This window comes from Lithobates pipiens, unplaced genomic scaffold (genome assembly GCF_037356315.1).
Source record: "Lithobates pipiens isolate NorthernLeopardFrog02 unplaced genomic scaffold, aLitPip1_a1.2 Scaffold_14, whole genome shotgun sequence".
Classification (NCBI taxonomy): domain Eukaryota; kingdom Metazoa; phylum Chordata; class Amphibia; order Anura; family Ranidae; genus Lithobates; species Lithobates pipiens.
In genome coordinates, this window is record NW_027507728.1 from 148,730 (window position 1) to 292,908 (window position 144,179).

Consider the following 144,179-nt stretch of genomic DNA (forward strand, 5'->3'; position numbering starts at 1 on the left):
GTCATAACTGATGTTGTTATTCTTTTTTATTATTGTTTAAGTTATTTAAAGAGTTATATATTTTTGGATATTTATACAGTTTGATTAATAAAGTAATGGCTGCTACGGCCTATTTTACTCCAAAAGTGGTATGGTCATATTTATTATATAATGGGGGTAAGTGGAGTATAGATTGGTAGCGAATGCATATATGTTATACACTAGTCATGCAAATTGAAAGCTTCAACATAAGTGCTTCAATACTTGACAATAGGACTTCCATTATATTCATTGATGCCCATTCACACATGATTGTAGTGTCACATGAAACCTTGAAAGAATACACAACCTTCTTTTGGGGCAAAGTTGAGCATTTTGGCAGCAATAGACTTCAATGGCATTACATGAAAACTATGTATGTGGTTTCTTGTCTACTTATTAGCTTTCCACTGGCTGAAAATAAAAAGTCAAGCCTGAAATGCAAGCCAAAACACACATAAACACCTGTACAAACACTCAAAAAACACCCAAAAATGACCAAAGATGCTCAAGTGTAAATGTGATTTAGGATGTGGTGGTCCATGGCAGTCTGAGAAGTTTGGCCACAACAGGCTGGCTCACAGCCCCAAAAGGGAAATTGGGGGTGTCCACTGGAAAAGAAATGAAGTAGGTGAGAGAGCCCTAGTGTAGTATGTGACTCCAAAAAGGCGAATAACTCAAAAAGTTTAACAATCAAACAGAATTATTTTTTTTATATCTGTTAAGGCTGTAGTCACCCTGTTGGGAAAGGGACATGCAGACTTCTGCTAGAACATACCAGGCATGAACCCCATCTGGCCTGAGTCAATAATATTGGACATCATATGTTGTAATTATCGGGAGATGAGCTTGGTCAAACTTTTAAAGTCTACATTCAAAAGATCAATAGGCCTGTATGAGGCACAAGAGGATGGATCTTTTGGGTGCTTATAGATCAAAACTATATGGGCATGACTCGGCAAAGCTCCCTCCTTCAGATAATCAGAGTAAAGAGAAGCCAATACAGGAGCTAAGAGCTCTCCATGAGCCCTATAAAATTCAATAGGAAGGCCATTCAGCCCCGGCAACTTCCCCAATGGAAACAAACTGATGACTGAAAGTACCTTCTCTTAATATATAGGACGCACTAGCGTCTCCCTCTCACTATCTGTTAACCAAGCCAGTGCAACTGAATTCAGCCAATTCAGTTGGCTGGAAATCAGAAGACAAAGGAGATGCATACTATGTCTGGTAAAATTTGCAGAAAGTCTCTAGAATTTTAGGCTGTGTGCATGCATGCAGAGGAGGTGTGTATTTCCGGAATCGGAATACTAGGTTGTTCATGTTTAGCCATCATGACCAAAAAGTGACCATTTTTTTGTATAGATCCATCCTCATGGCCTCAGCCAAATGCAAATGTAAGGCCCGTTTGCTGTGGAATAGAGCATTAAAATTGGATTTTAAAGTGTCAGCAGCATATTGTGCTGTTTTTTCATCTACTATAAGCTTCAAAGCGTCATTCTTTACTCGTTGAGCCTTATTAACTGCTTCAATAGCTGATATATATTGTCCTCTTGTATAGGCCTTAAAAGCATCCCATAGTATTGCTGAAGTGGACGACCCTATATTGAACTCCCAATACCCTGCTAGAAGGGGGGGGGGGGGATTTTATTAACCATATATGAATGTGAAATCCAATGAGTACCCAATCTCCACAGGCGTGCATCACGAAAGTGATGCAGACGAAGTGTAAACAAGTGGAGCATGGTCAGATAACCCGCTCTGCAAATTTTTAACATCCACTATATGTGCTAATATTGCCAAATTAACGAAGGCTAGATCTATGCGGGAGGTCTTATACAAAGTTATACGAAGTTGAAAAACAAGAATACTGTATGACCTAGTTGATGGATTTTTCCATCATCAAGCTTCTACCAGGTCTACCATCTGGGCCCTATTGGAGAGCTCTCCAGATTTTTTTCTAGGAGGAGTTGGTCTATCCAAAGCAGGATCAAGGATAGCATTAAAGTCTCCTATTATTAATAACTTAGCTGGAGCATACAAGGGTTTTTTTTCTAAGAGACTATATAGGAGGGTCCCCGCAAAGGGAGGTGTTATGTACACACTGACAACTATATATCTCTGGCCCCACAAAAGAAATACAGCCAAAACATATTAACCCTGGGGGTCAGAGAATACACCTTTTACAGTGCAAGGTGAGGATCTACTGATCAATATCGAAACCCCTCTAGAAAACGTGGAATATGTAGCATGGTGGGCCTTCTGTACCCAAGGCTTCTTAAGGGTTGAAAGCTTAATCCCTATAAGATGAGTTTCTTGAAGTAGCACTATATGTGGAAAATAACTTTTCAAGTACCTAAATAACAGCGCTCTTTTCAATTTTGAGTTAAGGCCACGAACGTTCCATGACAGAATAGAGAATACCTCTTGGTCATGTAATGTCATCTAAATAATAAGACATATGATACTTAAATAATAGATTGCATTGCAAGGTGCATTGCAGAATGATAGACCTTAAAAGCAGCAAACATTTGAGTGAACAAATTTCAAAAAAATAAACAAGGCACAATGTGTATAAACAATTAGCAAAAACACACCCCATGGGCATTAATATTCCTGCCTTTCTCCTATGCCATCCCTAAAAAAACAAAAAAAAAAAACAAGGTGGCGTGGAGAAGGCCTTATCCCAAAGACAAAAACAGGCAACTATATTCTATTTGTCCTATATATATATATACATATATATATAAAACAAAACAAAAAAACTCCACACACGACACACAAGGGGGAGAGGGGGAAGAGGGAAAGGAAGGGAGGAGCGGGAAGGCGAGGAGTGGTGCCCCCTGCAGAACAGTTCACTCTCACTGCCCCAGATCTATGTTCTGGGGCAGAAGGGAGAAACCATAGTTGATATAAGGGGTACATAAGAGGAGTCCAAATAGCGCTTGTTGGAGCTATATATTTAAGGATTATAAAAAAATGTATTTATCGTCCATGCAGCCAGAAGGACGCAGAAGCCGGAGTATCAAAGAATCAAAAATCTGTCCATCATCTGTAATGTGCAATCTGCTAGGAAAAGAAAGCTAAACTGAATACTCTTTTTTCCGAATCTTTTACGGATCTCCGTTTAGGTCTTACGGCACTGCTGAACCTCTTGAGAATAATCTGGAAAAAATTATAAGTTAGTATTTGCAAATAGTATATCTTGTTTAGCCCTGGCAGCTGCCAGAACCCTATTCCTATCTCGATAATTCAATAATGGTAGCAGGAAAGGCCTAGGGGGGGGGGGCCCAGGTTTAGGTGGTAATGGTGGAACCCTATGTGCACGCTCCACCACAAAGGTGGTACACTACCCAGGGCAACAGCTGAAATCAGTAGTTGCTCAGCAAATTCAGTTGGTTTAGTCCCCTCAGCCCTTTCAGGTAGACCCAAGATGCTGATATTATTCCTTCTAAGCCCTTGTACACACGGTCGGAGATTCCGACGGAATGTGTCTGATCGGACCGTTTTGTCGGATATTCCGACTGTGTGTGGTCTACATCGGACCGTTTCCGTCGGAGTATCCGACGGACCAAGTTTTCCAACTTGTTGGTAAAATTTTCAGACAAAATGCTCCGATCGGACATACTCCAATCATGTGTAGAGAATTCCGATCGGACAAAGTGCCACGCATGCTAGGATCAAATTCCTACACCCAAGCTATTGGCTACTAGCCTGAACGTAGTCCCGTCGTAACGAAATAACGTCATCACGTTGGATTTTCCGACAACTTCGTCCGACCGTGTGTATGCAACAGTTTCGGGCAAAATCCGTCGGATTTGGTTGTCGGAATCTCCGACTGTGTGTACAAGGGCTAAGATGTCTTTAGAATCCGATTGCGTAGAGTATTCCAAGGCAGAGACTCTACTTTCTACCTCAGAGACCCTGGTTTTGAACCAATCTAGGTCCTAACGGATCCGAGAAACATCTGAGGCTATCAGATCCATTTGCCCCTTAAGAGTCTCTTTACACACCATAATAGGTGTAAAATGGCTGCGGCTGAAGAGGAATCTTCCAAGGGGGTGACTAACTTGTCATTAGACGATTGAGAAATGGCAGCCATTCCTGCTTTTGGCATCTTTGCTTTCTTTGCTTTCTTTGCAGATAAAATAACCACCACAGAGATTGGGTCTAATACTGACTTACTTGATGTCACTGAAGGAGTCTGAGGCTGAGACATGTATTTCCAGCCGAAGAAACACAAGAAAAAGAGAGGGGAAAAAAAAAAACCTTGTTTGTTCTCCCGGGGAATATAGATAGTGTTTTGATTTAGATTTTTTTTTTCTTTACAATAACTTATTATTGAAAGTTATTAATTAACAATACAAATTGTCATTTACTTTAGTCATATGTATTCAACATGGTTACATTGATTTAAAAAGGTTTTGCGTAAGTATATAGACACTATTACTGGCAATTTAAATATTAAAGTCAATTGAGGTTAGCAAAAAATTCATATTTAGAAGAAGTCCAAATTCAAACATTCATACCTCACATCAAAAAAAAAAAAAAAAAGTGTCTCTTTTTCCCTCCCCCCCATAGCAGATATAGAAAAATTCACTGCAGCACATGTTTCAAGCCTAAGTCAGGCCCACAGCACAACAAGTACTAATACAGATGTCCACTTGTTCCTTCAGCTATGAAATATTAGTCCAAATCCTGGTCAATAATTGTTCAATAGCTGGTATATTGTAATACTCCACAAATTCTCCAGTAATACTCAAATATTCTAATGAATGAATTATAATTATTAATTATAAGGTTAGTGTTGTGAAGTTCATATGCATACCTCAGGGTGTAGCAAGATGGCCACTGCTCACACCACAGCTTACTTCACCGAGTCTAGATCTTCAACCAACCAGCCACCAGAGGGAGGTAGAGGGAGGTATAGTCATGCTATAGCGACAAGCAGCAGCAGTCTGCAGTCTGGCTTATAGCCAGCGGCAGGCATGTACTGGCCATCGGGCCTACAGGGAGTTTCCCGGTGGGCCGATGGCTCAGTGGGCCGATTTCAGTGACAAAGTAATGGCTGCGCGGCTTGCCCTAAACTTCAGTCAGTGATGTGAGAAAGTTGAGAAAAATACAGAGGAGAATAAGTGAAATAATAAAAGAGGTTAGTGAGGACTCATGTTATGCTACTTATGTTTTTCTGCACAATTGCGTATAGTTTTATATACTGTTTTTGTGCCTGTTTGCAAAATTAAAGTGGGCTGGATGAAGTCCAGGGCCAAATTTTTGTCCCAGTCCAGCCCTGGCCAGCGGACAGACTGGGAATAGCGCAGGAGCCAACTAGACTGCGGTAAGAGCCAGGAGCAAGGGGTCAGGAACCAGGAGCCAGGAGCAAGGAGCCAGGAGCGAGAAGCCAGGAGCAAGGAGCCAGGAACGAGAAGCCAGGAGCAAGAGAAGCAAGGAGCCAGGAGCCAGCAACAGGGCAAGCAGCAGAACAGCAGAACTTTATCTCGCATGCACAGTGCCAGATAGCTAGGCCTGTGCTACTGTATATATGTACTGGTCATCTTCCATTATATTAATAAGTGAACCTGTTCACTGCTATAGAGTTTATATGCAGCTCCTGTTATTTTAGTTACCTCTGCCCTTTCTGGTCTGAGTTTCTATTGCTAGCTTTAGCTTAGAGCTTGATAATTTGTAAGGGTTTAGATCCAGGTTAGCCATTCGGCTGGCAGTTAAAGGCCTGGTTGCATGTCAGACTAGAAACTACTAGGGAAGGACTAAAGCGCATAGTAGAAAGACTCTCTGTTCCAGAGCCACACCACTGTTTCTGCTAGTGAGAATCTGTGTTCTAGGCCGGTAGGTCTACAGTTGGAGGATCTCCTCATTACTGATCACATGTTCATATTGTCTTGTCTTTTCTTATATAAAGCTTGTATTATTTCCATACTGGTGTACAGCTATATATTTATGGTTAATGTTATACGCTGGTTGCAGTAGTTCCTCTTCTCCCAATTACATTGATTAGATTAGTGGTTAAAGTGATACTAAACAGAGAAGTTTTAATTGCCATAATTCATTCACATAAATCATATACAGTGCCTTGAAAAAGTATTCATACCCCTTGAAATTTTCCATATTTTGTCATGTTACAACCAAAAACGTAAATGTATTTTATTGGGATTTTATATGATAGACCATTACAAAGTGGCACATAATTGCAGAGTGAAAGGATTCCTTTTAGTTTTTTGGTTCATCAATCACACACAATTTTCAGCTCATGACTGTTGCAAATTGAATGTTAATAAATAGAAAAGACTATCATTCTGACCCCAGCATTTTTCCGTATTGTCCCAATCATTTGTAGCCACTACTGTCTATTGATATGTAAAACACTTTGTGAAATCAGAAATTACCGCATTTATCGGCGTATAACACGCACTTTTTTCCCCTTAAAATCGGGGGAAAATCATGGGTGCGTGTTATACACCGAACCCCCCCGCCGATCTGCCGATCTGCGCTCTGTGGAGCGCCGTCAACATTTACCGAGCTGAGCCGAGTGTACTGTGTACTCGGCTCCGCTCTCAGTTACGCCCAGTCCCGCCTCCTAGCCTTTACGTCCCGCCATTGGCCTAGTGTTGTGTCCATCACAGGAGCCAGGACAAGGGGCGGGACGGGGGCATTACTGCGAGCAGAGCCGAGTGGCCGAGTACCCTCGGCTTGGTCTATGTCGGCGGCGGGAGGAGCCGAAGATCTCAGCGGCGGGAGGAGCCGAAGATCTCGGCAGCGGTGGCGGGAGGAGCCGAAGATCTCGATGGCGGCGGCGGAAGGAGCCGAAGATGGCGGCGGGAGGAGCCGAAGATGGCGGCGGCGGCGGCCAAATTTAAAATGTAAAACTAACCATACTGCAATTTTGTGGAAGGCTGCAGGGGGACAGTGTAGGGCTGCAGGGGGACAGTGTAGGGCTGCAGGAGAACAGTGTAGGGCTGCAGGGGGACAGTGGAAGGCTACATTGATGGGCATTTAAAATGTAAGCTTTTTTCCTTAAACTTGCCTCCTAAAAGTTTTTTTCCTTAACCACTTGCCGACCGCCGCACGACGATATACGTCGGCAGAATGGCACGGGCAGGCATATGGGCGTATATATAAGTCCCTGCCTGCCCGCGGGTGGGGGGCCCGATCGGGCCCCCCCCCGGTGCCTGCGGCGGTCGGCATTCCTTCGAGAGCGATCCGGGATGAGGGGGCGGCCATTCATTCATGGCCACCCCCTCGCGATCGCTCTCGACGAATGGAAATCCCCGGTGACATCACTTCCTCTCCTGTAATGTAAACACAGGAGAGGAAGTGATGTATTCTCTCCTCCGTGTCGGTATTTTCCGTTCCGACACGGAGGAGAGCGGATCGGTGAGTTGCACCAACACACCCCACACACAGTAGAACATGCCAGGCACACTCACACCCCCCCTTTACCCCCCGATCACCCCCCCAATTACCCCTGCCCCCCAGTCACAGTGACACCAATGTCATTTTTTTTTTTTTTTTTTTTTGCATTGGTGTCATTTGTGACTGTAATAACTGTTAGGGCAGTTAGAGTTAGCCCCCTTTAGTTCTAATGTGCCCCCCTAACCCCCCCCAATAAAGGTTTAACCCCGTGATCACCCCCCGTCGCCAGTGTCACTAAGGCTGGGTTCACATTGCAGCGGTTTATGAGAACGAATGTGATTCGCACCGCACTGCAGTGCAAATCATATCCGATCTCTGTGCGATTCGAGTTCAGCCATTCGCCGCACCTGCCACACCCGCCGCACCCGCAGCAAATTCGCACGGGACCCTTTTTTTGGCCCGCAGCAGAATCGGATCGCATGGGTGTTCACACCATGCGATCCGAGTTTGCAGATCGCACTGCGATATGCAAACTGATCTGGGGGTGTCAGTAACATTTCACTGACACTCCCAGCAGTTCGCATAGGGCAGTGTGAACTGCCGCCGGGAGGCATGCGATGCGGGAACCCGCCGCGGATTCGCGGCGTTTCCGCATCGCTCCAGTGTGAACCCAGCCTAATAAGCGATCATTTTTCTGATCGCCGTATTAGTGTCACAGGTGACGCTAGTTAGGCAGGTAGGTATTTAGGTTCGCCGCAGCTTTTTATAGCGCCAGGGACCCCCATATACTACCGCATAAAGCCCCCTGATTGCCCCCTAGTTAACCCTTTCACCAGTGATCACCATATAACTGTTACAGGTGACGCTGGTTGGTTAGTTATTTTTTTATAGTTTCAGGGCACCCGCCATTTATTACCTAATAAAGGTTTAACCCCCTGATCACCCGGCGGGTGTCATTTGTGACTGTAATAACTGTTAGGGCAGTTAGGGTTAGCCCCCTTTAGTTCTAAGGTACCCCCCTAACCCCCCCAATAAAGGTTTAACCCCGTGATCACCCCCCGTCGCCAGTGTCACTAAGGCTGGGTTCACATTGCAGCGGTTTATGAGAACGGATGTGATTCGCACCGCACTGCAGTGCAAATCACATCCGATCTCTGTGCGATTCGAGTTCAGCCATTCGCCACACCCGCCGCACCCGCCGCAAATTCGCACGGGACCCTTTTTTTGGCCCGCAGCAGAATCGGATCGCATGGGTGTTCACACCATGCGATCCGAGTTTGCAGATCGCACTGCGATATGCGAACTGATCTGGGGGTGTCAGTAACATTTCACTGACACTCCCAGCAGTTCGCATAGGGCAGTGTGAACTGCCGCCGGGAGGCATGCGATGCGGGAACCCGCCGCGCATTTGTGGCGTTCCCGCATCGCTCCAGTGTGAACCCAGCCTAATAAGCGATCGTTTTTCTGATCGCTGTATTAGTGTCACAGGTGACGCTAGTTAGGCAGGTAGGTATTTAGGTTCGCCGCAGCTTTTTATAGCGCCAGGGACCCCCATATACTACCGCATAAAGCCCCCTGATTGCCCCCTAGTTAACCCTTTCACCAGTGATCACCATATAACTGTTACAGGTGACGCTGGTTGGTTAGTTATTTTTTTATAGTTTCAGGGCACCCGCCATTTATTACCTAGTCTCACTAGTGTACCCCTAAATTTAGGGGTGTCTACTTTCCAAAATGGGGTCATTTGGGGGGGGTTGTGCCATCTTGGCATTTTATGGCCTTCAAAACTGTAACGCCCTTAGAAAGCCTGAAGGCGGTGCTTGGTTTTCGGGGCCCCGTACGCGGCTAGGCTCCCAAAAAGTCCCACATATGTGGTATCCCCGTACTCAGGAGAAGCAGCAGAATTTATTTTGGGGTGTCATTTCACATATGCCCATGGCATGCGTGAGCAATATATCATTTAGTGACAACTTTGTGAAAAAAAAAAAAAAAAAAAAAAAGTTTGTAATTTTCCCGCAACTTGTGGCAAAATATAAAATATTCCATGGACTCAACATGCCTCTCAGCAAATAGCTCGGGGTGTCTACTTTCTAAAATGGGGTCATTTGTGGGTGTTTTGTGCCATCTTGGCATTTTATGGCCTTAAAAACTGTAATAGGTAGTGAGAAGTGAACTCAAAAATTTACGCCCTTAGAAAGCCTGAAGGCGGTGCTTGGTTTTCGGGGCCCCGTACGCGGCTAGGCTCCCAAAAAGTCCCACATATGTGGTATCCCCGTACTCAGGAGAAGCAGCAGAATTTATTTTGGGGTGTCATTTCACATATGCCCATGGCATGTGTGAGCAATATATCATTTAGTGACAACTTTGTGAAAAAAAAAAAAAAAAAGTTTGTCATTTTCCCGCAACTTGTGGCAAAATATAAAATATTCCATGAACTCAACATGCCTCTCAGCAAATAGATTGGGGTGTCTACTTTCTAAAATGGGGTCATTTGTGGGGGTTTTGTGCCATCTTGGCATTTTATGGCCTTCAAAACTGTAATAGGTAGTGAGAAGTGAACTCAAAAATTTACGCCCTTAGAAAGCCTGAAGGCGGTGCTTGGTTTTCGGGGCCCCGTACGCGGCTAGGCTCCCAAAAAGTCCCACATATGTGGTATCCCCGTACTCAGGAGAAGCAGCAGAATTTATTTTGGGGTGTCATTTCACATACGCCCATAGCATGTGTGAGCAATATATCATTTAGTGACAACTTTGTGTAAAAAAAAAAAAAAAATTTTTTTTTTGTCATTATTCAATCGCTTGAGGCAAAAAAATAAAATATTCAATGGGCTCAACATGCCACTTATCAATTTCCTTAGGGGGTCTACTTTCCAAAATGGGGTCATTTGGGGGGGTTTTGTACTGCCCTGCCATTTTAGCACCTCAAGAAATGAGATAGGCAGTCGTAAACTAAAAGCTGCGTAAATTCCAGAAAACGTACCTTAGTTTGTAGATGTGACAACTTTTGCGCAAACCAATAAATATACAATTATTGACTTTTTTTTTACCAAAGACATGTGGCTGAATACATTTTGGCCTAAATGTATGACTAAAATTGAGTTTATTGGATTTTTCTAATAACAAAAAGTAGAAAATATCATTTTTTTTCAAAATTTGCGGTCTTTTTACGTTTATATCGCAAAAAATAAAAATCGCAGAGGCAATCAAATACCATCAAAAGAAAGCTCTATTTGTGGGAAGAAAAGGACGCAAATTTTGTTTGGGTACAACATTGCATGACCGCGCAATTACCAGTTAAAGCAGCGCAGTGCCAAAGTGTAAAAAGACCTCTGGTCATTTACCAGCAAAATGGTCCGGTCTGAAAGTGGTTAAACTTCCCTCCTAAACTTGGGGTGCGTGTTATACGCCGGCGCGTGTTATACGCCGATAAATACGGTAGTTATCAAAACTAACATATATTTAATATCATTAATTTGGAAACCAGAAATATTTTGAAGAATGTTATACCTGACTCAAGCTGGGCTCTTCCACATGTTGCTGCCCAGAAGGCCCAGGTTGGTTATCGGAAGCCTCAGCTGGGGGGGGGAGGAAACCTTGAAGGAAGACTGGAGAGTGCTGGCCTGGATTCCTCCTGGTCTGACAGAAAATGCAGTCTGTCATAGTACCACACCCTGGGTACATAAATGTCATCTGCTGCTCCTGATCTCAGGGAATCCTCGATCCTTCTTGTGCTCCCTATTATAAGTGCTCCTCATGTCACCAATTTTGGACGTTAAATACTTTATGTCTGCCGTGGGGATCACCGCCTTCACAAATTCAAGCAGTTTCTCCAGCGCTGCCTGCCTCTTTGTTGGATTATTATAAAATGGGTGGTTCACCTGCCACAGACAGGGCAGCTCCCCGAACATATCAATGACTATTCCTAGAAATTCCCCATCATTGGTGGGATCCATTTTCTGTGCAAGACACAATACAAGACAACCCCGAACGTCAAGCGAAACTCTCCTAATCTTGACCCAATATAGACCTCAGTCTATAAGCAGTATAGGCCACTGATGCACCAAGTTAAAACTGTACCTTCGTTATAACGATCATCGCTTCCCTTACTCCGTCCTCCGCTCACAGATCGAACTTACGACGCAGGCGTGTTACGCTTTATATACACAGCGCATGCATAAAACTCCACTTGCCCTCAACATGGGGGGGTGCTTTGGCCTGCGCCCCCCCCCCCCCACCCTAACAGAATCCGGGAGCCCCCTTTAATAGTAGTCCATTATGTGTCACTTACCTGACACAGGAGCCAGCGAAGTCACCGCTGTCCCCTGTAGTCTTCTTGGTGGGTCTCGCTGCTCCGGCGTTTTGATTCGCCGGAGCAGCGATGACGTCACTCCCGTGCATGCGCACGGGAGGCTAAACTCGTGGCATATCGCCGCGATCTGCGGCTTGCCCAGTGCGCCTGCGCGCCGATGTCTAAGGTGCATGCGGCGTAGACAGCGGTGGCTGTCTTCAGGTAAATACCTCCAAAACCGTATAGGTTTAGGAGATATTTCTTGGACCTACAGCTAAGCCTTAATCTAGGCTTACCTGTAGGTCAAAGTGGTTTGTAAGGGTTTACAACCACTTTAATACAGTGACTAAGTGTCAATTTTGTTTACAACCACTAGATGCCAGTATAGCATATATAATGGTAACTGAAGCTGAGCACGTTTACAGCAGAAGATGAATTGAGATAAAGTAAAAATAAAAACAAAACAATCCACAGACTCCATCTCCTCATGGATACTATGGGAGCTAAAGCCTCATAAAATAAACAAAAAACTTCTGTGACTGAGACAAATCATTCTCCAATTGTGTCTCACACTTTCCCCCTCTTGGCTCCTGTTACATTTTTATCCACTGCATGCTCAGCCCACATGAGTGGCAACCATGCTCTGAATTCAGCAGCAGTGCAGCATTGTTGCCACACCATCACAGGAAGCTGTAATAGGTGGACTAGCAGGATCAACGGATATTTGTAGGACTTTGCAGGACTAAAAGAAAACTGTAAATGCAGATGCTATTATAATCAAAGTGTTTGTTACCCTAACAAAAAAAATAAATGGATCCTGCTCCTTTAACCACTTCAGCTCCGGAAGGTTTTACCCCCTTCCTGACCGGGCCATTTTTTACTATACGGCACTGCGTTGCTTTAACTGACAATTGCGCAGTCGTGTGATGCTGTACCCAAATAAAATGTATGTCCTTTTTTTCCCATAAATAGAGCATTCTTTTGGTAGTATTTCAGCTCTGTGGTTTTTATTTTTTGCGCTATAAACAAAGAAATACCGACAATTTTGAATAAAAAAACAATATTTTATACTTTCTACTATAAATCACTCCCAATAAAAAAAAAATCGAATTTCTTCATCAATTTAGGCCAATATGTATTCTGCTACATATTTTTGTTTAAAAAATCCCAATAAACATACATTGATTGGTTTGCGTAAAAGTTATAGCGTCCAAAAACTATGGGATATATTTAGGGACTTTTAGGGATTTTTTTTATTGTTTTTACTAGTAATGGCGGCGGTCAGCGATTTTTAGCAAGACTGTGACATTGCAGTGGACAAATTGGATACTATGTAACACTTTTTGGGGACCAGTGACACCAATACAGTGATCAGTGCTAAAAAAAAATGAACTGTCACTGTATAAATGACACTGGCAGGGAAAGGGGTTAACACTAGGGGCAACCAAGGGGTCAAGTGTGTGCCTGGGAGGTGCTTTCTAACTGTGTGGGGGATGGACAGATGGGAGGAAGAAAGAGATCGTGTTTCAGCTTAGCTGAAACACAAAGATCTCGCCTTTGCTCACTGACAAATCAGCAGTTTGTCTTGTTTACATAGGCACACACCGCCGATCCGTCTCTCCACAGAACAATCGGCAGGTGGCGGCAGCCATTAAGGCCGCCGGACCCGCTGATTGGCTCCCACTGTGTCCAATTACAGCGGGAGCGGCGCCCCCTACACCACCTGCACAAAATCACATACAGGTCGTGATTTTGCACAGCCAGGCCGCCCTGCCACAGTATATGTACAGTGGGCAGTTTGGAAGCGGTTAAAGCAGGGGTTCCCAATCTTTTGAAGAGCGAGGGCCCCTTAAGCCACTTGGCATCCTGACGCGGGGCACAATGAGTGGAGCGGGAGGATGACAGGCCCATGTCCACACTGCATATGCAGAACAAACATGGACACAGGTATGCAGGCGGGTGTAAATGGTCCGATTGTGTGAAAGGGGCCTAGGGCCGCTATCACACTGATGCGCTGTGGTTTACCCACGACGCAGGCGCAGCGGTGGCTTTCCTGTGGGTTAGCTGCACTTTGCCATAGACTTCTATTATATCCTGCAGATGTAGTGCACTTTCTGAAAGCACACCAAACCCCCAGGTAATAACAGAAGTCTATGGTTCAGTGCAGGTAACCCCCAGGTGCACTGCGGATCAGTTTGAAAGCAGCCCAATATCCAGTGCAGAACAGATATGCCCATATATACATTGTGATTTTAGGGTCGGAGCACCAGAAGAAAGTTATGCTCCTGTCACTTAGAAAAAAGGTGACCTGTCAATTAAAGTGATAAATCCACAAGATGACATTAACCTCATTGAACTTAACCTCCTACTAATCTAGCACATTTTACAAAGTAGCTGAATTCCAGGAGTTCAGCTTTAAGTGCAGCAGCACATCCTTTTCAATGGGAAGATGTGGTTCTACTTTAGGCTGGGTTCACACTGCAGCGATGCGGGAACGCCGCCAATCCGCGGCGGGTTCTCGCATCGCATGCCTCCCGGCGGCAGTTCACACTGCCCTATGCGAACTGCTGGGAGTGTCAGTGAAACGTTAATGACACCCCCAGATCAGTTCGCATATCGCAGTGCGATCTGCAAACTCGGACAGGAATCGGATCGCATGGTGTGAACACCCATGCGATCCGATTCTGCTGCGGACCAAAAAAAGGGTCCTGTGCGAGTTTGGGGCAGGTGCGATGCGAATTCAGCCATACTATCTGTATGGCTGAACTCGCATCGCACAGAGATCGGATGTGATTTGCACTGCAGTGCGGTGCGAATCACATCCGGTTCTCGTAGCCGCAGCAGTGTGAACCCAGCCTTAAGGTAACTTCAAAATATTTCCAAAAATAAAATAAAAGTTTCTGAACATTACAAAAATATCCATTAACTGGGCTGAATAATTAATAAAGATAAAGGTCTGGTCATTTAAGGAGACCTTTACCTGCATACAGCGGTATTTCTGTCTGTGTTGCATTTGTTAAAATATGATATTTTTTTTATTTTACTCAGACATAACATTACACAGGGCAATATTACAATAGTAGTTGGTCATAGAAATCAGATTACTGTCAGGTTTTGGCTTGAGTAGATATTTCTCACACAAATGCTGTTGGATACAATGGGAACATAGATACCATCGTTGTATTCAATTGACAGTTTGAATAGGCTATTGTCTCTATAGCTACAGTAAACAGGTAAGAGAGGGTCTCTCAAACTGAAAGAATGACTGTTAGTCGGTTGTTATAGAAAACAACCTAACCTATATAAAGGTTGCCAGGCATAAGCTGGGAGCCACTTCATCATGCATTAGAACCAAGGACTGTCTGTAAGACCAGCAGACACCATAGCAGGAGGAAGAATCTGTAATCAGTGAACAAGAAGGTTCCTGATCTCCAGAAGCCTTGTTGTCAACAGAGATCACAAACACAGTAACTGGAGCTATGTAACTTTTAATTGTATTTCTACTGTTACAGACCATAGGCTGCTGATTTGCTAGGCATTTTGCTTGTTATAGAAAATGTTCAGACTTGTATTGTATTCCTAATATTGTAATCATTTTGTATGTATAGCATTTTTGTATAGTAAAAGCACATTTACACACTGCGGAGGTCTCAGTTTCCTTGCTTATACCACAAAGTAACCTTACTAGATAGACACAAGCAAAACACTGTCCTGGATAGGGTTGCCACCTGTCCAGGATTCACCCGGACAGTTCGGGTTTGGAAGCATGTGTCCGGGTTTCAGACTGCCTGAAACCCGGACACATTATTCAGACTGGACCATGGCTTCCCAGCAGGGTTACTGGCTGCAGTTATCTAAGCTGAGAGTGTCTGTTACACCCTCTTTCACACTGCCTAAAGCCAGCACTCCCCCCAAACACACAAACAGACAGGAGAGGAGAGAGGGCTTGATCTGTACCTCTTACTCTCTTAATTAGAAGTCCAGCAGCCTCAGATACATCTGGATGAGAGATGCTGACTGCCAAGGGGTGAGTGAGCTCACCATCCATCCCTGTCTGTGACTGAAGTCTCCCCCCTTCTCTCTCCTGCCTCTGGGAGAGTACACTTGGGTAAATCAGAGCACCCTTTACATCAGAGTTCCCCTTTACACCAAAGGGCACAGTGTTCCCTCTTACATCAAAGTCCTCTCCTTACATCAGAGTTCTTAGTGTCCCCCCTTAAATCAGGGTTCCCAGAGCATCCCTTATGTTAGAGTCCCCAGAGTTCTCCCTTACAGTGAAAGGGAACTCTGCAAGTTTAGATGTAAAAGGGGAACTCTGTGGACTCTGATGTAAAGGGGAACTCTTGTTATTAATGTCATATGATTAGAAATGTTATTTAATAGCAAAATATATGTATAGTTTATACAAAAAAAAAAATTGCAGTGCACCGATAAAGTGTTCAGGTTTGACTTGAAGAAAAGCAACCCTAGTCCTGGACTCCTATGGAAGGACACTGTAGGCAGCAGCCTGTGTTCATCCCACATGAGCCTAAAAAGGCTGATAACAAACTTGCTCAGAAATGGAAGTAGTACCATTATAAATGTTTCCAGTTATGTATAGATATGGGAACTCTATGTATGAATGTGTGTGCTGAGGACAGCTGAATTGCCCATTTAAATGATAACCATACTGTATATAACCTCATCCCGACATGGAAAACATTAAAGGGAAGATACTAATCTGATAAAAATGTAAGAAAATACTACAAATGACATTCTGTCATTTAAATTTTAAAATCCACCTCAATCTGCAACCAGTATGATTTTCTAATGCCGCGTACACACGATCAAATTGTCCGGCGTACTTAGTCCGCCGAAACGCATTTCACCAGACAATCCGATCGTGTGTGGGCTTCAGCGGACTTTCTCAGCAACTTGGGTTTCAGCAGACAATCCGTTTGTCAGTATGCTAGTCCGGCGGACTAAGAATGACGCATGCTCTGAAGCAAGTACGAAAAGGAAGCTATTGGCTACTGGCTATTGAACTTCCTTTTTCTAGTCCCGTCGCACGTGCTGTACGTCATCGCGCTAGCAAATGCCGGACTTTCTGTGTGTCCGTGTGTGGCCAAGTCCGTTCGGTAGAAAGTCTGCCGGACTATCCGCCGGATTGTTTGCCGGACTAAGTACGCCGGACAATTCGATCGTGTGTACGCGGCATAAAAGTAACAAAAAACCGAATCTTTCTTGCTCACATATCACAATAAAAAGAAACTGTACTCCCGTTACTCACTTTTTCAGAACTCTCATCCCCTTGCTCTTGTAATTGTCTCAAGTTTACATGGCAGTCAGACAAGGATATGGCATCCTGAGAAATTTCTGTAGGTGTATTGAGTGGTTTCTTTTCACAATGCTGGGACTGATTATGTGATCCTAGTAAATCAAAGACCCCAAACTTAGGAATCATTTCAAAAGATTTCAGCACATGCATTAAATCTCTAATCAAGTTTTCATAATCCTTGCAATGTATACAACTCGCATATATTTATTTAAAAAATGCAAGTTTGAGGTTAATTAAAAGGGTTTATTTAATAAATTGCATGTGGTTATGAAGTATAATGAAGAGGAAGCCACATCTGTAGGCCATGGCAGCCAATCAGAAATCAACCCATAGTTTCACACAGTCATACTTTCCACCTTTTCCATCAGCTCCTACTGGACAGCCTGTTAGGATAATACAATTTTAAAAAAAATTTATGTTGTCATTAACAGCCTGTCCAAACGTCAGCTTCCATCACTTGCGTCTGTCAGTGGCTTAGCAGGGCAGATGAGTCTTGCTTTGTGAAACTTCATGCATCTCATAGGAAGAAGCCAAACACTGCCCAAAAGAGTCCAAGTAAGAGCAGGATCAGGCAATGTTCAGTGCGATGCAAGGCGCCATTACACAGATCGGTGTCACAGCAATGGATCTGCACCCCCGGTAATTCCTGCTGCTGGCAATGACGGGAGGTGGCGCAACCGCTAGTCAGGAGTTTCCCCAACACCACTGCAACAAGAAGAGACAAAGTGCATGTTACAGCATCAGTACTCATCAGACAGGAAGCAATTACGGGGAATGAAAACCTCCTCTTACATCCAGTTGTGTCCCCAGCAGGGGCGGACTGACAACTCATGGGGCCCCCGGGCAATAGGAGATTATGGGGCCCCCAGGCAATCAGACAGGTAGGTACTGGAGAGGTGGGGTAGCTATAATCTAAGGATTTTTAGACCAAAAGGATGTCGGTAAGGGACATTTCAGAGGCAGATGTAAAAAAAACACTGATTTTTACATACTGTCCCTGGTTTTACTGAGGCTGGCAACCCTGATGGGGCCCCCTAGTGGCACGGGGCCCTCGGCAAGTGCCTGAGTGGCCCAATGGTCAGTCCGCCCCTGGTCCCCAGGACAGGAAACAAAGGAAAAGCTACCCAATGAGACACGGGCAGCAAAATAAATGTGCACAAAAAGAACATTCCCACTACTACTCCAGAAATTCTGACCCCACCATTACATGAACACTGTGTATCGCTATAGTCAGGCATTTATTTTAAATGGGAACGTGGGGGGGGGGGCGCACTAAATGTATGTAATGGCAAGAATTGCTGGGGTGTGCTGAGGGGGCTATTGATGCTGAGTGCTGGGCGATCTATTGTTGCTGAGGGGGGTCTATTGTTGTGGGGTGTCTAATGTTGCTAAGGAGGTCTATAATTGTTGTTAGGGATCTATTGTTGCTCTGGGGGTCCCACATTGGTGGGAGATATGTACTGTTGAGGAAGGAGTCTATTGTTGCTGACTGGGGGGAAATATATTGTTTCTACGGTGTCTATTGTTGCTAGCTGCAGGGAATCTACTTTACTACATTTCTTGTTATCATTAACATATTCTATACAAAATTACTTAGTACCACAAATGTATTATTGGTATTGTATTCTCTAAAATGGGCAGTAGTGGGTGGTGGATGGAATGTGGAACCAACGGGCAGTGTTCAGAGGTGAGTGGGGGGGGGAGGCGAGGGGTGACTTGGAAAGGGGGAGTACTTGCAACTATTCTCTGAGGAAAAAGTTAATTAAAAAAAATGTATTAAAGACAAAGTATGATCAAAGTCCTTTTGGCCATACTTCTCCTCTGGGTCACAGAAGCGTACTAAGTTCCTGTGACCCAGTTTTAGCCGACCCGAGGGCTAAAACCTGCTGTTTTATGACATCAGAGAGCCTGTGCAGGCTCTGTAGGGATCCTGACAATAATGTCAGGATCTACCCAGATGCCTGACAGGCAGCTGGCTCGGTCTCCCAGTGCGCTACTGACTGTGCAAACAGCATCGCGTGAAGCCTGTCAACCAAAAAAAAGTTCAGGAGCTTCTTTTGGGCAACATGCTTCCCATGATGCGGTTTGAGTGAGATTTATCGTGTGACAATCGCAGCTGAACCACACTGAGATTTTAGATAGCATTCAAATGAATAGCATCTCAAATTTTGAATTCTGTGATTTGTCATTCACGCCTGGACATTTTAAAATAGCAGGAAGAATCGTGGCAATTCTGACCGTGGTTCAAAACACTGAGGTATTAAAGTGGTTGTAAACCCTTACAACACACTTTGACCTACAGGTAAGCCTAGATTAAGGCTTACCTGTAGGTCCAAGAAATATCTCCTAAACCTATACGGCAGTGATGGCGAACCTTGGCACTCCAGATGTTTTGGAACTACATTTCCCATGATGCTCCACTACACTGCAGTGTGCATGAGCATCATGGGAAATGTAGTTCCAAAACATCTGGGGTGCCAAGGTCCGCCATCACTGCTATACGGTTTAGGAGATATTTGCCCGAAGACAGGCACCGCTGTCTACAGCGCATGCGCCGTAGACAGCGGCGCGCAGGCGCACTGAGCGCGGCATTTCCAAGAACGGAGCTGCCGCGCGTGTCGGCTCCCGTGGCCATGCGCGGGAGTGACGTCATCGCGGCTTCGCCTAATGACAGCGGTGGAGCTGCCAGACCCCACCGACAACATGGATGCGCCGGACTACAGGGGACAGCGGTGACATCGCTGGCTCCTGTGTCAGGTAAGTGACACATAATGGACTACTATGCGATGCATAGTAGTCCATTATGCTTTGCCTTTGCAGGGAATGAAAGAGGAAGTAAACTCCTCAGGGTTTACTTCCTCTTTAATGCAGCCTCAATGATTACCAGATCAATTGCGTGTGTAGAGGAAGGTTCTGGACAGTTTATCTGTTTCTATAGCTTCCTGTCCTGGCACACAGACAGCAATAAACACTTGATAGGTTATATAATCCTTTCCAGAAAAAATAAATAAAACATTTCTGTTGTTAGGATTTAAAAAAGCACTGGTATTGTATAGGAGAGACAGAAGTGTAAAAAAATAAATAAAAGAAAAAAATTAATAAAAAAAAAAGCACTGGTTAGCCCACTTATTTATTTCTTCAAATGTTATAAAATGTATTTAACGATGAATGTCAACACACCGGCTGAAAGCCAAATAAAGGTTGCAGTTGGAGTTTCTACATGGTGTGGGCTTAGGTGGGGGTGACGTGGCTTTCTGCTGCCTACGCTACACTTACCTCCCGAGAATTGCATGCCCCTTTCCTTTACTGAACGAGAGAAAGAGCCTACTTAGCAATTTACACCAGAACAAAGGGACCACAGTCCCTTTTTTGCACATAAATCTTATATATCCTCTAATGCCGTGTACACACGACCGGACTTTTTGACAGCAAAGGTCCAACGGAACGAGTCAGTCGGACAATTCAATCTTGTGTGGGCTCCATCGGACCTTTGCTTGCCAAAAATCCGGCGGACTTTGGAAATAGAACATGTTTTAAATTTTTTTAGCGGAACTCCGCCGGACCAAGAAATCCGTTCGTGTGTATGCTAGTCCGACGGACAAAAACCGACGCTAGGGCAGCTGTTGGCTACTGGCTATGAACTTCCTTATTCTAGTCCGGTCGTACGTCATCACGTTCGAATCCGTCGGACTTTGGTGTGGTTGTGTGTGGCCAAGTCCGTTCATTCGGAAAGTCCATCGGAACTCCGCCGAAAGTCTGTCAGAAAGACCGTCGGACCTAGTCCCTCAAAGTCCGGTCGTGTGTACGCGGCATTAGTCCCTTTTTTTGCACATAAATCTTATGTATCCTCTAGGCTTCAGGAGCCTAGTTATAAATTGCTAACTAGATGGTATAGGGTACCCGTGAGTTTACACAGAATGTTCCAGGTTGTTAATTGCTAGCGATATGGAAACCTTAAGGGTCCGATATTTCAGATATTCTGTTCTTGCCCAGGGATTTGTCCTTTCTGGACCAAGGTCTGTGATTTGATCGTGGAACTTAGGGGTCTATCCATGGCAGACAACCTTGCTGAGGGTCTCCTACATCTCAGCTCATTCTCAGAACAGAAATACCATGAGTCCCTGGTAATTCATCTCTTAAATACTTCTAGGACCTGTATTCCCTCTAATTGGAAATCTATCCTGAACTGGACAATAGGTCAAGGGGGGTTAAAGTAGTAAAGAACATCATGAACATGGTGGACCATACCCTGCCTCTGAGAAAAGAAGGGGAACATAAGACGTGGTTCTACTGGACGCAAATCAAATTCTCCACCACCTACAAAAAAATATTTACAACCTGCCCCTGGGCAGCACAGTGGTGTAGTGGTTAGCACTCTCACCTAGCAGTAAAAAGGGTCACTGGTTCAAATCCCAACCACATGACCACCTGCATGGAGTTTGCATGTTCTCCCTGTGCCCGCATGGGCCTCCTCCAGGCACCCCAGCCTCCCCCCACAATCCAAAGACATGCAGGTAGGCAAATTGGCCCTCAGTATATGAATGGGGACCTTGGACTGTGGGCTCCTTGAGTGTAGGGACCAATGTGAGTGTGCAATGTAAGGGATATGGACAATTGAACTGGGTGGACTGGTGTCTTTATTCAACCTTACTAACTATGAAACTATGATTGCAGAAAACATCCCTTTCCCATTTCTTTCATTGCCTTTCCTATTCCCCATGCTTTCCCTTGCCCCCAACTCTTTCTGCTCACCCCTTTTTTTTTCTCTTCCTTCCTCTCCTTTCTCACTCCCTACGTTTTCTGTCCATTATAAGTTCTTGTCTTCAATTACTATTTCTCACACTTTACAAATTGTGTTTTTAAATTTTACGCACTAGCAAGCTCAGTCTCTATTTACCTGCAGGACTATTATTTGTGTTTTGTTCACGGGTGGTTTTCTATTATTTGCACATCTTGAAATGAAGGCTGTCATGCAGTACAATGTGAACTAACGGGCGCTAGGCACTTCTTGGATTCAAAGAGATTCATTTTCTCTTAAACAGAACTGTAGGAGAAAGGGTTAGGGCCAGGACACCCTTTAGCAGTTGCAATGTAATTAGCAGACCCTGAGACTTCTATAGGTAGACAGCCATGCAGGGAAAAGCACCCAGCCGGACACCGCATCTGCGTGTGTAGAAACGCCGTCTTCTATGGCACCAATCTTGAACAGTTGTAATGAACTCTTTCACTTCTTCCACAACCTTCTTTTTAGATCTTCACTCAGCTGAGCTCCCAGTCTATCACTTAGACTCGCTGATCCACTTCCACTGGATCTCCTGAGTTCTTTCAAATCTTCTCACTAAGTGTGAAGTTGTTCCTCAAGCGTTACCCCCACGTCTCTGCTGAGTCCCTAGTTTGGCACTCACAGACAATCTTCAAGCTTTACCCCACTGGACTGCTCGGCCCCTGGCTTGGCACACAATAATGCTCTGTAAGCGTCACTTCCACTGGCTTTGCCTCTGCTGAAGTTTCCCAGTTCTTCACCATCCCCGGTTAGTGAGAATACTGCTCAGGTACTTGCTTCAGCTACTCACAGCCACAACAGGATCTCTGGTTGGACTGCAAGCCGCAATCTGAACCCTACGCTGCTCTCTTGCTTCTGGATAGCCTAGCAGCCAGATGTTCCTGGGATAGGCCTCAGGTCTCTGGCCTAGCAGCCGGGGTAAAAGGACACACGTCCACCCAGACAGCCGCCCAGGTGGCACAGAACCCCAATCACCTAACTCCACCCAAATAAATAGGTTCTCCCAGCAGGCCAAGGGACCCAAGAACATCCCTGTCCATTGGCTTAGACACCCCATCCATTCCTAATCTGTCCTTGCAATGTCCTTGTCTTATCTAATGTCACCAGATACCCGGCCACCTAGCGACAGAAGAGAGAAGTGCAGCAATTCCAGAATAAGGTCAAAATCAATTGACCTCCTAACAATTGGCCAAGGCAACTATCACTTGGCAGATACATTTAAGGTCAACCCAGTCTAAACATCAGGGTGCTAGATATTCATGAACAAAGTATCTTGGTGCTGCTGACCAATGCAAAACTGGCGATAATTTTTTTCCCTGGCTGATCAACTTTAGTCTCAGTCAATAAGAATGTAAGTTATGGCTATTTTGTTTTTTGAAAACATTATGGTTTTGATCAAATGGCAGATGGATCACACCATGGAGGGTGGGGGGGGATTGGGGGTTTCTTAAAACTGTAGCACACCATATCTGGTGCAGCTCTGCATACAAACCAATCAGCTTCCATGTTTTATTGTCAAAGCTTAAAGTGGTTGTAAACCTCAGACATAAAATATAAACAAACATATCCCTCTATAGTGTGTACTTATCTCAATTAAGAGCACTAAGTGTAATTTCTGTCTGTTGCTTTGTTTCTCTGCTATCAGCATGAGTCACTTCTGATAATTTTTCCTGACACCAAGGGAAAAAAATGTGACAGGGGAGGGATCTCCAGCTGATTGACAGCCTCAGCTCTGGTCCTGTGTGATTTGGGGGGGGGGGGGGGTTCCTTTCCCTTCAATCAGCTCCAAGAGCTCTCCTCACTGAGCTCTGCATAATGTAATTTCATCTCTCCACCCCCTTTTTTCTGACAGCTCAGGCAAGCTTTATAAATTATGCACTTTGAACAGATGTAGAGAAGAGAAGACTGCAGATTATTAAGTACAATACATTGTGATATGTTTAGCTCAGTGGTAAATGCATTTTTTACAGTGAACCCATGGCAGTCAGCACTTTGGTTTAGGGCATGGAAGCCCGTTTTTATTAAAAGGAAACATTTATAACAGCGGGTCTCCCACGCAGGGAGTCTTCTCCAGAAAACACAATTATTGGAAAATACTGAGCCACCTGGCATGGGCCCAAATATGGTTCTCCAGCCCCCCTGGGTTTGCTCACTCTCTCTCTCCAAAGCTTCCTGACTTTCTCTAGCCTCTTTGGACTTACTAGCCTCCTTGGCTTTTCCAGCCTCCCAGAACCTCTCTTGGTCTCCAAGGCCAGCCTAGCCACCCTAAACTTCCCAGTCCTTGATGCAAGAAGTCCCCAGGGATGCAGTCTCTGACAGAAACAACCAGGTATCCTGACAGGGGTCTGTCTCCAAATGGCGGTGACTACCCAGAGCGTTCCTTAGATCTGGCTTACAACAATCCTGACCACCTGTGCACTCAGGGTGTAGGCAACTAGCAAATCCCGGACACAGGACTGAAGGCTCTGTCCCACCCAACAGTCTTTGGAACCTTCAAGCTTCCAGCCCCGATCTGGAATGACCAAATCCAGAGAAAACTTAAGGCACAGTTTTCTCTGCTCACAAAATACCTGCTGACACTTTTCAACAGACTCTTTGGGAGTCCTGAGTCCTTTTTAAACCCATTTATATAGTGGCAGGGACTTTCACTGTCACGGTTTTATGTAGGAGTAATTTCATCTCTGTGTATCACCTGAGGACAGTCACTTCACTGAGTATATGTAAGGCCTCTTTCACATGGCCGATCCGTTCAGGTCTGCCTGTCAGTTTCTCATGCGGACCTGAACGGATGCTCCATAGAAGTCTATGGAGTGTCGGATGTCAGCGGTGACATGTCCGCTGACATCTTACCCGCTCCGATCCGAAAAAGTGTGACGGAGGAAAAACCTACTTTTCCATCCGTCATCGGATTGGATCGGGTGACGATGGACACCGGGGTCCGTCGTCATCTGATCTCCCATAGGGGAGAGCGGCGCTCTGACAGGTCCGTCCCTGCACACTGTGATCTTCCTGCTCAGCGGGGATCAACGGAGCGATCCCCGCAGAGCAAGCAGATGTCAAGATCAATGGCACATCTATCAGTCCGTCCCCACATGCCAGGGTGCTAGGGGTAACCTTAGACTCTGAACTGTCCTTTCAGGCCCACATACAAGCCTTGTCCAAATCATGCCGCCTCCGCAACATTTCCAGAATACGCCCCTTTTTAACTAATGACACCGCCAAGCTTCTAATTCACTCCCTGGTCATCTCTCGCCTCGACTACTGCAACTCCCTCCTCATTGGATCACCTTTACATAGACTATCCCCCCTTCAGTCCATAATGAATGCCGCTGCCAGACTCATCCACCTTACCAGCCATTCAGTGTCCTCCACCCCTCTCTGCCAATCCCTCCACTGGCTTCCACTCACCCAACAAATAAAATTCAAAGTTCTAACAACAATTTATAAAGCCATCCATAACTCTGCCCCTAGTTACATCACTAACCTAGTCCCAAAATACCAACCAAGCTGCTCTCTTCAGTCATCCCAAGACCTCCTGCTCTCTAGCTCCCTTGTCACCTCCTCCCATGCGCACCTCCAGGATTTCTCCAGAGCATCTCCCATCCTTTGGAACTCCCTACCCCAATCTGTCTGACTGTCCCCTAATCTATCCATCTTTAGACGATCCCTGAAAACCCTTCTCTTCAAAGAAGCCTATCCTGCTTCTAACTAACACTGTTTTACTTCCCCCATCAGCTTATCCCCCCCATAGCTATTACCTTTTGTATCAATTGCCCCTTCCTTTTTAGATTGTAAGCTCTAACAAGCAGGGCCCTCTGATTCCTCTTGTACCAAATTGTAATGTAACTGTAATGTCTGCCCTCATGTTGTGAAGCGCTGAGCAAACTGTTGGCGCTATATAAACTGTATAATAATAATAATAATAATAATAATATCCACAGGGCTGATCATCACTGAAAGAGGTCTAAGCCCTTGTACAGACGGTCGGAGATTCCGACAACCAAATCCGTCGGAGTAATTCCGACGGATTAATTCCAGAAGAGGTCCGGAAGTGATGTTGCATACACACGGTCGGACTAAGTTGTCGGAAAATCTAATTGTACATAACGTGATGACGTTATTTCGTTACGACTACGTTCAGGCTAGTAGCCAATAGCTTTCGCCTAGGAATTTGATCTGAGCATGCGTGGCACTTTGTCCGTCGGAGTAGGCTACACATGATCGGAGTATGTCCGATAGGAGCATTTAGTTGGAAAATTTTACCGGCAAGTTGGAAAAGTTGGTCCGTCGGATATTCCGACGGAAACAGTCTGCTGCAGGCCACACACAGTCGGAATATCCGACAAAACGGTCCGTTAGGAAACATTCCAACGGAATCTCCGACCGTGTGTACAAGGGCTTAGGGTTTACAACCACTTTAATCGGAAAAGCTGAAGTTAGAAGCTGATTGGCTATTATGCACAGCTGCACCAGCTTCAGAGTGCTCCAGTTTTAGTAAATCCCCCCCCCCCCCATAACTCTATGCTCTTTGGCAGGAGTGTGCCAATCATGCGACTAGCTCAGCAGAATTTAAAATCACCCGGCAGGCAACACTCTACCTCTATATGTGAGTACAGCGGCAGGGGCAGGGCTTAGCCAATACATATAAATAGCAATGCTCATCAATTCCTCAGTAGCCAGTGATGGCGCACCAACTTACCGCTCTCGGTCTTAATGCAGAATCGCTGTTTGTATCCTCGGTGGGAATGGGAGCAAGTGATAACCTCCGGGCTGGTGCAGCCCTTGTCGATGTATTTTGCTCCAGAGATGATATTACAGCTGTAGCACTGTAGACCCCAGGCTGCAGACATAACAAACAAAAGATAATCATCACAGATGTCAGCATCACTATGCTAAGAATTCTGCAAAGAGATTTTCTGTCATTATTGTAACTCCTAATATTTTCCTGCGGATTGGCGGACAGATCTACGAGATTAATCCAGAGAAGATTTACAACCCCTTTGTTAGTAACATGGAGCTGCAGCAGCTGATGAGATGCGCCTTTACTCTTCAGCGGCTTCACGGTTTTCCGCTTATTTAAACTGTGATAGTAGCAAAACACTATAACCCCAGCGACCAATCAGGGTCTGTCTTCTGTCTTTCAAGGGGTTTCTTTTTTGTTATCGTGATTTGTGCTAACTGATTTGCTCCTTGCCTTAGGTATTGATTCTGTAATGTTTATCAAGAGAAATTCTTGTTGAGACCTTCACATGGTTACATGTTTGCTGATCCATATTTTGGTTATTGCGTTTCAAATACAAAAATGCTGGTACCCTGCTTGTGTCTGCCTTCATGTCACAAACCTGGAACAAGCATTCTGAAAATAGAAGTCGGGATTTCTTATCTCTATGTATGTTTCTTATCACCAGGGCCGTCTTTAAGGCAGGGCAAAAGGGGCAGCTGCCCTGGGCCCTGTCATTGTTGTGGGGCCCAAAGCAGCTGCCTCATACTTGCCAACTATCCCAGTTTAAATTCCCTTGTCCTCTAAAGTTTTAGTCCTGTGCTGTGTCCTTATTGCCTTATTGTTGTGTACAGGGGACTCACCTGCAGACCCTGTGCTTACATGTAAATAACCAGCATTCATATGTAAATAGCAGCAGCATTCATAAATAAATAGCTGTGGCCGGCAGTATTGATATGTAAATAAAGGTGGCATTCATATGTAGATTATGCCCCCCTGCACTGAGGAGATGATGTGCTGTAACCTCTAGCAACCAATCAGTGAGCAGTAATACTGTACAGTAATCTCTAGCAACCAATTAACAAGCAGAAATCATTTGCTGTAACCTCTAGCAATCAGTGAACCGTAATGTGTAATATGTGCTGTAACCTCTAGCAACCAGTGAGTAAGCAGTAATGATATACTATAACCGCTGGCAACCAATTGCTGCCTGATCTGATACAGTAAACTGACTTTAAGTCTAGCTGCTATTTATTTTATGTCTCAGGGCATGTGGAGAGTGAAACTGCATGGGGGGGGGGGGGGGGCAAGAAAACTTTTGCCCAGGGTCCAATCAATATTAAAGATGGTCCTGCTTATCACTAAGGCTACTTTCACACAGGGGTGGGGCAATAGCGGTAAAGCTAGCGACCGAATAAAGGGTTAAAAGCACCCGCAAATCCTTGTATTCATTGAACAAAAAATACTATGCCATCTCTGAATGGTGGCTATGCAGAGAAATCGACCCCCTGTGTTTACCAGTGTTAAATTTGTTGACAAAAATATTTTTGTTAATGAAATTAACACTATTTTAGTCGACTAAACTAAAAAAACTTAAAACTAGTGGTATTTTAGTCAAAAGACTATGACTAAAACTAAATAAAATTTGACGTCAAAATTAACAGTGCTGTTCACTATGCAGAAGGGAAGCTGCTTGGCACAAGACATGGAAGTGGTAGTAGTAGTAGTGATTACCACTACAGCGGTTCCACGGGTATGGAATATGTATATTTACATTGGTCCAAATAAGTGGTGGCCGCTCATTCAGGGCGCAGGCCACCCCCCTAATCCATGCGCCTGGCACCTAATCTTCCTGTAGGGCACCGGACACATGGACTCCAATGTTTGTTTGTTTTCCTGTCTGTCTGGCTGGTGGGGCCGGGGGCTGTTCCTGAAGAAAATTGAGCACCAGACACCATTGGTCCAAGCTAAACCAATTTAACTAGGCTTAAAGAGGAGAGCCAGTTTTAAAAAAAAATGTTTTAAAAGTCAGCAGCTGCAAACACTGTAGCTGCTGATTTTTAATAAGCAGACTTACCTGTCCAGGGCGCCCGCCCAAGGCTGACCCGTCCCTCGGCTCTCGGGTCCCGGGGCAGCCATTTAAACTAAGGGCTTCACTGCTCGTTTCCTACTGCGCATGCACGAGTCGCGCAGCGCTTTGTGAATGGGGCGCGCTGTGTTCTGGGACACACAGTTCCCAGAACACACAGTGCCCCATTACCCAGAAGACGCCGCACGGAGGAGAGAAGACCGAAGATCACTGTGGAGGAGGAAGAGGCAGATTAGGACGATGTGCCTAGCAACAGGCATTTCTGGTAAGTTAAAAAAAAAAATATTTCATTTTTTTTTCTGATTTTTTTCAAAATTTTCATGTATTTTTGTTTTTCAGGGTGGCCCTCCACTTTAATAATAAGCACTCAGACAAGCAGGTAATTATGCTAAAAGCACGTGTGTTCACCCATTAGGTCACCAATTAGTGACACTGTGATGGGCCATTTTGATTGATTACTGGCAGCATCCAGCAATCCGGACAGCTTGCCATCACAGAATCAAAGATTTTGTCTGAATTCACACCTCAGCATATTGGAAACATGGGCAGAAGCATGTTTCTGCCTGCGTTTTTGTAAACTCCTGAATAACGTACGCAAAATGTTTGCAGGGCCATTATTTCTTGATAGCACCTAAATGCAGGTAAGCAGTCTTGCGTTTTCCTCATAAAAAATGCACAAAAACTCATGTCGCCAAACACACTTGGCAAAAAATTGGAACTTGAGCTTCTTTGGAGCGTTTGTCGCACAACAGGCAGCCCATTTAAGGCAATGGGCTGTGTAGTGAAAATTGTGGCAAAAACACAAAAAAATGCAGTGGAAAAAGCTCAGATATGAACGTAGCGTTCAACGTAACGGATGGAACTAAAATCTACTGATGACTCAGCGATAGCAGGATGAATATAAGCAATTTGTACATTTTTTCAGTCTGATGTATAGCAATGTGATTCAGATCCACACAAGACAGAATCAGTGTGAGAAATGGCGCATCTCATTTTATGTAAATCTATAACAAGAGCGTGTCATTGGCTTCTCCTCTATAGGCCTGCCTGTGAGGATCCAAGTCCTGTTGTGCCTGTATTGTGTTAGATTAGCCATAAACAGCTCCATTATGCCCTCGTTCACATTGAACACGGCTTTGAAATTGTACGTCTTTATCTGAAATCGCACGATTTCAAACCTGCATTTCAGTGCGACTTCGGGTCCCACTTAAAGGGATTGTAAAGTGATTTTTTTTTTTTTAAATAACAAACATGTCATACTTACCTCCACTGTGCAGCTCCTTTTGCACAGAGTGACCCCGAACCTGCTCTTCTGGGGTCCCTCTGCGGCTGTCTCAGCTTCCTCCCGCAGGTGCTTCTCACGTTCATGCGAGCTCCCTCACATGGTGAGAAGCATCTGCGGGCGCGTTCCCGTGATACAGCCGGCGGCTATAGCCGCTCACTGTATCACACAACCCCGCCCCCCCGGCGCTCCGCGGCAGTGGATGTGATTGACAGCAGCGCGAGCCAATAGCTGCGCTGCTTTCCATCCATCCACTCCAGCCAATCAGCAGCCAGGCTGAACGGTGGAAAGGACGTCGGGGGCGAGTGCGGGATTTTCGAGGGGTGAGGTAAGTAAAACGGGGGGGGCTGGGGGCGCAGGCAGTGTCAGATGTTTTTTCACCTTAATGCATAGAATGCATTAAGGTGAAAAAACAATTACCTTTACAAACCCTTTAAAAGACATCAGATGTCTATTGAAGTCGCACCCGAAATCGGCAAAAGTAGTGCAGGAACTACTTTTAGAAATCGGTGCGGTGCCACACAGTCAGCGTCGCAGCTATTGAAATGGTGCCATTGCCGGTGTTCTGCAAGATATTGTCCTGCCATCATATAGTGTCCGCTCCGTACTGCGCATGCGCAGTGCGGAGCAGAAGAAGCTTCGGAAAATCTCCGAAGATGAACGGCGCCTGCGCCGTGAGTGGAGGTGGTAGCCCCACCATCCAAGCAGACATAGGGTTGGGAAAATTAGAGGGCCCCTTGCGGGCTCGCTTCGCTCGCCACGCTTCGGGCTCGGCCTCGCTGCGCTTGGCTCTTTTATATTGCAACTCTATGTCCACTTGGATGGTGGGGCTAGACCCTGGACTCATGGCGCAGGCGCCGTTCATCTTTGGGTATTTTCGGAATCTGTGTGTGCTGTGTACTGCGCATGCGCAGTACAAAGCGGACACTATCCGATGGGGGACAGTATATGATAGGACACCGGCAATAGGCTGCAATTTGTCATGTGATTTGACCTGTCAAATCGCATGACAGATCGCTTCAAAGTGAAAGGAGGGCTATCTATCATTTAGCCTGTTAGGAAAATCAATCGAATCTCCTCATCCCCAATATCAGTGTGGATAGGGGATTTTCTACTACCAGCTATTGTATTCAGTCAGCCACAGCCTCAATATAGTGATGCATTTGAACAGAGACTGCATCTGATTATTATTATTATTATTCAGGATTTATATAGCGCCAGCAATTTACGCAGCGCTTTACAATATAAAAAGGAGACAATACAGTTACAATACAAGAGGATTAAGAGGGCCCTGCTCAGAAGAGTTTACAATCTAATGATAGGATGTATTTACTGTTCAGGTGATCATTTTCCACCCAACTAACAAAAGTCTGCAAGAATCAAAGAAATCTGTGTCACTTATGGTCAGCTTTAGGGTTCCTTTAGACATGCAACTACCTTGCTGCATTTTTACCTCCCTCCAACTGCCCCCCATCACCCTTAAGCTGTCCTGTCGTATTTGTCGGCCAATACTGGCGCTGAATGCGACCGATTCAAGCGAATGGGGCAGGACCACAACTGCGTGCAATGCACATGGATGCACTGTAGTGGAGCAGCATTTACAGAGTTAAAACTGGTGGTGAAGAGGCAAAATATTGCCTTCCCACCCCTCAGCAAACACCTCTGAAAAGTTGTCCATAGTACAAGGCATAGTACACGTAACCAAGTGTATCTCCATCTCTCCTCGAGTTTCTTGTTTTTGATACATATTGAGTATAGCAATATCTTAAAGCGGAGGTCCACCCTAAAGTGGAGCTTCCGCTCATTGGAACCCTCCCCCCCTCCGGCGCCACAATTGGCACCTTTCAGGGGGGAGGGGGGTGCAGGTACCTGTACAGTACAGGTATCTGCACCCACTTCCGGCGTAGATTCTGCAGAAACTATGCCCCTTTTCGCAGAATCTAGGCCCCTTTCCAAAGGTCCCCCGCTGCCTGCTGGGAAACACACGGATCCCAGAGACAGCGGGGACCATTCTTATTGCGCAGCGCGACTCGCGCATGCGCAGTAGGGAACCGGGAAATGAAGCCGCAAGGCTCCACTTCCTGATTCCCATACCCAAGATGGCGGCGGCAGCACCCGAGAGACGATCGAGAGATCGGCTTCGGGTGCCGACATCGTGGGTGCGCTGTGCGGGTAAGTGTCATTATTTTAAAAGTCAGCAGCTGCAGTATTTGTAGCTGCTGGCTTTTAAAAAAAAAAAACGGTGGACTCCCGCTTTAAATGTGTGTGGTAATTCCTGGCACATTTTGAGCATGAAGGGTGGCAGGGCTATCTGATAACTCGTGTGTACTGCAAGTGAAATATACTCTAAGCCCTTGTACAGGCGGTCGGACATTCCGACAACAAAATCCGTTGGATTTTGTCCGTCGGATTTTGTCCGAAACTGTTGCATACACACGGTCGGACAAAGTTGTCGAAAAATCCGTTCTTTCAGAACGTGATGACGTAATTTCATTACGATGGGACTACGTTCAGGCTAGTAGCCAATAGCTTTGGTCTTGTAATTTGATCTGAGCATGCGTGGCACTTTGTCCGATCGGAAATTCTCTACTACACGATCGGATCATGTTGTCGGAAAATTTTATAGCCCAGCTCTAAAACGTTGTCGGTCGGATATTCCGACAGAAACAGTCCGATGGAGCCCACACACGGTCGGATTATCCGATAACACGGTCCGATCGGACATTTTACATCGGAATGTCCGACCGTGTGTACAAGGGCTTGTACAAACCATGAAAGATAATAAAATGTAATACAGTATAGTGCCATGACACAATGTAATACTTAAAATAAATACCGAGTATAATATATAATAAATACAATATACCTTAATGTAATATAATGTAATACATGAAACATTATGAAATATACCGTAATACATTATAGTAAAATTATACAATGTAATACTCAAAAATATACTGTGTATAATATAAAATTAATACAATGCAACTTAATGTAATAACATAAAACTATTTAAAATGTAATACACTATAGTAACAAGATACAATGTAATCCTCCAAAATATACCATGTATAATAAAAAGTAAATACAATATAACTTAATGTAGTATACTATAATACATAACGTAAAACATAAAATGTAATGCAGTATAGTAACATGATACAATGTAACATTTCAAAATATACTACAAATACCTTTACAAATATAACATAGTAATATAATAAAATATATCCCGAAGTAACAAAATAACATAAAGGAATGTCACGCTAGGAATCTAATCATCTGACCTAATGCATTCAAATCTTTTCAGTTTTTTCCCTAAACCCCCCAGGTACTCACCCACCCAGGAGAGGAGGAGCAGGGCACCAGACACCAGGACCAGCGACGCAGGGGGTCCCATCAGCCTTATTGACCTCCTAAAGTTCTATTATGGGTCCTCAGAACTGCACCCAACATGTCACTCCATGCACAATTCAGCCCAGTCTGGCTGCACTTGAAGGTCACGTAAACAGTCTTACAATGACACATGGATTAAAGCGCAGCCAGAAAATCATCTTTGCACATAAAGCCTCATTCCAGCTTGTTCGCTGTACTCTGATTGTGCTTTACTCCACACTCTGTATTTATTATGCCAGCTGGATCATAGCAGGACATGGGACAGGCAATGCCCATTACAGGGGGGCACATCACTGCCCATGTCTAGAGATGTATACATTATAAAAAATATATTCTTACAGATTGTGGAGTGAATAATGACACCAGCTTCAGGTGTCTATCAAAACTTAAAATATCTAAAGGACCAATCACACTCTTTGTGTTAATGCGCATTGTATAAAGGCAACCCATTCACTATGAATGTGCTGCCAACACGCCAAAAAATAATGTAAAAATGGATCTGACCCCTTTTTCAAAATGCAACGCACCACAAGACATTGTATACACATTGTGGTGCTTTGTGCATTGCACTCTACTGTACAGTGTGTTGGGGTACCATTAACAATGAATGGCACTTTAATGCACAGCACATAGAGGAGGTGCATTGGCATGCGTTGTTGAAACAAGCGCGTTAGTGTGCGTTTCTGGAATGCATAATTGTGAATGGGTGCTGAGACATAGCTGTGATCTTTGAGGAATCTTTCTGAAGTCCTGTACAGTAAATACTTTGGAGGACAATAAAGGTAACCATTGGAACATCTAATGTAGTTCAGGTTCAGTGGTTCTTATGCACACGATCAGATTGTCCGGCGTACTTAGTCCGCCGAAACACATTTCAGCGGACAATTTGATCATGTGTGGGCTTCAGCGGACTTTTCCAGCGTGAAGTCCGGCGGACTAAGAAAGTATTTTTGCACTCCAATCTTCCCGTCGGACTTGGGGTTTCAGCGGACAATACGTTCGTCTGTATGCTAGTACGGCGGACTAAGAATGACGCATGCTCAGAAGCAAGTACGAAAAAGGAAGCTATTGGCTACTGGCTATTGAACTTCCTTTTTCTACTCCCGTCGTACGTGCTGTACGTCATCGCGCTTGCAAACGCCGGACTTTCTGTGTGTCCGTGTGTGGCCAAGTCCATTCGGTAGAAAGTCCGCCAGACTATCCGCCGGATTGTATGTCGGACTAAGTACGCCAGACAATTCGATCGTGTGTACGCGGCATAAAAAGCACTTGGTGTGCAAGTTCTGATACTATCATCCTCATACATTATTGCTTAATAAGAATAAGCATGTATGGGGTTACTGTAATGCTTCTGCCAAAATCCAGGAGACTGGGAGATAGACCGATCGATCGATCCCTCTGTGTGCTGTGCTACTGTCTGCTGATAAACACAGTGGAGGGTGACCGGGGTGGTCAGCATGGCTGCATATCACACACATGACCCAACCCGACTAATGACAGTTTAAGACACAATCCATCCTCTGATCCGGGATTAGGAAGTTTCATTCTAACAAGATGCTTCTCAGTGCCGCCTCGGCTGGTATCTGATAACCATGGCGGCCTGGCAGGATAGGAAATCATATCTCTAAGCCCCCGTACACCCGGTCGGACATTCCGACAACAAAATCCGTTTTTCTGACGTTTGTTTGCTACGACGGGACTACGTTGCGGCTAGTAGCCAATAGCTTTGGTCTCGTAATTTGAACTGAGCATGCGTGGCACTTTGTCCGATCAGAATTCTCTACAAACTATCGGAAAAAGTCTGATCGGATTTTGTTGTCGGAAAATTTGAGGTCCTGCTCTAAAAATTTTTCCGTCGGAAATTCCGCCAGAAAAAGTCCGATAGAGCCCACACACGATCGGATTTTCCGACAATATAATCCAATTGGACCTTTTCCATCGGAATTTCCGACCGTGTGTACAGGGCATTACTGAAACATCCAACAACATGCTTGAGGTCCCATTCACACCTGAGCAATTATCTGCTTGAAGCTCAAAAACGCTAGTGAAGCAAAATAAAATCTATTATTCTCTATGGAGATGGTTCACATCTCCACTCCATGTCACCTGAATCCAAATGCCTGAAGCTCAAACAAATTCTGGAGCTTTTTTTTGTCGCTTGAATCAGGCAGATTTGGGCGTTTTTAGTGCATTTGTATTCCCATAGAAATGAATGGGAATGAAAGGAAACGCACCATCTGCTCAAATGAAAAAAAGTAAAAAATAAAATAGTAATAACATATGAATAAATAAATGTCAAATAAATACACAAATAACTAAAAACTCTCATAAATAAGTAAAATATATGAATCATATATAATAATACATGAATAAATAAGCTCTAACCTTAAAAAATATTAAATACATTATTATTATTATTATTATTATTATTATTATGAATAGTATTTATAATAATAAAATAACAATAAAACCCAGACTCAAATAAAAAAAATACATTATTATTATTATTAATAATAATAATAATAATAATTTATTTTGTGTTAGGGTTAGGGTGTTTAGTTATTGTTATTTAATTTTTTTAAGGGTTAAGGGTTACATTTAAGGGTTAATTATTTGTTTATTGTGTTACTTTATTGAATTTTTTATTTTTTATTTATTCATGTATTTATTTAACATTTATTAATTTATTATTATTCGTATACGCTACCCTGTTTCCCCTAAAATAAGACCTAGCGTGATTGTCGGTGTTGGCTGCAATATAAGCCCTACCACCCAAATAAGCCCTACTCTGTTTCCTCAAAAATAAGCCCTACCCTGAAAAGAAGACCTACAAGGACTTTAACTAGGGCTTATTTGGGGGGTAGGGCTTTTATTGCAGCTATCACCGACAATCACACTAGGTCTTATTTTAGGGGAAACAGGGTACATACAAATGCAGAAAGTCACACAAAATCGCGCATAAAAAAAAGCACAAAAAAATGACCGGGAAAGCGCTCAAAGACACTGCGCTCAGGTGTTAATACAGCCTTACAAAGGAGCATAAACGTAAGAGTGACATTTATTACATCAAGTATTCCGCCTCAGACATTGCTGGAAGAGACCACAGTGTATGCTGCTCCATATTTTTCAAGTTATTCTATATCCAGATCTCTGCGTTCTCCTTTAATTGGCTAGTTGTAAATCAGACAATAACGTCAATCTCTTGATTAAACAGCTGCTGAGAGCTGAAGTCGCAAACACGATCAGAAAATGGGATGAAAAATACCACTTTCGAAGCGATCGTACGATAATCGAATCGTTAGTACAGAGCTTTTGAGAGCCAATCACGACAGTTCATCCCATATTATCCGATCGGACAAACATGACATTTTTTCTCGTACGATACCAGAGCAAAAGATTTTCCTTTAATCAGGACAGTTGTTGTCCGAAAATACAATAGAAATACACTACAACACATGACATCACTTCCAATCCAATTTTTTATTCTGTCATACAAGAATTTTCATCACTTAAAGAGGAGTTTACATTAAAAAAAAAATAAATTTAAGTCAGCAGCTACAAATACTGCAGCTGCTGACTTTTAATAATTGGACACTTACCTGTTCCAGGGTCCAGCGATGCGGGGGTTCGAAGCCCCGCTCGCCCCCCCCCCCCCTCCGTTCGTCGGCGCCGGAATGGCAAACTGTGAAGCCACAGCTAGGCACCCACTGCGCATGCGCGAGCTGCGCCATGCGCCGTGATTGGCCGCGCAGTCATCTGGGACCTGTCATGTGTCCCAGATGACTGACAGGAGGGAGGGGGCAGATCTGAGCCCTTCCTGCGCTGAGGGGAAGTGATGTCACCAGCCCAGGCACTGAAGGAAGCAGACTACGAGGGAATCCCTAGCAACAGGCATTTAGAGGTGAGTTTAAAAAAAATCCAAATTTTTTTTATTTATTTTTTTAGGAATTAAAGCGGTTCTTCACCCTAAAGGGGAAGTTCCGCTAGTATTATCCCTCCCCCCCTCCGGTGCCACAATCGGCACCTTTCGGGGGGGAGGGGGGTGCAGTTACCTGGATAATCCAGGTAACTGCACCCACTTCCGGCCAGACCGCCGAATGGCTCCGCCCACCCCCGCATGGCTCCGCCCCGCTCCCCCCCCCCCCCCCCGTTGTGTTCTGGGAAACACACAGTTCCCAGAGACACAGCGGGGAACCAGCGCAGCGCGACTCGCGCATGCGCAGTAGGGAAGCGGGCAGTGAAGCCCTCTTGCTTCACTTCCCGATTCCCTGACAGAGGATGGCGGCGGTGGCTGCAGCGAGACGAGCGATCGCTCGTCATCTGCCGCCGACATCGCTGGAACCTGGGACAGGTAAGTGTGATATTATTAAAAGTCAGCAGCTGCAATATTAGTAGCTGCTGGCTTTTAATATTTTTTTTTTAAGGTGCAGCTCCTCTTTAATGATTTTTTTTTTCTCTGTGCAGTCAAAGAAGCTGCCATCTTGGCCTCTAATGATTCTTCAACTGCCATAATGCTGCACATGTGATCAGTTATGAAACCAGCCATTGGATGGTTTGAAAGTTAGGTTGAGAGCACAACCAATGTGAAAGTTAGCATTTCCGGCATGCCGGTAATGTAAGTGTTTTTTGAATCTGGGTTTACTACCGCTTTAAGTAACCTCTCCACTTTCGATATGCGACTAGCATGCAAAAAAAAAAAAACTGATGATGTGTCGTGCGATTTTCGGATGTTGTGTACGGGCCATAAGGCTTGAAGACTTGAAAGTTTTTGCGGCCGTGATTTTGATGTGATTTAGCCACAATTTCAGGGAATGCCTATGTAAACTTGAGGTCTATGGACCTCAACTCGCATCAAAGTCAAACCAAAGAAGTACAGAAGGGCAACTTTGAAGTCGGTGCAACTTGAAGTCACACAGATATAAATGGTTATCATTGGGAATCATGGGGTATGACTTGTCATGCGACTCTGATGTCCAAAGTCGCAGGAAATGTTGCACAAGTTTGAAAGGGGCCTAAGACAGAGCAGTAAGTTATCATGTAGCCTAATGGAGCAGGAAGCACATACTGCAGATGTAATATCTGTTATAAAATTTAGCAAATTAGTACTTTTTCTTCATAAATTTTGGCCCAAATTTATACTACTACATATATTTGATAAAAATAAGTACAAATTGGTGTATATTATTTGGTCTGTGTGATAGTTATAGAGTCCACAAGCTATGGTGCCAATATATGCAAATTGAAAATTGATCACACCTGAAGTACTGACTGGCCTATCTCATTTCTTGAGACCCTAACATGCCAGAAAAGTACAAATACCCCCCAAATGACCCCTTTTTGGAAAGAAGACATTCCAAGGTATTTAGTAAGAAGCATGATGAGTTTTTTTAAGTTGTCATTTTTTTCCCAAAATTCTTTGCAAAATCAAGATTTTTTTTTCTTTTTTTTTTTGTTTCACAAAATTGTCATATTATCAGGTTATTTCTCACACACAACATATGCATACCACAAATTACACCCCAAAACACATTCTGCTATTACTCCCGAGTATGGCGATACCACATGTGTGAGACTTTTACACAGCGTGGCCACATACAGAGGCCCAACATGCAGGGAGCACCCTCAGGTGTTCTGGGGCACCCAGGACAATTCTGACTTTTCTCCCCTACATGTAAAAATCATAATTTATTTGCTCGAAAATTACATAGAACCCCAAAACATTATATATGTTTTTTTAGCAAAGACCCTAGAGAATACAATGGTGGTCATTGCAACTTTTTATCTCGCACGGTATTTGCGCAGCAATTTTCTAACGCGTTTTTTTTTTGGAAAAAAAAAACAGTTTTGTGCTTTAAAAAAAACAAAACAGTAAAGTTAGCCTAATGTTTTTGCATAATGTGAAAGATGAAGTTACGCCGAGTAAATAGATACCTAACATGTCACCCTTGTATGTGGATTATCCTGTCTATCAGTTTGCCTTAAAAAAAAGGGTTTTGTTTGCACAAATTTGCAAATATATTCCTAAGCTGCAGAGCCACTTCACTGCACCCCAGTGCATACTGTTAGACAGGATAATTCAGTGGTTGCAGACTGGTCGGTAAATGGAGCTGGGAATTTTCTTTGGTGTTATAGGTGGGGGTAGTGGCCAGTTATTTGTACTGAGAAATAGGGTAACTTATATTTCCTGGGTATGTGCAGGGGCTCGTGGGAACCTTAGGGATTGTGGACAAAAGAGTTAAAAGATCTACCATCTTTGGTGTAGCAAAAATGGTGACAGTCCTGGTGCTAGCTGTCCACTGGGCTACCGATCCCAGCACCGCATCTTCAGGCCCTGCCAGCCCTCCTGGCTGCAGCTGCCCCTTTCCACTGCCTATGCCACCACAGTCCACTTCACTGGCTTTGCACCCATCCCGAACTGCACTCTCCCAGTCCTCTCAGGCGTGCCTCCCCAGTCCTCCTGATTGTGTAAACACTCAGCCCACTTGGCAGCCTCTGTGGAACTCGTGGAGACTTGCCCGGCAGTGTTATCCTGCTATCTTCTCTTGCTCCTCCTGTGCCTCCTGGTCAGGACACCTCTGTCATAGTTGCTAACAGTCCCAATTTTCCCAGGACAATCTCGATTTTGGGACCCTCGTCCCGTTTTAGGATTTTGCCTTTTGTCCTTGGAAAACCGGGAATGTTTGGCTCTGCAGCAGTTCTGGCTCCTGTCTCCAACAAAATAGCCGCCCGCGCCAACGCGAGAGCTTTCCCCTTGTGTTTAGCTACATCTCCTCTCGTTCCTCGTGTTCGGTGGAGAGGGGAGGGGCCTATCCGTGCAGCCAATGAATCGGCTTCTCTCTTCACAATTCTCCAGCAAGGGTGAGCTGTATGGATCGGCCTATCCCCTCTCCACTGAGCGTGAGGAACGAGCGGAGATGTAGCTAGACTGCAGCCAACACTCTGCAGCCAACACTCCGCTGGGGGCACTGATTTAAGAGGTACTCCACTGGGTGCACTGATTTAAGAGGCATGCCGCTGGGGGCACTGATTTAAGAGGCATGCCGCTGGGGGCACTGATTTAAGAGGCACCCCACTGGGGGCACTGATTTAGGAGGCACTCCACTGGGGACACCTGATGTAAGAGGCACGCTGCTTGGGGACACCTGATGTAAGGACAGGCTCTGCTGGGGGCACCTGATGCAAGGGCGGACTCTGCTGGGGGCACTTGATGGCATCTGATGGCAGGCGACGTGGCAGGTGACACGCTTAGGGGTTCCACTGATTCTGGATTACGCTGAGTATAATGATTTCATTCTATATTACAATGTAATAATAGTAATAATGCGCTTCAATCATCCTGACACCACAACAACCATGGTGCTGGGATGATTGAAGCACTAACACCAGGTGTTTGGAGTATTATTATCTACTGATTTGTTAAACCCTGGAATACACATTTCTATTGTGGTGTAGGATCTGGGCCTGCTGTCCCTCCAGCCCTCTTTCCTTCCTTCTCTCTCTCCTTCCCTCCTTCTTTCCTTCTTTCTCTCTCCCTCCCTCTTTTCCCCTTTCTTTCTCCATCTCTCATTCATCTCAAACTCTAACCACAACCCCATTTGAACCACGCCCATATAAGCCATGCCCACTGTTTCACGTAAAACCACGTAAACCATTTTTCGGCGCTGTACACAGCACATTTTCCGTTTTGCTATGCTACATCTACAAACGCATGCCCAGACCCTTAACCCTTAATAATAAGACTCGCCTACAGCCAAAAAGGTGTCCCTATAATTTTTATTACAATGTTAGCAACTCTGACCTCTGTGGGTTGTAAGAGGGTCCTGTCCGCACCTGTGCCCAGACCCAAGGTCACCACAGCCACCCCCCAACACTCCATCTTCCACCCGATCACAACTCCTCCCCAGCTGAGTATTCCCAGGGCCTGCCCTCTGACAATCCTAGTTGGGGATTGGACAGGGCCCTCGGAATACTCCAGGCAGCGCCACCTATACCCTCCTCCTTCCTTTCCAGAAGATTCTAGCATGTTCTGGAAAGAAGTGGGAGGTCTCAGTGATGCTGCCTGTGAATCATCCATCCCTGCCTTGCTTCCTGCCAACCCACAATCAAACACACACAGGCCTGGCTGCCTGCCAAGCCTGCTTAAATTTTCCTACGCTACAAAAAAAATTCTAACTGTACACATCCTAGTACCACTAGAAGGTGCTACATTACATCGTTTTGGCAAACCTAAAGGAGATTGTACAGAGCGTACAATCAGATTGTATAGCGTATGTCCAGGTTTAGGCCTCATTTACTTTGCACCCCTGTGTAGCGGCCATTACCCGATGCAGGGCGGCCTTGACTTAATGGGCTTACCAGTTACCTTCTCGTGGCCTGCTCTTCCACGTCTAGGGGTTCCCAGGGTTGACACCCAACGACTTGAACACTGACACAGATGAAGTCCTCTTTAAAAGGTTTTATTTTGCATCAAGAACTTTCAAATAACACAGTCTCTTAGGGAACAGAGGGCTCAGGTGAAGAACTCAGGACCCTTGAACTGTAGGTCTAGTAAAGTCTCCATTTCCAACCAGAGAGTAGCCACTCGCAGCTGGGTACTTCGAGGCTGAACAGATCTCTAGCCAGAGATCATGGCAGTCAGCACGTTGACTCAAACTTGATCAATCAACTAAGGGTGAACAGGAACCTTTTTCCGTCATACTTGGAATGTTTACTGTCTTCTTAATGGTAATGGAAAAGTTTGAATTCGCCAATGTCCTTCCCAACTCAGTAACCAGGCACTTCTCAGGATGCCACTTGCTGGCCCTCCTCCGAAGAGTCCTCCCCCGGTCACTTCCACGAGCTGTGGTGTCCCTCCAAGCCGAGAGTACACCCGGACACTTTGAATCCTCCCTCAGTTACTGCGCCTCGAACTAGTCGGGAACAGACGGATCCCTACCCCAGACCAGACGAGTCTACCAGTGGCCATTAACAGGAACATGTTGCGGGATGTTGAACACCCACGTGACCGGGACCCCTCATGGGGCCACCCCGGTCCTGGAACCAGACCAGACCCCACGGGTCTCACGAACACCTCTCTCGAGCCACGTGACCCACACCGCTTAAGTACCCCCCTTCTCAGACTCCTCAGCGGGCCCCGACACTCCCACTGATTGGCTCAGAGAAGGCCAATACCCAAACATCCAACCAGACCTGGCCTGTCATATGCACCTCACCAAACTACCTTACTAAAACTCACTAACGATCTACTAACTGCTAAAACCAACAGCCAGTACTCCATACTCCTACTACTTGACCTCTCTGCTGCCTTTGATACTGTTGACCACCCGCTCCTCCTCAATAAACTACATTCCCTTGGCCTCCGAGATTCTGCACTTTCCTGGTTCTCTGCCTATCTATCACAGCGCTCCTTCAGTGCCACCTACAACTCTGTATCCTCCTCTCCATGGCCCCTTTCTGTGGGGGTCCCCCAAGGCTCTGTTCTTGGACCCCTTCCATTACCACTTATACGCCGATGACACCCAAATCTTTCTGTCTACTCCTCACCTCACTCCTTCAGTCTCCTCTTGCATTACTAACCTGCTAACTGACATATCAGCATGGATGTCACACCATTTCCTTAAACTAAACCTCTCTAAAACTGAGCTATTAATAATCCCCCCTGCACATGCCCCCCTCCATGACTTTTCCATCAAAATCAACAATGCAACCATCAGGCCCTCCCCTCACGCCATGGTACTAGGTGTAACCCTAAACTCTGACTTGTCATTTCAGCCCCAAGTCCAATCGTTGTCAAAAGTTTGTAGATTTCACCTCCGTAACATCTCTAAAATTCGCCCCTTTTTAACAATTAAAACTACCAAGATCCTCATTCACTCCCTTGTTATCTCTCGCCTTGACTATTGCAACTCCCTTCTCATTGGCCTGCCTCTCCATAGGCTATCTCCTCTTCAGTCTATCATGAATGCTGCTGCCAGACTTATCCACCTTACCAACCACTCAGTGTCTGCCAACCCTCTCCTCCAATCCCTACACTGGCTCCCAATCACCCAGCGAATTAAATTCAAAATACTAATCACAACATACAAAGCCATTCACAACTCTGCCCCGAGCTACATCACCAATCTTGTCTCCAAATATCACCCAAACCGTCCCCTCCGTTCTTCTCAAGACCTCCTACTCTCAAGCTCTCTCGTCTCCTCCTCCCACACTCGTCTCCAGGATTTCTCCAGAGCCTCTCCAATCCTCTGGAACTCGTTACCTCCACCGGTCCGGCTATCCCCTACTCTTGCTACCTTCAGACGATCCCTGAAAACTCATCTATTCAGGGAAGCCTATCACGTCTCAAACTAATCTCCTACCACTTCCATAAACTCATTCCCAACAGTTATAACCTTCTGTACCACCTGCCCACCCTTTTAGATTGTAAGCTCTTCTGAGCAGGGTCCTCTTAATCCTCTTGTATTTAATTGTATTGTAACTGTATTGTCTCCCTTTTATATTGTAAAGCGCTGCGTAAATTGTTGGCGCTATATAAATCCTGAATAATAATAATAATAATAATAATAATCCACATGACCAGGCAGAACTTCTAAACACAGCCTGGCCAGACTGGTGTTAAAGCCCACCTACATAATCAACCCTTTATTGTTCTGAGGCAAAAACTAAATTTACATGCGTATGACATTTTGGCCAAAATGTCATCCACTACACCTGTGTTTAGCATTTTTTTTTTTTTCAACAAACGCAGGTTTATTAATCATATAAAAAGGTTACAATAAAGAATGGTAGTGGGCGCAACCACACATATCTTACACAGTATAACAATGCCATGTTGGACTTACCCCTTACACAACGGGGAGAGTCATCCTAGATAACAGAATATAGTTGCCATACGGGCATCCCATCCAACCCCCCCCCCAACCGCCCCATGACACGATCACCATGCGTATCTACCTCAGACTACACAAGTTTCCACAGCATTTAACCATCTATCCCACACCTTGTTATATTTGGCAGGGCATCCACGGTGCCTATACACTAACTTTATATATGGCAGTTTATTATTAATTGCTATGATCCAGTCACGTACCACAGGAGGAGCTGAGCGCATCCACAGCTTTGCTATCAGCTTTCTTGCGGTAAACAGTGTGGACTGCAGGAACGTGGTAAGGTACACATCAATCGTAACATCTGGGAACATACCCAATATGCACACTTTCGGGTCCAAGTGCAGTGGTGACCCCATGTGGTCATGCAGGAAGGTAATTATTTGCATCCAAAAAATTTGAATCTTAGGACATAACCACAATAAGTGGTAGAAAGTTCCAGAAGAACATAAGCACATGGGGCACCCCGGACCAGAGCTAGGTTGGAACTTCGCCAGCCTGATGGGGGTCAGGTACGATCTGTGAATTATATACAGCTGTGTAAAGCGGTCTGGAATGCTCAATGACACCAGCTTAACATTTTCTAACAACTCCTGTGTTTAGCATTTTTAAACACAGGAGAAGTTATCTCAGTTACAGTATATAACAATATCCGCGTTCTGGTTTAGTGTCTGTGATGGGAACTAATTGGGGCACTATAATGACTCAGCTAGAGTGCCTAGTGGCCCCTTCTTGTACCTGCCATTGTATGTGTTCTGATACTGCCGTGCTGGAAAACCTCAAAGCTGATCCTCACAAATCCCTCTTTACCCATCTGTAGAAGACTGTGCCAGACTGTAAGCCAATTCCTAATCTGCCTGTGTGTCCGGGTTATCCCTGCAAAGATCTCAGCATTAGCCTCTAATTCGTCTGAAGCACCAGGCCCTCTGATGGGTCTGATCTTCACATTGCACACGGGGTATCTGGGCCTCATGAACTCCTTTGCAGCCTGCTGGGTCAATTAAGTTAATTTCAGAGCCTTCATGTTAAAAACAAGTCAGCAGTGCTGGCTGCCATATCTTTATCCTTATAGGTTCACTTTAAAGTCTCATGCACATGGTCACTTTTATGTGTCCAGCATAAGTTACGGATCTATTTTTGCTCTCAGGGCGCCGCTCAGTGTGCAGCCACCCATAGTAACGAATGGCTGTATGCTAGCTGTATGGGGGTATACACTACAGGGACAGGCAGTCAGGGGAGGCAGGTGAGGCCATGAACATAAAAAAAAAAATATATATATATATATATATATATATATATATATATATATATATATATATATATATATATATATATATATATATATATATGTGTGTGTGTGTGTGTGTGTGCTGCACTTATATCCATATTTACCATTGCAAAGTAGTTGGATCCTGTATGTGCGTTATAATGAATCGAAATTAATCGATTAATTGATTTAAAAAAAATAGATTAATTGAACACAAAAATTGTAATCAGTAACAGCCCTTTTTATATATATATATATATATATATATATATATATATATATATATATATATATATATATGGGCTGTTACTGATTACAATTTTCGTGTTCGATTAATCTATTTTTTTTAATCAATTAATCGATTAATTTCGATTCATTATAACGCACATACAGGATCCAACTACTTTGGCAATGGTAAATATGGATATAAGTGCAGCACAAAAACAATTAATAAAATAAATAATAACAACAGAACAAATAATAATAAATCTGAAGGCAATTAGAGAGATGAAATAGCAGTCCAGAGAGAGGATAAACAGCCAGATCCACAAGTTATTCCACTAGTGCTGATCCATACGGCACAAATATCACAGCTTATCAGCCTCTAAGGACAACAATGTTAAAAATGGAGGTTATCAAATTTGCCTACACTTAGCTCACTGAATGATCCCAGTTAAAGTGGTTGTATAGTGTTTTTTTTTTTTACTTTTACCTACAGGTAAGCCTATAATAAGGATTACCTGTAGGTAAAAAAAAATATTTCCTAAACCTGTATGGTTTAGGAGATATTCCCCTCGCAATGAGCCGCTGACTACAGCGGCACATGCGCACAGGGGATTTTTGGCTGAAAGCCCGGCATACGCCAAACTTTGCCGGAAAGAAATCTCCCATGCGCATGCGCGGGAGTGACGATGTCGCGGCTCCGGCCACTCACATCGCTGGAGCTGCGATACCCAGAAGACACACAGAGGGAATATGTCAGCTCCCTTTGGCGTGGATCGTCGGAGATATCGGGGCCTCGTTCCAAGGTAACTATTTCATAATGAGCTAGTATGCGGTGCATACTAGCTCATTATGCCTTTTCCCTTGCAGGTCAGAAAAAAATAAAAATCAGCGGGTTTACTACCGCTTTAACCACATCCATATTTATCATCGCTGTCCAGTCTGTCCGGTGACGTCACAGGCATCAACGTCACAGACATCAACATCACTGGAATCCTCCCCCCTTCCCTTAATTTAACAGACGGAGGGGAGGAGTCCGCTGACGTCGGTGTCCGTGATGTCACCGGATCTCCGACGGAACTCCCTGAAGACTCGGGAAGCCGGGGTTCTGCCATATAGCGTCCGGCCATCGAGAAGTGTCTGCCCCGTACTGCGCATGCGCATCGCTTGCGCAGTACGGAGCAGAAGAATATTCGGAAAATCTCCGAAGATGAACGGCGCCTGCGCCGTGGGTCGAGGTGCTAGCCCCACCATCAAAGTGGACATAAGGCGGCTTCGCTCGTGACGCTTCGGGCACGGCCTCGCTGCGCTCGGCTCTTTTTATTCTAACTCTATGTCCACTTGGATGGTGAGTCTAGAACCTGGACTCATGGTGCAGGCGGCATTCATCTTCGGCTATTTTCGGGATCTGTGTGTCCCGTGTAATGCGCATGCGCAGTACACAGCGGACACTATCCGACGGGGGACACTATGTGATAGTACACCAGCAGAGAGGTGAGTACCGATCAAAAGAATTTTCACCAATCAAAAAAATTAACGATTAATCGAGGAACTAACCGCTAATTTCCGCAGCCATAATATATATATATATATATAAACAAATAATAATAATTTAAAAAAAAACAAGCATCGAGGGTCGTAGCTCAGTGACCAAATTTTGGGGGTATGTAGCCTAAGTCCTACCCCACCACTAGTAAAAAATGTGGGGCTCCTACAACCTATGGTTCCGGAGATACGGGGCTCCTTGCGCAGCCTGTCAGAAGCTACATAGCTACAAAGCGGGCAGTTTAAATACAAGCTGGCACACGCTGAGGGTTATTTACTAAAGGCAAATTCAATTTCACTACAAGTGCACTGAAAGGAAGTGCAGTCGCTGTAGATCTTAGGGGTAGATCTGAAATGAGGGGAAGCTCTGCTGATTTTATCATCCAATCATGTACAAGCTAAAATGCTCATCGAGCAAAAGAAGCAGTCAGCAACTCCATATTCGGCGAAACTAGTCTGCTGCTGACTGACTGTACTCACTGTGAAGGCTTGAAAATAAATACACTTGATGGTATGGAGTTGCCGGCTGCTTCTTTTACTCGGTGACCGTTTGTCTATTGGTGTGTGGGAGGACACCTCAGCTTGGACTGTAAACTTCCAAAGCAAGACTTTGTTTCCCACTGTTCTGAGCCACACAATCTTTGATCCAAGCTAAAGCTAAAATGCTGTTTTTTATTTCCCTTGTATGTCCCCCTCAGATCTACAGTGACTTCACTTCCAAGTGCACTTGTAGTGCAAAGGGGATTTACTTTTAGTAAATAACCCCCCCGCTGCTTGCGGCAGACTGAGAGGTTGAGCTTACAAGGCCTCTCCCTACTTCTTGTCAGAGGCACTGAGCTCAATGGACAGATTGGAGTCTTGGACCAATAAAAATGCTACAGGAGACTGCGGACATACTACAGGAGACTTTGGACGTACTGTCATGGGTGGAATGCTCTGTAGTATGGCATGGGATGGGTAGAATGCTCTGCGGTGTATCATGGGATGGATGCAATACTCTGCAGTATGTCATGGGATGGGTGAAATGATCTGCAGTGTATCGTGAGATCAGTGGAATGCTCTGCAGTGTATTATGGGATGGATGGAATGCTCTTCAGTGTACCATGGGATGGGTGAAATGCTCTGCAGTGTAACATGGGATGGATGCAATGCTCAGTGTTGTCATGGGATGGATGGGAATGCTCTGCAGTGTATTATAGGATGGGTGGAGTGCTCTGCAGTATATTATGGAATGGGTGGAATGCTCTGAAGTGTATCATAGAATGGATGGAATGCTCTGCAGTCTATCATAGAATGGGTAGAATGCTCTGCAGTGTATTTTGGGATGAGTGGAATGCTCTGCAGTGTATCATAGAATGGGTGGAATGCTCTGCAGTGTATTATATGATGGGTGGAATGCTCTACAGTATATTATGGGATGGGTGGAATGCTCTGAAGTGTATTATAGGATGGGTGGAATGCTCTGCAGTATATTATGGGTTGGGTGGAATGCTCTCCATTATATTATGGGATGGGTGGAATGCTCTGCAGTATATTATGGGATGGGTGGAATGCTCTGCAGTGTATTTTGTGATGTGTGGAATTCTCTGCAGTATATTATGGGATAGGAGGAATGCTCTGCAGTATATTATGGGATGGGTGGAATGCTCTGCAGTGTATTTTGTGATGTGTGGAATTCTCTGCAGTATATTATGGGATAGGAGGAATGCTCTGCAGTATATTATGGGATGGGTGGAATGCTCTGCAGTGTATCATAGAATGGGTGGAATGCTCTGCAGTATATTATGGGATGGGTGGAATGCTCTGCAGTGTATCATAGAATGGGTGGAATGCTCTGCAGTGTATTATGGGATGGGTGGAATGCTCTGCAGTATATTATTGGATGGGTGGAATTCTCTGCAGTGTATCATAGAATGGGTGGAATGCTCTGCAGTGTATTATGGGATGGTTGGAATGCTCTGCACACATATACAGATATAAACATGCACACTCGGCAGGGATGGGGCTCCTGTAGATGAGTGGTGTAGGAGAGGATTATATATATATTTATTTATTTTTTTGGAGGGTGGAAGGTTGTCTGCACTTCTATAGAAAGTCATGCGCAGTAACACTCTCACCCGTCCCGCCCCGCCCACCGCAGTGTGATAGGACTCTCTAACATCACTGGCTACAATACAGTTGCCCCGCCCTATCATGTGACCAGCCTTTGTCATTTTGTCTTATCCTCCGTCTCCGCCTATATAGAAATCAGATTTCCGCATCCGGGTCTGTGTTCCAACTACCGCCTTTAGCAACGCCCCCTTTACGGTCATTGGTTGAAATTTTGCATAGTTAATTTTCCAGCTTTTGCTTTAGCAGACGTTTATTTATATTGAAGAAAGTGATTATACGGTTGAAATTTGGCGATTGCTCTTCTCAGTGATTATTTAGAAGGGGTGGGCATAACCCAAAGTGGTTTAGAATTGATTATGTAAAATCGCCATAAGTTGAACTTTCCAGATATGTGTGTGCTTTATAAAGGGAACACACGCTTATTACTGTTGTGTTGTATGAAAGGAGAGAAGGTTAGCACTCCCCTTGACAAGGATGGAAGAGGTCCCAGTGGCCTTTACAACACACATACGGTTAAGGCATTGTCACTTACTTCGTGGCATCTCTAACCAAGTTTTTTGGCTCACTCCCTGTGTGTATAGTGAGGGGGGATTATTGTGATCTCATCAGAGGGCCATTGAAGGATCTACTTCTGGCTTCTGTGCTTTACAGTAATCAGAATAGATCACATCCACATCTGTGCAGTGCGCACCATCTTATCACCTTTGAATGAGCAGCCAAACGCACCAATCTTAACCACCTCAATACCGGGGGGCAATTACACACCTTCCTGCCCAGACCAATTTTGAGCTTTCAGCGCTGTCGCAATTTGAATGACAATTGCGCGGTCATGCTACACTGTACCCAAATTAAATTTTTATAATTTTTTCCCCACAAATAGAGATTTCTTTTGGTGGTATTTGATCACCTCTACAGTTTTTATTTTTTGCTAAACAAATAAAAAAAGACCGAAAATTATGAAAAAAAATGTTTTTTTTTGTTTCAGTTTCAAAACTTTGTAAATAAGTAAGTTTTCTCCTTCACTGATGGGCACTGATGGGGCTACACTGACAGGCACTGATAAGGCGGCACTGATGGGCACTGATGAGGTGGCACCAATGAAGTGGCACTGATGAGGTGGCACTGATGGGCACTGATAGGTGGCACTGATGGGCGACACGGATGGACACTGATAGGTGGCACAAATGGCACTGATAGCTGGCACGGATTGGCATGGATAGGCGGCATGAATTGGCATGGATAGGCGGCATGGATTGGCACTGATAGGCGGCACGGGTGGGCACTGATAGGTGGCACGGGTGGACACTGCATTGTATTGTATTGTTTTGTACTGATGGATGCCAGTCAGTGCCAAACAATAATGCATGCCAATCAGTGATGCCCATTGTGGGCACTGATCGGCATCCATTGTGGGCACTGACTAGCATTCCTGGTGGTCTAGAGTGGCATACCTGGTGCTGGGCATCCCTGGTGGTCTGGTGGCGTCCCTGGTGGTCCAGTGTGGGCATCCTCGGGGGGCTGTGCTGATAATCGATCAGCACAGACTCCCCCCCTGTCAGCCAATCGGCTCTCCTCTACTCGTATCTGATAGACGCGAGTGAAGAAAAGCCGATCAATGGCTCTTCCTATTTACACTGTGATCAGCCATGATTGGACACGGCTGATCACGTGGTAAAGAGTCTCCGTCGGAGACTCTTTACCGAGATCGTAGTTGCAGGGTGTCAGACTGACACCCCCCGCAATAACGATCGCCACGATGCGCGCCCCCAGAGGTGCGCAGCGGCTCAAAATCCTGAGGACGTCCTATGACGCCCAGTCAGGATTTTGAAACCACTTTGCATCCGTCATTTGCCTATAGGGCGGGGCGGCAAGTGGTTAATAATGTAGAGCGCCGCATCACACAGGGGCACATCAGGGCTCATTCACACGGCACACACATACTTTCTGCATGAAAGAAAGGTTTTTGCTGGCAAAGCTGGAAGATTGCGTGTAAAATACACACCTAAAGTACTCTTGTTTAACCACTTCAGCTCTGAGTGCTGCCAGCATTGCTGCAGAGGTTGAAGGGGTGGGGAGTCAGCCTGTCAGTGATCAGACCATATGCCTCACACTGCATCAAATTGGTCTGCATGGCTGTAGTCCCAGAAGGAAGCCTCTTCTAAAGAGGATGCACAAGAAAGCCCACAAACAGTTTGCTGAAAACAAGCAGACTAAGGACATGGATTACTGGAACAAAGACCTATGGTATGATGAGACCAAGATAAACTTATTTGATTCAGATGGTGTCATGCGTGTGTGGCGGCAACCAGGTGAGGAGTACAAAGACAAGTGTGTCTTGCCTACAGTCAAGCATGGTGGTGGGAGTGTCGTGGTCTGGGGCTGCATGAGTGCTGCCGGCACTGGAGAGCTACAGTTCATTGAGGGAACCATGAATGCCAACATGTACTGTAACATACCTATTGAGTATCTGTGGGACATCCTCAAACAGAAGGGAGAAGAGCTCAAGGTCTCCAACATCCACCAGCTCTGTGATGTCATCATGGAGGAGTGGAAAAGGACTCCAGTGGCAACCTTTGAAGCTCTGGTGAACTCCATGCCCAAGAGGATTAAGACAGTGCTGCAAAATAACGGTGGCCACACAAAATATTGACGCTTTGGGCCCAATTTGGACATTTTCACTTAGGGGTGTACTCACTTTTGTTGCCAGCGGTTTAGACATTAATGGCTGTGTGTTGAGTTATTTTGAGAGGACAGTAAATTTACACTGTTATACAAGCTGTACACTCACTACTTTACATTGTAGCAAAGTGTCATTTCTTTAGTGTTGTTACAGGAAAAGCTGTAATAAAATATTTACAAAAATGTGAGGGGTGCACTCTGGTGAGATGCTGTATATGGACAAAGTTCAGGCTAAACATGCTTTGCAGGTCTACACAAACCTCCGCACAATAACTAAAAACATAATTAAACACTGATCTTACATATGCTTTTGCACACTAAAAATAGAAAGCTTACACTTTGTCTGAGCCTAACCTAAAGAAGAACTTTATTAAAATAGTAATTGACTGCTTAGCAACCAGAAACTGTTGACATTCTTTATGAGCTTATGAACACTTTAAAGAGGAAGTAAAGGCACTTTTTTTAAATGCAACCTGCAAGGCAAAGGCATAATGAGCTAGTATGCATAGCAGAAGGGAGAAATTGGTGTCAGCTGACTTCATTTTTCAGTGTCCGCCCCACCTCCCTACATTCTCTCTCTGGATAGGTGGGGCGGGATGGGGCGGTCCAGACAGTCTCTCGGAGTCTCAGCCTCTTCTCAGCTCAGCGGGAGAAAGCCCCTCACACCGTGGCGGAACGAACGGCCAGGCAGCGCGGCCACGGCGGGGGCCTCCTGGGCGGTAGATGTAATTGAGGTAACTCTGCCCAAGTAATGGCAACTGAGTTACCATGAGGGGAAGAGTAATCAGTTACATTACTCATTACCCTCTAAAGAAACTGCGTTACATAACTCCGTTTATTTTAACTCAATTACTTACATCACTGGTCGGGAATGCATTCAAAAACGCTTTCCTGACACCACAGAAATGTGCTGCCCTTTAGCAGATACACAGCAGTGCCATCAATTGTTAATGACACCCTCACGCATCTGCTGACATGTGCTATGGCACCGTGTGATTTTTAAAAATGATTAGGGACTTTCTTCTGCGCATAGAGCAGCCCAGTGAAATGAATGGGCTGCCCTATATTTTTATCCACCCTGTCAGTAAACCCAAAACCCCTGCACCCCGAACCTCCCCCATTCTCTCCACTCCAACCCTCTACCTGCCTCCTATGCTCATCTTTGCACCCACCTTCCTAACCTCTATACATCCCCTCCTTGCTCACCTGTGCACCCAAACTGTAATTCCTTCTCTGCCTACATCTGCACATCCCAAACTACCCTCCCCCCCACCAATTTGCTTACCTTTGCAGAACAGGCTGATGGTAGGCTTAAAGAGGAAGTAAACCCTGATGAGTATACTTCCTCTTTCATTCCCTGCAAAGGCAAAGCATAATGGACTACTATGCATCGCATAGTAGTCCATTATGTGTCACTTACCTGACACAGGAGCCAGCGAAGTCACCGCTGTCCCCTGTAGTCCGGCGCATTCCATCTTGTTGGTGGGGTCTCGCAGCTCCGCAGCTGTCATTCGGTGAAGCCGCGATGACGTCACTCCCGCGCATGCGCACGGGAGCCGACACGCGCGGCAGCTCCGTCTCTGAGAATGCCGCGCTCATGCATGCGCCGTAGACAGCGGTGCCCGTTTTCGGGCAAATATCTCCTAAACCATATAGGTTTAGGAGATATTGCTTGGACCTACAGGTAAGTCTTAATCTAGGCTTACCTGTAGGTCAAAGTGGTTTGTAAGGGTTTACAACCACTTTAATGACCACAGATGCAGGCAGGACTTTCAAGCATGCCCCTTTGTCTCCCCAGTGGGCAGAATTCAGTATAGGCGATGGTGACCTCAGGGCAGAATGATATACAGATCAAGGCCGCCAGCTGTGGCTATTTATAGTCAGGTCCATAAATATTGGGACATTGACAATTCTAATCTTTTTGGCTCTATTCACCACCACAATGGATTTGAAGTGAAACAAACAAGATGTGCTTTAACTGCAGTCTTTCACCTTTAATTTGAGGGTATTTACATCTAAATCAGGTGAACGGTGTAGGAATTAAAACAGTTTGTATATGTGCCTCTTATGCCACTTTTCCTATATTGATATTTGAACCAGGGATGGAAGCACACAGCAGTAGTCCATTATTGTAGTATCTGTGACTATACATATTATTGTCTTTAAATAATGACCTAATAAGAACATCTACTGTTTAGTTTACTTCATAAAATTTTTGAAATGGATAAAGCTTTTTTCTTTTATCTTTTTTTATTTTGTTTCATTTTTAATTTTTTTTTTGTCAATTGGCTTATTGTCACTGTGCCCTGCTTTCATGGCTTTGGCGCGCCTCTGGTTGGGTGTCTGGTCTCGCCGATCGGTCCGTTTGTGTTCGCCCCCACTGGCCGCGGTTTGACTGTGGGTCTCCTCCCCCATCCTGCCTCCCTTTGACGTAGGAGGGGCAGGGAGATGGTCCCTGCCCGTCGGAGCCTCGTTATAAGGATCGGACGGGTGGCATCCTCGTGGCGCCGCCTCGCCGACCAAATTTGATCTCTAGGTGCGCAGTGTGGGGATGGCCAGGCGCTAATCGCCGGACGGCTGAGCCGTCTAGGTGAAAGCTTTTCCTCCCTCCACTGCTGCATGTACCTGCGTGGCTCTGGTGGCAGGACGCGGATGGTGCATCTCCCGTTGTAGGCTCACTTTCCACCTTTCCCACTCACTAGTAGGATCACACTTACGTGGATCGACTATGGTCCTTCTCAGTTGGCATAAGTACACAACATGTTCTCTTTTCTTTTTTCACTTTATCTGCTCCCTTTTTTTTCTTGCACCATCCATTCATCACCACTGCAACACTTGCTCACAATTCATGTTTTTATTTTTTATCTCACTTAGGTCCCCCTAGGGCAGTGATGGCGAACCTTGGCACTCCAGATGTTTTGGAACTACATTTCCCATGATGCTCATGCACTCTGCAGTGTAGTTGAGCATCATGGGAAATGTAGTTCCAAAACATCTGGGGTGCCAAGGTTCGCCATCACTGCCCTAGGGGTTTCTTTCAATCATTATGTTCACATCACACCCATTGCACTCACCGACTCTGGAGGTGTCCTTGGCGGTTGCAATCATCCATGCAGGCTACCGCGCTACCTGGGGGCTTCACCTTGCGGTCTTTTTTTGCCAATTCTTGATACCACCCAGATGGTGTGCTGATGCAAATGTAAGTTGGATGCACAGCTTTTCTTTAAATATGGGATAACACCCATTTTTAGCTAATTTTTGTTTCATTATTTTTCCTTTTATTATTTTTTGCTATTTTTCTTTTTTAGATCTATTCCATGGTACCTGCTCCTGATGAGCGGCTACAGCGCCGCGAAACGCGTAGAGCCTTGTATTATTACCTTCTTTTTCTTGTAATCATGGAATATCCAGTTTTTACATAATCTGCATTTTTATTCATATTTAGAAATTTTTATTTTGGGCGTTTGGTTAATTTACTTACTAAGGTCTCAAGACTACTCAATATGTTTATTTATTGAACTGTGATTTATATTGTACGAGGCATGTTGCCCCAAGTATTTTTTAGAGGCTTGTTGCCCAAAATACTTGTAAACAATGTATGATTTGTGAAATATAAATAAATTACATTTTTCCAGTCACTTGACCAATCCATTTACTGCTGTGTGCTTCACTCAAAGTCCCATCTCTCTCCTCTCCTTATAAATTTCAAATCCATTGTGGTGGTGTATAGAGCCAAAAAGATTAGAATTGTGTCGATGTCCCAATATTTATGGACCGGACATATCAATGTCAGTTATTTATACGGTATATAAACAAAGTATTGTGCTCTCTCCAGCCAGTATCTCACTTTTGTCTTTCCTGCTACCTTCCATATCTTTGCTAACATTTGTTACTGACCCTTGGGTTGTTCCCCGACTTGATCCCAACCAGCAACTAACTACTTGTTTCCAAAATTTGGCCGGTTTGCGGACTATGCTTCCGTTAGATCCTTACCTGCTATATCCACTACTGGACCCCTGTTCAAGACCTAAATCCAATTGAGAATATGTGCCAAGACTTGAAAATTGCTATTCACAGATGCTCCGCATCCAATCTGACGGAGCATGAGCTATTTTGCAAAGAAGAATGGGCATAAATATTCACTCTCTAGATGTGCCAAGCTGGTAGGGACATACCCCAAAAGACTTGCAGCAGAAGGTGGTTCTACAAAGTATTCACTTAGGGGGCTGAATACAAATGCACGGCACACTTTTTCATATATTTGTAAAAAAAAAAAATGAAAACCGGGGGCGTGGCTTGGATATAGCGGAGTGAAGTCGCTCACTGGTAGAGCTCCCAACTCCTGACCCTCTTATCAAGGCTGATGTGCCCATTTCCAGCCCTTCTATCTCCAGCCATGAGCTACCCAAGGCCATTTTAAGGCAGGGCAAAAGGGGCAGCTGCCATTGTTGTGCGGCCCAAAGCAGCTGCCTCATACTTGCAAACTATCCTGGTTTAAATTCCCCCGTCCCTTAAAGTTTTAGTCCTGTGCTGTGTCCTATCTCAGTGTGAAGTGCTGCTACTAATTCTGCCCAGCTCTGCCCTCTTGTTTCATACAGATGACTCACCTGCAGACCCTGTGTTTATAAATAAATAACCGGCATTGATATGTACATAGCGGCAGCATGCATATGTAAATAGCCACGGCCGACAGCACTGAAATAAAAGGCGGCACTCATATGTATAGCATACCGCCCGTAGGTCATATCCACCATCACCTATGCTGAATGCTGCCCACTGGGGAGACAAAGGGGCATGCTTGAAAGTCCTGTCTGCAACTGTGGTCATTAACCCTAGCATCAGCCTGTTCTGTAAACGTAAGCAAATTGGGGAGGGTAGTTTGGGGTGTGAAGAGGTAGGCAGAGAAGGAATTACAGTTTAGGTGCACAGGTGAGCAAGGAGGGGATGTATAGAGGTAAGGAAGGTGGGTGCAAAGATGAACATAGGAGGCAGGTAGAGTTAAAGGGGTGGAGGGTTGGAGTGGAGAGAATGGGGGAGGTTTGGGGTGCAGAGGTTAGCAGGGGTTTTAGGTGTTGGATAAAAATGTAGGCAACATGTAGGGCAGCCCATTCATTTCAATGGGCTACTCTATGTGCTAGAAATGCAGAAGAAAGTGCCTAACGCTTTTTCAAAATCACACGGTGCCACAGCACATGTCAACAGATGCGGGAAGGTGTCATTAACAATTGATGGCACTGCTGTGTATCTGCTAAAGGGTGGCAAGTTTCTGTAGTGTCAGGAAAGCGTTTTTGCATGCGTTCCTGACACAAATGTGAACGCAGGCTAAATGTCTGTTGTGGTCAGTGTAAATCTTCTCATTGCATTGGGGCTTGGTGTAGAATCCGATCATTCACACTTGTGGCCAGTGTGACTGTCCCCCTTACATCGGTGGTCAGTATAAATCCCTCCTTACTTGGTTACTGTGAATGCTTATATTACATTAGTGGTCAGTGTAAACCCTTATTTTATTGGTTGCCAGTGTTGAAAGTACTCTTTATATTGGTAGTCAGTAAAAAAAAAAAAAAAAAAAAAAAAAAAAAAAGAAATCAGCATTGCCATTGATCCCAGGAGTTCTAGGATCCCTAGGGGTCTTCTTCCATTAATGGGTCCCCTCACCTCCCCAGTCCATGGTGTGCAGGCAGTGAGGAGATAATGTCCTATAACCTCTAGCAACCAATCAGTAATTAAGTGCAGTAATCTCTAGCACCCAATCAACAAGCAGAAATAATGTGCTGTAACCTCTAGCAACTAATCAGTGAGCCGTAATGTGTGCTGTAACCTCTAGCAACCAGTCAGTAAGTGAGAATGATATGCTGTAAAATCTAGCAACCAATCGCTGTCTGATCTGATTTTGAGTCTAGCTGCTATTTATTGTGTATATAGATCAGAGCAGGTGGAGAGCGAGACTGCATGGGGGGGGGGGGGCAAGGAAATGTTTGCCCGGGGTCCAACCAATATTAAAGATGGCCTTGGAGCTACCGAAGGAGAGGCAAGTACAGGGGATCCTCTAAAGCAGCACCAGTGACCCAGATCAACTGTTTCCTCCAAGGATGAGCCAGAGCGGCCCTGCACTGAAGTGACATGTCTGATCTGATTCAGTAAAGTAAGAGAGTGTGTGTGTGTGTGTGTGATTTCTATATCTCAGAGCAGGTGGAGAGCGAAATTGCATTGTGGGGGGTGCCCAAGAAAAATGTTTGCCAGGGGTCCAATCAATATTAAAGATGGCCCTGATCTGATCAAATACCCTAGAACATAGCTACTGGCAGCCAACAGACTTTTTTTTTTTTTTTTTTGTGCAGTAAAAGCAGCACAAAATAATACCACTCTGAACAGAAAAGCCAAAATAATGAGATGGAGGGTGCCACACCTAGTCCACGTGCTCTGGCTCAGGATGTCCCTCCCACATCCAAAAACGAACCATAAAATGTACATAGAAGAGCCGGCACCACTGGAAATTCAGTCTTTAATTTATTGTTGTCGTATGACCATGATAAAAAAAAAAGAAAAAACGCAGGCACGTTTCGGCACGCAGGCCTTGTTCACAGCACCACAAAATGACAAGTTCCCCTTGATGGATCTTATAAAGTAAGAAAAAATATGCTCCAAAAAGTTGTTTAATATCTCTACAAAAAATCTGAACCAACATTACACATTTATCTGATCAAACACCTTAGAACAAGTTATGACTAAGCACCTCCAAAGTGGTGTGAAACATGTCAGCTTTTCATTGATCCTGTGCCTCTGATGTCTTTGTACCAGAAGAATTTTTAAACCATCTTCAATAAAAGGTGTTAAGAGTGCAGTCGTCCAGCCTTTTCTTTGATTTATCCCTAGAATAAAGCTAGTGGCAGCCAACAGAGCCCCCTTTTTTTTTTTTTTTGCAGTGCTTTAGCCTCCATTGTTCAATACAGAATAGCAGCAGGGCGTCAAGTGACGGAATATTTACATTCCATGTACTCGATGCAAGCTGTCAGTTAAAGCCTCCTACTCATCACTCTGCCCCGACAGGAATAGTGTAGTTCCAGCTGAACGGGGTAAAAGCAGCACAGAAGCATGTGTTCAGATAAGTAATGAGAAGGGTATTATTGCTGCTACTGCACAACAACGGTGGAGGGGTATTTATCGCAGACAGTGGCTGGATTAATGTGGTCACTGAGCATCAACGGAGGAATGTACATTATTTTTGTTGACAGTGCCACCATCTTGTTGGTCCCTACCATTAACTCTCACAGGCAAGATCTAAATAAAAGTAAAGCTTCATCCAAAAGGGGACATTCTTGTTTGCACCTTCATCTGCCACTGCCAAGTTTAGCACTTTTTTTTGGGGGGGGGGGGGGGGGGGGGGAGAGAAGCTGGTAGCGTTACAATATGAGGCAGAAGTTTGGCCCTTCCCCCCGGCAGTCTTCTGGGACACATCACAGGTCCCAGGAGACTATGGGTCCATTTACAAGGCACAACAGGAAACCGGCTGTGAAGCCACAAGGCTTCACTTCCTATGCCATCACCTGCACCCAAAGCCAGTCAGTTAAGGTGAGAATATCACTAAATCCCTGGACAGGCAAGAGACCTGAAGCGCCTCTTTAAGAGGAAGCTGCTTCCTCTCTTCCTATACATATAAAACACTCATGTCTGGACCCTTCTGTCGCCTTTTTAAAAAAGATACATAAAAAATCATCCTTTTTAGGGAATAATGGGCCTCCCAGACTTCGCGTATTCATTTTAGGACAACTATTTTCTTCTAGAGGGCTGGGCTCCATAATCTCTCAATTTTCTAGCAGGACACCCTTTGGATGCGTATAATGAATTATACTTATGGGTGATACTTTTTAAAGAAAAGGTTTACGTTGTGGTAGAAGCTGAAACCCTGGGCTCATATGGGGCACTGCTGCACTCCATATCCCAGGGATCTTCAAACTACAGCCCTCCAGCTGTTGCGGAACTACACATCCCATGAGGCATTGTAAAACTCTGACATTCACTTGCATGACTAGGCATGATGGGAACTGTAGTTCCTGAACAACTGGAGGGCCACAGTTTGAAGACCCCTGCTATCCCCCCTCTTGTAGCATGGGAACTACAATTAAAGCATGGAACAGGGCTCAAATCCATAGTTTCTAAACAATTCTCTGCATATACTACTTTTTAGAATAATCACACCTACTTCAGATCCCAGAACCAGTCATTTAGGCATCAAAAGGTAATTAAGGCCTTAAAAAAGGGAATTTATTACTTCGGAATAAAAAAAAAAAAAAATAATTCCTCAAACGGCACAAAGTCGCCTCCGACAGGGATTCTATTTTTACCAAGTCTTCCTTATGGTTCGCAGGCTCCGGCCATTTGAACGGTTGAGCCACTCATGTGCACGGAGTGTCACTGCTCAGCTCACTCAATGGACAGCATGCTCAAGTGTGCCATCCATTGAAAGTGCAGTGCGCATATGCCAGTGACATCACCAGATGCTACAGTTGTAAAGCTCTCCTAAATGGTACACATAAAAGTGCAAGAAAAATAAAAAATAAAAAAAATACATAAAGTTCAACCCATCGGTAAAGACTGGTTACCAGGAGTTACTGAAAAATTGATCATGACTCTACACCGCATTTTCAATCTTAAGCCATGCATACATGGTTCAAATTCTGAAAGAATTTTATTTAGAATTTCACACTTGGTGGCACATAGCTGCACAAAAATCGACCGTTGCTATCAAATTTTAGTGATTGGAAATTTTAAAAAAAACAAACGATTTTTTAATCCACGATGGGAGAATTGTGTGAGAAATATAAAATCGAAAAAAGGAATGCACACGAGTGCAAGAAGAAAAAAATAACCCGAAAAAGATTCCTAGACACAAAATTTCTCTAGCAACACTAGGTGAAATTGAAGGCTTGGCTGTTCGAATTTGGAAAATCAATGGTATCATTATCAGATTACAAAAACGCACAGAATTTCTGATTTTGAAAATAAGATTTGTTTTCGGAATTCGACCATGTATGGCCTGCCTTAGAGAACCAATTCAAGTCTTAGTAGACAAAAAGAATCAGCTAGCACCAGAGAGCAATATACCCAATTCCCCTCAGTGTATGTGAAGATATACAAGTGCATCTTATGCCCCATACACACGATCGGACATTCCAACCACAAAATCCAACGGATTATGGCCGAAACTCTTGTTGCATACACATGGTCGCACAAAGTTGTCGGAAAACCTGTCAACCGGACAACGTACGGCAGGACTACGTAGAGGCCAGTAGCCAATAGTTTGTCTCCAAATTTTTTTCTTAGCATGCGTGGCATTTTGTCAGAATTCTCTACACACGATCAGAAAAAGTCAGATCAGATTTTGTTGGCGGAAAATTTTAGATCCAGCGCTAAAAAAAATTCCGTCGGGAATTCCGACAGAAAAAGTCAAATAAAGCCCACATACGATCGGATTTTCCGACAACAGAATCCGATCTGACTTTTTCCGTCTGAATTTCCAACCCTGTGTATGGGGAATTAGAGACACTGTCACATTGCCCATTCAGGCCTTCAATTCCAAGATACTTGCCTCTCCAGCAATTCTCACAGCTAGCACCATTATACCCATTTTTGTAGCAATTAGGTTAAAGGGCCAGGGCTTAATTGGCTACCAGAGCACTGTCACATACTGGGATGGGTAGAGCAAGGCAAGCTGAGGTGTTTAATGAAAAAAACTGTGTGCGCTGTGTGTGAACTTAGGATGGATTACTCCACAGTGCCTTCAAATACAGAGGTCAGTGAAGGCATGTTATAAAAAGCCATACGTTTGTCCACAGTTACACTCTAAAGACTAAAGTGTAACCATGCAGACAAGAATACACCTGTATTACCTGCCATAATTCGAGGCATTGTTTTGATCTACACTTCATAACAAAAAGGAGAGCAGTATTCAAACCCTGTCGCTTGCTGTATCATCACCCTCACCCCTTCCCAAGGTGGCTCATTGGGCTGTAAATAATCAGGACAGCACTGATATTTTGCTTCAGCTCATCTTGAGCACCTTCTCCCCAACTTCTAAGCGTTTGAAACGCATATCAACTTTGCTGTACAGTGTCTTGAAAGAGCATTCATACACCTTGAAATGTTCCACATGTTTTAATGTTCGAACCAAAAACGTAAAATTTATTTTATTGGGATTTTGTGATAGACCAAACACAAAGTGGAACATAATTGTGAAGTGGAAGGAAAATGATAAAAGGTTTTTCAAACTTCACTCCTGACCTGGCTGGTGTGCTCCTTGCAGTATTAATTTTGGCAGCAAATTTCGATTTATTCTTAAAATGGCATTTTAGTTTTATTCCCATGTTAGTCTTCTGCAAGTGTTAGTCCTTTTCGGTCGATTAAATCAAATGGGTTTAGTTATACTGTAATGCATTAAAGTGGAAGTAAACTCCCCTATCGTTTTCAGCCAAGGAAGCTGCCATCTTTGCCTCTGTTTAATCTTCAACTGCTATGGTGCTGCACATGTGATTCGTTATGACACCAGCCATTGGATGGTTTGATAGTTTGGCTGAGAGCACAGCCAATGAGCAGTTAGCATTCCCGGCATGCCTTTTTCTTTTTTTTAACTGTTTAAATCGATGGGTTTACTTCCACTTTAAGCATTTCTCCACAATTTCCAAACTCCTTATAAAGTATCTCACAAAAAAAAGTCAGTACACCCCTCACATTTTTGTAAATATTTTATTATATCTTTTCATGCGACAACACTGAAGAAATGACACTGCTACAATTGTATAGCTTGTACAACAGTGTACATTTATTTTCCCCTCAAAATACCACAGGCATCAATGTCTAAACCACTGGCAATAAGAGTGAGTACACCCCTAAGTGAAAATGTCCAAATTGGGCCCAACTAGCCATATTCTCCCCCAGGTGTGAATGGGGAGCAGGTGTTAAATTTGGGGTCATCAATCACTCTCTTACGGGTCACTGGAAGTTCAATAAGGCAGCTCATGGCAAAGAACTCAGAGGATCTTAAAAAAAAAAAAAAAAAGAATTGTTGCTCTACATACAAAATGCCCTAGGCTATAAGATTTCCAAGACCCTGAAAGTGAGCTGCAGCATGGTGGCCAAGACCATACAGTGGTTTAACAGGACAGGTTCCAGAAAAGGCCTCTCCATGGTCAACCAAAGAAGTTGAGTGCACGTGCTCAGTGTCATATCCAGAGGTTGGATTTGGGAAATAGAGGTATGAGTGCTGCCAGCATTGCTGCAGAGGTTGAAGGGGTAGAGGACCAGCCTGTCAGCGCTCAGACCATACACCGCACACTTGATACAATTGGTATGCATGGCTGTTCCAGAAGGAAGCCTCTTAAAATATGATGCACAAGAAAGCCTGCAAACTGTTTGCTGAAGACAAGCAGACTAAGGACATGGATTACTGAAACCATGTCCTGTGGTCTGATGAGAGCAAGACAAACTTATTTGGTTCAGATGGTGTCAAGCGTGTGTGGCCACAACCAGGGTAGGAGTACAAAGACAAGCGTGTCTTGCCTAAAGTCAAGCATGGTGGTGGGAGTGTCATGGTCTGGGGCTGCATGAGTACTGCCGGCACTGGGAAGCTACAGTTCATTGAGAGAACCACGAATGCCAACATGTACTGTGACATACTAAAGCAGACCATGATCCCCTCCCTTCAGAGAGACTGGGCCGCAGGGCAGTATTCCAACATGACAATGACCCCAAACACACCTCCAAGACAACCATTGCATTGCTAAAGAAGTCAAGGGTAAAAGTGATGGACTGGCCAAGCACGTCTCCAGACCTAAACCCTATTGCGCATCTGTGGGGCATGATGTCATCATGGAGGAGGGGGAAGAGGACTCCAGTGGCAACCTGTGAAGCTCTAGTGAACTCCATGCCCAAGAGGGTTAAAGTGACTGTATTTTTTCAAAATATCATGCTTATCTCCACTGTGCAGCCTCAAACCTAGTCTTCTGGGGTCACCTGGCGGCTTCTTCCTGCATCAGATAACCCCCTAGAACCGCTCTCCTGGGGGGGGGGGGGGGGGGGTTAGCTTGCAGGAAGTTCTGTAAAATGGTGTCCAAAAAAAATATTGACACGTTAGGGCCCAATTTGGACATTTTCACTTAGGGGTTTACTCACTTTTGTTGCCAGCAGTTCAGACATTAATAGCTATGGGTTGAGTTATTTTGAGAGGGCAGCAAATTTACACTGTTATACAAGCTGTTCACTCACTACTTTACATTGTAGCAAAGTACAATTTCTTCAGTGTTGTCACATGAAAAGAGAATAAAATATTTACAAAAATGTGAGGGATGTACTCATTTGTGAGATACTGTATACTCTTGGCGTGAAAAATAAAATAGGTTGATATTTATGGTATTAACATTTGCATGCGTGCGACACAGATTGTCATTATATAAAAGGTCTTTAAGGTAAACCAAGTTTCATTACAAAAATAGCTTTTTTTTTGACAGGAGTGAAACGTTAAAATAAATATTCACTTAAAGTCTGTGAGCTAGGTCAACTTTCTCCTAAACTGGGTGAAGTCGGGACGTCTGTATTCCGTTGATACTTACAAAATGGAGAGGCATTCATTCCTATGCATGGATTAAATTTTTACAGGGGGGGGGGGGGTGGAGGGGTACATGGGTATCGCAGACTGTCAATGTTGGCAATCGTATATTTTGCCGGCCATGTTGGCTGAATGTCCGACTTGGTGTTGTGCCAAGTCGCCTGTTTTTGTGTTGTATAAAAAAAACTAAAAAAAACTAAAAGAAATAAATTTTACAAGAAAAAATAAATAAAAAAAGTGCTCCAACACACCATTAAAGGCTTCACAGAACAGATGTATTTACAATGAGATTAAATTACACACAGGTGGACTCTATTTACTAATAAGGTGACTTCTGAAGGCAATTGGCTCCACTAGATTTTAGTTAGGGGTATCAGAGTAAAGGGGGCGAAATACAGACACACAATTTTTCAGATATTTACTGTATTTGTAAAAAAAAAAAATTTGAAAACTATTGATCATTTTCCTTACAATTATGTGCCATTTTGTGTTGGCCTAACACATAAAATCCCAATAAAATACATTTACGTTTTTGGTTTCTAACATGACAAAATAGGAAAAAAGGGGCATGGATACTTTTTAAAGGCACTGTACATCATACCGATTGGCTTCCAGTGACACCACTCTCTTCAGGCCACCATTAAGGTGTACGGGCGGTCATGAGACGTTATTTGAATCTATTTATTATTTTGATTGGTAGCCCATAACTGAATTTGAAGTGCTACTGACACCATGAGCATGAACAAATTTTCACACCGACAAAAAAAAAAAAAAAAAAGTCACGTAAAAACCCACCTCTTTATTACAGCTTATGGATCTGTATGTTGTCAGAAAGAAAAAAAAAAAAAACTAAAATTTTGACAAAAATATAAAAAAAAAATCCGAATACAGACTCATGCCATAAGCAATACAATACTATGAATCTCCAAAATACAAAACAGCGCTGCTTTATACAATGATTTTTTTCCGATTTTTTTTTTTTTACAATAGGATCACCCTTCCATTCCCACCCTTAAATAACCCAGCAAGGGGAAAAAAATGATGGCATTAAAATAAGGAGGGAGGAGCAATAAAAACAACACACAGGAGATGGGATTCCCACTCTAGTGCCAAAAGCTGGTGGCAGCTGAAGGTCAGGTAGTGCAGTCTGTGCACGCTGCTCCACTCAAAAACGCTTCAGAATTGTCTCTGTAGTAACACATAGCAACACACACTTAACTATACAACCATATAACCACAGGAACCACAGATTTGTCGAGAAGAAAGACCCAACTGTGATACCAGCAACCTCATTTGGTCACAACAGCTGAACTGAATTTGACTAGAAAAGAAGAGAACAGGGAAACGTGTTAAAGCCTCTTTTGCAAAACTTGTATAACAAGGATCTGTGAGCACATTCAATCCCCCAATAAGTGCAGGTTGGAGATCTGACCACTATTGGAAATTTGGAGTAAAAATGATCAAGCTACTTCCCAAAAAGAGGGATACATACATTGTTAAAAAAAAAAAAAGGAAAAAAAGAAAACAAATCTGATACTGTAAGCTCATTCGCTGCTTGTCAACATCTTTGGACCAAAAGAATGTAAGCCAAGAGTGGACAGAACAAGCAAACTTTGGTGAGTGTTGGCATAGAGACGGTAGATGAAATGTTGCTGGCAAAAAACGTTGATTGGAAAATACTACATTTGAGGCTGCAAGATATTCCTTCTTTGTTCTAAATTTCACAATCAATACGTTTCAGAATCCCGATTCACACTTTACAGGATTGTGTCCCAGGGGGTTTAGAGGCCTCTGGAGGATACAGTCTAATGAGGGGATTTAGCAATCGCTCTTCCACAATTTGATGGTCTTGTCGTTCTCTAGTGCAGCCGAAGCAATGATGTTTTCTGTAGGATGACAGGCTGTTGAAATGACGACATCTGAAGATAAAAAAAAAAAATAAAATAAAAAATTATAGCTGAATGAAATTAGAACATTTCTGAATTAAAGTACATTCTGGAGAGCAACTGCAATTTCAAGGGAAACACAGATATTAATTTATATAGCGAGTACATCAAATTGTGAAATCATCATCAGTCTCAGCACCAGTGTCTCGAAAACCAAGCACAATAATAATGCCAGCTTAATAGTCAATACATTGGTTACATTTTTTTTATACCAACACTTTTTGGTATAAAACCACGCGTACCTGCCATGAACATAGGGGGAAAAAAAAAAAAAAAAAAACGAACAAGCTTCGAGGGTCGTAGCTCGTGACCTGAGGTAGCTAAAGTCTACCACACCACTGGCCACCTATAGTTCTGGAGACATGGGGCTTCTTGTGCAGCCTGTCAGAAGCTGCATACAGAGCGACCAGTTTATTTTAAAAATTACGTTTTTACAGATTAAGATTATTTTTCATACTTTACAAAACAATCTGCAAATCATTCATGAAAATATAAAACATTCTCAAAATACACAAATACATACAGGTACACAAATAGATCTGTACTATAACCAGCACATAATCTAGACCGCGGCATATACTCTTAATTCTCCTGGGAAGAAGGAGAAAAGAATGGGAGCAGACCAACTCCCCTACCCCCCCTCTTAACCGTGTATTTCGCTTTACTTTGGGGGGGGGGGGGGGAGGAGAATTCCCATCTCTGTCCCCATTACCATCTTCCTTCAAGTTGTGCAAAAAAAAAAAAAAAAAAAATGGAGGGGGGAGTTTCCCACCCTTCCTCTTTGTATCTTTATGTATGTGAACTACGTTACCCCAATATAAACAAACGTATACCCCTCTTACCTGTGTTTTACTTTGGGGGGGGGGGGGGAGAAGGAGGGGCACACGCATCACCTTCCTCTCCCCTATATTAGGAGAGGGGGGGGCTCGGAGGGAGTGCATCAGGGGACAAGCCCCTGCCATACAATCTGGCATATACAGCTTCAACCTTTCGGCCAAAATCCTCGCATAAATTTTTACATCTTCATTAAATCAGGAAAATTGGCTTAAAGCTGGAGCATAACGTTGGATCCTTCCCTTCCTTTGCCAAAATTGTTATAAAAGCCCCCCAAAGCTTCCTTGCATATCTTAATTCCTCCCCCAATGGAGTTCAAATATAGATGAAAGTAGGGCGTCAGGGTTCCAAGGAACGTCTTAAAAAGTAGGGACGTGTACCCATCTGGCCCTGGACTTTTCTCACCCTTACTGTTTAATTGCCTGCTCCATCTCTTCCTTAGAGATATCGCTATCAAGCTTACTTGAATCTTCTTTTGATATAACTGGTAGTTCTATCTTCCTTAGATACTGTTCAATTTTATTCCTTCTATTTTGTTTATCATCGCAATCTTGTTTGTCGCTTACTTTATATAGCGATTGATAATACTTTAGAAAAAGGTTACTAATATCTCTAGTTGAATGTTTCAGCACTCCTTTTTAGCTTTTATTTTTGCGATATAATTCAGATTCCGTCTAGGTTTAATTGCCCCCCGCCAAGTCTCCCAGGTTTATTACCAAAATCATATTGAATTTTAGCTGACTTCAGAAATACCAGTCTTGCATCCTGTTCCAGCAAATCCCTCAATGCTTCCTGCTTTCCTGTTAATTCAAAAATTATTTTACAATCATTTAAACATTTGTGCAACCCAGAGCGGCCAGTTTAAATACAAGCTGGCACACTCTTTTTGCAGCAGACAGAGGCTGAGCTCACAGTGCCTCTCACTTCTTGTCAGAAGCACTGAGCTTAATGGACAGCTTGGAGCCTTGGACCAAAATGGTAAAGCACCATTGGAACAAGCTGTCCAATAAAAAATGCTGCAGTGGAGGCTGTCCTCACTGCAGTGTCATAGAAGGGGCATGTGTCTAAAAGACAAATGCTCCCGCCCAACCCTCTCAACTAGAAGGAAAAAGCATGGGTTTATGGGTACAAGGTTTACCCATAACCCCATGATTTTCTCACACAGTTGAGGCAGAATGAGAATCTGCTGCTATATATTTTTGCAGAAACCCTAGAGGGGGGGGGGGGGAGGGGGGGGGAATGGTTGTGGTAACTTTTTATGTTGAGTTACACTGTATTTGTGCAGCGATTATTCAAACGCTTTTTTTGGTAAAAAAAACTCAGGACTAAATGAAAACACCCCCCCCCCCCCCATACACACAAAAAAAAAAGTTGGCCGGATTTTTTGGATTCTATGAAAGATGTTACGCTGACTAAACGGACACCCGTACTTTAAAATCGAGCACTCATGGAAAGGTTCCAAACTCTGGTACCTAAAAAAAAATCTCCATAGGCGACACTAACATTTTAGAGTAGGTCTAGTGCTAGAAATATTGCTCTCGCTCCAACATTGGCAACGTATGTAACCTGTGTGTATCTGGCTCTGATACTAGCCAGTGCCTCACCAGCCACTGAACTCACTGCACGTCCCTGTACTGCATCTATGGAGATTCAATTTGACCCACAATGACTGGCTGTCTGACTCTTGTTCTTGGACTCAAACTGTGCTTCTAGTGGAAGCATAAGGTTGACTTCTAGACTGATGAAGCATCGTTACCAATAGTCCAATAACTTCTTAAACAAACATCGATAATTATACTCTAAAGACTGGCACATTTGTCAAAGTATACAACATATCAGGTGAATGAAATTTACACTATCTAGGATTCATAACTTTTCCTACCTGTATGTCCTTGTAGTTTCTGCACAACTTCCTTGGTCTGTAGGTTCCAGATATAAACCAAATTATCCTCAGAGCCGGATACAATCCACTGAAAACAGAAACAGTGCAGATTGTAGACAACTGGAAAAACAGGTACTGATCCTCTTTAAGGCAGCAGCGGAAGAAAGGTGCTATACATTAAGTGTAATGTTATATTTCTCATATTCGGAGCACATCCAGTTGTATACGTCATTCTAAATTCACTACAAATTGTGAAATGTATTAAGAGGGGTCTTTGGGAATATTTCCAACCTATCCCATAATTTTGCAGTTAGATAATTTCATCCTTCCACTTGCCAATAGGTGTGAGATGGGACAACTGCAGTCTTCCAATGAAGTGGAATAAGTCCTCTAGCAGCTGTCCGTGTATACTGTCTATGGGGAGCATGAACCCCTTGACTTGGCTTGGTTAATACCCAACTACTTTTTCCCAAAAAGGTTGAACCAGAGAACACTGTCAAAATATACGAAAGAGTACCTACCGATTGTCCACATCTCCAGCAAATCTTTGACACTGTTGGACTATAAGAGTCAAGCACTTCAGGTGTTAAAACCAATACATTTTTACCTTAATGCATTCCCTGCATTAAAGAGAAAGTTCATCTTTGGTGCCCACATGGACAGGGTCATTCATGCACAGTTCCGTGTAAATGAACTACAAGCAGTGCCTGCCATTTTGTCAGAAAGCTTAGAGTTCTCAAACTGCAACCTCGTGGCATGGTGTAAGGCGAGGACATCTCACATGTTAACAGACTGGACTGGGAGAGCAGTGATTTTTTTTTTTTAACCTTTAAACTGAGGGCACTGGCGAGTGCCCATATAGTTCATGGATTCTTCCATGAGTGCAGTAATTGTCTGCAGGTATAGAAGGTACAGGCAGACAGCTGACCGAGTCTCTGTAGAATCCTGGCATTACACCAGCAATCTGCGGATCGCAGGTTCAATGCTTTACAGGCTGGAGGGCAAAAAAAAAAAAAAAAAAATAGGATTTTTTGTACGCCCCATAAAATCCTTTTCTCTGTAATTCACCGACTGACACAGCACCTCTAACAAAATGGGTTGTTAGCCCTATCACTAGGAGATACTAGGCAAAGTAGTAATACAACACTTCAGAACTCTCATATCCGCCCGGGGGGAGGGGGGGTGGGGGCGGCGGTCCCTCAGGCTACAATCACCACACTCTGCTCTAGCAGCCTCAGTACATCAACAAGCAGTATAATGTAAAGAGAAAAAGGAGGGGAGGGCGCTGTGCCGGTCAGTGAATTACAGAGAAAAGGATTTTACGGTGAGTACAAAAAATGCTATTTTCTCTTATATTCACCGACTGACACAGCTCCTCTCTAACAAAATGGGACATCCCCAAGCAGTGCCAAATGAGGGGTGGGAAGAAAAAAAAAAAACCCCAGCATATTAAAAAAAAAAAAAAAAAAAAAAAAAACAACACACACCTTCATCCACCATGGCAAGTGGGAACTAGTGAAACTATACCCACACAAAAAGAACAGCAGTGCGTGAAAAAAAACACTTCGCACAACAGGGTACCTTCAACAGGAGTGATAATCAAGACCGCAGCGAACTGCGGAAGTAATGCAAACAGTGCATTAACATAACAGTACTGCGTTTTTAGCAAAAAATAAAAACAGGAAAAAACATGGATTGCATAGTCAATTGCAACTACACGGCCGCCTGCAAAACTTTGCAGCCAAATAGGCATCAGCCGATGTACTGACATCTACCTTGTAGAACTTAGTAAATGTATAGGCAGACGACCAGGTCGCCGCTTTACACACCTGAGCGACAGACGCTTGGTGTCGGAAGGCCCAAGACGTTCCGATTGCCCTCGTGGAGTGGGCCGTGACCGGAAAGGGGGGCACCTGCCCCTTCAAGGCATAGGCTTGTACTACAATCTGTCTGATCCACCTGGAAATGGTGGCCGAAGAGACCGCCATGCCTTTCTTAGGACCAGCCACCGAAACAAACAGCGAGTCTGACTTCCGAAAGGGAGTCGTGGCAGACAAATACACCTTCAGAGCCCTAACCACGTCCAGAGCGTGAAGGGCCACCTCCTTCGGCTTAGACACAGATGGTAATACAATGTCCTCATTGATCTGAAAAGCCGAGACCACTTTCGGTAGAAAAGATGGTTGCGGACGCAACACCACCTTATTCCTGTGGATAACCAGATAGGGCAACTTGCAGGACAAGGCCGCCAGTTACAAAACCCTCCTGGCCGATGTGATGGCCACTAGAAAGACCACTTTCTGGGAAAGAGTCAACAGGGGAATCTCCCTGATATTTTCAAACAGCAGTTTTTGAAGCGCCAACACCAGGTTCAAATCCCATGGGGGTATTGGTGGACGCAACGGAGGGACTACGTGTCGTACCCCCTGAACCAAGGTACTCACTGAGGAGTGGGATGCCAGGGGTCGTTGAAAAAACAGCTAAGGCTGAGATTTGCCCTTTGATGGTGCTTTATGCCAATCTCTGGTCAACTCCTTGCTGGAGAAAAAGCAGGATCCTGGATAGGAGCGCGGATGCCATCCTCTCTCACACATGGGAGATGTAGGCCTTCCAGGTACGATGGTATATCTTCCAAAAAAGATTACCGTGCTCTCAACATAGTGGGAATTACTGAGTCCGACAGACCCCGGTTCCTCAATACCTGGCTCTCAATAGCCATGCCATTAAAGCCAGCGATGGTAAAGCAGGATGGAGAATTTGACCTTGCGACAGGATGTCCTCTCGCAACAGCAGTTGCCAAGGAGTGCCACCAGACGCACCAGGTCTGTGTACCAAGGGCGCCGAGGCCAATTTGGGGCAATCAGTATTACCAGGATACCCTCGGCTTCCACTCTGCGAAGCAGTCGTGGCAACAGTTTCAGTGGAGGATCCACAGGTGACCCGGTTGAAATTGCCTGGATTTCGGGGGGGAAGAAACACCAGTTTCTGAAGCCATGCTGACCCTACCCTGTCTGCCACCTGAAGGGGACTTAGGATAGTGACAGTCCCACCCTCCTTGTTGCTGCTGACTGAGGGGTTCTAAACCCCGGGACTCACCGCCCTGAGGAGTTCCACGCTGTTTACAGCAGTGCCTGTAGACCCCTAGCGCTCCCAGATGCAGAGGAACCAAAGCTGTGTCGGTGTCAGTCCGTCCGAACGATGGGTGAATGATCGCTGAGCGATCTGAAAAACACGCTCAGACTACATAGAAGGCTGTCTAGCGCTCAGTAATGACAAAGCAGGAAGCTGAGGGCACATGAAGCTGCTGCTAGAGCACAAAAACGTGGTCCGGCGTCAAGAAAATGTCCGCCAGTGTCCTGAATAGGGAATCACTGGGAAAATGGCCGCTTAAAGCATGCGGTCCTTTGCCCACACTGAAAATGGCCACCAGCCAGTGCCATGAGAGACAGAAAGAAAACATGTGGCAGAGACACAGCGCTGCACCGACACACAGGCAAACCTCACAGGCTCCTCCCGGGAGTTAAGCACTCAGGATCCAGGCACGCCCAGTCAGCAAGAACCCAGGGGCACACACACCACTCAGTACCCATGCACAGCCTGGGGGGGGGGGGGGGGGGGTGGGGGACAGGGGAGAGAAGAGGGGGCCCCCAAATCGACCTCCTAGGGAATGCCCACCTGCTCAGCCCTGCCTAGGGAGAGCCGTACTTGCCAGTCCTAAAGAGCTGGGTGACATTCCATTGACATTCCATTGTAGACCAACTCCTGATCAGTACAAGGAAGGCTACTGGCCTGGCATACTGTGACGCAGACATCAGTAGCCCGGTCATATGTACGCCCCGGAGCATAAAAGCTCACCAACCACCTCTGGAGCTGAGGTATGTCGTGGCCTGCCGAGCCGTAGCTGCAACCTGCACATGGTCGATGGCCAGACTGGGGAGACTACAAGGATAAGTGAACCAGCCCGTCGCCCAGCCAGCTGTTGATAGAAGATCACAGGATCATTCATCTTGCGCAAAAAGCAAAGCTTCTGCAAAAAAAAAAAAAAAAACGGACCTATGGACCCGCAGGGTTCCCAGGTCTATCGCCTTCACTAGGCAAAATAAAACTGAGGCTGCTAGAGCAGAGTTTCCCCCCCCCCCCGGGCGGAACTAAGAGTTCTGAAGTGTTGTATTACAACTTTGCCTAGTATCTTCTAGCGATAGGGCTAACAACCCATTTTGTTACAGAGAGGAGCTGTGTCGGTCGGTGAATATAAGAGAAATAAATGCATGCACATTTTTTACCTACAAAAAGTGTATTTGTTATTTTATTTAGAAGAGAGAAACCCAGCCTTCAAGATAAAAAGTGTCCACTCTACCAGTTACTACTTGTGACCCACTACTCATCACTTTCCTAAATGCTTCCCCGGAGTCCTATCAAGATCCAGCACTGCGCCCGTCTGCAGGGGGGCTGGACTGCATTCCTCTCCCCACAGGGCACAGAGGCAGGAGCCATTGACGGTACAGCCTTGCTTGGGATCACAGCAAGGCTTTCTATGGGGCCAGACAGTGGGGGCTAATTATTTAAATATAAGAGGAACTACCCTTATGAAAACTTTTAAAAATAGGTATTCTACAACAGTGGCAATTTGGATGCAGCTTCCTTGATTCTATAACACCATGTTAAAAGGCATAGGGCGTTGAAGGGCTTGTCCCCATTTTCCCAAATTATAAAGGTTGGTCTCCTGAATTAGGAGAAGCATTGTGAACAAATTTATATAAAACTGATCACATGGGTGGGGAGGGACCTTGGGCATACAGTTTTAAAAAATTGTAGGGCGCGCCAATGCAAGCAATGCATTTTTTGTGGAAAAGTAATGTCTGTAGGGGGAAAAAAAAAAAAAAAAAAAAGTTTTCTAATCCTCAGATCTTTAAAAGTCCATAATCTGCAAACTATAGGATTGCAACAGAGTGCAGAGTATGTGCAGATTTTGTACGAGCATTGCCTACAGTTATGGAATGGAACTTAAACATCTTTTTTTAAAGGACTACTTTTTAAATATACTAGAAAAGCTAGTTGAAAGGTGATGTAAATACCCCGATAGTCTTACCCATAATAGTATTCCTAGGAATCTTCCAGGACAGCAACTAGAGAGAAGACCCCAATCCTGGGCTCACTGCAGCTGCAGGGGGTTGGATGGGTGAGCAATGCTGTGCATCTATAGGTGTACAAAGCTTAGCTCAAGCCCACATGAGTGTAAGCAACTTGCTATGGGGACACTCTAAAGTACTCTACTACAGATTTTTTATCCCTATTCCGTCAACTTATCACATATAGCAGCATACAATAAGTATTATACCAAGGCCATTCAAATTGTAAAATCTTCTGAACATGACATACCTTGCCTCCCGTGACAGAGAAATTGGCAAATATGCAATACTTCTCATTCTTGTGACATGTGTAGGTTTTCAGGCACTGCAAGGAGGTAAAACATTTAGAAAAATCTTAGACTAGTATACACAGGCAAAATGTTAAATATATTAAAATTTTCTAATTGAACCTGGCCTGGGCTAAATTAACAGTGCTGCTCATCACAGGACAGAAAAATGTACTGACAGAACCACCCAACAAAAAAAAAAAAAAATAGTGGACCGAGAAGCAGCCCTAGCCTTGCAAACAGGGAAGCAGAGATCCAAGGCCTCACCACCACCTTGTCCTAATGATGAAACAGGAAAGGTTCTCTGCAGGAGTGTCTATGAGCAAAGTAATGGCATCCTTGCAAGTAAAGGATAGATTTTTTTGAACAGGCTCAGAGTAGTCTAAAATAAACACCAACTTAAAGAGGAAGTTAAACAGTCAACAGCTACAAACTTTTAATAAATAGAACACTTACCTGTCCCAGGGTCCAGCGATGCGGGTGATCGAAGTCCCGCTCGTCTCCCCCTCCGTTCGGCAACGCTGGCATTGTAACTCTGGGCACCCGGCTGTGGCTTCACAGTCGGGCACCAACTGCACATGCGCGAGTAGCGCCGCAATTGACCGCGCAATCTGGGACCTGTCACATGTTCCAGATGATTGACAAGAGGAAGGGGGCCGAGCTGATCCCTTCCTGCACCGAGGGGGAAGTGACATCAGGAGCCCAGGCGCTGAAGGAGGCAGACTACGAGGGATCCCCTAGCAACAGGCATTTAGGAGGGGAGGAAATTTTTTTTTTTATTTTTTTTACTCTTTTTTTTTTTAGGCACATTCAGGCTTTTCTTTGGGGGGGGGGGGGGGGGGTAACACCACTAAGATCACATGGAGACAAAGTGGGCCACACAGGCACAAGAATCCTCACGACATCCTCCAAAGACTTTTCAACAAGGGATGAGATGAAATCAGTCTCTGAACAAAAAAACGGTTAAAGTTTAAATCTGCCCCTTGATGGTACTTAAGGCCAGAGAAATCTCTACACCAGCCTGTCAGCATGGGGCAAATATCAACAGTCCTTGGATTTGCTCATGCATCTGATTCCAAAGGCCAGGCCGGCTCTGAAATGTCAGATTTTCATGTAGATGCCAGAAAATATCTGATAACTGGTGAGGTTTTGATAAAGGATGTCAGCTGTGTGGGCTGGGGAGGTGTTCTGGAGAACGTGTTTGGGGAACATGGCCATGAAGAAACAGAGAGGGGGGGGGGGGAGCGCAATATGCACCCATGACAAATAGGGATGAAATGTGCAAGTCTTACACCAGGCAGAATAAGCAATCTTTATGGTGTTACACCTTCCTCAAGGTTGACGTTTTTGCTACTGAGAACAGTAGAATTTAAGTGTCAGAAATACCCAACTCTCGGAACGAGGGCTTCAACAGCAAAGTAGTCAAAGTCAGTGACCATAAAGCAGGATGCAAGATCGAACCCTGGGATAGCAACCAACTTCCCATAGCATAATGAAGCAGATGCCTCATGCATTAAACATGTTGTATATAGATATAAGTAATCACTCTTAACTATTCTTGTAATTCAATAACTAAAGTTATATATGAATATAGACCCATACTACAGCAAGTCTTGTCGATTTGAAAAAAGCCTAGCGTCAAGACATTTATAAGGGCATACATCGCAAAAACCCAAGAATCCCTAGTAAGGGCCACAAACCTGTCCAGGTGGTTGCTGATCTGCATGCCAAGAGATCCACATCTGGTGCACCCTATCCGCGGACAAATCACTGCAAAAATCTCTGGGTGAAGGGCTCACTTGGCAGGTTCAGATGCTGAGTTTTCCATACTGAAAACATGCACAGCAGAGTCTTGGAACATGAGGTTCCGCCCAGCACAAGATAAGGTTCACTTCCTCTTGATCAGCACAACACCAACACCCTACTTGATGGTTGACGTATGCCACAGCCATGGCATTGTCCAACTACACCCCAAATGGGAAGTCCCTGAAGGGAGGGAAACCAATGCTGAAAGGCAGCTTAATCGCCCAAACTTCCAGGATGTTGATCAGCAACCTCTGTTCCTCTGACAACCGTGTTCGTCAAATGGGTTCACCAAAACACCTACCCAGTCCAAAAAGCTGGCAGCCCTCATCAAAACCTCACAAATTATCAGAAGGAAAGAAAGATTTTCTGGCCTCCACATGGAAATACACCATTTTAGAGCTGACCTGGCCTTGGGCATCAGATGCATGGGCAAATCCAAGGACTGTTGGTATTTATTTACCCCTTATGTTGACAAGATATACATTTTTTGCCCTGGAGTAAAGCTTGCCGATATGAAACCACATTAAAAAGACAGCTACCATCTTCCTTAGTACCCTCATGCAGACATGAATCGAGGGGCACTCCAGGTGACCTCAGACACTCCACCTGACTGCGTAGGGAAATACTTCTCCTGCAGAACATCTTCGTCTGTGCAGCGACTAAAATCCAAATACTCCAAATGTTGCTTTGGAACCAAAGCCAACCTCTGAAGGTTCAGAACCATTTTAGGATCGCGCCCATCTGATGGATGTGTGATGCCAAGGTAAAACCTTGAAAAAACAAGCGGTGTGGGAGCCTTGGAAGAATGAACAGCTACAAATATGCTATTGTGCTCTACCTGTAAATTTCAGCCTGCAATACCCCACTTCATAGGAATGCTGTTCAGAAAAGACTCCCATTAAAGAGGCATTCACCAGTTCACATAGCAGGGCCAGAAAGCCCAATCTTCACCCCATGGCTGGCACAACCCACAGGGACTTTCAAGACTACTACAGTGGATCAGTCCCCTGAGCCATCTGATACTTAATACCCTGAAGATCACTGTCTGCAGGATCCAGTGCCAACAGGCAACTTACAGACTGAGCCTCCTCTTGCATGCAGACTCCAGATGGAGTTACTCAAGAAAAAGTGTAGAGAATAGGTGAGAAAACAGGGGACTAAGCAAATGAGGGAAAAAAACTTAGTGCAAGTCCACCTTTACAGAAAAATCTGTATGGTGAACTTACACAGGACCCCCATGATGGGTGAAGTTTGAGTCTTGCAAGTAACATTTACTTTAAAGCTGAACTTCAGGGATGATATAATTTGCATAACATTGGGTTAGCTTGGCACAATATAAGTATTCATATGCGATAATGGATTGGTCTCTGTGAAAAACAAATCACCCAAATTCCAACAAATGACAGTTGCAGTCTCCCGCGTGCTGAGCTTGAGTTCTCTAACTGGACATGACTGGTCCCACAGCTGTTAACCCCACTCATGTTTGTGGGTCCGTCTCTTAGGCTTAATGTACACGTGGCTGTCATTTACTGTGGCTGCAGGAAAACATGGCAAGATTGTGCCACGATTTAGCATTTTCCTGTGACCGTCGGTCAAAACGTTTAACCTCACCCAACCATGGCAGCTCCTAAACAGATAAAAGCCTATCTGTACATTGACATAAGGGCTTTTAGGGAGTCGGGTTTAGGAGCTTTGACAAAAAAAAAAAAAAAAAAAAAAAAAAAAAGCCAAAATATGCTAGTGTACACAAGGATTGAAAATTGTGTGGTTCCGCAGTGACCGGCTGAATTCCAATCTATCTGTAGCTCTCCCTGTTCAAAGCCTATTTTGTGGTGAATGCATAAGGGGAAAAAAAAAAATAAAATAAATAAAAATAAAATAAAAAATAAAAATAAAAAAAAGTTAGCCTTTATACAAAAATCACATTTTAGGCTCAGACTGGACCACTGTAAAAATCACACACCAGTCACAAACCTAACTATTTACTTTTAAATCCAAGCACAAACGTGTGCCAGGGCCATCTTGCTCTGTAACCAATCCGTTGTTGGAAACTCCGCATTTCAAACATAATATGCAGAACTTATCAAGTTTCAACGTTAACCTCTCCAAAAATAGCATCTCATTTACTGTACAAAAAAAAAAAAAAAAAGGAAAATTGTATGACGTCAGCAAAGATGCTATTTATCCTGGAAAGCATCAGAAGATGACTACTTTATTTTAAATGTTACTGTAGTCTTTAACGGCATAAGGGCCTATGACATCAAACAGCATACGTCTACGCAGAATAGAACCAAGACATAAAAATTATCTTTTTTGAAATACAGGCCATCTATGAGCAGCATGTACCTGTCCAAAAGACTGCTTATCAAGCATATAGTACTATTAAAAGCTTTACATCATAAACAGGTCCTTTGAACAATGTATACTGTTACAGCAGGCTGCAGAGGGTAAGTAAACATGAGTCATAAGAAGGTTTTGCACATATAAACAGTCCCTCTAACCATGTACGCTGCCACAGCAGACGGTAGACAAATTACTGGTTAATAACAGGAGACTTGATGAGAAAGGTTGTTTAATTAGTACTGGGTCACAGGGCCCCCAAGGAATTGATGCACATTATTTCTACCTACTAATCAAAGTCGTCCTGGGGAATACACGATCAGAAAAGGGCACAATAACAGCCTCTTTATTTATCCGCCAGGCTGCGGGCTGCTCCCGACGGCAGGGAATATCATCAAGATATTGAATTACCAATACAACAGATGGTATTGATACAACAGGGCTTGAGACACAACTAAACACAATCTGACATCTTTTTTTGACACCTACCTTCCCTTTGCTGTAGTCCCATAACTTAAGCGTGCTTTGGAAAAAAAAAAAACAAAAAAAAAAAAACGTCATGATAATTTTAAGTGTCAAAGTAAATAAGCTTTGAAATTATAAAGACAAAGCCCATTTAACAAACCAAAAATATACCGCGTAAAGCTCTAACAAAAAAAAAACAAACAACTTTCATTCTAATAGCACATCAGTAAAATCTGTCATAAATATTAACATAAGAGGAAGAAGATAAAAAGGCAATTTTGTCACAACTCATTCGGCTTTACCAAAGCCATCTAAATTTACAGAGGTTCACAATATAAAGTTGAATGTCAAAAAGGGCAAAAACGATTGTTAAAACTGAAACATAAGGGGGGTTGGGCATGTTCTACTTCCAGTACGTGAGCAGCTTTCTCTCTGCTCTGTAACCACTATGAGATCCTGTTCAGCCTTTCAACTTTTTTGCTGCTCACCTGGCCCTAGTCGGTCCTTGGGACTCATGATCAAGGTGCCAATGATGAAGATCGGGAAAGACTTGTCAGACGCGATGAGATCACTTGGCCATCTTAGCTCAAGCGGCCAGCCAAGATGCCACCCAGAAAACTCAGGCCTCTTCTTCTACGGTAGGGGAAGTCAATCCCACTTGGGCTGCAGGAGGTAGGGAATGGTCGACTTATCTGATCAGGATTTTCCATCTACCGACGTGAAGGATCAGGTACAAAAACCAACCCAGACACAGATCAGATAAGCAATACCATGTCTCACTCTCTACAGATTAAAACACTCAGGAGTGAACTTTTAATGGTTAAGGATGATGTACCACAAGGATCCACCATCAGGTTTCTAATGTTGAGTAACAAATTAGCACAGTGGAAGATTTAACCCCTCTTATGGTCATAGTTCGTGATGTGGTTGCGGACCATAAATCCCAGGCTGCCAACTACGCAATCTCGAAGACTTGCTTCGCCGGAATAATCTCTGCTTTCTGGGCTTTCCAGAGGGATTGGAAGGGAAACACCCAGAGGACTTTCTTCTAACCCGGCTGAAGCAGGCCTTTGGATCAGACAGTTTCGCAACCCTCTTAGCCATTTAAAAAGGGCTCTTGGAGCGCCCTTACAGGCTCCGCCAGGTAGCCATCCTAGACCCCTGCTAGCAAGATTTCTTGATTTCAAGTAAATTATCTTGCAATGTGTTAGGAATATGTATGAATTGATTTTTTTACACTATTATCAAAATGTTTACAGATTTCTCGCCCACTGCAGAGAAACTGAGGGCTGATTTTCAAAGTGTCAAGAAACTTCTGTGAGAACGTAATATTCCATATAGCACATTGTATCCTGCAGTCTTTATGTCCTAAATAAAGGCAAGGTGCAGTTCTTCACTACTCCAATGGAGACAGACTGGTGGCTGGAATCCCCGAGTGGCACATGTGCGCTCTTGACAGCACCTCACCCCTTTCCGCTGAAAGCTTGGGCTCTCCTTTCCACTGATGCCTTGGGCCTGGCTTTATGCACAGCCATGTTGAAAAAGGAAGGGGCCCGTCCCCAAACATTGGGAGCTCGAAATTGTCCAAAATGGCTTGGTATGCTGACGCCTTAAGAGTTGCCTGAAGACATATATGAGCAAGTTTGGGGTGGAGGAACTTCACTGGCTGCACAGTCCTGAGCTCAACCAGAGAACACCTTTGGGATAATTAAAGCAGAGACTGAGAGCCAGGCGTTCTCATCCAACATAAGTGCCTGACCTCACAAATGTACTTCTGGAAAAATGGTCAAACATTCCCAAAGACACTCCACAACATTGTGAACAGCCTTCTCAAAAGATGCCCCTGTTGGGTATAGGCATTGGAAGTTAAGTCCTATGTGGTTAAAGAGAGGAAATTTTTGAAATGCAAACAGCTTCCAATAACCTTAACTATTGGATGGAAAACGCTAGTGAGGTCCCGGCATTTTACTGGGATGCCTTTGAGGCTACGCTCCTGGGCACTATCACTGGGGTTAACAACCAACTTAGATCTTTTTTTTTTTTTTTTTAAACAACTTAGATCTGACAGGGCCTGGTGGGTGCAGACATCTGAAAAGGTGGTAATTGATCCTCATTTCAAAACCTGGAAAAATACTAATCAACTTGATCTTCTACTGGCAGAAAAACCTAAAAGCTCCCCTATCAGAACCAACATGTCTTTGAATTTGGGGACAAGAAGAGTAAAAACCTAGCATAATTAGCGAAAGCAGAGTGTCTCTTGGCCTCTATTCCCGGTATTTATGAATCCCACGTTTTGAGCACACCTGCCAAGGTTGCTCAGGCCTTCTATTCTCATCTGTATTCCTCAGGGGCTACCTATGAGTGGGAGGACGTGCAATCTTATTTGGCACAGGTACAGCTTCACATGCAGTCCCAATCTACGTCAGCTAAATTGGCTTTACCTATTACAAAAGAGAAAGAGGCCACATCATACACGCTTTCCATCCCAATAAAACTGCTGGCTTAGATAGTTACCCTGTAGAAAGCTATAGCACCCACAAAGAATTCAAATGCTAATGCACCCACAAAAAATTCAAATGGCCCAAACCCTATTGAAGGTTTTTACAGAGGCTTTTGAAAAATGGATCCTTCCTGACTCCTTACAAGAATTCTAAGCCACGCTATGACCCTAAATACTGTGAAATATAACCAACCAATTTCTCTTAATGTAGATGCAAAGTTATTAGCCAAAATTCTTGCTATCAGAGTGAACCAAGTTATAACCTATATTATTAATTCAGACCAAACAGGGTTTATCCTCGATCCCTCTACAGCTATTAGTCTTAGAAGCTTATTTACGAATTCACACATCCCTGACTTCAATCCCGACACGAGAGCAGTGGTGCCCCCGACACACAAGGCCTTTTGGCTATTGATTGGCCTTAGCCCTTTGCGGTCCTTGAGCAGCTGGGTTTTAGAATTAAACTTATTGCTTGGGTCAAGCTTCTGTATTGTAGGCCCAGATTAGAGCGAAAGCTCAAATTTCTGACCATTTCTGTATCCATCGTGGAAAAACAGCAGGGGTTGCCCCAGTTTGTCTTTGCACCCTTTGGTGGCCTTGAGGTCCAATCCCAATGTTAAGGGCTGTCGGATTAATGCTTTTGAGAACACCTCAGCTTATGTGGATATGTCATATTTAGATGAAGCTTCTACTTTGGACACCATTTTGGAGGTTATTTGTCATTTTGGCAAATACTCAGGGATCAAATTAAATTGGTGCAAGTCTAACTTTTCAGTTTGATCCAAGGAATCCCCTTGGCTTACCCTCCGAAAGGCCCCTCCAAATATTTTTCAGGTTTAGGTACTTTGGGATCGAAGTACAACTGTTCCTGGAGATCTAAATTCATAATAACCTTCCCCCTTTATTCATCGTATGAAAGATAATTTCTGCACTTGATTGAATTTGCCTGCCTTTGACCTTATTGGGCAGAGATAACTTTTAAAATTATCTACATCCCTAGATTTTTATATAACTTTGTGACATGTGTCCAAGAAGGCGTTGACAGATTAATGTGTTGCTATCCTTTATTCTGTGGGGGCCACAACCCCCTTGTATAGCTCTAGATATACTCTACAATTACCCATTTGGGGAGGTGGGCTAGCACTTCCCAATTGCTAAAATTTAGCGACCCAATTCATGCATATTCACTAGTAGTTTTTCCTCCCAATCTGGATAATGCCTTTGACTACTAAAGCCTGATCCAGTCCTATGAGGCATTGATTAATGTTCTTTACAGAAACTGACCTTATCCTAATGAGGAAGTGGATATTCTTCGGCTGCTCTATAAGATATTTCATATGTATAAATGTAAATTGGGAGGCTCCACTCTACTTACTTTACCGAAAAAGCTCCTATGGTGTAATGCGCAGTTAAAAGGATTTGTATAACATTCCAGATGGAAGCCGCTGGGTGCAGTTTGGCATCCAACCTGCTCATCATTTCAGGAGCAAGTATTCAAATCATTTAAACTTCTGCAGCTGGAATGTGGGGTTCCCAACCATTTATTTACATATATTCAATTGCGACGTTGGCTGGAAAGTTTAGGTTGAGTTGAGGTTTCCTTAAAACCATCTACATTGGAGGCCCTTTTAATTCAGAAAGGCCACTCTAAAATGAATCTCTAGATATTATGTTCAGCTCCTTTCAGTCTCCTCTACTAGAATGGAAAGATTTGCTAGACAATGGCAGGGGGGATATTCCAGAGCTTGCTGAAGAGTCCTGGGAGGATATTGTGAACACTCAGCTCTCCATGGTCATCTCTGCCAGACCAATTAATCCAATTAAATATTGCCACAGAGTTTTATACCCCTGGGAGATTTAAAATGGGAAAATTGGATTCTCCAGTGTCCACAGTGCCATTGTGACTTAGCGGATTTATTTTTATTTTTTTAACCTATGGTCTGGGCATGTCCACAGACATTTTTGGTCAGCCATCCTTTGCTTTGTGGAGGAAAAACTATTGCTTCCGAAGATCTGTGCCCCGGCCAGATGCTAACTGGGTGATTTTTGCCAAGACCGACCTGAGTAGCTTACAGAAAAAGCTTAGCGTCACATTTTTTTTTTCGTTTAATGGTAAAAAAGCATTAAATTGAAAGACCCTTCCCTTCCCACTCATCCTTTTTTAATTGAGCCAATTAATGTAGCTTTGCCTATGTACAAGCTGACATACATTTCTAGAGGGAGTCCAAAGAAGTTTGACAAGATCTGGTCTGGGTGGCTTATCTTGGTCTCTGGGGACATTAATGTGTAATTTACCATGCCATTTCTCTCAGGCATTGGGATTTTACAGGTGCGTCTCAGATGAAGGCTTCATAGACGTGTCTTAAATCAAGTGGTTGCCTCTCAGGGTGGCTTCCTCCAGTCACTGTAAAAAGTTAATCAAGACCCACTCTCGCTATAATACAACAGCCGACTGCAACACACATGTACTTACTTGTCTAAAGTGGCTGCTAGGATATATTTGCCATTTGGAGAGAATTTCACAAAAGACACTGGAGGATTATCATCATCTAGTGAAAAAAAAAAAAAAACACACAGAAATGAGTATTGCTGCAAAAAAACCTAATTACCCCCCACCCAAGTGCCACCAAAGCCATTTCTTACCAATGAGTGTTTTTAAGCATTGGCCAGATGCTGTATCCCAAATTCGACTGAATACCAAGAAAAAAAACAAATTAAAATTTGAAAAACAGGGAGGAAAAACTGATGCAGAACATTCTTAAAAACCATTTTCCAAAACAGCTTGAAGCATGTACAGTAATAATGAATGAATAATGTGCTGCTTGCATACAATGAGGGTCTGTAGCTTGAAGCATAGAAATCTACTAGCAAAAATACTGTACTTATGTTAAGATTTTAGCCAATGTGCGATTAAGCTTTAAATTTAGAAGACCATGTTCTCATTACTTGTCAACTGGCTCCTGTACATATACGTCAGCACTTTGAAGTTGGATATACCGGTACCGGCAGCAGCTGCTGCCACAACCGAGATATCAATTTTTTTCAGTAGCCGTTCGCGTTTCCAATAATGGCGGTCTCTGCAGCGGATTCGCCACGAGATCGCAGTTATCGACAGCGGGAGAGCACCCCCCTGCCGCTTACCAGAGCAGTCGCAGAGGCGATTGGATCCTCTCTGTGCCCGGGTATGGAGACGAGTTGAAGATGGCCCCCACCCATTTCCATACCATAGCGGAAGCAATGTCAAAAAGGTCACTTCCACCCATAGCTGTTAAAGGAAGAGAAATCCCCTGAGGGTGGATTTTTAAAGGCACGTTCAGACTAAAATGATACAAAAATTATTTTATTACATAAAACAGACAAAAAGAAGTTTAGTATACATCTAAAAAGTACACCAAAGGGTATATATACAACCAGTATTAATACTACACTTGATTATGCCGTATAATCCATCAGTTTTTGTTCAAATAGCTACTGTTTGTTCTGAGCAAGTTTGGTTCAAGAAATGTCCTGACCTGCAGCTAATACAAAAAAGGTGCGGTGATGCTTTTGACATGGTTATCCCAATATGGTCACATGGTCATATTATGTCAGTCATATGGCCTTATTCTGTCAAGGATGTCCACAAGCATCTCCAAAACTTGTGTACATGAAGCTGTGGGAATGCCCTTATTTAGGATGATTGTTCGGAAGCAACAGATACATTTCAAGTTAGGTGCCATGAGGGACAAACAGTTTAATCATTGCTCTGGAATAGTAACAGGAAGATTGAACTTACCAGAGTCCATCATAACTACTAGACACAATGAGAGAACCATCACGATTGAAGTGCACCTGAAAAAAAAAAAAAAAAAAAAAAAAAAAGATTTGTCATACTAAATAAAAAAAAAAAAAAAAAAAAATTCAGCATATGCCGATACCAACTATTGTTTTGTAATCTCACTGACAGATCTACCCTGGCAGGGAATAACAACCTGTACATACAACCTCTAATCGAAATAGGGATGATAGAAATGTGTTATAAAAGGCACACTTATGCGTTCCTTAAGTTCTGGACAAACTTCAAAACTTTTTTTTTTTTACTAAAAGGAACATGACATGAAAACAATTATTCCAACATGCCACCTGTGCTGCTGGCTCCTGCATTCATTTAAATCTTCCTCCAACAACCCCAATCTTTCCATTAGGTGAGGTTTAATTGACAGGCGCTCATTAAGAGTGCACGAAACACCTGTCCTTTTGGCCTTCCTCCATTCATAGAAGCTGTACTATAGCATCTATAAAAGAAGATCAATTAAATGGAAAAATGAACAGACCTTTTCTTCTTCTAAACTCAAAGCAGATCTCCACCCAAAAGTGGATATTCCGCTTTAAAGAGGAAGTAAACCCTGATGAGTTTACTTCCTCTTTCATTCCCTGCAAAGGCAAAGCATAATGGACTACTATGCATCGCATAGTAGTCCATTATGTGTCACTTACCTGACACAGGAGCCAGCGAAGTCGCCGCTGTCCCCTGTAGTCCGCCGCATCCATCTTGCTGGTGGGGTCTCGCAGCTCCACCGCTGTCATTCGGCGAAGCCGCGATGACGTCACTCCCGCGCATGCGCACGGGAGTCGACACGCGCGGCAGCTCCATTCTTGGAAATGCCGCGCTCAGTGCGCCGCTGTCTACGGCGCATGCGCCGTAGACAGCGGTGCCCGTTTTTGGGCAAATATCTCCTAAACCATATAGGTTTAGGAGATATTGCTTGGACCTACAGGTAAGCCTTAATCTAGGCTTACCTGTAGGTCAAAGTGGTTTGTAAGGGTTTACAACCACTTTAAGTACTCCTCCTGTCACATTCAGCATGTCTTTTTTTTGGGGGGGGGGGGGGGGGTGTTACCTAGTTTTGGACAGTTTAGGTCCTAGACACATCACAGGTCCCAGAAGACTTTTAGGACCATTAAAGGAGGTACAGCGCGACTCGGGCACCAGCTGTCTCAACCAGGTGCCCACAGTAGAGATGCTGGCAACTGTTTTTGTAGCTGCCGACTATTAATAAACACAAAAAAAAAAAGACTTTAAAGTGTTACTAAACCCAGTAATATGAAAATAGTTCACCCGCCCCCCTCCTAGTGCCCACAGCTTATACATCTTTTTACATTAAAACATTAAAGTTATACATCTTTTTGGATGATCTGTATACCACGGTTACATAATAAACTGCAGATTCTTCAGTGCTGATAGTTCAGGTAGGAGGAGATATCCACTACAGCCTGTATACACGCCCCCATGTGACATGGCTAGCTCTGAGAACAAGTAAATGTTCTCTCCAGCTTAACACAACTGAGCATGTGCAGGTGCCTGTGTTAGCTGGGCTTCCCCAGATAGGCAGTGCCGGAGGGGGAGGATCTGTGTGCATATAGGATAAAAAGCTTTTTATACAATGCAGAGGATTAACCTTCTCAAGTTCCCAAGTATAACAAGCATGCTATGCTGCATACACAGACTGCTTTTACTGTTGTAGTTTTAAATATTAGACCCCTTACACACTGAGGTGCTATAGCACCTCTCCTGTCACTCCAACGTGCAAGCCTGAAGGTGCGCTGGCAGGACGTAAAAAAAATAAAAAATAAATAAAAACACACACCATCAGGCAAGCAGCTTCTTTGAAGTGCTTTAGGAGCAACGTATACATTGCCACCAAAAAAAAAAAAAAAAAAAAAAAAAAAGAAGTGTGCTGCCGGTAGAATAACGAAAAAAAAAAAAAAAAAAAAATTAATCACATCTAAAAGACTGGTAGGCCGCAATATTTAAAATGTGTTCTTGGGTGTAAACTCAATTTGATTGTTTTCCTGCACATTATCTGCCCAAAAAATAAAAATAAAGTGTACAGGACTCCCCAAACTACAGAATATCTTAAATAGCTTGATGCCACTCATTGTCTTGAAGCCTCCAGTATGTCTGAATTCAGGACATGTAGAAGACAAAGTTAAGCCTCAGCTTTCTGGATCCCTTTGAAATCCAGCTATGTGAATATATTTGTAGAAAACAGCTAATAAAATAACCACATCAGCAGAACATCTTACAGCAGAGACAGGGTCAGAGTGGGCAGGCAACGTCTTCAGACACTTCCCTGTCTTCACATCCCATATTCGGACACTCTCGTCAAACTAAACAAAAACAAAGAAAATAAATGTATTACGCTAGACTAAAGTCTTGATTTGCATTACACCAACACTCTCCCTATTTTCAAGCGGTGGTCTTTGAAGTGCCGATAACACCAGGTTCAGATCCCAAGGGGGTAAGGGTGGACGGACCGGAGGTACTACATGACGAACCTGGGTGGAACTAAGTTATGAAGTGTTGTATTACAACTTTGCCTAGTAATCTCCAGTGATAGGACTAACAACCCATTTTGTTGCAGAGAGGAGCTGTGTCGGTCGGTGAATATAAGAGAAATAACTCTTCTCCCCCCCATCCACATTGAGTGTCGTATCCACTGTTTCAACAGAGGCGTGGATACAAGGCAAATACGGAAAAGTTTATTATGCACGCTTCATTCAGTTAAGGATATGATCTAGTGTCTGCCAGACTGAGTCTTTAGATCTGACACTATTGACAAGCTTATGCTAGGAACATATATCAAAACAATATGCCATATGTTGTTGACATTTCTACCAATTATTGTTTATGATATTTTTTTATGGAGATTTGTACAATTAAAATGACTAGCGTAATTGAGTTTCTGTGCTCATCTCATTCTTAAAAGTCCTCTTTAGTGTATGGGATAGATTTACTCTTCCCATTTCTTTGGTTTTACCAACATTAGGGAATGAAATGCAACAAGGAAACTATTTAAGGTTACAAACATTATGGGTATCATTCGTTACACTTGCATGGACACATTGGCAAAGTCATTTTTTTTCCCATTAGATAGTCCCCCTAGGAGTTTGTATGCTGGGAAAACACTTTCTACTCATTTCTCCTAAACCATAGTTTAGTCATAGCAAAGTTTGTGCATGCTTGTAAAGTTCAAACGATGCTTACAATGTTAAGTATTTTTTTCCCTCAAAAGACTCAACATGTTTGCATTTATATGTAGTGTAAATGTTAATACTGTAGTATATCCTCCTAAAAACAATGTACCTCTCCAAATGTTTACATTTACATCAATATAAAAATTGATGAAAAAAAAAATGCCTGGGCAACTTGGGGCTTACAAAGAAGTTGGAGCTGGAACCAAGGGGAACACAATGGCCGCATGCTTAGATTCATGGCTGTTTTGACAATACTTTAAACCGGGGGAATTTAGCTTGCAGGGAAGATAGGTGAAATATAAAAATGCAAGAATGAAAGTTATAGCCAGTTAGCAGGTAGGGTGTGTCCGAGTCATTTTCAAAAGTGATATTTTTATCCTGACTGGCTTGTACTATACCTTCTAGACTTTGAAAAATTATACTTACAGAACCAGACACAATGAGGTTGGACTGTGGGTTGAAATTGCAGCAGAAGACATAGTTGCTGTGGCCCTTTAGGGTCTTCAGACATTTTCCCTATCAAGAGAGAAAAAAAAAAAAAAAAAAAAGTTATTTCAGGTTAAAATTCTTATGAATAGCCCTCGAATAAATAGGAATTTATCAACAAAAAATTCTAACAGAGGTGTAAGCTTTCGTGGGGCCAGCTCAAGCACATGAAATTAGGTAAAATGATATATTGAATCCTGCACGCTGCATGAGTATGTATTGTGAACTGCCAACACCTTTCACACACACGAACATTTGAACAAAAACATAAAATTTAATTGGTGTCGCATCCACAATGTGCTATATATTGAATAAAAAAATGATGGAGGGGATTGGGGGGGGGGTAGAAAGGAGAAAATAAAAAAAAACCCACACAAAAAAAGAAAAAGAAAAAAGCATAATGAGCTAGTATGCATATGAATTACTTACCTGAGATCAAAGCACCCAAAGTGACCCTCGTTAACCTCTGTGACCGCCATGATACCTGGAGTGACTTCCGGGTATTGCTGCTCTGGCGCCGTGACTGGCCGGAGCAGCGATGACGTCACTCCGGCGCAGGGCATGATCGCCTTCACTAACGGCACGCTCAGCGCATCCGCGCCGTTGTCTACCGCGCGCATGCGTCGCGTAGACATTGGTGCCCATTTTTAAGGAAAATATCTCCTTAACAGGAGCAAGATATTTCTTGTGCCTACAGGTAAGCCTTCATCTAGGCTTACCCATAGGTTAAAGTGGTCTGTAAGGTTGTAATTATATTCAACAAGATTGTTGGATGATCATATAGAACATTGTGGAGAGAGCACCAATTACATTTTATATATGAAATTAGGTACATTTCTTTGTACAAGTACCCATGCATAAAGAGAGCATAATGAAGCTTGTATTGCCCACAACAAGGTGCTCCCTTTCTGGCCAGCACTGGAAAACAACGTTTCCAGTGTGCCACAGACCAGCTCAGGAGCAAGCCCATACGTACGCCCCCATAGGAAGTATTTTTCTATGGTGGCAGACAGAAAAGGGAGAGCCAAGAGCGAAGGCAGAGGAGACCCAAAAAAGAGGAGTGCTCTGTGCAGTAACAGAACAGAGCAGGTATAAACATGTTTATTAAAAAACACACACACACAAATAGAGTCTTCCTAACCACTTTGCCAGGATGTGTAAATTTAAAGCAGATGTTCTCTCGCAAACATGGACTATTTTTAAACCTTACACTGCTAGCATTAGTAAAAGCATATCACACTCATTTGTTTTAAACTCCCCCTCCCGATAGATGGGGGTGCTCAGATGCAGTGTAGCTCCACTTAAAAAAAAAACAGCATTGTAAATATTACATATTTGTATCAACAGCTATTTTTGATACTTTATTTAAATCAAACACTATTTAAAGCTCAACTTAAGCCTGGAAATAAAAATATATTGCAACATACCAGTTCTTAGAATAAGTAGCTGCATTTGTTTTGTTTTTATCTTCAGGCCTTTTCCTTGACAATTTAAATAATAAAAATACCCCAACAACCACACACTTCCTTTCCCTTCATGTCTACACAATTTTGTACATTGTATCTATAGAGCAGGGATATGCAATTAGCGGACCTCCGGATGTTAAAAAACTACAAGTCCCATCATGCCTCTGGGTGTCATTCTTGTGGCTGTCAGAATCTTGCTATGCCTCATGGGACTTGTAGTACTGCAACAGCTGGAGGTCCGCTAATTGCATATCCCTGATATAGAGGGAGCCATGGATGTCACAGAGGTTTGACTTTGAACAAATCTGTCTTGGTTTATCCCAACCACAAGGTGGAATGATGCGACTAGTAGTTTTACACGAGGTACGGTGCTTTGTGTTTTCTTTACAGCGACACTGCATTTTCTATTGAAATTAAAAAAAAAAAAAAAAAAAAAAAAATCACTAAATATTTTTTGTACTTGCTGAAAATATTACTAGCATGGAAAGTTAAAACTAATGAAGCCCCTGCTTCATAATGCTGTTAAAGTGGTTGTAAATCCTTTTTAAAAAATCCTGAAAAAAAATAAAAAAATCCTGCAAGACAAAGACATAATGAGCTAGTATGCATAGCATACTAGCTCAATATGAATAACTTACCTGAGAACGAAGCCCCCGAAGCGGTCCTCCTCCTCCCTCTTGGCCGCTGCCATGGATCCCGGAGCATTTTCTGGGTCTCGTGGCTCCGACGCCGTGATTCGCCGGAGCCACGATGACGTCACTCCGGCACATGCGCACGGGAGCCAACGCTCACGGCATATCGCCGCCATCTGCGGCCTGCCCGCCGCTGTCTACGGCGCATGCACCGTAGACAGCGGTGGCTGTCTTTTGGCAAATATCTCCTAAACCATGTAGGTTTAGGAAATATTTCTTGGACCTACAGGTAAGCCTTAATCTAGGCTTACCTGTAGGTCAAAGTTGGTTGTAAGGGTTTACAACCACTTTAAGTTGCAATATATTGTGTTTTTTGGGTTTAGATAAACTTCAAAGCCAAAATTCAGGCTTTTTAAAAGCCATCTAGGCCCCCCCCCCCCACACACACACACACACATAAAAATAGCTAGTTTTAGCTAGAAAATTCAATCAGAAGAAAATACTTACCCAGCAGCTCTGATCTGGTGCCACCCAGAATGTGGGAGGGTCCTCATTTGCAATGCTACTGATCCTTGGTCAGTGTTCTTTAGTGCTATAAAAGCTGTGTCACCTGATATGCCTGCAATCTCTCAGCCTTCAATAAAGAATTTTGAACAGAAAATCCAATCTGGACATTACTGCTCACACACGCCACCCAATACAATGTTGGTAAAAACCATAGAAATATCAAATAGATTAGATGGAGTGCCCTCCCAAAGATATAGGGCTGCAAAAAATGATTATTTTTATAAAACTGATTAGTTGGCCAATTATGGTTTTCGAATAAGCGGATAAAAAAAAAAAACCTTCGTGAATAATCTACAGTATGTGCAGTGGTAAATATAAACAACCAGCTATATGGTTAGGAAATAAAATATGTAATCTACTCTGATAACAGAAGAGAGACAGCTGTGGCCAAATGTTGGGAATGACAAATATTAATTTGCACAAAGTCTGCTGCCTCAGGTTTTATGATGGCAATTTGCATATACTCCAGAATGTTACTAAGAGTGATCAGATGAATTGCAATTAATTGCAAAGTCCTTCTTTGATATGAAAATGAACTTCAAACCACTTCACGCCCGCGGCCCCGAGCTATAGGCAAAAGACGGCTACAGCGCGGACGCTAACTGGCAGTTTACTTCCCCTCTGCGCACCGCCGTGCATCAGGGGGAAGTTCTGTGTTGGCCGTGTCCCTTGGACACAGCCAATCACAGATCATGCTAAATGGCCAATCACAGCAGCCATTTAGCACTCGATCGGCATGTCCAATGAGAGGTGATCTCATATGTAAACATATGAGATCATCTCTCATTGCCGGCTCTCCCTTCTCACACAGCGTGTGAGGAGGGAGAGCTTCCGTGCTGCAGCAGTGTCAGTGAACAGTAAGTTAACACTCACACAGTGAAAACACACACACACGCCACCACCTATCATCAGTGCCACCTGTCACGTGTCATTGTCCTGGTGCTCCAGGGCCTTCAAAAGTGTAATAGGTAGTCAACAAAATTAGATGTGTAATTTATGCTCCTAGAACACGTGACGGCGCTCCATGCATGTTGGGCCTCTCTAAGTGGCTAGGCTGTGAAAAAGTCCCACACATGTGGTATCGTACTCAGGAGGTGTAGCAGAACGTATTTTGGGACATTTGTGGTATACACGTCACGAGAGAGAAAAAAATAAATAAATTACGACAATTTTGTGGGGGGAGGAAAAAAAACAAAAAAACAAACACACCACACACACACTTAATTTTGCAAAGAATTGTGGGAAAAAACTAACACCAAAAACCTCGCCATGCCTCTTACTAAATATACCTTGGCTTGTTCGGGTGGCAAGAAATGAGATAGGCCACCAGGTGTGATCAATTGTTTATGATTTGCACCACATCTTGTGGACTTTAACTTTCACAAAGGCCAAATAATAATCACCAATTTGGGTTATTTGTACCAAAGATATGTAGCAGTATAAATTGTGGCCAAAATTAATGAAAAAAATAATAATTTGCAAAATTTTATCACAGAAACAAAGAAAAATTCTCAAAATTTCATTTCATTTATAGCGCCAAAAATAAAAAAAACTCAGAGGTGATCAAATACCAATAAATGAAAGCGCTATTTGTGTGAAAAGAAGGAAAAAAATTAATTTGGGTACAGCGTTACATGACTAATTGTCATTCAAAATGTGAGAGCACTGAAAGCTGAAAATTGGTCTGGGCAGGAGGGGGGGGGGGGGGGGGTTAAGTGCCCAGTAGGCAAGTGGTTAATACAAAAAAAAAAAAAAAAAAAAAAACCCACACACACTTCTACTGCATTTGTGAAGAAGGCTTCAGAGTGCCCAATAAAGTCCAGAAAGCTACAGGGTCTTCCCCTACAGTTGATTCAGCTGCGGCGGTATCAGGGAACCGCCAGTGCAGAGCTTGCTCAGGAATGGCAGCAAGCAGGTATGATTGCATCTGCAAGTACAGTGAGATGAAGACTTTTGGAGGATGGCCTGGTGTCAAGAAGGGCATCAAAGAAGCTACTTCTCTCCCTAAAATAATCAGGGATCCAGACGGATGTCCTTGGCGTGTCAGCCTGAGTGATCTCTCCTGCTCTGATCAGATCTCCGTAATAGTTATTTTTACACATACAAGCTGTACAGAATTTACACTGTAGCAAAGTAATTTCTTCAGTGTCATCACATGAAAACAAAATATTTAAAAAAGTGAAGGGTGTACTCATTTTGAGATACTGTATAATATATACCGTAAATCTCTTTAAGTAGGATATATAGTGTATTTAAGGATGGAGGGACGTGAGGATATAAAAACAAAATGGTATGTTTTGAGTTTGCAAAAATGCACGTGGGAGACTCCCAAAATGTATGGAGGAAGGTGCTCTGGTCCGATTAGACAAAAAATGTATTTTGACCATCAAATGCTGTGTCTGGGGCAAACCCAACACATCACTCAAAGAACACCATCCCCACAGTGAAACATGGTGGCATCATCATGCTGTGGGGATGTTTTTCAGCAGTCAGAACTGGGAAACTGGTCAGAGTTGAGGGAAAGATGGATGGTGCTAAATACAAGGATATTCTTGAGCAAAACCTGTACCATTCTGTGTGTGATTTGAGGCAAGGATGGAAGTTAACCTTCCATCATTAAGGATGAGCTCCGGTGCGCTGGCACACCTCATGTGCAGAGCCCGCCAGGAAGTCGGAACTGCGCTAATCACAGACAGTGAGACATTTCCCGATCTCTGTAGCCACGCATCGGGACAATGTCTCACAGCCTGTGATCAACGCAGTGACGACTTCCTGGCAGGCTTTGCACGTGGGGTGTGCGAACACGCCGGAGATCATCCTTATCCAGCAGGAATATGACCCCAAACACACTGCTAAAGCAACACTTGAGTGGTTTAAGGGGAAATATGTAAATGTGTTGGAATGGCCTGGTCAAAGCCCAGACCTCAATCCAATAGAAAATCTGCGGTCAGACTTCTGTTCACAGAGATTTCTGTTCACATGCGCAGACCAACCAACTTGAAGGACCTTTGCAGGGAAGAATGGACAAAAATCCTAGTGGTAAGCTCTGGCTAGCTCAGAGAGACTTATCCAAAAAGACTTGGAGCTGCGATAGCCGCAAAAAGGTGGCTCTACAAAGTATTGACTTTAGTGAGGTGCACATTGACTATTTGTTGTTTGCTTCACAATTAAAAAAAAAAATAAAATAAAAAAATGCAAAGCCTCAAACAATCCATGTTAATTTCAGGTTGTGAGGAAACAAAACACTAAAAAAGCCAAGGGAATGAATACTTTTGCAAGGCACTGTATACAATTTCAGAATTAATGAGTAGAGATGTACTCACAAATTAATGGTTTTAGCATAATTTCTTTGTTGTGTGCAGAAAGAGTTGGAAGTTTGACAATTTCCCAAAAATACCTGAGAGAAGGTTGGGTACCAACAGAAGGCCTTCAATGAAGTTTGCTATGATAAGAATGGAATTCTTAAAAAAAAAAAAAAAAAAAATTGAGTTTAAAGTTTTGGTAGGACATGAATGTGTGGTTTTGAATTAAAAAAAAATTTTTGTGAACAAAAAGTGTCCCATTTATCCGTACATGTAAAAATAAAAACCAAGTTATGCCTACCACAGGGACTTTTTGGCCCTAGTAATCATTTAGCTCTGTACGTGCTTGCTCAAATTTCTTGTATGCTTTGAGGGCCAAGTCACACCACATGCAGTCTAGCGACATTTTTTCCTGAATCAAAGATGCATGGAAAGTACGTTATACAATTTCTGGCACTGCACTGGAACACATCAAAAACACACCGAAATGCACCAGACCGCAGTAGTGGGGGAATAAAAAGCATCTGAAATGCATCCAAAAATGTATCAAACACACAATGGAACTTATCAAAACCGCACTCGGAACAGATCTGGAGTGCAATTTTTGTGGTGTGAACCAGCCCTTAATGTCATTTATATTCCACCTTCTCTCCAGACTTTAGGTGCAGCATCCTGACAACTCTAACATTAGAAGGATGCTGGTTCAAGGAAAAAAGAAAAGAAAGATAAATCGCATGCCTGGACCACTACGTATTTACCGCATGCAACCCCCCCTTTTGTATTTTTGTGAATTGACTTTCACTCCTGTTTTATGTGGTATTTACAGAGCAAATACTGCATAAAGCAATAGTGAATTGTTATTTTCAGAATCTTATGTGGTATTTGGAAAAACAAACTAAATAATGCATGCTATCTGGTTCCATAAATGGAGGCCTTTCACTTAAGTATTCCTTTGAATGAATGTGTACAACGTAGGCGCATGTCTTTGTCAGCATTGATGTGGTTACTCATGTCCATTTCGAAATGAATAAAACTGGATTAAAGAAAAAAAAAGGAAATAGTTTGAATCGCTTAGGCTTCATGTACACTTGGTTGTCATTTACCTAGGCCACATGTTTTACTGTGGCCGGGGGTCAAAATGTTCCTTTCCTCAACGCGGAAGAATGGCGTTCAGGATAGAGAGGTTGAACCTCCTAAAACCAGCTACAAAGCCTAGGTGACCATTGGCACCTAGGCTTTTATGGAGTCGAGTTTGAGTTCTGGCAAACCCCCCCCCCCCAGTGCTCCTAAACAAGTTTAGGAGCTTCTAGTGTACATGAAGTGTTATGGCTGCATTTTGTGAAAACTGCCAAAAAAAAATAATAAAAAAAAACAGTTATTTATACATGGTGCTTTAGCAAATTAAACTTTCACTTATGGCTTATATCTACTTTAAAAAAAGGAACTCACCGAACTGACATCCCAGATTTTTAAAGTTTTGTCATCTGAAGCAGACACCAGGAGATTGGAATCTGAAGACCAGGCAACATCTGATATACCCTGAAATAACCACAAAGGACATTAACCTGAGAAATAATATAACTGTAAATTTACACACAAGCTAGGTGGCCCCTTGGGAGGAGGTAACCTTATAATTGGTGACCTGTCAGGAATTATTGCACTAATCAGATTTAAAATGACCATTTGCATGAGGCAAGGTTCCCTAGAGAATGGGTCACGCCAGACTTATGAAAAGCTAAAAAAAAAACAGCACAAGGACAGAGGTGAGGAGAAGTAACACTTACCAGCTTATGCCCAGAAATAGTCTTCTCAAACTTGCCATCATATGCACCCCATATTTTGATTAGTTTGTCGGCCGCTAAAAGAAAAGAAAAAAAAAAAAAGAAAAGAAAAAACCATAAATACAAAAGGACACAAATCATGTTAAAGAAATATGGATTTTGTAAAAAAACAAGTCTTCCTTTTTAAAATAACTCTTATATTAGGATGTGTGTGAGAAATAAGGGGAGAAATCACATTTAACGCAGGTTCCACCAGGTCTGAGATACAGAAATGTGCGCCAAAGAAGTTTAAAATTAACATGCCAAGTTATAACTAAAAATTTAACTAAATATGCTTAAAAAAAAAATAAAAATACATTAGTCCCAACACTGTCCCTGCGTGCTTAGGGATCCTCCAGACCCTGGACATAATACAAATACCTTGCATTCTACTATACTCGTAATTGAGAATCCAAGTTGAATAGCAGCAGTGGAGTTTAGCTGAAAGTCAGTGCAAAAGTCCAGCCACCTGTATCATGCGGCTTCCCAGGCTAACAGAAATGTATCTACGACAAAAGGTGTACTTATGTGCCTTTAGGGTGTTTGAACACCGTTATGATCTGACCGCTTCTATTTAATTACCTAATGCTGATCAAATCTGGCCTAAAAGCCTAGGAGGTTTGTTCAGTGGGGAGAACCCTTTAGCCTGTCCTACAGGCCAATTTTTCAGAGAGTTGGAAAAAATGGAATCCAGTATGACTAAATCAAAGTGCTTAAAAGAAGGTGACAGAGTTTCATGTTTCCAGGGACAAGTATAGCGCACATCCAAATAAAGTCCTAAATTGTAATCACTTAACTGTTACCCATCATCACCTTACTGTTCCCCATAACACCACTACCTTTAAAAACTGCAGTACAAATTGAGCTTTCATGATAAATATGAAGGTGCTTACATGAGCTGGCCAGCCACTCCCCGTTGGGGCTGAACTTGACAGATGACACAGCCTTGGTATGCCCGGCTAATGTGAACTTTAGAGTATAATTAGGTTTTACTGGAGCTGGCTAAAATGAAGATAAAAACAAGTTATTACTAAACACAACCTTGACAAAGAACAGAGGGAACGCATTTCAAATAATATTTTTTTTTTAAACAATCCTTCAATATATAGAAGAAATATTCTAATAAATATATATATATATATATATATATATATATGAATATTAAAATATTAGAATAGAATATATATATATATATATATATATATATATATATATATATATATATTAGAATATTAGAATAGAATATATATATATATATATATATATATATTAGAATATTAGAATAGAATATATATATATATATATATATATATATATATATATATATTAGAATATTAGAATATTAGAATATTAGAATATTAGAATATTAGAATATTAGAATATTAGAATATTAGAATATTAGAATATTAGAATATTAGAATATTAGAATATTAGAATATATATATATATATATATATATATATATATATATATATATTAGAATATTAGAATAGAATATATATATATATAAGAATATTAGAATAGAATATATATATATATATATATATATATATATATATATATATATATATATATATATATATATATATATATATATATATATATATATATATATATATATATATATATATATACATACACATATACATATATACACACACACACATATATACATGCATTAGAATATATATACACATTAGAATATATACATACATATATATACACACACACACATATATATATATATATAGCTACCAATTCCTCTAAAAATCGGACTAGAATGCGCTGTGAAGGTTTACAATCATCTCACGTTTAAGGCTACATTGAGGCATGCCTGCAATATTGGCATTACCGTTGCCATTGCATTTTAAAGAGGAAGTAAACCCTGATGGGCGTTACTTCCTTTTTGATTCCCTGCAAAGGTAAAGCATAATGGACTACTGTGCATCGCATCCATTATATGTCACTTACCTGACACAGGAGCCAGCGAAGTCACCGCTGTCCCCTGTAGTCCGGAGCCTCCATCTTCTCGGTGGGTCTCGCTGCTCCGCCACTGTCATCCGACGAAGCCGCAATGACGTCACTCCCGCACGGGAGCCGCCACTCGCGGCATATTGCCGTTGACAGCAGCGCGCTCAGTGCACCTGCGTGCCGTAGACAGCGGTGCCTGTATTTTGGCAAATATCTCCTAAACCGTGTAGGTTTAGGAGATATTTCTTGGACCTACAGGTGAGCCTTAATCTAGGCTTACCTGTAGGTCAAAGTGGTTTGTAAGGGTTTACAACCCACTTTAAACATAAAAGTTTTGAGGCTACCATCTTACACTGACTTTATTAAATAAGCCAAAATCTGGAACAAACATGGAGGAACTGCCTTACTGGTATATTTTTCTCTGGTCAGTAAGAAAAAAAAATAAAAATAAAAAATAGGGGGGCGACATCCTCAAAAGCTTGAAATTCTGACTCTGACAGCAAATGAAGGCAGCATATGCAAGTGAAAGTTTTAGTCAGGCTGATATTTGAATAAATGTCTGAAAATACACTGGTTAATGCATTCAATTCTCCAATGATTGCAGACTGACCATCAATTAAACTGAAAACTAGAATTCTAACTTGTCGCAAAGACCACATCTCTCTATGTAGTATGTTATCTGCCTGTATATGCGTTTATTAAACTGCAAGGTACTCTGCTACTACCTCCCTTTCTCAACAGAATCTGAGGAAGCAACGGCCCCCTTACATTGATGTATGTGGAAATGGTTACCCTCAAAATGAGCACAGATAATGGATCCTGTCTTACAACTAAATAAATGGATAGTCAAGTGATTTCTGAGATATCAGAAGCATGTTCAGATGTTTATGTTACAGCTACAATTTGTAAACTCCTTTCTATAAAATATCACATTGAGGGAAGTCTCAAAACGTCATGCTTCATGGTGACAGGTGTACATTACTTGTGCTAGCACAAGACTGACAGACCTTGCTCTGGTTTGTGGAGGATGAAGGAGTGGATTGCGTTTTAGATCCTTCAGTCTCTGGCTTCTTCTCCTCGGTCGCCATGGTACATAAGCCTGGCAAAAGTCACACCAAGTGCAGTAATGTCACCTCCTGCTGCTGAAAGAACAGAATCAAAAGAATCAGAATTGCATCAATGCACATTCTATACCATAACTTTGATCCTCAGATAAACTACACTGAGCAACACTGTGGGACCATATAAAAAAAAAAAAAAAAAAAAAAAAACACAGACCTATACTCTACAGCCAACTAAGAGCTAAGAAACTGTTAGGCTACCCACAGCTGTAAAATTCTTATTACTTTAGAAAAAAAAAAAAAAAGTGCCCGGGACTCCCTCCAATGGATTCTCATGTGACAAGTTGCAGCATTGATCACGTGGCCAAAAAGGACTCTCTGTTTAGGAAGAGATGTTGATGTGCAAACTCTGCTTTCATTGGTAACCCAAGTAGCAATGGCATTAGACTACATTACCCACTGTCAAAGGAGCCTGGAGCAAATTTTCATTTTTTTTCAGATCAGTTTCATGTCTACAATCCTCATTTGTGTTTACAAGAGAACTATTGGTACGTCAGCATATACCTTGGTGTATAAGCCAAAAGCATGCACAGGCAGCTGGGTTTTTCTTTGCATCCTGAACAAATTTTCCTGGCAGTTATGAAATTTTAGTTGGTCTAGCTGACCATAGTGTAGTTCCAACAGAACCCCTCATTTTCCACTTCTTGATTAAAGTTTGAACACTGCTCTTGGGGAAGGGTGGAATATAACAGCTGCAGTCACACGGTGCTTGTTCCAAGCGCGGAAACCGATAGCACAAAAGTGGCAAGCGGTGAGAGCACCTCTTTCGAGTGAATGGACCCAAGTTATTAATGACCTGGTGTGGAAGGAAAGGACGGTATATATACGTAGGGGAAACCTTAAAGGGTTTGAGAAAATATGGGCCCCTTGGGGGAAGGAAATGGAGCACCCATTGGATTAGCATTACCGTATGAGGATAAAGATTAGATAGAGGTTAATATTTATTAACAGTTGAGTCTTGAAACAATGATAGCTATGGAGATCGTGTGGTGTTCAATTGGTACAGGGGTGATAAGGAATTGGACATGTCAGTTAACAAATCCTAGTGTATCATGTTTTTTATGTTGTGTATTGTTTGATTGAAAAATATTTGGATTTTGATATGATGAATTGAAACAAATAAAGAGAAATAAAAAAAATAAAAAAATAAAAAGTTTGAACACTGCTGATTGGCATTCTCAAATCCTTGGATATGTTTTTATATCCCTTTCCTGTCTTATACAGTTCAGCTACCTTTTCACACAGATCCTTTGACCATTCTTTTGCTTTCCCCATGACTCAGAATCCAGAAACGTCAGTGCAGCACTGGATTAAAGATGCAAGGGTCTGTCGGGAGACCTGAAATGCCTCTTAGGCTGGGTTCACACTGATACAAACTCTGACATTGGGAGCTCATGTCCCATGCAAATCAATGTTTCCCTATGGGAGTCATCATAACTGGTCCGACACAAGTTGGTCGGACTTTGAAAATGCTCCCTGCACTACTTTGGTCTGACTTTGATGCTACTTCAGCCCATTGAACATCACTGAAGTCGCATCACCATCTTGAATGATCTGACTTTGGCATGCGACTTGTGCTCTGATGACCTTGAAGGGGAACTCCACATCAATTTTTTATTTTATTAAACCAGCATGGGTTCCCCCTCCAAGAGCATACCAGGCCCTTCGGTGTAGAATGGATTTTAAGGGTAACCGAAAAAAAATTGCATGCCCCCGCTCCCCCCCAAATCCATACCAGACCCATATCCAAGCACACAGCCTGGCAGGTCAGGAAAGGGGGTAGGTACGAGCAAACCCCCTCCCCCCCCCGGAACCGTACCAGGCCACATGCCCTCAACATCGTGGGTGAAGGGCCTGCCCCAAAGCCCTTGTCCACATGTTGAGGAGGACAATGCACTCTTCCCGACAAACCTGGCCTTTAAATGTTAAGGTCTGCAGGCAGGGAGCTTGGCGGGGGCTGGAAGCCCCCCTTTAACAAGGTGACCCCCAGATCCCAGCCCCCCACCCTGTGTATGAGTATGGGGCACTACCCGTTCATCAGAAAAAAAAAAAAAGTGTCAAAAATAAAAGCACACAGGGTGTTAAAATAATTAAGGCAGCTCCGGCGTCTCTTTGCACTCTTCACCACTGTTCGACGCTCTCTCCCGCTCTAATGCTAGGTGCACGGTGTGCTACTACTTATATTGGCATGGGGCAGCACTGAAGTCATCGGGAGGACCTGCCCCTTATGACAACACCATTTGGGGCATGATGGGTGGATTTGTCGTACCTCTGGCGTCCCCGCCCCATGCCAACAAAGTAGTGGCACACTGCGCACCAGCATTAGAGTGGCAGAGAGCATCGAGTCAACATCGGAAGAACAACAGAGGGAGAAGACAGCGATGAAGACCGGTCAAAAGAGCAAGAATATATATCGGAGAAGAACCGGAGAGGGCAGAAGAAATGAGCGGAGAAGACAGAAGAGCCACAAGGGGGGGGGGGGGAATCGGAAGAGATGGAATTGCCTTAATAAATTACTATAAAAACCAATGTAATGCGATTGACTTTTTTTTGTTTGTTTTTTTAGGCTAATGTGTAGAGGTACAATGTACTCCATACACATGTATATAGGGTGGGGAGCCGGGATCTGGAGTGTCCCTTGTTAAACGGGGCTCCCAGATTCCGACAAGCTCCCCGCTCGCAGTAAGACAACCAACGGCCAGGGTTGCCGTGTCCTCAACAAGGTGCTTTTGGGTAGTGGTCTTCAAAGAGGGGTGGAGCTCAATGAACAAGAGTATTACCACAACCTGGGAAAAAGGAGCATACTGAAGCATCCTCAATACCATCATCGTGGAGCAAAGGAGCTCAAATATACCCATGCACTAGGTCACAAACCTATACTGAACGCCCAGCAGGGATTGTCCCCTCACCACAGAATTATATTACCTGCTGGATTATTCTTCATCATTAGGTGAATAGACACTGGTAGACCAAAAAAGGTCTTCAGACAGGAAGTAATACCCTATATAACCCCTCCCATACAGGAAGTGTATGTGTCCCATGATGTACTCAAAAGGATCTTACTGGCAAGTATGTATGTAGTATCTTTTTCATGCATTATAATTACACGGAGTTAGGCTAATATTCATTACCTGTTGAGACATCCCAGAGAAATAGCCTTGAGGGGAGGAAGACACCCTGCCAAACAATAGCCATCAGAACTTATACGGCAGCCCGCATTTCACTGCAGCTGAAAGCCAAATCCTCAGCTGCTCGAACAGCCACCTGATAAAAATTTTGTGAATGTATGCACTGAAGACCAGGTAGCAGCCTTACAAGTCTGAGCCACAGATAACTTCCTAGGCTTTAAGCCATCAGCTCCTACACCCCTGGTAGAATGCGCTCTCACCTAAAAAAGGGATGAGCTTTAAGTTTCAGACAGTAGGCCTGAATGACCAATTGACAGACCCTTCTTGGGTCCTTTTGGTAAAACAGAAAAGGAGTCTGATCCTGGGATCTCCGCAGATCTATACAAAAACTGACTGCCAGGACAACGTCCAAAGAATGCAGTAGTCTCTTTTCCACTGAGCGAGGCTGAGAGAAAAAAAAAGGCAAAATAATGTCCAGATTTAAATGAAAGGCCAACAACACTTTTGGCAATAAAGGAACGAACAGGTCGTAACATGACTGTCGTGGTGAAGGATCAAATATGGTTCCCTGCATGAAAGGGCCGCCAGCTCCAACACCCTTCTAGCTGAGGCGATAGTCATCAGGAAGGCTAGCTGGCATGACAACAAGTCTAATTGGAATTTCCTTAATAGGTTCAAAAGGTTGTTTCTGTAACACTGACAGCACCAAGTTCAGGTCTCAAGGACACAAGCTAGTTGCCCCTTGCATAAAAGGTCTGGATCAGTGAATAGGAGGCTAAAGGCCTTTGGAAGAATGCCGATAGGGCTGAAACCTAACCTCTGATTGTACTCAAAGCCAATTTGATTTCCACAGCTGACTGTAGAAAAAAGGGAGAATACTCCCAATCACATTTCCATGGATGCCATTTTCAGGCTTCACAGCAAGCAATACAAGTCTTCCAGACCTTATGATATATCTTCCTAGCATTCACTAGGGTAGACACCACTGGTCCCGAGATCCTTCAACACCCTGGCTTCAATAGCCATGCCGTCAAATTTAGAGACTTAAATTGGGGTGGAATATAGGACCTTAAGACAGTAGATCGGGATTATGTGGAAGTGCCCATGGCCCATCTATTGTCAGTCTCACAATCTCCGGGAACCAGGGCCTTCTGGGCCAGGCTGGTGCCACTAAAATAATGACTGGAACCCCCTCTCTCCGAATCCTACACAACAAATGTGGAAGGAGAGGGATTAGAGGGAAAGCACAAACCAGGGTGTACAGGCTCCATGGAACTATAAGAGCATCTGCTCCAACTGCCAGAGGATCTCTTGTTTGAGAAACAAACTGCTGTAGCTTGTTGTTGAACCTTGGTGCCAATAGGTCGGCCTCTGACCACCCCCGTTGGCAAATTTCCTGGAACACCTCTGGGTGTAGTGACCATTCCCTTGGGCAGATCTGCTGACGGCTGAGATAAACTGCCTTCCAGTTCTCTACTCCTGGGATATGGACTGCCAATATTATTGGCACGTCACTCTGCCTAGGGAAGTATGTAGTTCCCCTCCTTCAAAGCTGAACTACTCCTGGTACAACCTTGGTGTTTTATATAGACCACTGCCGTGGCACTGTCAGACTGAACTCTGATGGGCAGTCCTGAAGTTCCATCGTCCAGGACCATATGGCCAGATGTACTATCCATAATTCTAGGGTTTTAATGGGCAGGGTCTGTTCTGTCCCTGACCATTTCCCTTGAGCCGGTCTAGGGTTGCTCCCCAGCCTGAGAGACTGGCATCTGAAGTCCGTACGCTCCAAGTTACTGGGAGGAAGGATCTTCCCTTTGCAGGTTCTGATCCTGCAAACAGTTTAGGCTTAAGCATGCCTGAGGAGATAAGCACATTGGATAATCCAGGGTTTTTCTTCCTCTGTTACAAGCCAACAGATGTCTAGTTGTAAAGGCCTGGAATGGAACTGGGCATAGGGCACCGCCTCAGGAGATACCATCCTCCCTGGAAGACTCATACAGAGCCAAATGGAGGGTTGTCTGGTGCCCCTTATCTGACGCACCTGATCCTTCAGTGCACAGATCCTTATGGGTGGCAAGAACACTCTTGCTTAGACCATGTTTAGAATCAGACCTAAATATCTTAGACTGAGCTAGTCTCAAGGCTGACTTTTCGGGAATTTATGATCCAGCCTAAGCTTTCCAAATACCTCACTGTGTATATTATGCTCTGTTCTAGAGCCTGTACTGAGTTATCTCTGAGCAAGCGGTCGTACAGATACCAAAAGCACCAGGGTCCCTTGGGCCCTTAAGCGACCCAGTGCTGGTGCTAGGACCTTTTTGAACACCTGGGAGCTGTAGCACACCTGAAGGGTAAAGCCACAAATTGAAAATGATGTTCCTCTACTGCAAAATGTAGGAACCTCTGATGAAGCTGAAAGATAGGTATGCTTCCTTTATATCGATGGAGGCTAAAGAGGCCCCCCTCTGGAGTGGGGTTACTACAGAGCGGACAGACTCCATCCTTAAGGACTTCATCAAAAGATACCTGTTCAGGGATCTTAGGTCCAAAATGGGCCTTGTGTCAAAGTTTGGTTTCTGAACCGTAAATAGTTTTGAGTAAAACACTGTGCGCCCTTTCGGATACTGGAACCTCTACAATCACTCCTTGATGTACTAGATGATGTAGTGCCTGAAGCAATACGTTTTTTATTTTTTATTTTTTGAGGACCCAAGGGAACGCGGGATCTTAAAGACCTGAGGGGGCATCCCTCATAACTCCAACTTGTAACCGCGAGGTATATTTGAAGAGACCCACTCGTCCTGAATTGTTGTTTTCCAAATGTCCACAAAGTGCAGCAGCCTTCCCCCCCCCCACCTAATGGGGGCATCACCTCAAAGGGAGGACTTGGTGCTGGTTTTAGAATAATTTTGGACCCAGGACCTATTCTGCCCTTGGCCCTAGCACCCTGTTGGCGGCAAAACCGCCCTGACATTGAGACATTTGGGGAAGCAGTCCCTGGGTTTTTAAAACGAGGGACATTTGGTGCTTTTCTTCACAGGTAGTAGAGATCACTGAATAAACGTTCCCCGTGAAACGGGAAACCAGCCAATAACTTTTTGCAAGGAAGCTCAGCTGACCAGTTCTTAAGCCATAAAAGTCTGCATATATGTACAGACAAGAGAGCCAAACGAGAAACCTGCTGTATTGAATCCTTTAAAGCATCAACAGCAAAACACAGCGTTCAAGAAATATCTGTCTTACTTTCCAGGTAGATCATCCTCCTGGTTAGGCCTAACAGGCCATTTGACCTGATCCTTTACGGACTGGTAAATATCAATTGCTGCAACAGCTTGCTGAATAGCTGAGCTGGCCAAGGAAAAGGAAGCTTTTAATAATACCAATTTCTTGTCAACAGGGTCTTTCAAGCCCTGAGCGTTAACTACCGAACAAGTTAAAGCGGGATTCCACCCTAAAGTGGAACCTCCGCTGATCGGATCCCTCCCCCCCTCCGGTGTCACAATTGACACCTTTCAGGGGGGAGGGGGGTGGAGATACCTGTCAAAGACAGGTATTTTCACCCACTTCCGGGCATAGACTCCCATGGGAGTCTACGCCATTTCCTGCCCTGCCGCGCTGTCTGCTGGGACACACACGGGTCCCAGTGACAGCGCTGAGATTTCCTATTGCGCGGCGCGGCTCGCGCATGCGCAGTAGGGAACCGGGAAGTGAAGCCGATTCACTTCACTTCCTGATTCCCTCACCTAGAATGGTGGTGACAGCAGCCGAGAGCCGAGCGATCAATCGGTCTCGCTGGAACCCGGGACAGGTGAGTGTCCATTTATTAAAAGTCAGCAGCTGTAGTATTTATAGCTGCTGGCTTTTAATATTTTTTTTTTGGGTGGAATCCCTCTAAGTTCTTGTTTAAGGAAGAGACTGCTGCATCTACGGCTGGCATGCGCCATAATAATTTTTTAACAAACTTTTCATCTATTTGGGTATAAAAGGGAACACCTTTTTAGGAGGCAAAAAACTTGTCAGGATGTCACCAATCAGCGTACACCCCCTGTTCCAAGGCTAATCGCCTTTAGCCTGCCAAGCAACACCTGGTGACTCACGTGATCCAGGTAAGGAAAAATGAACTACTGAAAGTGTTTGTTCAGAGCCTGCTCTGTGTCCCACAGCTGCTTTCTTGAAACACCACATGCTTTGCATAAGCAGCTTAAATAAGCTGGGTGTGCACCAGAATGCTCTATGCATGCATGCGCACGCATGTGCACGGTCCCAGCGAGCAGGCGACTGTATTCATGTACCCAGATAAAGGATATGTGCGGCAAAGCCGCCAAACTGCTGAGCCCAACGGCGCTCTTACACTTTAGAAACACCCACAGCTAGCCCAGAACTCCCCTGTATTGTCACCGCACACAGATGTCCAGCCTTTAGCTAGCTTGACTGATTGTTACAATCACTGGCAAGCCCCACAATAATAAAATAAAGGCGTTTCACTTACCCGTCCAGGTGCAGGGCCACTTAGGAACTAAGGTCCCAATCTTCACCCTTCACGGCGGATTCCGGTCACTTGGACCTTCAAGGTCTGGGTACCATTTCATGTTTAGGGGCCACCTGTACAGCACCCTGCACCAAATACCTTAGCGCTGTAGTGTCCAGGATTTACAGACCGCAGGGTCCAGCACCCGAAGGCCACGTTACAGGCAAAACCTCGTAGGATCTACATAGTCTTCTTTGCGAGGCTCGGGTACCATTTAGCTAAGCAGAAAAGCCTTTGTCAAATGGATCTGATCGTTCAACCCCTTGAATCATTTTTTGCAACCGTTTGTGGTACTATAGACCTGGAGCTCAGAGAGCTCAAACAAACCGTGCCATCCACCTTGCACACACTGGTAAAATAAACTGAAGTGCTTCCTGTATGGGAGGGGTTTTATAGGGGATCACTTCCTGTCAGAAGACCTTTGGTCTACCAGTGTCCATTCACCTAATGAGGACGTATAACCCAGCAGGTAATGAATATTAGCCTGACTGTGTCCCATGATGTATGAAGAGGGGGAGAAAAAAAAAAAAAAAAAAAAAAAAAAACCGGAGTTAGACTTACCGGTAACTCTTTTTCTAGGAGTCTTCCAGGACAGCCTTTGAGATATAGGGCTCCTCCCTCCGGGACAGGAAACACGTCAAGCCAATTAAATAAAAGGTGTGGTCCTCCAGGCCCTCCTCAGTTTTACTCCAAGAACCGCCGGGGGGCTCTGAAAGACATAACACACTAACAATCATGTTAATACACATCCTCACCACTTAGTCCAATTTAAACAACTTTGGGTGGGAAGCCAGGCTGTCCTGGAAGACTCCTAGAAAAAGAGTTACCGGTAAGTCTAACTCCGGTTTTCTCATATCGTCTTCCAGGACAGCCTTTGAGATGATAAGCAAGGAGCTCACCTTGTCAGGGCGGGACCACTGCCTGGAGGACCTTACGTCCAAAAGTCTGCTCTTTATCAGACCATAAATCCAGACGGTAATGTCTTGCGAACGTTGAGTAGCTGGACCACGTTGCTGCTTTGCAGATCTCCTCCGGAGAGGCTCCAGCCCTCTCTGCCCATGATGCGGAAACCGCCCTTGTAGAGTGTGCCTTAACTAAGGGTGCCTGCTTCCCCTCTAACTCATAGGCTTTAACTATCGCCATTCGTATCCACCTGGCGATAGACGCTTTGGACGCCTTGCAGCCCTTGCGGGCGCCCGAAAAATTAACAAAAAGTGAGTCTGACTTCCTGAAGACCTTAGTGGCTTCTAAAAAAATCAATAGACTTCTCCTGACGTCTAACAAACTTAAAGATCTCGCCTCATCCTTGTCTGAGGTTGAGAAAAAAGTTGGCAAAATAATATCCTGTGTCCTATGAAAAGTGGACACCACTTTAGGAAGAAAACTAGGATCAGTCTTAAGTACTACCCTGTCCTCTAAGATTAACAGAAATGGCTCTCTGACCGAGAGCGCTTGTAGATCACTGACCCTTCTAGCTGACGTGATCGCTATCAAAAATACAGTCTTTAGTACAATCCACTTAAGTGAAGCCCCCTCTAATGGTTCAAATGGATCTTGGGTCAGAGCTCTAAGAACCAAGGCCAAATCCCAAGTAGGACAGGACTTCATTCTCACAGGCCTGGATCTAGATAGAGCCTTGAAGAAGTTCCTGACAAATGGATTCTGCTGAAGGGAGGACTGAAGGAAAACACTTAAGGCCGCCACCTGTACCTTTAGAGTGCTGATAGATAGGCCCAGTTCTACCCCTGCCTGTAGAAAATCTAGGACTGCCGGGACCCCGGGACTTGCAATCCCCTGTTCTCGCAACCAGGAATTAAACCTCTTTCCTACCTTGGCGTAAATTGCCCTAGTAACAGGTTTACGGCATTCTAACAAGGTCCTAATCACTCTCTCTGAGAAACCCTGTGACCTTAAGATTTGTTCCTCAGATACCAGGCCGCAAGCTTGAGCCTCTCTATCTGAGGGCACAGGATCGGCCCCTGGGAAAGTAAGTCCTCCCTGACTGGTAGAAACAGCGGAGGATGTACGGCCAATCTCTTTATGCTGGCAAACCAGGGTCTCCTTGGCCAAAAAGGAGCTACTAAAATGAGGTCCGTAGTTTCCGAACGGAACTTCTGCAGAACCTCCGCCACCATCCTTACGGGAGGAAAGGCGTAACACAGGCCAAACATCCATGGATTGGCAAGGGCGTCTATCCCCCTGGCCCGATCCTGTGGGTGAACCGAAAAAAATTGTGTCACCTTCCTGTTGCCTTCTGTTGCAAATAGGTCTATTTCTGGCCTTCCCCAGCATGACACGATCTCCTCGAACACTTCCTTGTTGAGGGCCCACTCGTCCTGACCTATCTTCTGGCGACTGAGAAAGTCGGCCAGGAAATTCTGGGTTCCCTTTAGGTGAATGGCTGATATTGAGGACAAATTCTTCTCTGCCCAGCAGAAGATTTTGTCCGCAATTACCTGCAGTGCAGGGCTTCTGGTTCCCCCTTGCTTGTTCAGGTAGGCTACTGCTGTCACATTGTCTGAGCGAACTTGCAGATCCCTGCCATGTAACCGGGACTGGAATGTTTCTATAGCTTTCCAGACTGCCAGAAGTTCCTTCTGGTTTGAGGAACGACCTGTCTCTAGGTTCGACCAGGAACCCTGGGCTAAGGTTCCCTCTAGGTGGGCACCCCAACCCAGCGCACTGGCATCGGTCGTGACCACCACCGTAGCTTGTGGGGACCAGGGAAGACCCCTGTCTAGGTTGACCTGGGCCCGCCACCACCAAAGAGACCTCCTGACTGCCGAGGATAGGGGCATAACCTGATCCAGGCTCTCCTGCCTGCCATCCCAATAACGGAGCATGAGTCTTTGTAAAGGACGCTGATGATGTCTTGCCCAGGCCACCGCTGGAAAGCATGATGTCATCAACCCTAGGACTCTCATCACCTCCCTGATCTGGGCTTCCCGACCAGATTGAAGCTGGGCTACCGCCTGCTCTAGCTTGCCGATCTTCTCCTCCGGAAGAAATACTCTCATTTCCACTGAAGAAATCCTGTATCCTAAATACAGGACCTCCTGTGAGGGGGTCAGCTGGGATTTTTCCTGGTTTATCAGCCACCCCAGTGAGCGCAGGAAAACCAAGGCCTCCTGTATGTCCCTCTGCAGCTGTTGGGCCGACTGGGCTATGAACAGTAGATCGTCCAGATATGGGATCACTGTTATAGCCTTGAGCCTTAATGGGGCCAGTGCCTCTGCCAGAACTTTTGTAAAGACTCTTGGTGAGGCTGAAAGCCCGAAGGGGAGAGCTCGAAACTGGAGGTGTAACACCCCCGTGTTCAACCTCACCGCCAACCTGAGAAATCTCTGAGATTCCGGATGAATCGGGATATGCAAATATGCATCCCTGAGATCCACTGTGGCCATGTGACAGCCCTGAAACAGGAATTTGGTTACCGAGAAGATTGACTCCATCCGGAACCGCTTGTATTTTATAAATCTGTTCAGGGGACGGAGATTCAGTATTAACCTGAACTTCCCCGAAGGTTTCTTTACCACGAATACGTGGGAGTAAACCCCCAAGCCTCGCTCCTCCTGAGGTACCTGCACCATTACTTCTTGGTCCACCAGATCCCCCAGAAGAAGAGCCAAAGCCTCTGCTTTCTCTTGGTCCCTTGGTAACCTTGTTACTTGAAAGTTCGGGAGGGGAACTGAACCAAACTCCAACCTGTAGCCGTTCCTTACAAGATCTCGAATGAACGGACTTTCGGTTGAAGCTTCCCACTGTGGGAGGAACTTCCCCAGTCTTCCTCCCACCGGGACGCAGGAGTCACTGGGTTTTAGGGGAGGGTTGAGGAGGATTGAATAAGATACCTCCTCTGCCTCTTCCCTTGTGACCCGTCCAATGCTTTTTGGGGCGAACCTCCCTTTCCTGCAGGTTTTGCTGCCTGGGGCTTCGAAAAAGGCGTTTCCCTTCAGGTCTCTTTTTCCTTTCTGGGAAAGCTTTCTTCCTATCCTGCGTGCGCTCTAACGCCTCTTGCAGGCCGGGCCCAAACAAATGGTCCCCTGAAAAGGGTAATCCACACAACTTTAGTTTTGAAGCTGTGTCTCCTGACCAGGTCTTAAGCCAAACGGCCCTTCTGGCAGCGTTCACTAGTGCTGCTGATCTAGCAGCCAGTTTGACTGATTCTGCCGAGGCATCCGCTAAAAAGCCCACCGCTTTAAACAGTAGCGGAAAGGACTTCAACAGCTGTTGCCTAGAAGTACCTGCAGAAATATGTGATTCTAACTGTGTAAGCCAACACTCCAAGTTTCTGGCCACACAGGTAGCTGCTAGGGCCGGTTTAAGCCCGATGGAAGAGGCATCCCAGGCTCTCTTGAGCAGCAGATCTCCCCTCTTATCCATAGGGTCCCTGAGTGAACCCATATCATCAAAGGCCAAATCTGTCTTCTTAGAGACCTTAGCCAAGGGAGCGTCTAATTTGGGAACCTTGTTCCAGGGATGCACCGCATCCGATTCAAAAGGGAACCTCCTTCTAAGGCTACCTGAAAAAAATGGCCTTTTTTCCGGTTGTTCCCACTCCAGCAGAATCGCCTCCACTAGCGACTTATGGACGGGGAATACCCTGTCTTTCATTACACTCGACCCTTGATACATCATGTCGTGTTTTGAAAGCTGGACCTGTTCTTCTCTGATCTCTAAGGTGTCATATATAGCCTTGAGGAGGTCACCCACATCATCCAAAGACAGCTTGTATCTGGCTGATCTAATGGCCTCTTCCTCCCCCTCAGATTCTGAAGTAGACTCTGTCCTAGAGGAGGCTAATGACCTGGATAACCTCTCCCTATCCACCTCCTCCTCCTGACTTGGTTCGGATAAGGAAGGCATACTCACGGCTCTGGGTAAAGAGACAGAAGGACCCTGCATCCTATCCATCATGTTTTTAAAAGATTGGAAGGTGGATGCAATCTCATCCTTTACGGATGTTAAAACATTGTGACAAGCTGCCACCGAGTCCTCTTTTACCAGGCTACTGACACAATCTGGGCAAAGCGGCTTCTCCCAACCGGTGCCTAACTTAGCCCCACACACGGCACATTTCCTTCTGGGTAAAGGTATCTGGGCTCTGTCCTGTTAAACCTAAAAACAAAGAAAAACAGGGTCCCATTAAAATACCACCCCTGACCACACCACTGTGCTTCTAGGGTCTGTTTAGGAAGTGCCCCCCTTCACCAGCAGGTTCTCCACCCCGGGAAGGTGCTACGGGTCAGAGTGACCCCCCACCCCCCAGTGTAAGTCCTGGTCTGCCCTCACCAAGCTTACCTGAGAGGTACTGGAGCCTGTTGAACCGGAGTCCACCTGCACAACCGCACTCTCCATGGTTCCTGTGTATCACTCAGTCTCTCTGAGCCTTCACACTGCTCCAGGCAACCCTGTAGTCACACCGCCGCGCCCAAAGGACTGGAACGGGTCCTGCGGCGCCCCCTGATGACGCGAATCCGGCGGAAGTGCGTCTCTCCCACTTCCGTACGCCAGAGCGCAAAAACTCCGCCCCGACGCCGTGCGTTCTTACGAACGTACCGCTCACAGTACCCGAACGCCGGTCGGTAGAGCGAACGTCTCCCGCCGCCTCCGACCGACAGGTACGAGCGGTTAGCGCTCCGAGGGGGAGATTGCCGCGTATCAGGGTCCCGTTCTCTCCGAACGTTTAAATGGCAGCGGGGACTGAAAGCTACCCTCTCCTCCCTTCGTTCGGACCGAGGGGTGCTAAGGGCCAGGTCCATCAAGGCGCTCTCCCCAGGTAAAACCCCTGAGAAGGAGCTCCCCTTACCAGTTCCAAGACGTGCTCCTTCCCGTCCGGCAGGAAACACAAAAACTGAGGAGGGCCTGGAGGACCACACCTTTTATTTAATTGGCTTGACGTGTTTCCTGTCCCGGAGGGAGGAGCCCTATATCTCAAAGGCTGTCCTGGAAGACGATATGAGAAAACACATTTCTAATCAAGTCCCTTAGTAATATTTAGGGATCCCCTGCAGTGATGGGCCCCAAGGAACATAATGATATGTCCTTGCATAGAGCAATGTTTCACTTTTTTCTTTACCGCCTGCGGCATTTCTAAATGTTCTCACAATGAGGATTGCACTTAAAGCGGGATTCCACCCTAAAGTGGAACTTCCGCTGATCAGAACCCCCCCCCCCCCCTCCGGTGCCACAATTGGCACCTTTCAAGGGGGAGGGGGGTGCAGATACCTGTCAAAGACATGTATTTACACCCACTTCCGGGCATAGACTCCCACGGGAGTCTATGCCTCTTCCTGTCCCTGCGCGCTGTCTGCTGGGACACACAAGGGTCCCAGGAACAGCGTGGACAATTCCTATTGCGCTGCGCGACTCGCGCAGTAGGGAACCGGGAAGTGAAGTCGCTTCGCTTCCTGATTCCCTCACCTAGAATGGTGGCGGCAGCAGCCGAGAGATCGATCGGCATCGCTGGACCCCGGCACAGGTGAGTGTCCATTTATTAAAAGTCAGCAGCTGTAGTATTTGTAGCTGCTGGCTTTTAATATTTTTTTCCGCAGTGCAGTCCCGCTTTAAAGCAATTTTTTATTTTTTTTTTATCAAACTTAAGACATACACACACACACACACACACTATACTTATCTGCTCTGTGTAGTGGATTTGCACAGGGCAACCCAGATGGATCCTCCTTTTCTCGGGTGTCTCTTTGCTGCTCCTGTCAAGTGCTCTCACAGCAAGCAGCTTGGGCACCCGAGCCAAGCTGCAGCTCCGTGTCCCCATTCAGACACAGAGCTGTCATTTGGCTAACTGACTTTAATTGACAGTAGCTGAAGCCAATGGTGCAGCTGCTGTGTCTGAGCCAATCAGGAAGGAGTCTTGGACGGCTGAGGGACTTGTGGACAGAGATGGGGCTGTTACACACAGAAGGCTTTTTATCTTAATGTATAGAATGCATTAGGGGGAAAAAAAATAAATTAAAAAAAAATAAAAAATAAAAAACTTCTGCCTTCCCTTAACACTGGGTCGCTTTGCATGTGCTACAGCGCTAAAATATCACCTGCAAAGTGCCCTGAAAAAGCCGCTCCATTCACTCCAGTGTGAAAGCTCGAGGGCTTTCACACTGGAGAGGTGCGCTGGTAGGACTGTAAAAAGTCCTGCTAGCAGCATCTTTGGAGCAGTGTATACACCGCTCCTGCCCATTGAAATCAATGGGGCAGCGCAACTATACTGCCGGCAAAGCGTTGCTGCAGCACCGGACTGAGAAATCCGTTGGTGTGTATGCTAGTCCGACGGACAAAACACAACGCTAGGGGAGCTATTGGCTAACGGCTATGAACTTCCTTATTCTAGTCCGGTCGTACGTCATCACGTTCAAATCCGGACTTTGGTGTGATTGTGTGTGGCCAAGTCCATTCATTCGGAAAATTCATCAGAACTCCGCTGAAAGTCCATAGGACCTAGTCCCTGGAAAAGTCCGGTCGTGTGTACGCGGCATTAGAGGATAGAAACGCAGCAGTTTCCAACATCAGGGACCGGCCTCAGAAGACAAGTGTTGTGCAGCCTGTTAATTCAAGTCAGTCCATAAGCATAAACCTCGATATAACCTGCAGAAATCTCCCAGCAGGGAATTGCCCCCTCCCCCAGGAACCAGAGATGGACCATAAGGAACTTATAGATATGTCCCTGAACAGAGACGCTTTTCATATTTTTCAGAAAAAGTTACACAACAGTGATTAAAGGAGCACTACTGTTACTGCAGCATATACAATGTTATACCCCATAGAGACCTTCCTGTGGGGACAGGCCCCCGGGAACCCATAGAGCCCTCCTTTCCTGCGGGGACGCCCCCCCCCCCCCGGAACCCATAGAGCTCTCCTTTCCTGCGGGGACGCCCTCCCCCCGGAACCCATAGAGCTCTCCTTTCCTGCGGGGACGCCCCCCCACCCCGGAACCCATAGAGCCCTCCTTTCCCACGGGGACGCCCCCCCCGGAACCCATAGAGCCCTCCTTTCCCGCGGGGACGCCCCCCCCCCGGAACCCATAGAGCCCTCCTTTCCCGCGGGGACGCCCCCCCCCCCCCCGGAACCCATAGAGCCCTCCTTTCCTGCGGGGACGCCCCCCCCGGAACCCATAGAGCCCTCCTTTCCTGCGGGGACGCCCCCCCCGGAACCCATAGAGCCCTCCTTTCCTGCGGGGACGCCCCCCCCCCCCGAACCCATAGAGCCCTCCTTTCCTGCGGGGACGCCCCCCCCCCGGAACCCATAGAGCCCTCCTTTCCTGCGGGGACGCCCCCCCCCCCCCCCGGAACCCATAGAGCCCTCCTTTCCTGCGGGGACGCCCCCCCCGAACCCATAGAGCCCTCCTTTCCTGCGGGGACGCCCCCCCCGAACCCATAGAGCCCTCCTTTCCTGCGGGGACGCCCCCCCGGAACCCATAGAGCCCTTCTTTCCTGCGGGGACAGCCTCCCCCAGGAACCCATAGAGCCCTCCTTTCCTGCAAGGGCTGGGCCCCCGGGGGAGACCCATAGTGCCCTTCCTGCAAGGGCTGGGCCCCCGGGGGAGACCCATAGTGCCCTTCCTGCAAGGGCTGGGCCCCCGGGGGAGACCCATAGTGCCCTTCCTGCAAGGGCTGGGCCCCCGGGGGAGACCCATAGTGCCCTTCCTGCAAGGGCTGGGCCCCCGGGGGAGACCCATAGTGCCCTTCCTGCAAGGGCTGGGTCCCCGGGGGAGACCCATAGTGCCCTTCCTGCAAGGGCTGGGTCCCCGGGGGAGACCCATAGTGCCCTTCCTGCAAGGGCTGGGTCCCCGGGGGAGACCCATAGTGCCCTTCCTGCAAGGGCTGGGTCCCCGGGGGAGACCCATAGTGCCCTTCCTGCAAGGGCTGGGTCCCCGGGGGAGACCCATAGTGCCTCTCCTGCAAGGGCTGGGCCCCCGGGAGACCCATAGTGCCTCTCCTGCAAGGATGGGGCCCCCGGGAGACCCATAGTGCCATTCCTGCAAGGATGGGGCCCCCGGGGGACCCCTAGTGCCATTCCTGCAAGGATGGGGCCCCCTAGTGCCATTCCTGCAAGGATGGGGCCCCCACAGATAGCCAGAACAGAAACAGCCCTCCAGAAAATACTAGACAGGAACTCTCAGAACACACAGATAAGACCTCAGAGATGTCTATGGACTGCAAGAATCCACAGCATATACATAAAGGGCCCAATGAATTCTGCGGGAGAATAAAGGGCCCCAATACCTAAAGAGCGTGCTAAGGGCCGAGACAACGCCGACACCGAGTACCAACAACCCTGAGGGAGAGTCCGAAAGGGTCAGGCCATAAAGCTCGAGATTCGCTAACCTTCAAGGCAGTTGAACCGCCCGATTACCTGTCCCTTAGGGTCGGGCCTCGCTCTCAGCTCCCCCGCCGGCTACTCATTGAATCCGCCTCACACTGTAAGCGAGGAGGGAGCGCGCCAGGCCACACCGAGGAGCGCCAACAGCGCATGTGCAATGACTCACAACGCCAGACGCGTCATGCGACCCTACGCCTGCGCAATACTTAGACAGGCAGGAGCGATGCTACGGTTCATGCGTAGAGCCTGGATTGCACTACGCATGCGTCATCGCCTCCTCCGCTTTCGTCATCGCGACCACAACGGGGGGGGGAGTTTTTCTTGTGTTGAAGGAGCCTGTGGGCGTTCTATACAAGCAGGCGGCGTATCTCAGTGTTAGACTAACGAGGAAGGAGATTATCTCCTCATGTAAGGGAATTGTATGCTGTATTATGGCGTCATACCGAAAAATTGAATGCTTACATTTCCATAATGTTCCTTTCCTGGTGCTTTTCCATTGCAGCCTACATACACCCCTGAGTGAAAATGTCCAAATTGTGCCCAATTAACCAGTTTCCCTCCCTAGTGTCATGTGACTCGTTAGTCTTACAAGGTCTCAGGTGTGAATGGGGAGCAGGTGTGTTAAATTTGGTGTTATCGCTCTCACTCTCTCATACTGGTCACCGGAAGGTCAACATGGCACCTCATGGCAAAGAACTCTCCGGGGATCTAAAAAAAAAAAAAAAGAATTGTTGCTCTACATAAAGATGGCCTAGGCTATAAGAAGATTGCCAAGAGCCTGACAGCAGCGCGGTGGTCAAGACCATACAGCGGTTTTAACAGGACAAGTTCCACTCGGAACAGGCCTCGCCATGGTCAACCAAAGAAGTTGAGGTCACGTCTTCAGCGTCATATCCAGAGGTTGTCTTTGGGTAATAGAGTCCCAGAGGTCTCAAACTGGCGGCCCTCCAGCTGTTGAAAAACGACAAATCCCATGAGGCATTGCAAGGCGGACAGTTACAAGCATGACTCCCTCAGGCAGAGGCATGATGGGACTTGTAGTTCTGCAACAGCTGGAGGGCCATCAGTTGGAGACCCCTGAAATAGACGTATGAGTGCTGCCAGCATTGCTGCAGAGGTTGTAGGGGTGGGGGGTCAGCCTGCCAGTGCTCAGACCATACGCCGCACATTGTATCAAATTAGTCTGCATGGCTGTTGCCCCAGAAGGAAGCCTCTTCTAAATATGCTACACAAGAAAGCCCACAATCAGTTTGCTGAAGACAAGCAGACTAAGGACATGGATTACTGGGAACCATATCCTGTGGTCTGATGAGACCAAGATAAACTTAATTGGTTCAGATGGTGACAAGCGTGTGTGGCGGCAACCAGGTGAGGATTACAAAGACAAGTGTGTCTTGTCTACAGTCAAGCATGGTGGTGGGAGTGTCATGATCTGGGGCTGCATGAGTGCTGCCGTCACTGGGGCGTTACAGTTCATTGAGGGAATCATGAATACCAACATGTACTGTGACATACTGAAGCAGAGCATGATCCCCTCCCTTCAGAGACTAGGCTGCAGGGCAGTATTCCAACATGATAACAACCCCAAACACACCTCCAAGACGACCACTGCCTTGCTAAAGAAGCTGAGGGTAAAGGTGATGGACTGGCCAAGCATGTCTCCAGACCTAAACCCTACTGAGCATCTGTGGGGCATCCTCAAACAGAAGGAAGAGGAGCTCAAGGTCTCTAACGTCCACCATCTCTGTGATGTCATCATGGAGGAGTGGAAGAGGACTCCAGTGATAACCTGTGAACTCCATGCCCAAGAGGGTTAAGGCGGGGCTAGAAAATAATGGTGGCCACACAAAATATTGACACTTTGGGCCCAATTTGGACATTTTCACTTAGGGGTGTACTCACTTATGTTGCCGGTGGTCTAGACATTAATGGCTGTTGAGTTATTTGTTGTTATGTGTTGTTATTTTGAGGGGAATTTACACTGTTATACAAGCTGTACACTCGCTACTTTATATTGTAGCAAAGTGTCATTTCTTCAGTGTTGTCACATGAAAAGATAGAAGAAAATATTTACAAAAATGTGAGGGGTAAACTTTGTGAGATACTGTATATGTAATATCAGCAATGTAAAATATACAGCACCGTGGTACAGGGACTTAGCTCCTGGTGTGGGGCTGAGCGCTCCTCAGTCATTCACAGGAATCCTTGTATTTTTATCAATTAATACAAGGCTTCCTTTGATTGGTTGATGTAGCAATCATGATGTCACCCCTCCCCCCCCCCTCTCACCTCAGCCAGAAAAAGGATACCTTGTATTAATTGATACAACCCCAAATTCAACAACTGGGAGTCTGTGTAAAATCTACATAAAAAGAGAATGCAATGATTTGCAAATTTCATAAACCCATAATTTATTCACAATAGAAAACATATCAAATGTTTAAACTGGGAAAATGTACCATTTTAACCAGTTTTCCCTCGCATTATAGCCGAAAGACGGCAACAGCACGGGCTTATTTTTCCCGGGGGGGGGGGGGGTCCATGAACGTCCTCCCGTGATCAGTGCAGTCTAAAGAGTGCCCACCAGTGCTGCCAATCAGTGCCACCTATCAGTGCTCATCAGTGCAGCCTATCAGTGTAGCTGTCAGGTCACCTCGAGACGAGGTGACAGATGCACACCGTAGGGGTCAGGAGTGCACCACAAGGTTGTGGACCCTACGGCTGACTGCTGCGGACGGGGGATCCCACCGGGGTTAGAGCGTAAGATACCCTGGGGCGCGGAGTGTAAGAGCCAGCAGGTGTTCACCAGCGCCTCTAGTAGTGAGGATGGACTTGGCTGCAACTGGCTCCAGGTCGCGACCCCCAGGGTTCCCCAGCTCACACCCACAGTAGGCAACAGGAGGATAGGGATGGTGAGGGACAAAGCCAAGGTCGGGGCCAGAAGCAGACAGGAATAGTCGGGGACACGCCAAAAGGTCAGGATCACAGGCAAACAGGGATAGTCAAGGACACGCCAAAGTCGGTAACGGAACAACAGCAGAGTACACGGCAGGTAACAGGAAGCTAACACACAAAGGTTGATCAGCAGGCCTGGCCTGCAGTGCACAGGTTAATATAGAGCTCTCTGATAGGAGCTAGGGTGGAGTCATGCCAGAGGATGGATTACAAAAGCAGTCAGATGAGGGTCGGCTGGTCTCTAGAGATGAACACATGGAAACAGGCAAGCAAACTATTGCAAAACCATGACAGTAGCCTTATCAGTGCCCCTCAGTGAAGGATAAAAAATTACCTGTTTGCAAAATTTTACAACAAACTTTGAAAAACTTTAAATTCTGTCTTTTTTCATTTGTTTAGCAAAAAATTAAAAAAACACTTCCTGTGTCATGGATGCAGCTAACAGGCCACATGTAGCAGGGCAAATGTATTCTGCATAGTAAGCTACAGACAAAATCATCTTTTGACCACATAAATACTACAACCTAGAGGGCGGAGCTTGCCGAGGACCGGGATGGCTGCATGAGAATGGAGCTTCCGTCTCAACAGGGATATAGTGGCAGACAGCAGCCAAAATAACCTGGATCTGGACACCCAGCATCTGAGATTGAGTCACACAGAAACCGATCGGCATGACAAACAAGCGAAGGGGGCACCAGCAGCCGCAGAGGCTAATGGATTTCTACACACTGGAGCAGAAACAAGATGGCGCCGGCTCTCCGATTCCATCCGCAGCCAGCACTCCCCAGAATGGGCAGAAAAAGAACAATCCTCTGAAAAGGAACATGCCACAGAGTAGCCAACACTCCCCCCAATCCAAATCTGCATCGGGGAGCCCTGAAAAGGCCAGATTCAGGCTGGATGTAAAGGATTCAACTCGGGAGGTGAGCGTGGGCCTAGATTCAGGGGACGATATCAGGGAGCTTCCCAACTCAATAGATCACTTCCCTACTAGCAATTGGCCGGTATTAGATACCACCCTCAAAGAAATGCTAGTATCACTTAGAAGCTCACTCCATAATGATATTATGGCATGTGTCAACCAATTTGAGAGAGAAATTCAGTCAGTGTCAGCAAGGGTGGATCATGTGGAAACAAAGATGGGGGACTATGCTGTCAGGAACCATGAAACAGACAGAGACAGAAGTACAATCAAATCACACTTGTTTATTAATAAAAAAAAAAGGTAAATAGAAAAAAGCGTAGTCAAGCATAGCCAGAGTCCTGTAGCCAGATCGGGTAGTCAGCCAGTCCAAAGTTCATTATCCAGATCGGGTAATCAGCCAGGCCGGAAGTCAGGGATCCAAGGAGAGCAACCGCAAGCAGGATAAGAAGCCAGGTGGAATGTCAGCAAGCCAGTCTTGAAACAAACAGCAGGAGATGGTTCCTTGTGAAGTGACCAACGCAAAGGCAAAGGAAAAAGTGCGCTGGAAGGCTTTAAATAGGCAGGTCAGACGAGCATCATCGGGAACAGCTGGTAACTGTGGAAAGAGAAGAAAGCTGTCAATTAGCCAACAGCTGAGCGGCCAGCCCAGAGGAGGAAGGGCTAAGCCAGCCCTGACATATGCCTCCACAATAAATAGCCTTATTGACGCACATGATAACCAGGAAGAGGAGATGGAGGCAGTCAGGGCCAATAGTGCAAATATTAAAGACCGTTCCAGGAGGAACAATTAAAAAATAAGAGGGGTCCCCGAGTCCATTCAACAGTCAGAGCTACGCACATATGTTGCTCAAGTATTCACTTCTATCCTGCCTGACCTGACTGAATTAGATGTTACAATGGACAGAATCCACAGGCTACCAAAACCCTCTTATCTCCCAGATAAAGTGCCAAGAGACATTATTCTGCGCTTGCACTTTTTTCATGTGAAGGAGCGTCTAATGTCTGCTGTGCGCAATAAAGACCTCCTTCCGGAACAACACAAAGAATTGCAATTCTACACCGACTTGTCCCAATTCACTCTACAAAAAAGAAGAAGCCTTAACACCATTTCTAAGGCCCTTAGAAACCACAAGATTACCTACAGATGGGGATTCCCAACCAAATTGATCATCACCAAGGATTGAAAATATTATACAGTAGACTCAGTCCCAAAAGGCGTAGACCTACTTAAAACATGGCATATCATCCCTGAAGAACCCTCTCAAGGAGCCATTAACCACAGCCCGAACCTCCCTGAGGAAGTCTGGAATCTGGTTAACTCCAAAAATGCTTGCGCGCATCATTAATATGCACAATAGGCAGTCCACAACCACAATTTTTCTTTTCTTCTTATCCTTGTTCAGAGACAGTCGACCAAGCGAGACTGTGATTTCTACTTTTTTCCTAAAAGTTTGAGTGGCTATTAGCTACACCCAGGTCACCATGACCTACAACTGCTTTCCGCAGATTCTTGTTTTTGTTTTTCTTGCTCTACGTTCACTGACTTGTTTGATACTTCTCTTTGCAGTTAGTTACATGATCATTCTAGTACACTCTTGGAGTCAATGGACAGAACGCTTGATTATCTGGATGCATCCTGATACTAAAGCCTCATCCACAGCGATCAGGGAATCTTCGCTAAATGATGTAAGTGTTTCACACACAATGTACACATGCTGTCACCTAAACCCACTCCACCATGACAATGACCTTTTTAACCATTAATGCTAAGGGTCTCAACCACCCAGCAAAAAGGAAATCATTGTGGAATGAGGCAACCCAACATAACTGTGATATCCTCTGTGCCCAAGAGGCTCATTTCCATAACCAAAAAATGCCCAAATGCACTCATCCCAAGTTTCACCATGTGTTCACAGCAAATACCTCATCCAAGAAGAGGGGAGTATTAACCGCCATTAAAAACACAGTTGCATTCACATTCACAATTGCATTTGCACCTGATTGACCTTAAAAAGGTCAATCAGGTGCAAAAGGGCTTTCTCCTGTTATGCAGAGATTTCAGTCTCCCTCCTGACCCGCAGATGGATTCTGCATCCCACTCAAATAGACATCATCACTCACTACAACCAATTCTGCACACGTATGAACTATATGACGCGTGGAGATGCCATCATGACACCGAAAAGGACTAGTCTTTTTTTCTCTACAAGCCACAGAATCTACACTAGGTTGGACCTTTTTCTCACGGACAAATGGTTGATACCTAAAATCACAGCCTCAAAAATCAACACCATTACATGGTCGGATCACGCCTCGGTGACGCTCTCGGTTGATGACTCACCAAATGCTAATACTACCTTTGTTTGGCAGTTCAACGCAATACTTTTCCAGGCTGATCCTTCCAAAGGTATCCTTCAGAAAGATCTAATTGAATATTTCTCTTGCAATGCTAATTCTGTGTCAGATCCTATGGTTGTATGAAACACCCATAAGGCATATATGAGAGGAGTATTAGTAAAATCAGGAGCAAGGGCTAAGAGACAGAGGAGACAGCATATACAGGACATCATCTCCAACATTCATACCTTAGAAGTCCAAAACAAGTTAAACATTTCCCTATCAGTTTCTGAGCAATTAACGCAGCTTAGGTATAAATTATGCCTAACCCTATTCGATAACTTTGAGAAAATTTATAAACGCCTTAAAATTACTTATTATGTAAGTGGTAACAAAGCAGGCAAACTTGTAGCCAATCGTCTCAAGGGGCAGAGACACAAAAAAAATAATAAATAAATAATTCATCCCAATACTCAAGAAAGACTACATTATCCACAGGCTATAGCTGGTGCATTCAGCAGCTATTACAGTTCTCTTTATAACATGAAAGATGACTCAGCCACACCTCAACCCACCAATTCCGGGATATTAGAGTTTCTGGATAAAATTTAACTCCCCCACGTAACAGAAGCTCAATTAGAAGACCTAAATTCCCCATTCTCCAAGGCAGAAATAGTCAAAGCCATTGATTCCCTTCCCAACAACAAGTCACTGGGACCAGATGGATATACGGGGGAATATTACAGAGCATTTAAATCAGTACTAGCCCCTCAGTTGGTTGAAATTTACAACAATGCTGTCTCCTCGTCGTCTTTCCCTTCGGAGATGCTTAAAGCATTGACAGTGGCACCACCGAAGTCGGGAAAGGACCCTATTACACCACAGAATTTCAGACCCATCTCGTTGCTGAACAACGATTTAAAACTTTGTGCTAAACCTTTGGCTAAAAGATTAGTATATCTACTCCCATCTTTAGTGCACTTAGATCAATCTGGGTTTACAAAAGGTCGCCATACTGTGGATGCTACCTACAGGGCCCACTATACTAGCGTCCATTGAGGCATGGGGGATCCTCACAACGCATATACCTCCATGCATCAAGCATACTCCATACTCCACTGAAATTCCCATTATCAGCTCTCTCTCTCCTTATACTGGGTATTTCCCTATCTAATTGGAGGTTGGAGGTCCGACAGGGAATTGGAATTGGAGGACCTATTTGTGGGACCTGCTATTAAAACATTTAGATCTCTCCAATTGGAATTCTCTATTCCCTCTTCGGAACAATATAGATACCTTCAAATTTCACATTTAATTAAACAGTCTTCCTAACTGAACACATCTCTTCCATGGCATATAGCTAAGTATTACCTAGCAGAGCACACAAACACCAAAGGAATATCACTATTTTATTCACACATTCAAAACAAACTAGTATTTACCAAATCACCACCCATGCAAACATGGGAAAGATACTTCCACAGGACATACTTGGAAGATCAATGGCAAATGGCTCTAAATGTAACATATACCTCCATCAAAAGTGCTAGCCTTTGTGAACTTTTCCAAACAATAACACTGCGTTGGTACCTCACACCGTATAGGCTGTCCAAATTTGTACCAGAGGTGTCTCCCCTTTGCTGGAGACAATGTGGGGCAACGGGTACACTATTCCAACTTTTATGGGCTTGCTCTGTCATAACACAATTCTGGAAGCGGATATACAATCTTATTTCGCAGGTGCTTAAACTTAATCTGGAACCGTCTCTGGGTATGGCATTGCTCTCTCTGGAGATGGACATTATCCCCCACCATATGAGAACTTCACTATCTCACATCCTCTTAGCAGCCCGTCTAACCCTGGTAAGGCCCCTTTCACACTGGGGCGTTTTTCAGGCGCCACAGCGCTAAAAATAGCGCCTGTAATGCCTGAAAAAATCTGGCCCCTTTCACTCCAGTGTGTTTCACACTGGAGCGCTGCGCTAGCAAGATGGTGATAAAAGTCCTACTAGCTGCATCTTTGGAGCGGTGAAGGAGTGGTGTATTCTCCGCTCCTAAGCCGTTCCTACCCATTGAAATCAATGGGGCAGCGTGGCTATACCGCCGGCAAAGTGCCGCTTTGCGGGTGGTTTTAACCCTTTTTCGGCTGCTAGCGGGGGTTAAAACCGCCCCGCTAGCGGCTGCTAAAACGACAGTAAAGCGGCACTAAATATAGCGCGGCTTTAGCGCTGATGCCGCTCCCGCCCCAGTGTGAAAGGGGCCTTAGGCATTGGAAGGATATAAAACACCCAGAAATTTCTGAAGCCACACAATTAATCAATACTCACGGTATATATGAATAACTCTTTGCTTCCGGAAATGGTAATTAATTACACACTATTAAGATATGGGAACCATGGACCAAATGGTACAAAAGGAAAGTTGATGTTGGCATTACTTCTTATATATCAACAACAGGATCTGAGATAAAGCTTCCAGTACATAACTGTATATTGTAACTAGCTGCATTTTTTGACTCTTATTCTTAGTTCTGTTTTTTATATTTCATAACTCAGTTTTTTTCAAATGCAATGACATAATACCTTGTCAATCTCATTAATCTAGGCGATTAAGACACATAAAGCTTAGTATCTATATATGTTCTAATCTATAACAGTAACTGACAAATTTATAATACTTGATCTAACGTGTTACAGTTCATGTCCTACAAACTACTGTATCATTATGATGTCTTGTACGCATTTGATTATAAAATGTTCTATTTGTAAAACCCAATAAAAACGATTGAAAAAAAAAACAGTGGTGATTAAATACCACAAAAAGAAAGCTCTATTTGTGTGAAAAAAAAAGTGATAGAAATGTAATTTGGGTATAATGTAGCATGACCGCGCAATTGTCATTCAAAGTGTGACAGCGCTGAATGCTAAAAATTGGCCTGGGCAGGAAGGGGGTGATATCGCCCAGTAGGCAAGTGGTTAAGAAGAAAATAAGGTAAGTTTAAAATTGATGACAGCAAAACACCTCTAAAGTTGGGACAGGGTAGCAAAAAGCTGGTGTTAGCTAGGGAGATCTGGAATAACATTTTGAAACTAATTATGTTAATTGGCAACAGGTCAGTAACATGATTGGATATAAAAGGAGCATTCTAGAGAGTCAAAGATGTTGATTTACTAAAACTGGTGAGTGCAAAATCTGGTGCAGCTCAGCACAGGAACCAATCAGATTCCATTTTTTTTCTTGTCAAAGGAAGTCAATGCCGCCTCTTTTTTTTTCTTTTTTCTTTTTGCTGACCTGCAAAATAAAGGCATATTGCATCGCATACTAGCACATTATGTGAAACTTACCTGCAAACGAAGCCCTTGTTGTCACTGCTGGAGGCTTCATCCACGGACTCCGGCTGTGTGACTGCCCAGAGGGTCGTTGGCAGCGTGTACAGTAAATATCTCCTAAATGGTGCAAGTTTAGGAAATATTTACAGTACCTATAGGTAAGTCTTGTTATAGGCTTACCTACAGGTACAAACAATCAAAGGGAAGTTTACTTCCTCTTTAAGGCTGGGTTCACACTGGTACAACACGACAGTTGTATGACTGTGGATCCAACTTTGCCCTGCGACTTCATGTCTGACTTCATTGAACGGGATCTGACTTTGATCCCGACAACACTAGGCCCTTTGAGTCTGATATGGTTTGTAAGGGGAACACCCACGCAAAAAAAAAATGGCATGGGGTCCCCCACATAATCCACACCAGACCCTTATCTGAGCACGCAGCTCGGCAGGTCAGGAAAGTGGGGGGGGACAAGCAAGTATGCCCTCCCTCCTGGATCATACCAGGCCACTGTCAAGGCTGGGCCCAGCCCTTCCTTCTCTGAACTAGTTCCTATCTCTCCACAGTTACTCAGCTGTTGATGATATCCTGCTCATCAGTTCTGCCTACTTAAGCCGTCCAGTCCAGAGGAACTCTGCCTTTGTCTTGGTCAACATCACAGAAATTTTCTCCTGCGATCCTGTTCAAGACTGGCTTTGCTGACATCCCTTCTGCCTCCAGATCCTGCTTGCTGTTCCACTACATTGATCCCTGACTTCTGTCTTGGCTGACTATCCGTTCCGGTTACTGAACTTTGGCTATGTTTTGACTACGTTTGTTCTTTTTACTTTTATCATTAAACAAGTGTGATTTAACTGTACTTCTGTCTAGGCCTGATATCATGGTTTCTGACAGTAGGCGAAGGCCATGAATTCAGAAGATGCAGTCAATCCACTTGGTAATATTTTTTCCAGATTGGATGAACTGGATCACCGCATGGATCAGTTTGCCATTGCATTACAAACGATCCTGGGTCACACGGCTTACCTGGAATCTCTGTGGCCGCCCTGGTACAACCTATGTTGCAGGCCGACCCTGCTGCTGCTCCAGTCTCTGTGCAGGCTACCGCCTCGAGTATTACCTCTGTAAGAGATATGTCTGGCTCTGCTCTGCTTCCCCAGCAATTTGGGGGTGATCCAGTCCAATGCAGAGGGTTTCTCAGCCAGGTTGAGATATTTTGAGATGCTGCCTCAGGCGTTTCCCACAGACAGAAGCAAAGTAGGTTTTGTGATATCTTTGCTTTCTGAGAGCGCCTTGGCCTGGGCAAACCCTCTATGGGAGATGCAAAAACATGTTGTCTTGAGCTACCCTGAGTTTGTGGCTTTGTTTAAAAGGATATTTGACGTTCCAGCATGCTCTGCTTCTGCTGCCAAGTGCCTCCTGTCTATCAAACAGGGTACTAGAACAGTTGCCGACTATGACATTGAATTCAGTACTCTGACAGCAGAGGTTGCGTGGAACAATGAGGCCCTTGAGGCTGCTATTTCTCATGGTCTCTCAGATACCATCATGAGATAGCAGTCCGAGATATACCCACTGAGCTGGAGAAGTTGATCACGTTTGCCATCCTCATTGACTCCAGACTCAGAAAAAGACTCTCTTTTAAGGAGCGCTTGTGGAAGCCTCCTGTACGTTTGTCTCCGAGCTTTGCAGTCCCACCCTTGCTTCCCTCACCTCCCATGCCTCCTGTTACTGAGTCGGTCAGTGAAATTGAACCCTTGCACTTGGGTTTCACGCGTCTCTCTGTGGATGAGAGAGCCTTTAGGAGGAGGCAGAGATTGTGCCTTTACTGTGGCCAGGCAGGTCACTTTTTGAAGTCTTGTCCTAAACGTCCAGGGAACGCTTGAACCTTGAGGTCCTATCACAGATGGACCTTAGGTGGCATTGTTTTATCCCCAGTTATCCAGAAATATAAGCCCCTGGTTTCGGTCACCCTTTCTTGGGCTGAGTCATCCATCGAGATGCAGGCTATAATCGACTCTGGGGCTGCAGGCCTGTTCATTGATGCTGCCGTTGTATCGAAGCACTCGATTCCCCTGAAGCTGTGTGACACTCTACTTGCCATTGAGGCTCTTGATGGGATACCTCTACAGCCTGCCCATGTGACTCATGAGACGGTTCCATTTGTCCATGGCCGTAGGGGCTCTTCACCATAAGATAATCCAATTGCAAGTTTTTTCCTCACCTAAGTTTCCGCTGGTTATTGGTTATCCTTGGATACAGAGGCACAACCCCTCTTTTGATTAGCTCTGTGCTGAGGTTCTCTCCTGGTCACCACAATGCAGTGAGACATGCTTCTTCTAAAAGTTGGCCAACCACCTCTTCACTCTCCTCCCTGCCGGAGGAGTACCGCCATTTTAGCAATGTCTTTGACAGAGGTCAGATCGGTAGTTTGTGTCCACACCAGCCATATGTTTGCACAATTGACCTTTAACCTGGTGCCATACCCCCTCGTGACCGGGTTTACCTTTTGTCAATCTTGGAGGGTAAGGCCATGGATGAGTATGTTGCAGATGCACTTTCTCAAGGTTTCAACCACAAATCCTTGTCTCCTGCTGGTGCTGATTTCTTCTTTGTGAAGAAGAAGAGTGGTGAATTGAGACCTTGTATTGATTATAGGGGTCTCAATCATTTCACGATTAAGAATGCCTATCCGATTCCGTTGATTACGGAATTATTTGACCGCCTCAAGGGAGTAACGGTTTTCACAAAGCTTGATTTGAGAGGGGCATACAATCTCCTGAGGATTAAGGAGGGCGACGAGTGGAAAACTGCATTTAATATCCGAACAGGCCATTATGAGTACCTCATAATTTGGCCTTTGTAACGCCCTGGCAGTTTTCCAGGAATTTATTAACAATGTCCTCCGAGATTTGTTGCAGTTATGTGTGGTGGTTTATCTCAATGATATCCTCATATTTTCCAAGTCCCTGGAGAGCCACCACACAGATGTCTGTCATGTGCTTCAGAAACTAAGAGAGAACAATCTTTATTGTAAACTGGAGAAGTGCGAGTTCCATCGTGAACAGGTTAAATTCCTAGGTTATATCATTTCCACTGCTGATCCTATGTTACCTTTTATCCTTAAGGTTGATACTTTTGAGACTGGTGTTGGCGCCCTTCTTTCTCAACGTCCTACCTCTGAGAGCGATATGCATCCTTGGGGCTACTTTTCCAAAAAATCGTCACCCGCGGAGTGCAATTACGAGATTGGTGACTGAAAGCTGTTGGCGATCATTTTAGCCCTGAAAAATGGTGACATCTCCTCAAAAGTACCACTGTGCCAGTTCTCATTACTGACCATAAGAATCTCACATTCTTGTCTGAGGCTAAACGCCTCTCTCCCAGTAGGGCACGACGGGCTCTTTTCTTGTCAAGTTTCAATTAAATTGTCTCATTTTTATCCGGCACTAAGAATGTAAGGGCAGACACCTTGTCACGACAATTTTCCTCCACTTCCAAGTTGGAGTCCTTCCGGTTCCTGTGATTCCTCCTGATTGTATTCTGGCTACCGTTCGCTCCAGTCTCACTTCTGCTTTAGGTGACAAAATTCTTGCAGATCAGGTCCATGCTCCTCCTGAGAAACCTTGTGACCGCTGCTTTATCCCAGAGAGTCTCCATAGTGCCGTGCTTCAGACTTACCATTCTCCCAAGGCTGCTGGCCACCCTGGGAGGAATCAACTCTTTTGGGCCATTTCCCAACAATTCTGGTGGCCTAGCCTACGTGCTGATGTAACTGCCTTTGTAGCTGCTCAGGGTAAGACTCCATGACACCTTCCAGTGGGCCTCCTACAACCCATACCCAATGGAGAGAGGTCCTGGACCCACCTGTCTATGGATTTCATTGTGGAGTTACCCAACTCCCAGGGCAACACAGTTGTCCTTATGGTGGTTGACCGGTTCTCAAAGATATGTCATTGTATTCCACTTAAGAAGTTGCCCACTTCTAAGGAACCGGCTTCCATTTTTGCTCGGGAGATCTTTCGCTTACTTGGGCTACCCAAGGTAATTGTCTCGGACAGGGGTAGTCAGTTTGTGTCCCAGTTCTGGTGAGCCTTTTGTGCACAGTTGGGAATTCAGTTTTATTTCTCCTCTGCGTATCACCCACAGTCTAATGGGGCTGCAGAATGAGCCAATTGGTCCTTGGAACAATTCCTATGTTGCTATCTCTGACCATCATAACTGGTCAGACCTATTATCGTGGGCAGAGTTTGCTCACAACAGTGCCTTAAATTCTGCTTCCCGATTGTCCCCATTTATGGCTAATTATGGTTTCCAACCTTCCATTTTGCCTGACTCGTTTGTTCCGCTGAATATTCCTGCGTTCAAGGAGCATCTGCGTGGTCTTCGTTCCACTTGGGCACAAGTCCAGGAGGCTTTGCAACATGCTAATAATAGGTACAGACTCCATGCTGATCGCAGACGCCTATCTGCGCCTTCCTACCAGGTCGGGGACAGAGTCTGGCTGTCATCTCACAACCTCTGACTTCATGTTCCCTCACTGAAGTTCGCACCTCGGTTTATTGGGCCTTTCCATATTCTTCGCAGGATTAACCCAGTGGCTTACACGATAGACCTTCCTTCTAATATGCGTAATTCGGATGTATTTTATGTCTCCTTACTAAAACCTTTGGTCTGCAAACGCTTTACCACCTTGGTGCCACGTCCTCACCCTGTAAAGGTTGAGAACCATGAGGAGTATGAAGTACAGTCCATTGTTGACTCCCGTAGGTTTCGTGGGCGCATACAGTACCTGGTGCATTGGAAAGGGTATGGTCCGGAGGAACGCTCTTGGGTCTCATCCTCGGACGAACATGTCCCTGTCCTCCTCCATGATTTCCATAGACATTTTCCCCTCAAGCTTGGTCCTCCGAGGGGGAGGGGTCGTTGAGGAGGGGGTACTGTCAGGGCTGGGCTCAACTGTGCTGAAATGCAGATAGTAACATCTGGTGAAATACCCCTGCCTCTTTCCGGGCAGCTTCTAACTCACTCCATGCCATCACTTGAAAATGCATTGGCAACTATAGAGCAGATATTCCCCTCCATGACACAATACTGTTTCTCTTCAGTTGCGGTCCCGCAATCCACACAGCAAGACATAACACTTTCTTGGGACATGACAATTTCTTGAACACTTATTCAGCCGTTGCCAGCAGCAACTACTGCGATAATTCAGAGCATGATCCCGGACTGACGAGCCCCCTTGTGTAGCGCTACCTCCGCAGGAGCCTCTTGAATTTTTGTGCCCAGGTCTTTCATTGATCCGAAGCCAGTTACAGGGTATTTTCACACAGCCAGGTGCACACTCTTCTGCTCGTTGTCTCCAATGACCTAGGGGATTTGTTTTTTGTATTTTATTTGGAGAACTTGGATAGGAGAAGGGATTTAGTATGATACTCCAAATTAACTATTCACAGGTGAGGACAACTCTCTCACTAGAACTGTGTAGAAGAATAACAGTACATAGTTACATAGTTAGTAAGGTTGAATAAAGACACCAGTCCATCCAGTAGGACTATTCAGCAGCAATATGGTATGAACAAGTCCCTTTGTAGCAAAAGGAACTCAGTGAACTTTGTCTCCAAGACACTAGCCAGTGTCCCCTTTTAGCTTGCAATCAGCAGCTGACTTCTAGCACCCAGAGGGGGATCTAACAGTACAAGTCCCAGGGATACCCTGTAGGGGGGTCTGTACTCACCACGCTCCTGAAGCACCAACGGCAGCCTTCCTCAGCAGTACCAGACAGGATCCTTGGACATCCTCCCTAAGTCAGCTCTCACAAGAATCATGGGTTGCAGCTTCAGTGTTTCAGGACCTCAGGTCGCCCTCATGAGGCTGCATGGCAGCCTGTTTTGAGGAGAGGCAGCAGCCCCCTCCCCACCTAGACCTCTCTCTAGAGGAAGACCCTGAACTCACATGCTCATCAAATATAAATACAGTCACCCAGCATGCATTGGTAGCAAATCCCTTTCTAATTGGCCAGAGCTGTATGGACAGTCATGCTCTCATCTGTAAGGTTTCCATCCACTGTCCAGTACCTCCCATAGCTCCTAGACCAGTGTGAAACATCAAGACAGCATGGGCAGCACCAGAGCACACTGAGCAGACCTTACTAATAAATGACAGCTCTTTGTTAAACAGCACATACATTTGCCTGGCTGTCTCCCAGTTAACCACCTCAATACAGGGCACTTACACCCCCTTCCTACCCAGACCAGAGTTTTGTGAAAAAAATGCCTTTTTATTTGTTTCTGTCATAAAATTTAGCAAATTAGTAATTTTTCTTCAGAAATTTTGGCCAAACTGTATACTGCTACATAGCTTTGGTAAAAAAATAACCCAAATTAGTGCATATTATTTGGTCTTTGTGAAAGTTATAGAGTCTACAAACTATGGTGCCAATCACTGAAAATGTATCACATCTGATCAGGCCTTCAGTACATCAGGTGTATGTCATTTCTTGAGACACTAAGAGCCGGTTCACACAGGGGCGACTCAGATCCGACTTCAGGTCGCCCCTAGTCACGTCAGGTCGCACAACATGTAAAAATCAATGTAAGTGAATGAGAGCCATCTTAATGCACACTACTGAAGTCGCACCGACTTCAGAAAAGGTTCCTGTACTACTTCAATCCGACTTGTGGGCGACTGGCACCCATTGATTTCAATGGAGGTCACCTCCAAGTCGGATCTCCGTCTATGCGGAGGCGACTCTCACAGAATTATCAGCTCTCAAGAGGGAAATCCACGCCAAATTTATAAAAAAAAAATTGCGCTCGCTCGTCCCCACCCCCTTTCCTGGCCGGCCGGGTAGCATGCTCGGATAAGGGTCTGGTATGCATCTGGGGGGGACCCCCACACCATTTTTCGGCGTAGGGGGTTCCCCTTTAAAATCCATACCAGACCTAAGGGCCTGGTATGCTCTCGGAGGGGGAGCCCATGCCGTTTTTTTTTTTTTATTTGGCGTGGAGTTACCCCATGAGAGCTCATTCTCTGATTGGCCACGGCAAAAGTCGCCTGGCCTGGGGCGACTTAAAGTCGTGTTGTAAGTTGCCCCAGGTCGTGTCTAAGTCATGTTCAAGTCGCCCCCAAAAGTCGTGTTGAAAGTCGTGTTGCCCCTGTCTGAACCGACCCTAACAAGTCAGGAAAGTACAAATACCCCCCAAATGACCCCTTTTTAGAAAGTAGACATTCCAAAGTATTAAGTAAGTAGCATGATGAGTTTTTTAAATTGTAATTTTTTCCCACGATTCTTTGCAAAATGACGATTTTTTTTTTCTTACAAAATTGTTGTCATATTCTCAGGTTATTTCTCACACACAGCATATGCGTGCAACAAATGACACCCCAAAATATATTCTGCTACTCTTCCTGAGTATGGTGATACCACATGTGTGAGACTTTTACACAGCATGGCCACATACAAAGGCCCAACATTGAGCATAAATGATATATCTCATTTTTCAACCACCTATTACACTTTTGAAGGCCCTGGAGCACCAAGACAATGGAATTGCCCACAAAATGACCCCATTTTGGAAAGCAAACACCCCAACGTATAATCTGTAAGGCATAATGAGTCTTTTGAACTGTACATTTTTTCCCAGAAGTTTTTGGAAAATGTGTAAAAAAAAAATTAAACCCTTTTGTTTTACACAAAGTTGTCAATTTATAAGATATTTCTAACACATAGGATGAATATAGCAAAAATTACACCCCAAAATACATTAATAATAATAAATGCATGGTATGGCAATATCACATGTGTGAGACTTTTACACAGCCTGGCCACATACAGAGGCTCAACATCGAAGTAGTACCTTCAGGCATTCTAGGAGCATAAATGACACATCTCATTTCATTCCTACCTATCGCACTTTTTTGGTCCTTGAGCACCAGGACAGTGGAATTACCCACAAAACTACCCCATTTGGAAAAGCAAACACACCAACATATAATCTATGAGGCATGGGCTGCAGATAGGTACTCGGGTACTCTGATGGGCTGGTGACAGGTACTCAGGTACTCTGATGGCCTGCTGACAGGTACTCGGGTACTCTGATGGGCTACAGATAGGTACTCGGGGATTCTGATGGGTTGGTGACTGGTATTCGGGTACTGCGAAGGGCAGTGACAGATACTCAGGTACTCATTACTAATTTGAACTGTGACAGGCAATCAGGTACTCAGATGGACTGTGACAGGTACTTGGGTACTCAGATGAACTATGACAGGTACTCAGGTGCTCGGTACTAATATGAAACTGTGACAGACACACAGGTGGACTGTGACAGGTACTCAGAGGAACTGTGACAGGTACTCGGGTACTCAGATGGATTGTGACAGGTACTCGGTACTCAGATGGACTGTGACAGGTACTCGGAGGAACTGTGACAGGTACTCAGATGGACCGTGTGTGTGACAGGTACTCAGATAAACTGTGACAGGTACGAGACGTAACGAGATATTACCGCAATCTCCTTCACGATCAGTGTGTGAGGAGGAGAACCTTGTAACATCTTGTTACCGATCTATGTTTACGTTTAGTGAAAGGATCACAGCCAATCACGTCTTAAACAGCCACTGACCAATGGCTGTTTACCAGCGTCGGTGACAAGCAGTGTTCCCAAGAACACGCTACTGCCGACATGCACGAGCAGCGAGCTTGCAATCACATGCATAGTGGGGCTGTACCATCTGTGATTGGCAGTGACTTCATCACAGTCAATCACATGGTAAACAGCCATGCCCAATGGCTGTTCACCCCCCTCAGTGGCGAGCGATGTCTCAGCTGCCACCAAATGTACAGGGCCGCGCGCACACGATCGTGCGCATGTCCTGTTAAAATGGACGGAAGTCATATGACGCCCACCCAGAACAAGAGCCGCGCCACCTGACCGTCACATGACGGCTGGCAGGCGGCAAGCGGTTAAGCAGAGAAACCAAAAAATATATACACTCACTCTAGCACCTACCTAGGAGGGCGATACACCTAATTAACCTAGCAAATCACTATATACAAAATATATACAAAATCAGGGACATGGATAACAGGAAATACCAGAGATGCAAAGAAGGGGGGAATCAAGACTGGGTACAGGAACAAGGAGCAGGAGTAAGCAGCAGGGTACAGGATGCAATCCTGACTCAGGAGCAGGATACACAGGCATAAGGATCTAGCAGTAAGAATTGCAATCAAAACACTGACATGCCATGTGCTAGTGGGAGAAGCATTATATGTCCTGCTAGCAGCTGAGACCATTTGGAACTGATCACTGGGTCCTGCTGATCTTTAGGAGACACCTGCTGGTGGACACTGGAACTGAAGCAATCAGCCCAGAGCACCACCATGCCAACAGTCGGTGAACTCGATCCTAACACTAGCTGACAAATACATTGCCACTAACTGATATTTAAACTGTTACTAACTGCTACTGCCAGTAACTGACACTTAAAGCAGAGTTCCACCCAAAAATGGAACTTCTGCTTTAAGTGCAGGTGACCCCGTGACATGCCACATTTGGCATGTAATTTTTTTGGGGGAGAAGCAGGTGTTCTGTTTTTACAGGCACCCAGCTCCCACTTCCTCCCCTGGCTCAGCGGCGCCGGAAGGAAGTTCACCTCTTCCCTCCCCCCTCCCTCCCTGCAATCTTCTGGGACTTGTCACAGCTCCCAGAAGAATGCCCCATCACAGCCATTTACAGCCTGCAGAGCGACTTTTGCATGATTTTTTACTTGATTTTGTTTTTCTGTATTTTTTAGAATTTTGCCCCCAAACATTTTGAGCACCAGCTGCCACTGCTTCTTGACCACCATCACAAAGGGAAAGTCTTGGAACTCATCCTGTTCTCACAGAAAGAGCAGAGGGTGAAATATCTTGAGGACACCTTAAAGAAGAGTTTATGTAATGCCTTTCCAGACTCTGCTAGGTTACAGTCTCTTGGAAAGGCTAGTTTGAGAGGGGAGCAGTGGAGAAGGGGGCCACCTCCGTGAGAAATGAAAAAAAAATTATTTTCCCGTTGGCGCCTTGGGATATTTCAGCTTCGACATTTCATTGCCAGCGTCTGCATCATATGGTGGGAGATTATCTAGGGGTGAAAACCGACATGGAGAGCTTTCCAGTTGATGATCCACTGGGTTACTGGGTCTTGAGAATAGACCACTGGGCAAAACTTGCCCAGTATGCAATTGAGCTGCTGGGCTGCCCTGTATCCAGCGTGCTTTCTGAATGGGAATATGTGACAGATAAAAGAGCGCAACTGTCCAGACTCTGCTGACCGGCTGTCAGGGCTGGGCTCTCAGCCCTCCCTTCTCAGTGCTCAGCTGGCTTCCTGATGCTGTCTGCTGCCTCCAACTATGCGGATCTCTGCCTTCCTGATTTACTGGTTTGTTCTGACTACCCACTTTTGGCTATTGTACCCTGGCTAAGTTTTGACTACGTTTACTATTTGTACCATTTTTACCATTATATTAAAAGGTGTGATTTTAACTGCATCTTCTGTCTCTGTCTGATTCATGGTTTTTGATAGTAGGCGAAGGCCATGAATTCAGAAGATGCAAATGGTCTACCTAATGGTAATATTTTTTCCAGATTGAATGAGCAGGACCACCGCATGATTCAGTTTGCCATATCATTACAGACACTCCTGATTTGCCATGCTCACCTGGATCCTCCCACTGTGTCTATTCAGGTACAACATATGGGGCAGGCCATCCCTGCTGTTGCTCCAGTCTCTGTGCAGGCACCTGCCTCAAATATTACCTCTATAAGACATATGTCTGTTTTTGCTCCGCTTCGCCAGTGATATGGGGGTGATCCAGTTCAATGCAGAGGGTTTCTCAACCAGGTTGGGATATACTTTGAGCTGCTGCCCCAGGCATTCCCCACAGATAGAAGCAAAGTAGGCTTCTTTATAGCTTTTGCTTTATAATAGAGCCATGGCCAGGGCAAACCCTCTTTGGGAGATACAAAACTCATTGTCCTGAGTTACCCTGAGTTTGTGGCTTCCTTTTAAATGGAAGCCACAAACTCTGCCAAGAGCTTCATCAAACTGAGTATGAGAACTGTTGCCAATTATGCCATTGAATTCCATACTCTGGCAGCAGAGGTCACTTGGAACAATGAGGCCCTCGTGGTTGCTTTTTCTCATGGTCTCTCAGATAACATCAAAGATGAGATGGCAGCCCGAGACATACCTACAGGTCTGGAGAGGTTAGTCATGTTTGCCATTCTCATTGACTCCAGATTTAGAGAAAGACCTTCCTTTAAGGAGCGCTTGCAGAAGCCTCCTGTACATTTGGCTCCAAGCTTTGCAGTCCCACCCTTGCCTCCCTCACCTCTTATGCCTTCTGGTAAAGAGTCCTCCAGTGAAGTAGAACCCATGCAGTTGGGCTTCCCACGTCTCTCTGTGGAGAAGAGGACCTTTAGGCCTAGAGAAAAATTGTGCCTTTATTGTGGCCAGGCAGGTCACTTTTTGAAGTCTTGTCCTACCTGTCCAGGAAACACCTGCACCTGGAGGTCCTGTAGGGGACAGACCTTAGGTGGCATTGTTACATCCCCAGTTATCCTGAAGAATAAGCCTTAAGTTCTAGTTACCCTTTCTTGGTCTGAGTCGTCCATCCAGACACAGGCTCTAGTCGACTCCGGGGCTGCAGGCCTGTTCATAGATAGTGCTTTTGTGTCTGACCACTCAAATCCACTGCAACTTCGTGCCACTCCACTTGCCATTGAAGCTATTGATGGGAGACCTCTAGAGCCTGCCCATGTGACTCCCATGAGACTGCTCTGTTGATCATGGCCGTAGGTTTCATGGTCTTCACCATGAGATAATATAATTCCATGTCCTCTCCGCACTTCATTACCCAATTATTATTATTATTATTATTATCATTATTATTATTATTATTATTATTATGCAGGTTTTATATAGCACCAACAGTTTGCTCAGCGCTTTACAACATGAGGGCAGACATTACAGTTACATTACAATTTGGTACAAGAGGAATCAGAAGGCCTTGCTCATTAGAGCTTACAATCTAAAAAGGCAGGGTCAATTGATACAAAAGGTAATAGCTGTGGGGGGATGAGCTGATGGAGGAAGTAAAACAGTGTTCGTTAGAAGCAGGATAGGCTTCTTTGAAAAGAAGGGTTTTCAGGGATCGTCTAAAGATGGATAGATTAGGGGACAGTCGGACAGATTGGGGTAGGGAGTTCCAAAGGATGGGAGAAGCACTGGAGAAATCCTGGAGGCGAGCATGGGAGGAGGTGACAAGGGAGCTAGAGAGCAGGAGGTCTTGGGATGACCAAAGAGAGCGGCTTGGTTGGTATTTTGGGACTAGGTTAGTGATGTAACTAGGGGCAGAGTTATGGATGGCTTTGTAAATTATTGTTAGTACTTTTAATTTTATTCATTGGGTGAGTGGAAGCCAGTGGAGGGATTGGCAGAGAGGGGTGGAGGACGCTGAATGGCTGGTAAGGTGGATGAGTCTGGCAGCGGCATTCAATATGGACTGAAGGGGGGATAGTCTATGTAAAGGTAATCCAATGAGGAGGGAGTTGCAGTAGTCGAGGCGAGAGATGACCAGGGAGTGAATTAAAAGCTTGGTGGTGTCATTAGTTAAAAAGGTGCATATTCTGGAAATGTTGTGGAGGCTAAGGCGGCATGATTTGGACAAGGATTGGATGTGGGCCTGATAGGACAGTGCGGAGTCTAAGGTTAGCCCTAGCACCCTGGCATGTGGGGACGGACTGATAGATGTGCCATTGATCTTGACAGAGAAGTCAGGCAAAGGGGCACGTGGGGGAGGAAATATTAAGAGCTCGGTTTTAGATAGATTACGTTTGAGGAAGTGGTGTAACACCCAGGCTGATATGTCTGTTAGTAGATCAGTGATGCGTGAGGAGATTGATGGGGTGAGCTGAGGGGCAGAGAGATAGATTTGGGTGTCATCAGTATATAAATGGTAGTGAAAGCCATGGGAGGCTATCAGCTGACCCAGGGAGGACGTGTAGATTGAGAATAGTAGAGGTCCAAGGACAGAACCTTGGAGGACCCCAACTGAAAGGGGAGTTGGAGAAGAGGAAGTGGAGTTGTATGTGACACTGAAGGTGCGATGAGATAGGTAAGATCAATGGTTATTCGTTATCCTTGGTTACAGAGGCACAACCCTGTTTTGATTTGGCTTTGTGCTGAGGTTCTTTCCTGGTCACCATAATCAAGTAAAACATGTTTTCCAAAGGTGGCTAAGGTCTTGTGCACCTCTTCACTCTCCTCCTTGCCAGTGGAGTATTGCAAATTTAGCGATGTCTTTGACAAAGGTCAAGCCGGTAGTTTGCCTCCACGCCGGTCGCATGATTGAGCAATTGATCTTCAACCTGGTGCCATTCCCCCCTGTGGCTGGGTTTACTCTTTTTTTTTGTCTTGGAACATAAAGCTATGGAGGAGTATGTTGCTGATGCACTTTCTCAAGGGTTCATCTGCAAATCCTCGTGAAATATATAGAATGTAAGGACTCAGAGTAGATGAGGAGATGGAAGTAGGGAGCCCCAGGGGAGGTGGGAGAGGTGGAATATGTAAGCGCACAAGGAAATAAAAGAAGAAAATTAGTTGCGCTATAAAGCTTAAAGACAAAAAAATAGCTGCTAACACAATATTGTTGAATGCAATACAAGGTATTCAAATGGTTTAGTGTAGTGCTTAAATAAATAAAACAAACAATATAAAGAAAAAAAGTTAATATATGTTGATTCACAGTGAAATCTCAGTGATTAAAGGAAAGTTCATCTGTGCTTATCCAAAAGATGAGAGAAGGAGACCATCACCAGCACCCAATCACACTGACTCTTACCATCAGTGCATTTAATCATGCACATAAAGCACAACCATATACGTTCAGGTCCTGGGTTTTCTCCCACTCCTTAAGCCTCATACACATGATCGGACTTTGTACAAACTTTCCTGGGGATTTTTTTGAGAACTTGTATTGCATACACGTGGCAGGACTTTTTCAGCCAACTTTCACCAAATCAACGTCCGCATGAGCCGCAGCTAGCGGATCTTAAGTGCGCTCCAATTACCGGAAGTCTCGCTAGGGCATACTTCCGGAATGCAGATGGAGAAAACGGAAGTGACTATGGTCACACCTCACATCCGCCAGAAATTACCTATATCAAAGAAGTCCTCAACTAACTCTGCCTCAACTCCAGAAGGTGGAACGCATAATACAATAATACAAACGGGAAATACCAATTATACCAGGTCGGAGGAATTGCGTTCTCATCCAAAAAGAAAGAACCTCAATGTAAACTCAAACAGGGAGCAATATAATAATAAGATTGAACCTAATATTTTACTTTATTTGCCAGATCAATCATATTAGCAATTACATATCACGCTATAAAACCTAAAACAAGGGGCATGATATATTAGATGGGGGGAGGAACTATGAGTGCATATGGACGTCGGGAGTGGCGTCCCCTTGTGGCCAAATACCAAAATACAAAAAAATAAAATCTAAAAAAAATAAAAATATAATTATATATCCATAGACAGACTTTATACATTCACATATGGCTACTAAAATTAAAATGTAATTATACATACATAAACACATGTTATACATTTGCATATGGCTACTATTAATCCTAAGTAATTCATACTGGCATATTATCAACTATTATCAATAAAAGCATTGACATCCCATTCAATATTCATACCAAATGGGGTATAAGTCCGGGCTTGATATATTCATTTAGTCTCTAGACGTGAAACTCCCAGCACCATATTACTACCCCTCCAGTGTCCACAAAACTTGTCAATGCCAAGGAAGGTGGTGCCCTCTGGGTTTCGATCGTGCTTCAAAGCATAGTGCTTAGAAAGACTATGTTTCAAAAAGCCCTGTTTAATATTTGCCACATGCTCTTCGAGTCTTACATGTAGCATGCACTTGGTCCTGCCAATGCTTTGTGCATGGACATTTTATTGCATACACCACATACTTAGTGGAGCATGTGATAAAAGGCTTAATTTGAAAAGATTATTGAGTAGAGGTTGATTGAAAATAATCAGTCCTTCTATTTGCATTTAGTTTGGAAATTGAACACCTTCTGCACGAGTAGAACCCTCCCATGCTCTGAAAAAAAGGAAAGTTGTTTAGGTGGATTGACTATATTGGGGGCAACCTGTAATTTCAAAGGGGCAACACCTCGGTACACAACTTTAGGTAGTTCTGGTAAGATTGAACCCAAAACACGGTCACCCCTGAGGACCTTCCAATGTTTTTCCATTATTTTTTTATGTCAGTACTGATTACAGTAACCTGTGACAATAGAAAATTTAAAAGAGTCATCTTGCTCTTTAGGTCTAACCACCAATAAGTCAACTCTATTTCTCTCCAAAGCCGTATGAAATGCTTTGTCAAGTCCCTTACCTTGGTATCCCTTTTCAAGGAAGCGTGCTCTCAACAATGATGCTTCTTTATGAAAATCATAAAGATTGCTGCAATTGCACCTCAACCTCAAAAATTGACTCCTAGGAATTGATTCCAACCAGGCCTTATTGTGGCAGCTTTTAACATCAATGAGACCATTACGGTTAGTTTCCTTAAAGTAAGTTGATGTGACTACCTTACCATCAATGACTCTAATCTTTAAATCAAGAAAATGAATTTCCCTATTACTGGCTTCATGAGTTAGGAGGATACCCCTATCGTTGATATTCAAATCACAAATGAAAACATTCAAGGATTCCAGGCTACCATCCCATAGGAGGAGGATGCCGTCTATATATCACCTCCAGAGTACCAGCTCAGGTCTGGACTCTTGTTAGACGACATCCTCATCCCATTTGGCCATAAAAAGTTTTGCCATGCTCGGGGCAAACTTTGCCCCCATGGCAACCCCCCTTCTCTGAACATAATAGGAGCCATCATACCAAAAAGAATTTCGTTCCATAGCATAATCAAGAAGCCTCATAATAAATGATCTTTGCTGAGAGTGAAGAGTATCTTGTTGTAAGAAATACTCCACAGGCTCCCTTCCATGCTAACGTGAAATTATGGTGTACAAAGATGAGACATCAGCAGTTGCAAGTATAAAGGTATCTTTCCATTCATGATGTTCAAATAAATTAATTACTTGCATAGAATCCCTCAAATATGAGGGAGTTTGTATAACCAGGGGTTGTAAAAAGTAATCAATATATTTTCCCACCCTGGAAGTAACCGAATCGATGCCACTAACGATTGGTCTTCCAGGGGGGCAAATAGGATCTTTATGCACCTTTGGTAGGTAATAAATGACTGGCATCCTAGGGGCCACCGGTACCAAGAAGGTCTTCTCTTTTTTAGAAATGATTTTCTTTTGGAAGCCAACCTCAACTATCTCGACTAGTTCCTTTTTATAACCAACAATGGGATTTCCCCTAATGCCGTGTACGCACGATCGGACTATAAAGTCCGTCGGACAATCCGCCCGTGTGTGGGCTCCGGCTGACTTTTTGTTCCCAAAAGTCCAGCAGACTTAGAAAGAAGTTTTGACTCAAAATTGTCCGCCAGACTCTGCAGTCCGACGGACAATCCGCCCATCTGCGTGCTAGTCCGCCGGACTTTTGAAATGAAGGGACTTACCCACACATGGAGTAAAGTCCGTTCATTTTGAACGTTGCTCTAGGTAGACGGAACTAGCGAAGGAAGTCAATGTTGCCGCCTCCATCGGCGAGATTGACACCTTGCTAACCCCGTCACCTGGTATGGATTTAAAGGGGAACCCCTACGCCGAAAAACCGGCGTGGGGGTCCCCCCAAAGTCCATATCAGACCCTTATCCGAGCACGCAGCCCAGCCGGTCAGGAAAGGGGGTGGGGACGAGCGAGTGCCCCCCCTCCTGAGCCGTACCAGGCCATGTGCCCTCAACATGGGGGTGCTTTGGGGAAGAGGGCCCTGCGACCCTCCAACCCCAAAGCACCTTGTTCCCATGTTGATGAGGACAAGGGCCTCTTCCCGACAACCATGGCTGTTGGTTGTCGGGGTCTGCAGGCAAGGGACTTATCAGAATCTGGGAGCCCCCTTTAATAAGGGGGCCCCCAGATTCCAGCCCCCTACCCTATGTGAATGAGTTTGGGGTACATGGTACCCCTACCCATTCACCTGGGGGGAAAAAGTGTACATAAAAAAACACAACACAGGTTTTTAAAATACTTTATTAGACAGCTCCGGGGTCTTCTCATCTTTCGTCATCGTTGGTCTTCTCACTGGACTCCTCCGCTATCTCCTGCTCTTTTGCTAGCTCTTTTACTAGTGGAGGAGCCCGGCTTTCTTCTTTGTCGCCGCCCCTATCCGGGGGTCTTCTTCCGACTTTTCAACTCTTCGGTTCTTCTTGCTGGGCCTCCGCTTTCTTCTTCAAGCTCTTTTACTAGCGTTGGCCCGGTCTTCTGTCGCCCCCGCCTTCTGCTTCTTCTTTTCT

General features: G+C 44.6%; 2 protein-coding genes and 1 non-coding gene across 6 annotated transcripts; 1 reads left to right on the forward strand and 2 right to left on the reverse strand.

Moving 5' to 3' along the window:
• Positions 1 to 17,222: 17,222 nt before the first annotated feature.
• Positions 17,223 to 33,399, reverse strand: LOC143981373 (uncharacterized). Its single transcript, XM_077479191.1, has 3 exons — positions 33,207 to 33,399; positions 26,476 to 26,616; positions 17,223 to 17,698 (listed from the first exon to the last, which is right to left on the reverse strand). Exons 1-3 carry the CDS (start codon positions 33,265 to 33,267, stop codon positions 17,511 to 17,513), a joined length of 390 nt encoding a protein of 129 aa, XP_077335317.1. The 5' UTR covers positions 33,268 to 33,399; the 3' UTR covers positions 17,223 to 17,510.
• Positions 33,400 to 49,725: 16,326 nt separating this feature from the next.
• Positions 49,726 to 49,855, forward strand: LOC143981377 (U6atac minor spliceosomal RNA). The gene has a single exon (XR_013274303.1). It is a non-coding gene; the product is annotated as a U6atac minor spliceosomal RNA (small nuclear RNA).
• Positions 49,856 to 65,351: 15,496 nt separating this feature from the next.
• On the reverse strand, positions 65,352 to 117,324 carry WDR5 (WD repeat domain 5). 4 transcript variants are annotated; one of them, XM_077479128.1, is made up of 14 exons: positions 117,168 to 117,324; positions 100,030 to 100,164; positions 97,945 to 98,053; positions 97,016 to 97,089; positions 96,681 to 96,770; positions 89,205 to 89,294; positions 87,828 to 87,911; positions 85,537 to 85,592; positions 84,405 to 84,451; positions 84,235 to 84,310; positions 79,286 to 79,319; positions 74,614 to 74,688; positions 69,235 to 69,322; positions 65,352 to 66,491 (listed from the first exon to the last, which is right to left on the reverse strand). In XM_077479128.1, the coding sequence occupies exons 2-14, from the start codon at positions 100,108 to 100,110 to the stop codon at positions 66,391 to 66,393; spliced, it is 1,005 nt and encodes a 334-aa protein (XP_077335254.1). In that variant the 5' UTR covers positions 100,111 to 100,164; positions 117,168 to 117,324; the 3' UTR covers positions 65,352 to 66,390. The 4 variants fall into 4 exon arrangements, with proteins under 4 accessions (XP_077335254.1, XP_077335256.1, XP_077335255.1 ...); XM_077479130.1 differs by having other exon boundaries at positions 100,030 to 100,161; positions 117,168 to 117,319; XM_077479129.1 differs by having other exon boundaries at positions 100,030 to 100,161; positions 117,140 to 117,298.
• Positions 117,325 to 144,179: the final 26,855 nt, after the last annotated feature.

Coding starts and splice junctions, on each gene's coding strand:
- LOC143981373 (XM_077479191.1), bottom strand. CDS start 33,267: ATGGGACCCCCTGCGTCGCTGGTCCTGGTGTCTGGTGCCCTGCTCCTC. Junction 26,617..33,206: donor GCTCCTCCTCTCCTGGGTGG/GTGAGTACCTGG, acceptor TTATGTCTGCAG/CCTGGGGTCTACAGTGCTAC. Junction 17,699..26,475: donor CTGCATTAAGACCGAGAGCG/GTAAGTTGGTGC, acceptor TTCTTGTTGCAG/TGGTGTTGGGGAAACTCCTG.
- WDR5 (XM_077479128.1), bottom strand. CDS start 100,110: ATGGCGACCGAGGAGAAGAAGCCAGAGACTGAAGGATCTAAAACGCAA. Junction 96,771..97,015: donor CTATTTCTGGGCATAAGCTG/GTAAGTGTTACT, acceptor TGGTTATTTCAG/GGTATATCAGATGTTGCCTG. Junction 84,311..84,404: donor ATGCTTAAAAACACTCATTG/GTAAGAAATGGC, acceptor TTTTTTCACTAG/ATGATGATAATCCTCCAGTG.